The 144179-nt window shown below is 27.5% G+C and overlaps 4 protein-coding genes across 8 annotated transcripts in view; 2 read left to right on the top strand and 2 right to left on the bottom strand.

Annotated features, from left to right (window-relative positions):
• Positions 1-2504: 2504 nt before the first annotated feature.
• LOC112693987 (macro domain-containing protein CT2219-like) lies at positions 2505-7022 on the bottom strand. The gene is made up of 7 exons (XM_025569284.1): positions 6780-7022; positions 5122-5277; positions 4932-5048; positions 4083-4186; positions 3947-3977; positions 3783-3856; positions 2505-2668 (listed from the first exon to the last, which is right to left on the bottom strand). Exons 1-7 carry the CDS (start codon positions 6961-6963, stop codon positions 2582-2584), a joined length of 753 nt encoding a protein of 250 aa, XP_025425069.1. The 5' UTR covers positions 6964-7022; the 3' UTR covers positions 2505-2581.
• A 189-nt stretch (positions 7023-7211) lies between these two features.
• On the top strand, positions 7212-12775 carry LOC112693995 (calcium channel flower). Of its 2 annotated transcripts, XM_025569297.1 has the most exons (7): positions 7212-7476; positions 11091-11211; positions 11294-11375; positions 11474-11599; positions 11721-11828; positions 11998-12113; positions 12484-12775. In XM_025569297.1, exons 1-6 carry the CDS (start codon positions 7474-7476, stop codon positions 12110-12112), a joined length of 555 nt encoding a protein of 184 aa, XP_025425082.1. In that variant the 5' UTR covers positions 7212-7473; the 3' UTR covers position 12113; positions 12484-12775. The 2 variants fall into 2 exon arrangements, with proteins under 2 accessions (XP_025425082.1, XP_025425091.1); XM_025569306.1 differs by lacking the exon at positions 11998-12113 and having other exon boundaries at positions 7218-7476.
• Positions 12776-51808: 39033 nt separating this feature from the next.
• On the top strand, positions 51809-119502 carry LOC112682076 (vasodilator-stimulated phosphoprotein-like). Its single transcript, XM_025552580.1, has 3 exons — positions 51809-52514; positions 89519-89889; positions 117063-119502. The coding sequence occupies exons 2-3, from the start codon at positions 89613-89615 to the stop codon at positions 117440-117442; spliced, it is 657 nt and encodes a 218-aa protein (XP_025408365.1). The 5' UTR covers positions 51809-52514; positions 89519-89612; the 3' UTR covers positions 117443-119502.
• Positions 119503-137078: 17576 nt separating this feature from the next.
• Positions 137079-144179, bottom strand: part of LOC112684412 (nipped-B-like protein) — a 15720-nt gene continuing 8619 nt past the window's right edge. For 3 of the 4 annotated variants that reach the window (XM_025557680.1, XM_025558407.1, XM_025557009.1), the window contains 19 exons: positions 144009-144179; positions 143735-143946; positions 143422-143674; positions 143088-143291; positions 142615-143016; positions 142327-142543; positions 142002-142261; positions 141144-141941; positions 140836-141070; positions 140024-140184; positions 139767-139964; positions 139604-139670; positions 139342-139532; positions 138967-139278; positions 138744-138890; positions 138288-138496; positions 138007-138184; positions 137756-137947; positions 137279-137491 (listed from right to left, as the gene is read on the bottom strand). The exon at positions 144009-144179 is cut by the window's right edge and continues 17 nt beyond it. In XM_025557680.1, coding sequence (XP_025413465.1) covers positions 137279-137491; positions 137756-137947; positions 138007-138184; positions 138288-138496; positions 138744-138890; positions 138967-139278; positions 139342-139532; positions 139604-139670; positions 139767-139964; positions 140024-140184; positions 140836-141070; positions 141144-141941; positions 142002-142261; positions 142327-142543; positions 142615-143016; positions 143088-143291; positions 143422-143674; positions 143735-143946; positions 144009-144179 — 4620 coding nt within the window. Of the gene's footprint in view, positions 137492-137755; positions 137948-138006; positions 138185-138287; positions 138497-138743; positions 138891-138966; positions 139279-139341; positions 139533-139603; positions 139671-139766; positions 139965-140023; positions 140185-140835; positions 141071-141143; positions 141942-142001; positions 142262-142326; positions 142544-142614; positions 143017-143087; positions 143292-143421; positions 143675-143734; positions 143947-144008 lie in introns of all 4 variants that reach the window. The other variant, XM_025556294.1, reaches the window with a different exon arrangement.

The raw sequence follows: 144179 nt of genomic DNA, 5'->3' as shown, positions 1-144179 counted from the left end.
TGTAATACAAAATCACATAACATACATAAGACCAAATATGTCACAATTTTCATTTATTTTTTGTAGTTTTAAAAAGAAGGCTCTATGTTTAGGGTATGCAGTTGCATACCCTGCATATCCCCTGCGCACGCCTATGCACACAATGTATGTTTTATACATTATAAATCCGTTTTATAGAATCTCTGCGATTTACACCGTTGTCGGGTGTATGGTCGACCGTCTACAACAGCGGAAATGGGTTCTGGGATGTTTTTAGCACTACTAACGGATCGATGTTTTTCCGATTTCTCTGTAAAGAACTGTCGATCGATTATTATTTTTTCTATCAACTGTGGACGTGGGGGTTCGGACGTTTTTAGTTGTACGTGATACTGCCGATGAATGTATGTTTTTCTAATTTTTCTTAACAACGTAAAGCTTATGGTATTTATTATAGGCGCAATTAGAGTAAAAAAATTGGGGGGCTTCAGCCCCTCACATAAATTTTTCAATTACCGCCTCTCAGAAGTTTCTTTTCCACCCTTTACCCTCTATAAAAAATGTGATTATTGAATGGCAAGCAGTGCTCGACTTGAAATGTATTTTATTCGTTTTTTCAGTAGTAATCACATATTTTTTTTTTATTTATTAATGTAATAGTATACAGTTCTGTATGATTTTTTTGGGGGGGGGATTTGAATGTTTTTGAGGGGGCTTAGCTCTTTTAGCCCCCCAATCGCGCCTATGTTATTCATCAAAAGGGAAACATAAAATAACTAAATCTACAACAAAGTAACACACGTGCAGCTGATCCAGTCTCTGGTTCCTTATTACAGATATACGCCCTTTATATAGGTACTATCGACCTGTGTTAATGGGATCAATGCACATCATGGATTTGTAACACGTTAATGTTCATTACCTATATAAGTTACCTTACTGCTAAAATGATTAGTTATGCAGATAAAACTGTTATTATTCTTTTATCCAATAAGGACATCAAAACTCCGATTCTAATATTCTATTAAAAATGTTAATAATTGGTTTTACAACCTACTAGAACTTAATTACGAATGAACCTAGATATGTATATTTCAATATTGTTATAAAACTAACTAGCAATAATTATGAAATATGAACACATACAACAAAATGTAAGGTAATTGTATTAACTGTATATCACTGGATCAAGTTATTATAAAGTATAATCATAGATATCAAATTAAGATAAAATAATATAAAATAATTTAATGAATCCGATAAGAAAATTCTTCTATATATTTCATGAGGTTAGATTTATTTTTATTGTTAACAAAATGCGCCCAACATATATTTTATTGGTAAAACCTATATCAGCTAGTATATTTATGGTATTAGTATTTTAAATAGGTAGCATTTGATTTGTATATTTATTAACTTAAAATTACACTAAAATGGCTAATTAAATTTGTATTATTGAAACCACTTTTCTGTATTTTTAGAACTCTATGTATCTAGCCTTCATAATTTTATTGTAAAAATATTTTAATGAGTTTGTACAGATCTAAGCATAACATTGTCTGGGTAAAGCATTTGTGTTTTACTCGTTACATACAAAATATTAATATTTGTGTACCTACATTTTTAAAAAAAAAACTTGGTTTAAATAGCTACATATCAAATTCTACCCATGGGTATATTCATATATTTATAATTGTAATATATATGTTTTTAAGTCTTTTATTAGAAATACAGAATTTTCTGAAATTTAATTATTGAAATTATATTAATATCAACTAAATAATTATTTATAGTAATTTATACTTGTAAAATCAATAATTTATTTTGTTTCATTTAAGATAGTTTATTGATTACTTTCTTGTATCTTGATTATTATTTCTATTTTCTATATATATAAATATATATATAGTATGCATTTTTTAATAATTTATTTTATGTTATTATAAATTTTTAACGTTTTAATTTTTTATTTTATTTTAATATTATAGTAACAGTAAAGTGATTTTTAAATAAAATATACAATATTATAATCAATGGTTAACCAGTAGATACTTTATATACATTTTTTTTGTCCCAAATGCTTTCTATATAGATATTTATTTTTGATTGGTTTGTAATTGAATTACGTAATATTTTAATATTTTCAATAAATGTAAAATGTATACACATAAAAACAAAAAAAAAAAAAATGAATATGGATATTTTCTTTATTTTTAAAATAAATGACATTAATATGAGGACAATAGGAATGGATATCAAAATATGTTCACACTGTTAAATAAATAATGAATGAATAAAATCTATACATAATCTAAATTCAATGGACATTAAAAATTAAGACACATATTAGGGGATGACACACTAGAATATAATATAAATAATATAAATGTAATATAAATTATAAAATTAAGACTTCAGAAAAAAAATGTATGTAAATCTCAATTATAGTTTTATAATTAAAAGAAAACATTAGTATACTATTATAGTATAGATCAGTAAAAAAAATGATAAAACTAATAAAAAAAAAAAAAAAAAAATATAAATAAGTGTATTAAGTATGATTTCATATCAAGTTGTAATTAACCTTTATATTAAAATAACTTTATTCAAGTGGGAAAAACAATGGAAGATACTTCTCATAATATTCTTTGTCTTCATCAAGAAATACGCAGAAGATTATACGTTCAATCTGAAAAAAAAAGTTTAAAATTGAGTGTTTGTTTATAACCATACAAAAAAAAAAAAAAAAAAAAAAAATAACATAAAACCTTTTCAGATATTTTTATAAATACCCAAATAAGAGTACACAAATGATTTACTACTAAATTGATAATAAACTGTTAATAATAACATTAAAAAAGGTACACCTAACATTAATATTATTAGAAAATTAAGAAGACATTTAAATTTATTTCCCATCATAAAAATTTAAATTAGTTATGCATTTATATTTATTATAATAATAAAAATATAACTCAATATAGAGTATATTAAAAAAATACTAATTACAAATGTCTTAACTAAACAAAACTTAATCAAATTTATACAAATGTAAACACATTTAATGAATCATGAATTATAAAAAACAAAAATGTTCTATTGTTAATAATTAAAAATAATAAGAAAACATTATTAAATATATACATTGCTACCAGATAATTCTTATAGCATCAATATAAATAATAAAAATAATATAAGTTTTTTCTGAAGTATTATTGTATAATACATATGAATAAACAGTTAAGATTTTTAAAATCATTATAACATAATTAAAATATTTATACTGAATATAAAAATGAAATGAAAGAATATTAATTATATTTATTTACAATTTTTTAAAAAATAGAAAATTTAATTTAATAAAATAATTGAAGTTTTAAAAAGCAGTCAATTTTTTAAGTGTTTTTGTCCATATAAATATATATTACAAGCAAGAACTTTTATTTAAATTATATTAATACTGTAAGAAATATTTAAGAATTTGAATTAATTAATTATACATATATTTTCCTATCAAAAAGATTATATTGAACATATTTAAATATATATAAAAAAATTTATAGTTAAAACTCACCATGAATTAACAAATTATGAATATTTAAAGCTTTAATTTGGAATCTTAAAACACTTAGTATTAAGCTCTATATAATGAGTTATTTTTAAAAAGAAAAGAGCTAGTTAACTGTAATAACATTAATATGTTTTTTTCTTAAAAATTACATTAAACAGTATTATTAATAGTTTATAATTTAATATGTAAATGCAATCAACAAATTAATTTAATCGATGTAGTTAAGATTTACCAAATTATGATCATGTTCTAAAAAGTCCCTTATAACTCTCAATGCAACTATAGCTGCTTCTTCTTGTGGATAACCTAAATATTTAAAAATAATATAATATATATATATATATATATATAATATAATTATAAAATGAAAAAAAAAGACAATTATGTTATATTTACCATAAACACCAGTTGAAATGCACGGAAAAGCCTGAAACGTATAAATTATTAATATTAAATATTTATTATTTATAAATATTAATTATTTAAGTGTAAATGAGAAACAACTTTTAAAAACTATGGACCAAATACTCACAATTGTTCTTAACTTTTTTTCAACAGCTAAATTCAAGCAACTTTCATATGCTGTTTGTAGTTTGTCTTGTTGTTCTCCTCTTGGTCCAACTGTATGAATAACATCTAAAATAATAATTTACATATTTATCAATTATAATTTATTGATGTTCAAGTACTACCAACTAGAGGCAATTCTTCGTTCAAAAACTTTTTCCACAGATACCATTAGCAATCTCACTTACACTTATTTTAAATATTGTTTTTTATAGATTATGTAAAACAATTTAAAAAATTAAAAAAAAAAATTCTATATATAAATCATCTTATAATTGAATATTGAAGGTATTGAAATTGTTTTCTTTCTTAATTTTTTTTTTTGGAGTTTCTTATTTATTAATCAAGTATTTAAGAAATAATTATAAATCTTAGAGTTATAAACAAGTTTAATTCATAATATATATTCAAATACTTATACTGTAAATGAAAAACTAAATTCAAAGGATTAAAAATTAATCATAACTTAGTATTTATAAAACTAATTTATTACCATTATATTTTAAAATTTACTTCAATTTTTTAAGTATTAACATCTTGTGTATATTGTATATAATCAAAACATTAATTGAAATGTTTGATTGTGTACATACACTTTCATCAATTAACAAAGTTTTTCTAAAATGTGGATTTTTTAAAATTGTTAAATAAACTTTTAATTTTTTATACTTGAATTATTTAATTATATATATATTAAGTTATTAAAAATAATAAGTATTAAATTCTAATAAATTCTTTATAAACAAGATCTATGATTACCTAATAATAACTATAATGAAATTAATGCATGTTATAATTATAAATTAAAACCTACACTTTGCTGGAAGCTTATATCCTTTAGTGATTTTAGCGCAACCCATTTTACATCCATTCAATGTTAAACATTCTTCCTTGAGCTTACTTCCAGCAGCTCTATGAATAGCACCGTCAACTATAAATTAATGTAAATAAATTATACAAATATTTAACTTGTAAATAAACATTAATGTTGTATTTGCACATACCTCCACCACCACCAATCAATTCATTATTGGCTGCATTCACAATTACATCCAAAGCCAGTTTAGTAATATCGCCTTGATAAATAGAGACTTTATCATTTAATTTCTTATTAACATTTGGTTTTGGACCATTGAGAGATTTTAAAACACTGGGTCTAACTATAAATAAACAATAAATATGATTGTAGGCAAGTTATACTCAATTTAAATTAATTCATATGAAAATTGTAGCAATATTTATTTATAAATAAAATGAGTTAATATTAATATCCATCCCATTATATATTTTAATTTGCAAAGCTTAAGTTATTATTATAATAAAAAATATAATATATTTCTTCATAAAAATTGCAAAATAACAGATTTTTGATGCAAATAAAAAAATAAAAAACCAAAATATTTTTATGTTGTTTAGCATAAGTAATATGAAAGTTTTTTATTTTTTAAACATGCATTTTCTATTTATACTATTTATAAAATATGTAAATAAATAGTTTATATATAGAAATAAATAAATAAATTCTTAGTCTGAAGTATTATTTTAATGGTTCAGTATGACTGATTTCAAACTAAAAATGTACTTATGTACATATACTATTTATTTATATACTCATTTATGAGTAATAACAATTTACTAGTTTTTATTTTTTTTTTTATTATATGATCAAAAATGTTCATTAGTATATAAAAACCAATGAATTAGTAGATGTAGTTAAAATATTTTTTTAAAAAAAGTTTCATAATTAATGAACACTACTCATTTCCTTGTCATAGAATGTAAATATAATTAAAATTATTTTTTTTTTTTTTATAATTAAGTGGTTTTCAGATCATTTACAACATTTATACATATATTATTTCAAATATCTGGTTGAAAATGATTATATTCCACAAGTAAGCAAAACATGTAATATTTTTTTGTTTGATAATCATCTGTAATTTAAATGATTATGTGAAGTAACCTACCTAATGTCAATTATGAAATATTTCTGAAACAGATATAGAAAATGAATGAATGATTTAATATACAGGTTCAGTAAAAACTGATTACAAACACAAAAAATCAATACAATCATGTTATTGGAACAAAATCCTTTGGAATGGATCAGCCATATTAATAAATTGGAAATTTTAATAATTATTGAGAAAATGTTGTCACTTATATCACGAGAAAACATTAAATGAAAAAACCCTATCATCATTTCGAATAATTCCATTGCAGGAAAAAAGGATGTAGTAGTAGAAAAAGACGACCGAAGTACACGCAAATCTGAACAAATACATAGTAAAATGGTAAACTATTTAACACGACTCGCCGATCGGCCTATGAATCAAATGGCGTATACGGCGGTCCACCATTTTGAAGTCTCATGTACCACGGCACACACACACACACACACACACACACACACAGGAGAAAACGTAATAAAATATCAAAGGAGTAAAATATTTTATCTCGGGAATAACGTGAAACGTATTGGTGTACACGGTGTAACAAAACTCGACGACGACGACGACGAGATATAATAACTTGATGAAAAAAATGATTCGACCCAACCTAACCGGTGGAATCAATACGACGACGCAATAAGCCATGAACGCGAATCGGTGTCGGTTACCGAGAAGAACAAACGAGCAATTTGATGTGTTCGTGTGCTTACTCGTGCCGTTCAAAACCTGTTCGAAGTATATGGGCCATGTCGGTATGGAGTCCAAGCCGATTGTGGTCATTTTCGCGGAGTGCGCGGTAAAACGTATACTGTGAGAAAAAGTGTAAACGAGCGGACGTGCGGCAGACAAACGGAACGGGTGAGCGAACAAACTCCAATACAGTAGCGCGTTCATCTGACGTGCGCGCGATCGTTCGATAGTCAGTTGATGGGGACGACGTGTCGTCGCCGCCGGTCGGAGGTTATCGGCGATACGCGTATGACCGTATGTCGCGTAGGCCGTGTGGTGTCGGTTCCGCGGATAACGTGATTGTTGTGGACGACCAGACGTCTATTACCCGTTTTGTGTTATCCACGGGATCCAACCACAGCCGTGTTATATGTTTTAACAACCACAATCTTATCGACGGACAACGAGAGATAACGACGACGACGACGACGACCTAGCTTTGCCCCTCCGTGATAACGCACGTTCGTCGAAAAACATCGTTGTCGTCCGAGTGCCAGCCCGTACGCAGTACGCAAAACCGCACACACGCACCCAACGAGCACGGTCAGTCGCGTTCGTCACGTCACCGTGAAAACCGATTCTTACCGAGCCCACCGCCTTCGTCGCGTCTCCACGACCGTCAGTCGCTCCGTACGTTCCCGGGTCCCGAGCACACGCCCACTCTTAGTCACAGCCATGGTGAGTACATACCGAAGGCCCGTAGCTATCGCGTTAAACGCTATCGTAACGTCTTCGCTTTATCCCTTGTCGGACGCAATTCTCGTTCGATTTTTAGTACCAACAGGCGTAAGCGCATTACGTGGTTTGGCTAGAGCGTCGAGAAGGTTTTCTCGCCGTTTTCACACGTCATCTGTGACCGGTCGATAAGGGTGAATAATATCAATCGCAATATAACATAACAAAATCTATATATTCGCTCGTTTTTATTCCATGGGATGTCCCTTCATAATTATTATTTATTAAGTTTTGAGAAGCATAATTATGATTTATGATTTCAAAATTCAATGCTCATAATAAATAGATATTTAATAATATTTTTTATTTGTAATAATTCCTTTGTTGCCATTAATTACCTAATATCATTATTTTTGGGCAATATTTACATAGTTTCCCCTTTTAGTAGCTTTTCTACTTATCAGAATATTACCGACCATTAAGTATAACAATTTATATTACTCATTCTTATATAATATCATTAACACCCTATATATGAATATGTGATAAAATACCGTAGTGTTTATGACTTAAAAACAGTATCTATATTTAATTTTGCCTCATAATTTGTCTTACAGTTACCATTGTGTCAAAGTATAACGTTCGTATTGTAAATTAGTATATATTTAATATTAAAAAAAATATAGTATATAAAAATAACAACTTATAAAAATTAAATACATAAGTACTTATGAATTATAATTAATTTTTAATTTTAATACATTTTACTCTGCATATTTTGTGGGGTTTTTTTTTTTTTTAACTAAAATGCATACATATTAAAGTCATTTTAAGAGTATTAACATTAGAAAAACTCTGGAGATTATATATTGTATGTCCACATCATAAAATGTTTTCAATTATTTTGGTTTATTAAAGGAATGTTTATAATAATAATAATAATAATATTATTATAGGAATGTTGGAATGTTAAAGTATCTATTTTATTAGTTTTATTGTTTTATTGCCTTATTCATTTTATACTTTGAATTATGGTAGTTAAATTATATATTTTAAAAATTTTTTTGAAGTGTATACCGAACGAAAATAATTTTTAGATAGAAATTAAATACTATCTATTTGAAAATACTTATTTATACATTTAGATAATTTATTTAATATATCTCATTGTAAACAATATAACGTTAATATATATATAATATGGCTTATCTGAGATTTATAAAACTAATTATTAATGGAAGAGGGGAATTTCAAAATTTTTTAAAACTATTATAGATACCAAGTTTTATTTTTATTCCTATAAATTAATTAGTTTTTGCATATATATAGAAAATATAACTCAAAATAAGAAAGAATAAAACTTCTAGGATATATAATACTACAGTCAGGTTAGGTATAGAAATAGATGAATGATATTGCTGTATTCATTTTTAAAAACTTGAAACAAATAAATAATTTGTCTAGAAAAAACTTACGAAAAAATGATTCTGAGCGAAGAAAGTTTGAAAAATCAGTTAGTTTTTCTAAATATGGTTTTAAAGTAGAAGATTTATATTTCTTAACAAGGATGTTAAAATTTAATGTTCTAACTTCACAAATATAAAAAAAAAAGGCATCTAGCATTTGGAATATTCAAGAATTTCAAATGCCTATAACAACATAAATTTTGTTAAAATCTTTTGTAATTGTGGAATGTCCAATATAATTTAATTTAAATTTGTTGAAATATCTGATTTTGTCAACATTTCACTTTGTTATACTTATAAAACCTTGTTGCAACTTTTGAGTATCATTTTTTTTTTTTTTTTACTATCATAGAAATATGATGAAAATTTTAGTAACAAATTGAAAGTGATCTAAATTGAAAAAATAAATCTTAAATTAAAATATATTTTATGATTTATCATCTCTTTAAATATTTTAAACACCTAAAAATGTTAAAAAATCTTGTAAAATATAAGAAATGAGGATTTTGATTCTTGCAATATTTTATGATGGAATTTGTTATATTTGTCAATAAAAATTCATAGAATTGTAATTGTCTAATTGAAACTAAATTTCAGTGAATTCTGTGAGAACTTGTTAGAATAAAATTATTTTTTTATAATTATTAATTAATTTAGGTGTCTATAAAGTGATCTAATTTTAGTTACATTATTTTTAATATTAAAATCGTATTTATCAAACTTTAATTTAACAAGTTAATACTTAAAATTGTTTAAAAATATATTGTTAAAATAATTCTTAATTTTTATAGCTTATTCGAATAAATATTTTATTGGTATTTTTAGTATACATTTAAAGAAAATAAATTATAATTTAAATAATTTATAATTAAAAATTTATATTCTGTTAATATATAAAAGTAATCTTGTGATTCAATATTAAAAAAAGAATTACTTATTTTATTTATAACAAAAATATTTATATCATTGTCAAATATCAAATATCTAAATATTTTTTTTGAATACTTAAAAAAAAAATTTCTTTATTTTCAAGCAAATGTATTTTGGATCATTTCAAAATTAATTGACATTACTAGAATTTAATCTATTAATAATGTTGTCACTGAAAATATCTATGATTTAAATTACACTTTTTTTTAAAAATACAATTAAAAAATTTGATTTTATCAATTTTAAAGTTTCTATTGACTTTAATTTTAATTTAACCAAACATTGTTTGTCTATTTTATTATTTTAAACTATTATTTTGTATGACACATTGATGTTAGAATTTGTTTTAATATTTAGCTATTTTTTTATGTGTTATGAATTTAGAAATACATAGTTTGCATTAAAGTTCTATTTTGTTTCAACATGATATCAAATTTGAATATGACAGATATCCAAAATCTATAGTACATTTAATAATTTATTTGAATTAAATCAAGTTGTTAGTTCTATTTAATATTATACAATTATGTGAAAGAAATTACATCCTATTATTAATATTTTCTTATTTTATTTATTATTAAAAATTCTTAAAATTTTATTTTATTTGTGTAATATTCATTTATAATAACTATAGTTAATATAAATCATAATTATAATCATTATCATAATTAAGATACAATACAGAAGATTAATTTTAATATTTTTGTTTGTATTGTATGAATAATAAATAATTAAATAATTATAATTATTTATATTAAATATTTTAATCAAATTAAAATAAACTATTTTATATGTATATTTTTTAAATAAGTGAAATAAAATAAAACTTATTTATTTCTTTATTGTGTTTAACAATTGTTTAATATACAATTTTGAAAATAATTCATTTTTATGTATATTTTTTTTCTGAAACAATAAATAACAAGCAAATAAGTAAAGTAAACTTTGTTCTCATCTTATAATAAAAAAAAAAATTTAGGTAATATTATACTTGTCTGTATTTACAATAAAAAGTCAGTGGAGTATGATAAATGTATTATATATCATATAGTTATTATATTACATATATTACGTAATAGTAAAACAAACTTGATTTATACATTTATAGTTTTTTTATTTGATTAATACATTGAATTGTATTCTATGTATGTATAAATGATTAATTTATTAATATTATAAAATACAAATTTTCATTTTCAAATAATATTTTTTTATTTATAGTCTATGGGAGATAAAGTTACAAATATTTGGAAAAGAGCCAGCGATGAAGGTGAAAATAGGGAAGAAATTCCTTGGCATCTAAAATATGGTGGTAGAACACTTGGTACATTTGCAGGAATCGGTATGAAGTATAATTTGTTTTTTCATTTAATATAATTGCATAACTTTTTATTGATTTAAATTTAATATTGTTTTATTTTCAGTTAATATATTTACTGGTATTTGGAATGCAGTAGCAATATTGTTTTTAAATACTGATTGTGTGTTTGGTGGAGCTATTCAGCTGTATGTATAATAATTATCTATGAATTTTAAAATATTTTATTTATTTATTTAAAACTATATTAAATTTTAATCTAAAATTATATATTTTGTAATTTCAGACTTGTAGGATTCTTACTAATAGCATTAGAAGCACCTTTTCTTTGTGTATTTATTGATTATATGCAGCAAGTTAGTGATATTGCTGAAAGTAAACCATATTGGACTAGAGCTGTTTTCTATATCATGTAAGAAATATGTCGTAAAAGTTTTTAGTAAATTGATAGTTCTAACTTAATGATTTAATATATATTTATAATATATTATACAATTCTTTATTTATTTTATTTTTTTAATGTACTTTTTCAGAGTATCCATTATACCATTAATTCTTTGTTTCGGACCAAGTACACTTATTGCCAGTGCTTTAGTTTTTTGTACTGGTTTATTGTATGGTCTTATGTCGGTTGGAAAAAAGTAAGTTATTATCAATTATAATTTTATCCATTAAATTTATTAAATTTTCACATCTGTATAAATATTATATCAAATGAGTGCCATTAATATTTGTCAATTATGAATGAATATTATTGTTCTAAAAACACTGGCTTTTTGTTTTGTGTTTGTTCTAATACATACTTAATAGAGGATCTAGGGAAGACATGGGCGCAATAGCTTCTCCTGTTGATAACGTCTCTCAACCTATGGGCGGACATCACACAACATTCATGGATGATCCTGATGTGTGGCGTCCTACTTAAGGCAAACTTAAATAAATCTTTATAGTGTATTTTTGTTGCTTATATTATTGGATGGTTATTTATTTTAAATGTTGTATACAAATGCACATTAAATAGACCAGACAAATACTATTATATAGATTGTTGATGTATCACTTCTTTAGTTTTCATAATTTATTTGTAGTAACCAAGGTTCTATCACATTTGTTATAAAATATTTATAGATTTGATTTATGATCCTCAATTTATTAAACTGCACGTCCTAAAAACTAAATTTATTATTTAAACTATTTTATTTGTTGATTTAAAATTAATTAAAATGTTTGAAATTTATTTTTAATAGTATATTTTTATATTTACTCTTTTATTAATATTTTAATATTTGTTTTTAGAGCTTCAGCTGATCAAATGAAATCAACTGCATCTACGTTAGAGCCCTGAGTCATCCACAACATTAGTAGAAGAATATCATATTTAAGCCCCAAGGACTCACTTAAAACCAATTTAATATTAAGTTATTGATTCCTGAATGGTTACATAATCCTTATTGTCTACATGCATTCCAATATATCACGGTCTCTAAATTGATACTCATTTATTTTGGTACTCTATTGATGAAAATATTTAAGTCCCTTAATTTTCTTTTTAATTACCTTAATAACCTTAATTTTACCTTTTTTACTCATGGTTTTTGTTTTCTTAAGATTTTTATTATTCAATAAAATTAATGTATAACTATACTTAATAATTTGTTTTAAAATTCTCTGATCCCGTGAAATTTATTAACTAATACATCATGATAATTATCTTAATTATTATAAACCTTTTCAAATTTTATAAATTTTATTTAAATAATCTTTAAAAAATGACTACAGAATCTCTAATCACCTTGAAAATGTTTTTTATTTAATTGAATAATACTAATGATATGTAATTATAAACATAATTATATTAGTATTCATTTAAAAATTATAGGTACTCCATTATTTTATTTATTGTTTAAATTTATGGTTTAATGATTTATATGATACAGCAATCCCAAAAAATTAATACTCTTTTTGAATAATTATTTATAATACCTCTTGAACGTTCCTGCAATTGTATAAATACATTATGTATCAGTTTAATTGAAGTTAATTGTTATAATACATGTGATATAATTAATTTATATTAGCAACTTATTACTTAATATCAGTCATATCTTAATTAAAAAAAATAAAATAAAATATTTAAATTGGAATAGCAAATTACAACATAAGTTTAACTAAAAATTTTCAATACTGATTAGGTGTACTTCTTCAATTTATTGTCAAGTTTATACAAAGTGTTGAACAATTTAATTTATTATCATTAAAAATATTTTAAGCAACCTGAATAAATAATGAAAAAATACATTTTTTACTACATCAACTTAAATTAATTTTGCCTAGTCTTGATTATTACAGATTTATGTAACAGTATGATTAATATTTTCAAGTGACTTGAAGAGTTATCAGTATTACTACAAAAGAATATGATGTTTGTGTTCATCTTTATTTATAAATTTAAAATTTAAAAAATCTTAATTGATATAAATTTTGAAAATTTGATCAAGAATTTGATGGCAAAATTAAATTAAAAAATGTTTTCTAGTAAAATAATTTGAATTTTTACAACTTTATTTTTTAAAATAATTGTTATGACTTATTTATTATAATAATTATAATTGTTGTTTTATTTGTAATTTGTATTTATCAATTTTAACGTGTGAGCAGTTGATTTATAAAAAAAAAAAAAAAAACTAAAATTTATCTAAAACACTTAAATATTGTTTTTAAAATTTAAACTGTCCGAGTACAAACAGTAAAATTAGGATTATTTCTCCAAAATGTAATATAATAAGCAAATTACTTAATAATAATAATCTTAATATTTTAATTCTAAACACGTAGTTTTAAAAGTCCTTTTTTAATAAGATTTAGACTAAATTTAACTATCTTTAGTATTATGTTAGTCTAGGTTGTTTTAGGTCATCTTATTTATTAGGTTGTCTAGGTTGTATAAGTTGTTTTTATGTATTCAAACATATTATCAATAATTAAAGACAGTTTATTATACTAAGTCATAGATAAATAAACATCGATTATTGTTTAAAACTTTAATTCTAAGTTTAGACTTACACATATATAATTATTGTTAATTTATATAACCATAATAATATTTGTATTATTTGGTTAATCGTTCATTACTTATATAATTTAATGGTAGAAAATATAATACTATGTATGCTCTAATATATATTTTATGGGTTATACAATAAATTATTAATCACTATTTAAAACATATGCCATTTGTATTGTTTTTTAAATTTAATGTAAAATTGACAGTCAATTATACATTTATATGACCTATTTTTTGTCAATATTTTCTATATTTTATTGACAAATTGTATGTATAAATTGTTTTAACTTTTGAAATTGATTATCTGTTATAGCAATAGTGTGGTAATATTAGATGTTAAATTAGATTACTTAATTATCATATTTTAGAATTTTAAAAGTAAAAATTTGCTTTTTCAAGTAAATAATATTTTAAATAATTTAATTTTTGTAGTAATATTACAACTAAATTAAATGCCAATATTTGATTCTTAATTTCAATATATTTTCACCGCCCATTTTAAATGGATTTATTTTTATTAATAAATGTATTCATATACAATATTAATGAGGAACAAAGTAATGGGGATGTATTATCTTCTATCATCGAGATGTTTGCAATTATTTCTTTCTTCATATAATTACTTATATTTATAGTTGATAACATTATTGTATCAATGTCTGTATCCTATATAACATGTACATAACAATCGGTTGTTATTTGTATATATCAGGTAAAATATTAATTTACTGACATGAAAATTGATTATTTAGTGGATTTAGTTAATATTTAATTTTTAATTAGTTTTCATTAAGAATTGACTTTTATTTGCAACTTGAACTTAATAATTTGAATACAATGATATCAAATTATATATTAAAGGTAATATTGTTAATATTGAAGTAGGTATTAAATTAAAGTATTCAATATAAAATTACTACATTTCAATTTATTTATTTATTCTTTTATTATTAAATAGTGCTAGTTCACCTAAAAAAGTATTTCTGAACTATTTCAAAATTATTTCACATCAACCAATAGTATAGTATACGAAAATACTAGATAGGAACCTTCAATCAAGTTGTTTTCAATTGCTAATTAATTAAAAATGAATTACTATGTACTTTATTGTGTTACTTAATTATTATTAATTATTAGACACCAATGACAATTCGTCGAAAAAAATACAATTTTAATTTCGGTTATTTATTTTTGCGTCGTTTGATTTTGTGCAAAACCCTACTACAGAATAATATCTTTATTTGTTTTATCATGGTATTATAGACGTATGGCATAAAGCATTTTGTAGGTATTGCTTTTAAAGATTGAAATTTATATGAAAGTTAAGAGAAATGGCAGATTTTCGTGAACACTACACTTGGTCCTCGTATAAGACCATAAAGTTACGAAGCAGTTAAAAGTTACACTATCACGTAAGTCGTTAAAAATATTCCCCTATGAGTACCACGGGACAGTTGGGTTTTTTACTATCGCTAAAATTCATCTTGCTTTCATCCTCCTGAAGACGATATCACCCGCATTCTGACGCCACTGAATTAAAAATTTGATTGTACAATTATCTACTAGCCTACTCAATGCGGTTGTATACCTACCTAAGGTGTTAATTTATTTTTTTTAAGTATTAATTATAATACATATAGAACCTATAAGGCCATAACTGAACTAAACCAAGTAATTTATAATAGTGTATTATCTTTTTTTTCCACGAAATCGTTTAATTTTTTACTTCTACCCTAAAAATGATTTATTAATCGAACTGATATTTTCAAATTAGTCACGAGTTTACCAGAACAAAGTTCGAAACGTCTTGGAACTTAAGCAAGAAATTTATTGTGTCTTCAACTAACTTGATGGGGCAATGTGTTGTTCAGTGATGGTAAATTTTATGGAAAGAATAATCGCCTGTAGGGCTAATAGTCATGTATGTTAGGTTCAGTGGCGTAAATTGGATCCAATTTCTGGTAGTGCAGAGGCATATTCTTAACTTAGAATTTTCAACACACCAATTTTCCAATTTCCTAAGTAAAATTCTTCCCAATAAACTATATACTTTTCCATATATTTCTTTAAATAACAAATAAATTTTGAATTATTTTAGCATTAAAACCTTTATTATTATAATATTAATAAAAAAAAACGATCAAATTTTGTTTTTAGTATGCTGATTTCCTTGGCTCTTGAAAATAATTTTATAGGTATACAAATTTCAATGATTTTCTGGTGATGCAAAAACATATCTTTGTACCATCACATTTTAGATGTGGTGTAGCAAGTACCTCATTTGCACCATCCAGTTTACGCCACTGGTTAGGTTCATATGCCCAATATTGTTTTCACTGTTAAACCTTAACTTCTCTTGAAGAGAACGATATATTTGTTATGTTTTATTGAAAGAAATAAATTTAATTTATATCAGATTTAAATCCTGCGTTATTTTTGAAATATCCTATATTATTACAGCACTCAATGTTTTCAATATGTTTTTACAACAATTTAATTTTAATAATTGCAGTTACATTAATTTTTTTTCCGGGTGTGGTACAAAATACCGAAACCCATGGACCGAAATACAAAGTAGTCGACAAATTAAAAAGCCTAACGATAGAATAGAAATAATATTGGTCGATATTTATTTTTAAAAACTAGAAAAAATATTATTAAATTATTGTTAATATTATTAATATGATATAACATTTAAATTAAAAAATATTAAATTATATTTTTTTTTAGCTGCTTCTATAACTAAGCGGCTAGTTTCTGGTGCGTGATTAAATACGGGAACTTTTTTCTCAGATTACATCGGATTACGTGGACATATTGTGATAATTCGAGTATTACAATAATCGGAATAATGTGTTTATCTTTTGTGAGAACGTTTTTCGCATTCTGAGTAAAAAATATTTTGCCGTTGTATAGTTTTTAATAAAACATAACCATTATTAAATAACTTATTTTTAATAATTTAATTTAGTTCCGTGATAATAAACTTAATGTAAAATGTACTTAAAAAAAATAAACCGTCAAACAAGTAGGTACAAACGAACACACGCGAACAGACACTTTACAACTAAAATGGTACCTGGAAGCCGGAATAGTAGTTAGTGTCTGGATTTGTTCATAAATGAAATCTTAATATATAATTTTATTTTTGTAGATGTGTTAGATTTGTTAAAGTCACATTAGTTTTATTTTCAATGACTTGGTCTTATATATAGGTTTATAAAACTGTCGTCGATAGAAATTGTATGATATAATCAATAATCATTATATATACCAAGTATCTATTATACAATATCAATATGATATTTAATAAGTTGGTTATACTAATGAATTGTAATTTTGTTGGTTAAAATTCCTACATTTTCGTTGTAGAGAATTGTTGTACAAGTTAAAGCAGCTATCTAGCGAAAAAAAGGTTGTTTTATTTCATTCGGCTCACAGTTATGTATTGTCGGCTAGGTAATTTGATTCTGCCAATTGTCCGTCTCTATTTTTTCCTGTAGCAACTTATGTACCTGGATATTCAACATTTTATCCAAGGAATTTTCCATCGGCATTTGATGAAAAGCCATCAAAATGGCATTATAGGGTAGTAATAAGTATATTATTGATTAAATATTTAATCAATAGTTATATTATATCTAATTTACATTAATTTCGTCCAGTGGTCACGTTACAACGTACCAATACTATAATTAAAAATTTTTTTTCTATCTAATACAACACTAAATATTCATTTATAATTTTCAAAATGTTTCTGCGAACGTTTCGCAAGAAAAAGAAGTTATTAAATAAAAACAAGCGTTAAATGTCAGTGCGTTACGTCTGTCTATTGTATGATCCGTATAAAATAATTATTGCAAGCGAATACAATAGTATAATAACTATGTCTAGAAATAAATCAAATCGTAAAAAAAAAACATTTTGAAATTACTACCTACAAACCAAATACAGACTAGCCGTGTTAAAAAAAAAAAAATCACCCCACGCGCACCAACTATTTATATATTATTATGTATTAAGCTTTCATGGTTTTAATGCATTACTATCGGATTGAAAAATCATGACGGGTTAAGGTTCTCAATTGTATTTATATCTACCGTTTATTGGCTGGTATGATACGCCTGTGGGGGGCAATTACATTGTTTTTTTTTTAAATTTTTTTATTTTTATAAATTATGTCAAGTTTATTTTTCGTTTTATTGACCATTCTCTATTAAAATAATATAGATAAAATACCTACTGATTTTGATTATATATAATATACGGTGTTCGGTATGTGGGTTTTTTGAGCATATTTTATTATTGAATGCTGCATAAAAATCGATTTATTTTATAACTTAAAAGTATTTTTATTCGTATTTTATTATATAAAAGTACACGCATCATATTTGAATTCGAAAAATATCATGTTTTTTTAAGCGAAATCAAACATATTTATATACCTCAACGCCCTTCATTGTACAATAAATATATGCAATTTTCTAACCCTCAGAGAAGCTATTTCCCATATGAATGAAACAAAGATGATAAAATTTAGATAAATAAACTAATTATCATCTTTTTACAATTACAATACATATTATTTAGATATTTTTATAATTACAAAAAGAAAAAAATATTAAATTTGGTTGTTATCTTACGAAACCTTATTAATCGTAACATATATGTAATATATAATGTAATAATTACATAAATCAATAAAAATATTTATATTTATTGTGTTATATGTTAATTATAACAATATTCAAATTCTGATTTTTAATTTTTTAATTTATACGAATAAAAAAAAAAAAAAAAAATTGAAATACATAGGTATTTTCAAATTTTTTATCTTGATATTTATGTTTAGAAATTAAGAAACGTAAAAATGTAAAATATAATTTTTTTAGTCATGAACCTGATTTTTTTTTTCTAATAGTGAAAATGATAATTAAATACTTTTTTTCTTATACTGTTTTAATTTTTACATGGGGCGTCATTATCATTATTATATAATATTTTATATTGATTAATACGCAATAAAACTCTTAAAAAATGATTGTTTTTTTTGTATAGTATTATTAATTTTTTATGTTTAACATTACGACTGTTTTATTTATTTTTATATAAGTATAATCTCACTAACTTATTAAATAATAGTAGGTGTATAATACTATAATAATATGCAGTAGTGCGTTATAATTTTACTTGGACAAAGTTATTTATCACTTACTTATGTATTATAATATATATATATAGTTATTATAGACAAATTGAAAAACGTGCAATCGACAATTTCTCTCGCATAAAAATAGTTTACTAATATAATTTCTTTTTTTTCTAAAAAATAATTTGAACTAAATTGGGAAAATATTTGTATACATTTTTATTTTTTTTAACACTCCATAGTTACATCGTCGCATCACAGATGAGAATTCATAATATAATAGCAACTGAGTTAATGTAATTTAAAGAGTGAATATATTTTCAAGTGGAAAATAAAAATATGATTTTGTTTTATTAACTTTTAATTTAATAAATGAAACTTATTCTGAGCTGTATAAGTTATTTTCCAATAGAATAGTTTTTTTTATGTTAAGTTTTTTCTTTATTAATACCTTCAACCTTATTTTTTTTCTAATAATAACTTTTAAATGTTTTATATAAAAAACTTGGTAGTTCACAGTTCATAAGCAAATAAATTTAATATTTACTAGGTATTTTCAGTTTTTAATCAGTATGATTTTAATCGTTTTTTTAAATCCACCAAAATATAAAAAAAATTTATCAATATATCTTTCCAGCCAACAAGCATCATTATGAATTACAATATTTTGCCACAGCACAATATATTTTGGTTTTTTTTCTATCACCGCTTTATAATATGGATACTGCATAATACATATTAGACATTAGGTAGGCTAGGATAGCCGACAAATAATCTTGTACTAGTAAAAGTAATGATAAGACAAAATAAATAAGATCAGTAAGATTTCGATTGCAACTACCACTCTTCGAATTTTTTTTTTTTGTAACATTTTTATAAACGTTTACGGTACCTTATATACGAGTACGATAGCAACTATTGTTTAACTTATGTCAAATTTCTTTAGTTTTTAACGCTAAAAAAAAAACGGCCGTGAGCCACACGTTTGGCACACATGGTGCAAGTTTTGGGGGAAAAAAAACGTACAAATGTACCTACCTATTAGTAAATCGTTTTATGTCGTAGTAGAGTATTTGACGCGCACGCTTTGTGTTTATTATAACTATAACTTGATATTTCATTTATTATTCCTAGTCAAATAATTAATTAGGTACCTACACTCATAAATCGATTAGAATGGTCAGATGCGTGATATTTTATGGAAATAATTAAACTTTCGTAATAAATGAATAAGTATTATTCGACCGCTGAGTCCGGTACCAATAGTACTAGGTCCATTATCTGGGAGGATAAAAATATAATTTACGTGTTCATTTATCTGTAGATCTGTCGAATCTTTAATTTCCTTTACAATATTCTCAAATTATTTCTATAAATAAATAATGAAAAGAATACGAATTAACTCAATACATCTGTACAGAATAACCTTACATTATTGATACGAAAGAAAAGGAATTTCTGTTTTTGATCAAAGGAAACATTTTTATTAATTTCATGTGAAAAGTATGAAAGTATTGATTGTTCTACAATAATCTTTTATTAACTTGCTTAAATTAATTATTTTTATCAAAATGATAAACAGCTATTCAAAATGTATTTATCATTATTTATTACTAAATATTGCTGTTAATTGATTTCACTAATTTAAAAGAAATCGGAAATAGACAATTCTTATTTGTTTTACTAATTATATGTTATATGTAATATAATATGATTTGATGTTCGTTTTTACTAAATATTCTCTTAAACCATTATCGTATTGTTATTTAATTTAAAAACAGATGTGATAATTTTATTTTTCTAACAAGAAACAATTTTTGTTCTCAGGTTTTTTCCGGATTAACATTTCTATTTACTATTCATACAAAATGTTAACACATATTTTCTAGTTTTATACTTTTTGTTTTTTAACTTTTAAATGTTTATTTGTGAACCATTTGTTGGTAGTTGTAAAAAAAAAACGTAACTTTATTTTTGTTTAACAGTAACAGTGAAATTCAATTATATTAATTGTTGTTAACATTGTAATACAATGTATAAATAATATCCAACACACTAAGAACTACGATCTGTAATATCTTATTATGTAATAAATCATAATAATAATAACATTTTTATTAATTTTGTAATACCGAAATGATCACATCAAGTTTAAGTATTTATTATTTCATTCATTTTAGTGCCAGTTTGATAGGTGTCTAATTACTACATTATTACTCAACGTTTAGCTTTATCGTATATAATTATCTAATATTATTTATTAGACATTGGAGTGTTGAACGCTTTGACACAGAAATGTAGTTTTTTTGTTGTTATAGCTGAATACAATACGTATCCATTATCTCAGTTGGGAGGATTTAATTTTAATAGGAAAAATAGTGTTTTTTTTATTTTTTTATTTTTTTTGCTTGACTTTGATTACAACTGCCTTAGTGATTTTGATACGAACAGTTTTGAAGAGGTTAAACTCTAAAATTCAATTTTAAAATACAAGGCTTGATTTTAGTCGTGATATTGATTTTGATTAGTGAATTTTAATGAAATTTAAATAATTTCGGCTTGTTAATTTCAGTTTTAAATACTATGTATTATGATTTTGATTTTGGCTTTAAAAATCAACTCTTAAAAATAAATATAAATCACTGCATGCAAAAGACAGCTTCGAATACAATATAAAATCTCACACAAATTACTTTCTTATTACTGTCAAAACAAATTATTAATAAATAATTGGCAGGATAGTGGATTAAGATGATGAATTAAAGTAAACTCCTTAAGTAATAAAATATTAAAATATAAAATCATTTTTCAAACAAAGAAATAACCCGAACTACCAGTATTCCAATTTCGTATAAAATGGTTATTAAATATTCTTAATTATATTCATACAAATTATATAAAGTATAATACATTTGTTGCCTGTAGTATTATTTTATAATCTTTGAACATGCTTAATAATACTTTGATATTACTTCGAGATTCTTAATTATTAACAAAATTTAGTTTTTAATTTTTTTACTATACATTTTCCTATAATTTTTTAAATTATCTAAGTTGATTCTAAAATACATGGTTTTATTTTCAACAGCTTGTATTATAATTTTATTCCTTTATCGTAAATTCGGTTTGGTTAAATTTTATTTAAAATCCATCTTCGATCTTTGCTTAAAAACTCTACTTGTTTAATAATTATTATTGGTTGACAAATTCCACTGCATTTAAAGTCGTTCGGAAAGTCTAAAAGCTTTTTGTTTTCTTTGACTTTCAATTATCGGTTGGTTGTTTTTTTATACAAAATCTTATCCGTTGTTGTGTTAATTGAAATTCTCAGGGTTTATTGTACTATATTACACAGTATAATCATAATTACAATCATAATCACATTTGCTAATTACTGAAATATAAATCCGGAATAAATGGAGTACCGCGAACGCGTCGGATTGTGTTGTAATGTAGTCGGAACGCCGAGACTCTATTGTTTATATACAATAAGAGTGATCCGTCAACTGCAGTACACGAGCCGGAGATTATTTCTGAAAACATTGAGTATAATTATACGTATAAGTATAATATAAAATAATAATAAAAAAAAAAAATTAAATTAAATTTTAAATTAATTTTTTTTTTTAAATTAAAGTATAATATAATATATAATATAATATTATACTTATACGTATAAGTATACGTATAAGATTAATTATATTTTTATTATTGAGTATAATTATTAGTATAATTATTATAGTTTATACGTTCTTTTAACTTTTTTTTTTCCATGCGTGTACAATACGTTGCGATGTTTCCGACGATCAACTGGCCACGTTTCTATGTAATACCATATTTTTCGCCACATATACGGTTTGTTTAACTCCAAGAGCGCCCATATGGGGGGAAAGGGAGGGACATGCCCCCCCCTGGAAAATGTCGAAAATCTTGGAAAATTGTTTACTATGATCAGAATATATTTATTTAAATAGAATTTAAAAATTTAATTTATAGTCGGGAGCACGAAAAATGATCCCTGGTCGTCATGCGCCAAGCGGCTGTTTTTCTAAAGTGGTTATCAAATCTACGCTCATTGTTTATGTTATCGCCACAGATATATAGAACAACTATATATACATGTACCTGTGGTTATCGCTCATTATTCGTGCTCATGAATACGATACGTAACGGCAGCGTGACGGTTAAAAGTTGAGAATCAATGGTTACAATAGTGGATACGAATAACGGGTCGCGGGTACCAACGCTCATTTTTCGTGCTCCCGACTATAATATTTGAAAATCTATAACTCGTTTATGAAAAATCTATTTATTTAGTTTGGAAAATCAGGTTATCAGGTAGAAATAACAATACACTTTTTCGTTTCTATTCCATGGATAATTATCAATTCTTAAAATATTGTGTATTTCCAGAAATACGGTATGTATATGTGTGAGTGTACACAACCATAATATTTATATACTATTTTTAAAATTAATATTTTAATAAATATAACTAATGTTTTTAGTGTCCAATTTATATTATTAATTAAAAAAAATTTCAATAAATTACTTTTATGGTAAATTGGTTAAATAATTATTATTTTATGGTCTTTTAGTTTGATATATATATATATATGATGTAATAGTAGTTATAATGTAAAATTGTAAACCCCTTCCTATATCGTGGGTCATTCCTATTTATGAATAGATTGATAAATTAAAATGTTGTCCCCCCCTTGAGAATTTTCCTATGGGCGCCCTTGTTTAACTCTTGTGTGAGTTGTCAGCTTTTACGTATAGTTTTGTTGACAGCAAGTAAATAAATAAAGTAAAAATCTTCTACCCACGCTCCATACTTATTTCATATTATTGCCGTCTGCACTCGGCGTTCATCGCGGCGTTCTAACAATGGAAGCATGTCGCATTGATTGAGTGGAATAATCCGGTCAATATTGTTTAAGAGTTGGTTACATTTTGCTTTGGCCTTATCCGTTATGCACGAAAATTAATGTTGTCACGTACATGATACATGAAGTATGCATTTCTTTACGTCTTGTTTAATAAATTATTTATTATTTGTATTGGTGCGCGACTGTTAAGTTTTAAGTTTTTTAAAATATCTAATCTTCTCCTTATTTCTATTTTACTACCGAAGTATTGTTTAATAAGTCGTAGTTTTTTTATTTTGTTACTATAATACTATGTAGTTTTTTTTTTTTTTTATAAATTAACGAACAAATTGTCAACTATACTAACATTTATATGCAATCTAAACAAAAATTACCGGACAGGATTAAATTTTTCTCTTTATTTTTACATTTATTATACCTAAATCACGATTTATATACTTTCTTTTGGTTCAAACTTAAAAAAAAAAAAAAATATTAAAAAAATAAGTAATCATTTGACTGGAACTTTGAAGTATTATCGAGCCCAATTCAAAAATGGTTTACTACTTTTGTTTGATACTCCGCACATGTATGATAAAATATATATTTGTTTATTGGTATCTAATTGTCATAGATATTTTCTACTATAAAAAAATTAACATATTCATTTTCGATTTAAATGTGCTCCGAGTATATTATGTAGCGAGTACGCAATGATTAATCGAATTTTAATATTAAAACGACAATACAGAACTTGCTTAAATGGCACATAATACGTAAGATAAAACAACTTTGTTATTGCATTTGTGTCTTCAAGTAGCCATCTGTAGCGCAGAAAGAGCATTTTCGAATTTGAAAAGAATAAAGAATGAATTTTTATTTACCATATCGAGAAAAATCCACGCTTAAATGCATTAACATTAATGACCATAGATAGATCACTGCTTAACGAAGTTAATAAGGACGAAATCGTTGTAGAGTTTCGAAAAAATAAAAGAAAACGAGCATAACATTAATAATAATAGTATTGTATACAATAAAAATTTACCGACATAACTTATAGACACCTAGCATATGAAAGATTTTGAAATTATCAATTATTTTGTGTTATTTTTTTAAAAGAAACAAAATTGAGTCATCGATAGTAAATATTGTAAGGACTTAGGATTATTTGGATTACTAAACTCCAAGCTCGTTACATTATTAATCCTGTCCCGCCTACCGCGGTACAGCTGTAAGATAATGCAGGTACTTGTAATAATCACATTCTGCCGCGTCTGCGCAAACCGTATAAAAATCGGACGACCGTCGTATAGTACACAAGCGCGAGTAGACTCCGTATTCTTGCGTGCTGTGTAAATAAATAAGTGCAATGATACGTGCACAAGGCTAAATACTTTAAAGAGGCAATAATGACGTGGGCGGAGTAAAAGTCAATTACATCTGGTTGTGAATCGTTTTGCGCGGAAGAATCGCTGCTATTTATTTAAATGCTGTACGAACACAAATATATACATATACACGAGTATGTTAGGTACGGGCGTTGATTACTCATCCTTACGAGTGGATAAATTATTATTGTTTACCGACACGACGGGATGCGTGATGGTTTATGTGATCATCGCATCGCAGCATATTATAATATAGTATACTTAATTTAGCCATCGGCCGGTGCTCGTTGTGCGCTTCATGCGTGTACGCTTTTGAACAGGTTTACGAGAAACAACAAAATCATTATTGGCAATTGGTAGGTGATATTAATATTATGTGTTGCTAGTAAGACTAATGTCGTATAGATACTCTTATTAATAAAATCGGTGTGCCACAAGTCGTTGTGGTGCGTTTAAGCTGTTCGGAGCGCGATGAAACCCGTGGACATGTTTTATGGGTAAAAAATCGTACTTCAGATATTTTTGATTTTCAATCAATGACGTGAACTGAAAGTGGTTATCGAGCGCTGATATATTATTTATATATATATATATGTGTGTGTGTGTGTTTTAGTGTATATATTTTTTAAATTAAAGTAAAATAAACATGTCATCTAAATATTTGAAATATATTCAATATATTTAATTCTTGACTTAAATTATAATTATATCTTAAAAACGATTAACATACATACCATTGATAAAATATTGTATATTTGAATATAATATAGTATAATATATTCAATAATCATTGATGATTAATTAAGATTAGCGTATTATATAGCTATAATACGTAATCGAGAAATGTGTACGTGTGTACGCGTGTACGTGTGTTAATGATTATGTATCAAAAAGCCAAAATAACGATTGTTGTTCTACAGACTAACCTTTCTGGATCAATTATCAAATTCAAAACCAAATTTTTCGTTAATTTTTTCTGATTTTAAAAATTCGATATTTTTCGTACCATGGGAATTATGTGTGATCACGTTTTTTACCATTTTATAAATGCATGTTAATCGATTGCATAATGTCTTTATTGTCTTTTTCACATACATGACGCAGCATTATGGAGTTTATTCGCGTTAACAGCAGGCTTCTGCAGTTGAAAATCGAAACCATCAACTAGCTTATAAATAATTTAAAAAAATTAAATTTATTAGATTCTGAGCGAAACTTGGTTTTATCGTGTGTTGATTTTTTTTTTTGCGTTTATTTTGTATACACGATTTCAACTAGAGAAATGTCTTCAATGATCATAATCATGGGAAGTTCCTGATAAGAAATATTATCGAGTTGATATTTTGAGGTGTAATTTTACGTTTACTTTTAAGTTCTCAATAATTTTCTTAATATTTTCAAAAAACTGACGAAAAGAAAAAAAAATAAACGAAAAAATATATCATTATGATCTACCTGACTTTTTCACTGAGAGTCGTTTTTTTATTGAAAGCAATGGTAAGTTGGTTTCAAGTTTAAAATACCAATATAGTCAATTTTCAAGGCGTCTCATATGACCTAGGAGAATAGATTTGTTATATTATTTTGATTTAACTTAAAACATCCATATACTTAAATATATACATACATAAAGTTTGACTCTTTTAATATTCCAAACAATTGTTGTTTGAATAATTCATGTAAAAAAATTATTTCCCTACTGTATTAGCATTCAAAGTTACAATATTTGTAATTAGAATACTACAATTCCTCCCTCACAACTTTTATAATAGGCATGCATTCATTTTGAGTGTATCGTGCGGATATTACTATTTTCCACTTATTTATACACGAATGAAAAGTAATAGCAACAAACATATGTATATGGAAATCGTGTATTTTAATAAATCTAAATTCAGATACGTATAGGAGTGATAGGAGTTCACTTCGAAAACAAATATTTTAATGGGAAAAATATATTATAAGCCTGGTGATGGCCATGTAGTTAATATTCAAATTTAAATAATACTTTGGTCTTTTTGAATTGTATTTTATTATTATTATACACAGTAGATTCGTACATCATTAATTATACAAGAACCTATTAATTAGCTGACATTTTTTATTTTAATAGTATTGTTTGTATATTGCAAGCAGTTAATTAATATTTATGTATTGTGTTGCTCTACATGTCATACAAAAAAAAAAAAAAAAATTAGTTAACTGTTCATTTATTAATATAATAATTAATATATCATATATATCATAATTAATAATTCCATTTTTTAATGTTTTTTATGTAAACAAGTATTTGTAGAAGTTGGTTAAACCATTAATTGCATTTACGTTTTTATTTATCCCTATTGGTATTATTATTGCTATACATTTACCGTGCTGGGTTTTATATAAATAAAAAGAGCTAACTTAAAATAGGTGAATTAAAGTTGCAATAATAAATTATGATATTATAGTGTTAATAAAATCATAACACAATTCGTATTTATTAAATGGATTATTTTTGACCCCATCAAGCAAGCCAAAAAATACATTATGAGTTAGTAATGATAATTATTTATAATTCTCTGATTAATTTTCTAGATAGGCACCTATTAAAAGCATTGTAATCTACTGCATGTCATTATTATTAATAGTATAAATATCAGAAGATTTATCTAGGTTATATGTTTTTATTAACGTTTAATGTTTTAACTACAATGTAACTAATTGTTCTCATGAGTAAATAGGTACGATTCTTTATTTTTACAAAGTTGTATTAACTATACTTTTATATAACTTTATTGCACACAATTATTGATTTTTATAAAGTTTATACTAGATTATATTCGTAAAGCCATCACTAAAATCTTGTTCAAAGAATGAGGCAATACATTTTATTATATTGGCCCATTAACTAAATATATTAAAATATTATCACACAAGATATTTATGCAAATTATATATTATATATTATGTTTTCGGCTAACAACAAAATAACTAAAATACATTTTATTGTATAGTTGAAGCTTGTTTACAATTATTATTCGTTTTATTTACGAAACATTTTGGAAAGTTACTTTAAAAGTTTTAAAGTATATTGCTAAATAGTGAGTATATTTTTTTTTTTTTTAATTTTTCTATAAGTTCTAGAATCCGGGAACTTTAAGAGCAGAAAATGTTAGTAACTGACAAAAGTAAAAAATACAATTTCATTGTTATTTTAATAATTTTAAAAATATACGTACAATAAGTGATCATTCGTCGAACGAATGTGTGGGTCTATAGGTACCAGTACATTCGGTACTGTACTTTTATTGAACTTGTATTGCCAAACGTGTTGACCGCAACTCTCGTATACTTTCATCGGTACTCCGTGGGATGGAGATCTGGAACAGCATGTCGGCATGTATTATTAACAACCGGACGGCGAACGGAATTGGGTAATAAATGCGCTCAAGGTGGTGCGGACGTGTGGTTACTCATGTAGCTATACCATGACGACGACGAAGGCTTGTCCGATCCGCATCTGTGTCGGGTTAGAAGTCGAGATACTGCCTGATATATAACAATATTTTACTTTGTGCAATTCAGATTTCAATACAGGATTTCTAGGGGAGGACGGTGACGAAAATGAAAGCTATTGAAAAAAATCAGTGCGGATTCGTGATGTTTATTCCAGACATTTGATTATAGCTATAGTTATAATATTATTTGTTTTTTCTAACTCTTCTGAGTGCAGTAGAAATTAATGACCAACACAATTTGACTTAAGAATTCCAACAATAACATTTGCCACACATTGTCATCGCATGTTTCATCAACTGACACCCAAATTTGATTTTTTCCAATTTTAATTCTTATTTTATCCATTACATATCTAAATGTTAAGTGTTTACTTTGTCCAACTAGTATTGATTATGTGCACATCATTCGGATAGTGTGCACAATAGCCATGTTTTGGATTTTACCCGTAACATATATATTACATATTATTACTTGCATATATTTCGTTTAATAAAAACGGGGTTTTAAGTGAAAAATGTGTATTTCTACTATTTAATAATATTTTTTTTTTCAAACAAATAATTTTACAACGTTGTGCAAACAATTGTCTTGAAATGAATAAATAGGTTGGTGAAAATATACTTCGTATTTTTCTTACGTCGGAATTATTTCTCTGGAAAACTTCGATTCGTTTGTCCCGGAGATTTATGGAAACAGTCCAACTAGTCCCGAGTCGGAAGCAATTTGGTTGAGCTTCACTGCTGTCATCTGCGTATTCCGTCTATTCGAATGGTCTGGAGTTTAAATTTCAATCTAGATGCATTGGAATATTAACATGCCCAGACCTCACCTACATCTGTTGTACATCCAGTAGTCACACGGGCACGATTTCGGTCTGATTCTAGTTTAAATTATAATAATTTTAGTTCGGTCCAGCCAAGCGGTTACGGCTCATTTAAAATCTATTGAACAATTTTGGGAACGTTCTTTTTTTTAAAGTAAATAGAATCCCCCTTCTTTAATTTTGCCAAATCGAGCACTGGTCTTGTAGAAAAAAATTGGAATAAGTCCAGTTCGACGTATAACCTAGTATAGTCCAAAATTTGTTAATTAAATGATAAGTATGATGTTATTAATTAATATATATATATATAAAAATTTTCATAATGTCAATAAACAAGACATTTGATACTAATATTGTGAGTAAAAGTTAAAACGGATCACACCCAGATATTTGCAAAATGTATAATTTTATATTTTCGTATATTATTATCAATCATTTAAACAGTTTTAGTTATTATTAGTTATTACAAATGTTCAGTTTAATTTACTACAAAAAATTATAATAATTTATCGACCGGAAGAATATAATGATTTAAGTATTTTGAAAATATAAATACATAAGTATATATTATTAAACCAAATTGTTCTGATCGGTATATTTACTGCTTATTCACCTCGGGATATACGTATTGACACAATAAAGATATTGATTTAGAACCACAGCATAAGCTAATAGATAATATACCGATGAATGAGTTTTCAGGTTTAAATAAATCATCTTACTTAACAGGTATCTGAATATTATCAAATTGAAACTATTTACTCAATTAGCGTGGTAAAATGTCTATAATTTTATAGATGAAATTTCGTTTTGATTTTTACATCCACTACAATCTGCGCTGCGAACTTTTACGACGAGAGCTTGTATACCGTATACCTGTTGAAATTTACAAAGAAACAAAAGTCAACCGTTAGAGAAATATCCACAGTTAACAGTTTAAGGTTAAGTTTTTTTTTTTGTTTTTACAATCGAAATTATTTGATATTCTACTACGCAGTTCAGTCGTACCTGTACATATATACACATTCGAGTAGACCTATTCGATCAGAGATTCTCGCGCCTATTACTTAATCCGACCTTGAGTATTTGTGTTGGAAAAAATAGAAATAGACGGAACAGGAAAATGTCAACAACAGTTTACTGATCATCCGCACAGCTCGTAAAAAATTCAAATAATGTATCGAGAGAAAAAAAAAGTGTGGGGAAAATTTGCATATTAAACCACTTGTAATTTATTACGCGCACATGCGCGTGTAGCATATGCGTCTACAACTCAACCAACGACCAGCTAGTACACCGGTTTGTTGACGAATTGTTTAATGAACTAAACGGACACGCTGATAGACCATAGCTATTACAGTGTGTAAACTTTGATGTGGACAAAAGGACTACAGTCCTGCAGGTTACTACATGTTATGCACGTACACTTTGAGCGTACACTGCTTAGCTACGTATCCGTGCCGGATATTCATTACTATTTGACAACGGTTTTTATTTTCATCTTAACTTCACGAATATTATTGTCAGATAAACAAACAAAAGACCGAATTGAAAAACACACGTGGACAATTCCGCCGTGTTTTTCATGCATAATACATGTTATACATGCGTGGTTAGGAAACCAATCGACGTATCCCCCGCGTATCGATGTGTTACAATATAATTTATATTATGCTCTCTGAATGTTGATTATATCAATCATCCATTGGTAAACACGTGGCGCATCGTCACGTACCGCACAGCATTGTCAGGCGTATTTGTTGCTGCTGGTGGTCTATCAGCGACATCGATGAACACTACCGTATCTTGTAACTTACAGTCTCAACGATAACATTTTGCTCTGGCGGGGAACTTGCACCATTTCGCATGGTGTACTCAAAATTCGCGACGCCCACGAAAACAATTTTCGACGGTTTTATGCAAACATAGCATATTTCAGGGGATGCCTACAATGCTTTTGTGCCTTGTATTGACAAAACGTATATTTAACAAATTATGATGTATAATCGGTTAAACAAACATAATTTTAATTTTATGTTTTATACTGTGGTATATTAGTCCCAATGAATAGGTTTTCCTTGGATCTCGCTTATTTTTCTCAGATAGCTTCGATTATTTACGATTTGTACGTTTGTAGACAACCATAGCTGCTATATTACCGTGATAAGTTTTATTCACGAAAAATTGGAAAATTTAGTTTTATTTTTTTCTATAACGAAACATTTATTTTTATCAAATATTTTAGAATTAATGGAATTTAATTTCATCATTAATTAACATCGTTTAAAATACGGACTCCTTACTTTTAGACTTACATTTTAGGGCCTCTACGTTTACAGCGTTTTGGGGGGTGTCAGCGCACACCAGGCAACCCTAGTGCGCATGTCTATGGTCCAGCAGTATAGCTGAGTACAAATTAAAAATGTGATGTGGCGATTATGGAGTAAGAATCCTGAAAATCAATCCGACAAACGTGATATTCGTTACTATAATTTCTATTAACAATCTACTCGTATTTTTCAATTTTTGTTATTTACGAACTCGATGGATATCCGTTCGAACAGAATAGTATTCAGTAGTATTTTAGTTGTGCTTCGTTGGTTTGATCATTGAACAGCGATTAAATGTAACTAAATATTAATTGGTTTATATTGTTTGAGACTAGTTTTTTCAAGTTCAATCCAAACAGTGACGTCTGGTGGCTGTGTCCACGGAACCGCTACAAATTTTAACGATATGATGGTGTAGCTGTATACTAAAAAATTAATGGTTCGATAAAGCGAATCCAACGTCTTACCTGTACTGCGTGTACAATGTTTACGTATAGCAATAGAGGTGGATACACCTACTTCATTTTTTTCCCATATACACAGAGTTCAACCTTGAACGAGAGCAGCACATAAGTACTAATTATTAGACGACACCATAATTTGTTTTTGACTTGGAGCACCTGTCGGTTTAATTAAAGAAAACAAATATTAATGCGTACAAGGCGTAGATAATACTTATACTGTACCGATCAATCAACGTCTACAATAAACTGGCCTTATATACACGAAATATGTTCTATACGTTATAGGCATTGATATACAGTAACCGATATAATAGAAAGTTCGTAACATCTGTTTGAAAAAAGTATTTGGCCATACGTTTTCGAAATAAAAGAATAAATGCACATGCGATGTATTACATATTATTATAACATTTTAATAATTATTCGGAAACCCTTTCGACTAGAATATGTAATGTGAAAACGCTTCACTGGGTTATACACTTCGTGGTTCATAACTGTGTTTATCTATCACACATGCTTGGTAACTTAAACGTACTTGTTAAATTAATGATCTAATGAAGCTATACGGGTTTTGTAAACAATTGCGAACTTGCTGTATAATTTACTTGAGATCAACATTCATAAAAGTTTAATTTCAACCTTCTTAAGTCAAAAACAGACGAAAAAGGACTAACCAATATTATAGATTACGAACTAAGTATATGATATTGCCTATGTGTTAGACAAGAGAGAGCAAATCACGGTATGTGTGATTACGAATCCCATTTTAGACGTATATATTCAATAGGAATCGAACGAATGCATTTATACATTATATTCTTGACTAAACACAAAAAATCAAATAATTAACACCGCAATAATCGGGTTTTTATGTAATATATTTTTAAGACGCCGGGAAAATTGGTAGTAAATAATTGTTTGAAAAAAAAAATGTATTCGTTAAAAGAATAATTATTTTAAGTGTGATTGCTTTTGCTTATTTTTGATTGCCTTTTTGGCAAACTAATGAATAATAAAAACAGGTGTATTATTATTTATTAATTAAAAGTTGTAAATCTAATAACGTTAATTTATCACCTCTCGTTCGATCCGTAAGCAGTATCCACTATCTACTGTCGATATTTATCTGGGGAAGTAATTGTTTAAGTACATATTATGCACGTATATCATAGGTGAGTCAAACTCGTATCATTCTTCGGTAATAGTTCTAATCAGAAATCGACAACTGTACTTCGGAAGAAAAAAACATACTCGAGCACAGTGAATTATGTAGTCCGGTGAATTGTTGGAGTTGGATCGAATTAATAACAATTTTGAACGGTCAACTATATTATGTATTTCATTTAAAATTATACAATACAATTAATTTTTAAGGATCAACGGACAAAATCATCAACTTTTATGATTATCGCGTTTGGCGAAAAATAATAGTGGTATGTTATATAACTACTACTATATAATATTGAAATAATATAAAAGGCATACATATTACTAATTATGTCTCAAATAGTCTAAAATGAGAACAGCGTTTAAAACTTAGATTAAAAAAGTGATTAATACAATAACGAATACAATTTTAAAATCTCCAAATGTTCTGTCGGGTAACGTATTTGCTCGTATTAAGTATAATTACGAATATTAATGACCATATTAATAAATATTTTGGTAGAAACAATTTTAAAATTTCCGTCGATTCTTTTATAATAGTATAAGTTCTTTAAGTGGTTTTGTTCATTGTTTATCAAACTTCATAAGTCATTTTCACTTGCTGACAATTTAATATGTTCGTATAAAATATATATCGCATCGTAAAAGGACATTTTCTGTACGCTCTAAGAGTTCAAAATTTTAATTTTTCAAGTACCCATGGAAAGAAGGATAACAACTACATAAATATTAAAGTACCTAAAATTATTTGTTTTCCGTCTGAACATTAAAAAAAAAAAAAAAATGTAGGATAACTGGTTACGAGTACAAGTCGTTTGATACGCAGATTGTACATTATTATTTATATTATAATTAAATTATATTTGTGTACATTTATTATGAATATCATATTCAATTTGTTTGTAACTTGAGTCTTAAAATACAAAATTCAGTACTTATTAAATTTAAAAATAATTAAAAACCCATAATTTAGTGGGATTTAAAAAAAAAAATAAACAACTTTAATTTTGGAGATAATTGGATAATTTGCAGTTATTTAAAATTTTAAAAAATTATGAAAAAAAAAATGACAGAGTTAAATATATTAAACTTTATATATTAAAAGGTAAAATAAATAAAAAAAACTTTCGGCGCAGGGAGGTACGACCTCTATAAAACTTCTTAACCAGCCAATTGAATTGCATGGAATAATTGAAACAAATTGTAAATTTTTACTGAAAAAAGAATTCAAATACGTAAAATTATGTAACGTACTCGTACTATCTAGTAATTATTTCCTGACTGAATAGTTTTCTTCATGTAAATTGTTTGCGTACAATTTATTATTGTGTTTTAGTTATTTTTAAATTTCACGCAATTTATCCTTGGCTCATAGGTATCTTTCTGAAATATGTACAGGATATCCCAGGATGACAAATGTTATAACTTTTGTTTTGTTTATTATTTTTTAATTAATTTTTTTTTATTATTAAATATATAGGTCTTGCGCTATAACACGATTGTATTAAAAGTTTTTTTTTGATCTTTAGAACTCAAGTTTGAACATTTTAAATTGTATTCTATAGTTTGAAAAAAAATCCAAAATAGCCATTTTGTAAACATGATTTTTAAAAAAAAATAATGGTGTTTAAAAATCTAATAAAGGTAAATCCGTTAATTTTTTCTATAATTTTTAACTGTTGTGAAAAATTTAACAATACTATTATATGTCATATAATTATTAAAACCCATATTACTGTATAATGGCTGATCGAAATTTAATTTATTCTAAAATTTTTTTGTGTTATTTGTAGCTATTATCTTACTATCATTAATTATAAGTTTATATTTATCATTATAACCTCAAGTAATTGATATAGGTACGTAATGTATGAATATCAATATACTAGATAGCCTTAAAAATTAAAATTTGTTAAATTATAATAGAAATAAATTAAAAGTTTTTATGGATGTGATTTTTACTTTTAAGTTAATTAGTATTTATAATATCAATTAAATCACTTGGATCACAATTTTGTTATATTCTAAATTTTTTGGTACATTCATCATTTATACTTGTGTGAAATCGCACAGCTGCAGAGAAAACCTACTTATGTAATTTATAAACATGACATTTAAATAGTGTACAGTGTAATTTGAAAAAAAATTGTTCATCCAACTTGGTAAATAATGTTTACAGTATGTTATACCGGAAATCAAATTTGAATTTCATTTAATCATTTATTGAAGAAATGTGAAACATAAGAAATTACTTCTTGTTGAAAAATACCGACAAATTGCCTATAACTAGTGTCCAATTCATTCATACATATAAACAGTCAGAAAGAAATCATTATGGAATTCTCATTAATTTACATAAATTAATGAAAGTAAAATAATTATTAATTCTATACTTCCATACTATTCTATGTCAATACAATATTTAGTGAAGTAGATAATAATAATATTTTAGAAAAAAAATCGATTAATGTTAGAAATCGAATCTTATGTCAAAGCTTTACGCTTTGACTATTAAAAATTGACTTAAGTGTCAGATCCAGGATCTTTAAAAAATTAGTATCAAGTAAAAAATAAAAGAATAGTTGAAAAATTTAATAATAAGGACATATAAGAGAAAGGGTAGGCTGAATCACCAATTTTTTCTTGATATAACGTATATAATTGTACTATAATTTAAATTATTAAATTCAGATTTTCAAAGTTTAAAAATTCATAATAAACCAATGGTTAAACTTTAATATGTTATTTGAAAATCATACTTTTTCTAAAAATCCGATTTACAATATGGCTATCTTCGATTTTTTTTCAAAGAGTAAAATATAATTGAAAATTTTCAAATTTGAGTTCTAAATATCATTTCAAAAAATCTTTTAGTACAGTTATGTTGTGGCGTAAATCTTAATCTCAGTATTTATTTAAAAACAAAATAAATACAAATTTAAATATAATAAACAGAACGAAAGTTATATCATTTGTCGAATCATCCTGGCACATTCTATATATGCCAGGTTATATATATATTTTATACATCCACATTGCACGCTGTAAATTGTATTGAAAATATTTTATTTTTTGAATCAGTTGAACGAGTTTAAAAGTTAAAACTAGATTTAATGTTCATTTTCAATAACGTTGGTCGGTGGGATGATTTAAAATTGTTCAAATTTTGTTATTGGTATATTTTTCAACTATGCAACTGTATTTAACACATTACGATTAATATTCACACCTATAAAAGAAAGACATAGTAAATTGTTTTAATTTTTAAATTTTATTTTCTGATTAAAACGAGTAATGTATTATTTTGTCTGTTTCCACTTTTTTTTGTATCTGTGAACAAGATTTCGACCAGAAAGATTACTTCAATCATCATCATAATCATCAAGGCGGAACTTCTAGGTCCGGTGAGACTTCACGTTTGAGTGAGAAACAGGGACAGGTAAATGATATTGCTATATAGAATTTTTAAACTTAAAACCAATATACTACTGTTCTCGAAAAAAAAATGATTCTGAGTGAAGAGGTCGGAGGATCAGTTTGTTTTTCTAAACATAGTTTATATAATAGAAGAACTAAATTTCGTAATAAGGTAATTTAAGTTTTTAATGTTTGTTAACAAAAAAAAGGTCCCTAAAATTAGGAAAAATTACATTAAAATATTTCGTAACTATGAAGTGTTTTTAACTGAATCACTAATATAACTAATATTGTTTATGGGAATTCGTTGAAATATTGAGTTGCTTATTTGTAAGAATTGAAGATTGATTTTTATTTGAAAACCAAGAATGTTTACTGGTTATGGATTTAAATTATTCTATTTTGATACGTTACATCCTTTATGACATACTTCATAAATTACAATTGATAAATATAATGGTTTTTATACTAAACAAAACTATAGCATACACTTAATCTGTTTGTAATTTTACTTTTGTTTTTATGATGTATAAAAAGTATGCGAAAAGGAATAAAAATTCAGACGAACTCGATATTTTTAATTAAGATCCACCAATGATAACGTATGAGTTAACTAAAAATAATAACTTTTATTTATAATTATTGAGCATGAGTTGTTTTTATTTATAATAATTAATGAAATAATGTGAATTTTTTTAATAATATAATAATAGTATATTTTCGCAAATCAAAAGAAAAAAGTACAGTTGATATTATAATGAATTATAATGTTTATGTTTAAGTCAGTGGCGTAATTCGGGGGAGGATGTCGTATCCCCCCCTTGGCATTTTTTTTTTTTTTTAAACCGTCTAATATTTTTATCCTACTTATTTTTCTATAAATATTAGATTTCTAATATTAATATAATTATAATATGTACTATAGTATATTTTATAGAATTATAGAAATAATAAAAAAAAATAAACCAGAATCCCTATGCCAGCTGTACATAACAAAGATAATGTTAGTTATTATATAAATTATTTAACAATATTATACACGCTAAAAATAACTGATGAATTTCTCTACATTATCGGATTATCGGGATATTCGTAACGACTCTCCGGACTCCGATCTCCGTCAGATCCATCTCTTGAAAGATTTTTATCTCATGCATCTATTTTTAATGGTATTTAATTATAAATTTAGAACTTCTTTGCATTTTCATTTGAAAATTTCTTAACATCTTAATTATTTGAATATTTGATTTAATCATTCTATAGGATTTGAAAGCTTATTTTCTTAACATGCGCTTACTGAAAAAGATGAAAATGAATTTACTGAATTAATTAAATTTTATTCTCCGATGGTGTCTAATGATTCTTTGGTCGAATTAAAACTGTGGTGTACCAAGGTACAACGATCTGAAAAAATACCTAATATTGGCCTTTAGGCTCTAGATATTTGTAATAAAGATATCAACCCCAATATTTATTTTCTCCTAAAAGTGCTATGCACTTTATCAGTGTCAACATCATCGCCTGAACGTATGTTTTCTACTCTGAAAAGAGTGAAAACATATTTAAGAAACAAAGTGTCTGAGGTTTGAATTTTAATTAAAATATATACAATAGTTTTCATTATATGCTTTCTGTGGTAGAAATTAAATAATGCTTTACTTTTTTAATGCACAGAATCGATTAAATAGTCTTGCTATGTTAGCTGTTCATAAAAATGTTAAAATTGACGCCGAGAAAAGCTTAATGAATTAGAATTAAAATAACGTAGATTTGATCATTTATTGTGATTAAATTTGTGATGTAACTCGTAACTGTATCTAGGTAGTAGGTATCAAATATCAATAAAGCTAATGTTTAAATGTAAATGTGAGTATCTAAATATTATGTTATTATTTATTTTAATGTATACAGAGCACAATGGTGGTGTACAAGTTGTATATAAATTGAGAGGTGCTTATATAATTAAAAAAAATTGCAAAGGGGGTGGGGGTAATAAGTGAAATGAACAAACATTTCATCCCCCCCCCCACACAGAAATGACCAAATTACGCCACTGGTTCAAGTAATAATAAAAATAATTTCTAAGACATAATTGTTGTGGTATACATTTAAACTTACATCATATAATGTAATCATAGTATATTTATTTAATGTCGTGAGCTTATGATTACAATAGTTATGTTATTATTATTATTATTATTATTATTTATTACTGTTAGTCCGTAAATTATAATAACTTTTTTTTTAATAAGATGCAAAATTTTTAGTAATATTAAAACCCTATTCATAAAATTTCACAGATATTTTACTTCAAACATTTTCGTTTAATAAATAATATGCAATGATAAACTATTATGATTAAGTTAATTTAGTTTATTTCTATAGTAAAAAATTGCATTAAATAATATTTTAATACACGAGTAGGTAGGTATATTAGTTATATATATATATATATATTTCGTATGGGTTGAATGAGTTACGATCATTGTTTTGAAAATCATTATATGTCAATAAATAAAATCAGATAATAATTAAATATTAAAAACATTCATTGGATTATGATTGTTCAATTCTAGATTCCCCTACGTATGGCCTTCGTAGGCATGTTTATCAGGATTATTATTAATACTTTAAATTTGAATCGGTGATATTGAAAAAATAAATTACATTTAATGATAAAAACAAATTCAAAATTGATTTATGTATAACTCATTTAATTTTTTTCAAATTAAAATTATCAATCAAATTTACAACGCAAACTCATAAAATTCAGAAACGGATTTAAACATAATTTTAAATACTTTTTTAATAAATTATTTAAAGGAAAATAGAACGGAATTCGTTTTCGTTTACATTTAAATCGATAAATGTAATGTAATATTTCCGCAATGTAGTACACCATAAAATTCAAATATTTTATTAATAATAAAAAAAATTTACCAAATAGAATATAAATTAATAATTTATTGTTCGTAATCTTACTTCATTCAATTTGTAAGATTTGAATTGTTTCGGAATAAAATATAAAACACTGATTTGTTTATTAATCTATTTTATTTTTGTGTACAAATTTACGAATTTTAGAATACTTATTTAAATATTATGATATTTTTAACTGCTAATTCATCAATTTAATTTTACACACGAACAACATAGTAAAGTTTAAACTTAAAAGTAATGGATTGAAATTAATGACTTAATGAAAACCAGTAATATGTTAAAGAAAATATATTACTAGAGCCAACAGGATTAACTTTTTTTTACTCATAGGAGAGTTATTTAAAAATATTTGAATTTTACAAAAAAAAAATTAAATACAAAAATATGCCTATAAGGAAACATATTTTTTTAATTTTATTGAATTCACATTTTGTCATTAAATTATTTTAAAACTCCGTGTGTAGTATCAAGTAAATTAATACGATAATTTTGACATTTTACAGTAGGTAATTAAATATGAAAACAATGCATGTATTTAACGCTCATTATATAAATATTTGCGTAGTAGAATACTCTATGTTTTAAAAATCGCTCAGGTTTTAATATGACAGAAATAAATTAGTATAAAATACAGGGTTTCGAATTATTAGTGTAATTGGAAATGAAACCATATTGGACCTCGTTATTTATACTTATACACCATGACAGTGAAACAGAGCAAATATACGCACTATAATACTGCGATTTTCTATTGAGTTTCCAATGCTAAAAGACTAAAGCTACAAGGCAAAATGTTTTACTGAACACAGTAAACATTTAATTATCTATAGAATCTATACCAGATGAAATTTGGCTTATAAAAGTACTCATATCTTATGATTGCAATAATATTTTATTCATATTTTATTTATTTAGCATCAAATAATTAATAATTACAGTTTTATATAACATAATTAGGTAATTATATATATAATGTTGATATATACTGCCTGTAAACTACACAGTTTGCTGTATGTATATGCTTGTGTTAGGAGAAGCAAGTATAATTATTCATAGTATTTTATTGATATTATATTAATTTTATAAATATAAAATACAAATGTAAAATTTTAATTTAATCTATGGATGTATTTATGTAGACGACTAGTAAGATTTATAAAAACAAAAATAAATAGTTAAATACATAAATAAAAAAGGAAAATAATATAATAAAAGAAATATAATATGATTAATTGTGAATGTAGTATACATTGAAAATATGTAAAAAAAAGTATGTAAATAAAGAAGGTATAATATAGATTTTTATAAATTTTCTTAACAAAAATGTGGTTGAAGCATTTAAGGGGGAGGGGTTAAAGGGATAAATGCCCCAGGCGGCAAATTTTTGGGAGTAGCAAAATATTCTAACTTTTATTATTGATGTATTCATGATTTTTTTTTATTTTCACACCTTTTTCGGTATAGTTTAGTATTTTATAAAATATTGTTGAGCATCTAATAAAAAATTAAAAAAATTATACTATACCTAGTCACCTAGGTAATAGTAAAATAGCAAAATAGGTATTTTACATTTATTATTCGATAAGATATTATATTTTTCGTTCAATGTTTATAATAAAGACTCGGGTACACAGAACGCGGTACTCACTTTAGAGCACATTTAAAAAGTTTACAAAAGGAGTAAAATTGTACCAGTTTAGTTGAAGTATATCCTTATATTGATATTGATCTAAGAATGCTACTATGTATGTACACCTTTAAGTAATTGTTCAACGGAAAAATCATTTTCTACATTAAAAAGGGTCAAAACTTAATTAAGATCAACAACGGAAGAAAATCGTCTTAATTAATTAACAACCCTCAACATTTAAGCTGATTTAACGAAAACTATTAATTTTAATGATATTACTGAACATTTTTCTTCTCAAAAGTCAAGAAAAAAATTATAAGCTATCGATTATTTCATTATATATAATTAATAATAAATATAATATATATAATCTAATAAAAAACCATGTATTGTTAATCATTGTGCATATAATAAGAGTTAATTCCGTTTTCTATATTTAATATATATGTATATATATATTTTTTTTTTTAAGAAAGGAATATTCACTTTGAAAAAAAAAAATTAGGTCAACGTTAGAATATGTATTACTATAAAATTATCTAATACAATATTGTAAAACAACTGATTTATAATTTGTTTCATAAAATTAATTTTTTTATTACTTAGATTTGAATTTATTTATAAATATATATATTTTTTTTTTTTTGATAAAGGGGAAGGGCGGAAAAATTATTTTGCCCCGAGGCGCATATATATTAAGTGCGTCACTGGGTTGAAGTTAAATCTCATTTAACAATGTCATACTTGTTATGCTTGAATATTTTTAGAATTGATAATTAAACCAAAGGCATATTATACATGATTCGTAATAAATGTATTATTATTATTTTTATTTATTTTTATCATGTAGAAAATTTGGCCTAAGAATGGTTTCCACCAAAAACGTTCCTTTCCTTTTTTCCGTCGATTCACGTTTCCATCAAAATCGACAGTCTCTTTTTCCGTCAAATGAAAAAAGTTAGTTGTATATTTGAATAAAATAGTATATTATATACTATATTATATCTGAATTTTAAATTGGCCTAATAAATTACATATATATATATATGGGTAAATACAAAAAAATTCAAGATTTCAATAACTTTTTTTTATTTTACATAAATTCATTTTTTTTTTTTTTAGATAGGTAAATGTTATATAATATATAATGTTATGTATATTATTATTTATAAATCAAATTAAAATGCCAGAAATTACGATATGTTATAGATATTTTACGACTGAAAAGTAATTTACATTTGACGAATTTCGTATAATTTTGAACTATAAATATAAGTTTTTACCTATATATATATACCTATATATTATTACCAAAAATATCGCAACATATAAGAAATTAAAATCATGTTACTTTTACTAGGTGTAAATATCATTTTAAGGTCTACAAGTTTAATGTTATTATTTTGGGAATTATAAATATAATTCTATCTCATTGATAAAGGTAATTGTGTTTTCAATTAGCTGGGTCAAACATAATTAGATATGGTTAATTTACAATCCAGAAATCACACAGTTTTATAATTAATTCGTGAATTATTTATATATATAAACTGTATTCATGATCATACGGACTTAATTTTTAATAAATAAAAACAACAATGTTATGATATGGGTATGGTATAGGATTTAAATGGATGTTTTATATTTTAATTTACTGTAAACATTTTTGAATAGGTTATCTGCACTGTATTCCTACTCTTAAATCTTAATTTATTGAAAATCAAATAAAAGTGATATTTTACGTTTAGAAAATTAATTTAATAATTTTCCCTGCATACTGCATAGTGGCAGGTGAGCATTCTACCACTGAACCACTGATGTCCTGCATAGTTCCTAAGCATTAAAAAAATCGGGTAAGATTGACTTCCCACAGTCATTAAAATATTGTAAAATATTAGTTTTAATAAAGTGAATGCTTAATTTTGTTTTCTATGGCTTTAAACTTGAAGGTAAGCTGTTTTATTGTTTGTCAAAAAGTCATAACATTTGAGTTAAGAAGATATTAATTTGTGTTTTTAATGATTTGTGTTTTCTGTTAATAATTTAATTGAAACTTTTTATTTCAAGATTCATTTATTTTACAAAATTTTGTTTAATTAGGTATTTTATTACCCATTTTATGGTTTAAGTAAAAACTATATTAAGTATCGATATTATGATAAATAAATTATTCAATGATCATATGAAAAAATGTAATGCTGACCTTAGCTCGGAATAGTTTTTCGAATGCAATTATGTTAAATGTATAAAATATTCGACCAAGTACTATCACAAAAGAGTTATAACAAAAAGCTACATTTTATTGTTTAAATGTCTTAAACATAAATTTAAACATGCACTACGAATGTTTTGGCAACGAATAAGATTTTTTTTTTTTTAAAAAAAAAAATATGACTTTATTTTGGAATATTACAATCTATACAGGGTGTACAATAAGTAATAATTATGGTAAAAAGAAATAATAACTATCGTTATTATTTTAATTATTTATAGATATACATTAAATTCGTATGTACACGTACATACGTCTAAACCATTTTCATTTATATCTTAATTTTTTTATGTAATTAATATATTTTTAAGAAATATTTGTATTTCAGCAATTTAAAGGAATTTTGTTATGTTACTGTCAAATATCAACAATTATAAATATTTAACCGGAATTGACGCCGGCTAGAAATATTAAATTGTGTTTATTTGTTTTGGGTCTTTGCACATATTAGTCCCCCACAACACAATTATCTTTGTAATCCGGATTAGAATCAAATACAATACTGGTATAGCAAACACTTCTTGTATACAAAATAATAACCAGGACACGCTCTGACGTCAACATTAAATCGGAAAAAAAAGACGAAATACCAGTCAGGATAAAATGATTATCCATTTGTGAATTTATTGATTATAAATGTTGAACTTATTATATAATCTGAAAAAAGTACATATTGTATAATGTAATATGTACAAAACAACGGACCATTAGTCGTTTCGAGTACCACAAACCGCAGTTGACGATATAACAAAATGGTTCTAATCGTAATAGTCAGTTTCTGACAAAAGTCATCGTACAAATTATGTTCGGCCATCCTTGCTCGTCCGACCAACAATAATCTTTAACATTAAATAAACGTTTAATAAAAATGTTTTTAGAGTGGCCACTTGAATTTGATGAAGACGGTGCAGAGTGCTTTAGTACAGATTACATGAAACCAGATAGTTCACTCTCGAAAATCGTAAAAATGTATATTCATTTTTGTACTTCTTGGATTAGTGTGGCAATGAAAGAAAAAAGAAAATTCATAATGTTTCAGCGAAATCAAGCATTTCCCATGATAAAATTTTGTTTTTGTTTTATATTGTCACGCTAACAAGTGAATTTGTACAACATTATCGTACATTGTATCAATAATACTCGTATTTGCGTTACTTCATTTTGGCCCTATTGCAACACAAAGTAACCAATCAGATACTATAATTTGGAAATCCATTGTTCTATCCTGGAGTGCATCATCTGGTTTCATTTAATGTGTACGTTATTTGTAGATGTAGAGTACATTCACGCATCGGCCAAAATCATGCAAGATTCATTAAATGTAATCGTGTTTAGTTATTCGAGCAAAATGTTTTAAAATTATGTTTTTCAAAATATTTTAAAATTATCATTTATCTACCATACTAATAAATGTAACTATCTTTATACACGTTTAAAACTCGGTTACATTATTAAGTATATCGGTTTATCAACTGAATTCAAGTTTTTGTAGAATAAAAATAAAATTAAATCGATAGTTAAACTGTTAAATACACCATGAGAATCTACAATGTTTTTTTGGGTTTGAAGTTATTATTGATTATTATTAATATTATTATTATACTATATCATCAAAGTTATAGTATTGGAAAGACACGTGATAAATATTAGTATAGAAAACAAGATGTAGTGTTGTATCTACACCCACTCATCCTTACGTAAACATTTCTGTTAGTCGTGTCAAGAAAACGTTTATTTCGTAGCCAAAATTACGGATTTCTTACGTTCGAATAAATTAATGGAAAAGTATATAATATGTAATACAGCACTTCTAAGTATATTACATTATATATTTATATTGTAAATGTATATAGTATACATTTTTAAATAAGGTTCACGTCGAGTCTTTTTTTAAACACAAAAACATACACTTACTCACACACACACTTTCGTATCTACATGAGCAAAATAGAATCTAAAAGAATAAATTACAAATACGTTTTTAAAAAACATCTACACTTTTTCACGGTATCAGGCGAATCGCAGAAGAATTTCATCTTCATTTGATGTTCGTTCTTGAAACGAGATTTTCGGTGATATTATATTCTAGTCACAAGCCAAATTTTCTCTTGTGTGTGTATAATTTTGTATTAGACCGAACATATTCCGAAGTTTCAATTTTTTTAATACGATTTTCGACGTTTGAACGATTCACGAGATTGATCAACGTTTCGCCGGCTTTCTGACGGCATTAGCAATCATTTATAACGTTATGATCATACAACAGTTCACGCGAAAACGATTTGAAAATTAATGAAAATTGATATGTCGTCACTCGTCATCACTCGTCGTCGTTCCCTCGTTGGCTGCAGCGCAGAGCTGCCACATATGGCAGGTTACGGCCATAACAGATTCTATGTGTCATAGTTGGCGTACGTATAAAAAATATAACGGTCCTCGGTATACCTTTCAAAATACTTGAGCGACGCGACTCGCACCTGGTACCAGCTGTCCGGTATCGTAGCGCGTCGGCCGTTTTATAGCCGTTAAGCGTAAAACACCGGTTCGTGTAGCGCGGGTTACTGCTGTATTACTATTACGTTGCACAATCGAACGTGTACGACCGACGGGCTTCAAAGATCTATCCGAAACGGTCACCTACTTCAGTCAAGTCCCGATACCCAAGATTACTCATCTTCAATTCAGAAGTAATACCTAGTATATGTTTCCGATTATTTCCAGTAATTTTTAAATACGCATGTGTTTATGAATATTTATGAATAAATACTGCCCACACAAACCGAACTGAGTGCCCAAACTGTGCGGCATTTTTTAACTTTGTTAGTAAACATTTAGATTTGGGACCAGATCATTTTGCCCACATTAAGCGAATATTCAGGGGTATTTTGTATTTTATGATGCAAGGAACGGGTTTGCATCCGGAATTAGTAGTATATGGAGTAAAAATAAATTTTAAATTGTAGAGGTATTATAGGTATTAAATTAATCACGCTCGAAATAAAAGAAGTAAAGAATACCGCGTACAAAATTACAATAAATTTTCATAGTTACGAGTATAAATAAATATTGTAAATATTTCTTAACAATCAAAAATAGCGCAATTCAAATGATGTGCTCCAAGTGCTTATGAAACAGAGCACCAACTTATTTTTAATTAAGTTAATATTTGTCTTTGAATTAACATAAAAATTTAAACTTGAAGAGTAAAATTTATGAAATTATAATTTGCAACTTGAAAAACTGCAAACTTAAACTGGGTCATATTAATATGAATTATTCAAGCAAATATTTTTCATTAACTTTAACAAAGTTTGTATAGAAGAAATTCGAATGTAACTGTTTTTTTCTCCAGTAAGAACTTAATTATAATTTTATTTACTAAGCTATTTGTTTTATTAAATTATTAATAGAACATTATAAAAGTATCCACAGAAATGAATGACAAAATTAATAACCAAGGGTTAATCGCAGTACTAAGAATTAATTGATAATAACTAGTGACTCACGATATTGAAAGTGTAAAAATCCGTGATGCTGCATTATACAGCAGATAGATATAGAATTTGAACAATCTTTTGTAATATAATTCACATTTGATTAAATTGAAGTGGATTAAGTTTTCCATTTTAATCGCTCGCCAATAATTTAATACAATTTGGTTGTATTTGAAAATGAAAGGAAAAAATTGAATTTATAAATTCGAGATATTTGTAAAACATCACACTTAAGTATATAATATGAACATATATTATTTCGTGTTGACAAACATAAAACATTAAATCAATGATTTTTCTTCGAATTCTGTTCGAGTGCAATAACTTGATCCACATTGAACCACGCTATACGTAGAATGATTCTTGGAATTTTCACAAAAGTTCCAATTTCTTAATAACAAATCAAACTGTTTTCACTTTTCAACCACATATCGATCAATATCGATCGATGTCATCGTTAGTACAATGTAACATTGAAAATAACATGTTTCAAAACCGTCTTCGATAGAGAACTATATGCATATGAGTACCGGTAAAACCACTAAATTTGAAGACGTCGATTAGTCGCGGACATACCTCGTGGGTTTAAAACGGTGAGTTGTGAATTGTCACGTGACACGTATTAATGTAAAAATAATTGTTGTATACAGACGAGTATTTACGTACATACAATACATATATTATGTATAATTATTTATGCCGGACCTGTCTATTATGTAATGTTGTATGGAAACGTTGTATATAATGCGGCTGTGCTAAGGACAAACGGAGTATCGCGGAAAACGCAGATATTACCGCGGGTGGAAAATTATGGTTTTGATAATGGTTTTGTCGCGGAACACCCGGAATCACTGAGTGGCAAGAGAATATAACAATACACCATTGCACAATAACACGAATCCTCGCACCTGCGTCTATGGGTAACAACATTGAGGCATCATTTGTTCACGAAAAACTAGTTATATTTTTGTTTAGAACCAATACGTATGCGACAAAATAACTACGTGACGACTCGAGAGGTTGTGGAACGTGCAGGGATACATTTACTTCTAAATTGTTCCGGGCTACAGTAGGTCACATACAGTGCTTGATGCTAATAGTACACAATAATTCATATTCAGCGGATACTCGCAGGTTTTTTGTTTTGTTTTCTCTCTATAAATTTGTAGTAAAAAATATGAAAATTCAAAGAAACTATAACGTTTTGTTTTTGCACTGAAAACGTTCAAGTAGAATGCACACAACTCGAGCAACATACAAAACATGCATACATGTAATCCTGGATTAATGTATACTATAAATGAGGTAAGCATGTGCCTAGAGCTAGATGACGGACAAGGCTATTTTTTTATTTTTTATTCTAAACCGTTTACATACAGCATATTACGAAATTTAAAGCATACCTGAAAAAATAAAAGTAAAAATAAAAATACCGAAATTAAATGATGTGTTTAATATCTTGAAAGTACGAACACTTATGTAGACACTAATGGTATCATTTTGAACATGTAGTTATCAACTTACCATATAATATCATATTTCAAAGCCTAGTCTACATAAATAGTTTTCAAATTATCATTAATGGCTTATGACTTTTTGTACTTATCAAAACAGTAAATATTGTGGTGTGGTTGAAGTGTAGGAAACTTTAATCGATGGGTATCCATTTTAATTACTATATAATCATATATTTTTATTTTGCTAATTGCCAACTGGAGAAAAAAATATTTTAATTGAAATTCGATCCAACAATACCAGAAAATAATTAATTTGCTCGTGTTCCACTTCTACTGGTAATGACGTATACTGTTAAGTTCATAACGTTGGCTTAATTATGAAGAGATAAAGATGGAATATAGTTAGGGATCGTTTCTTAAGAAAATAAATGAGCCTTTTCGAAGGGATTTTAGCGTTGTGCGGTTCAACCAACACTCGCATATCCGGTCGTTTTCGTACCAACTCGTAAAATAATTTATTTATGATTTAATAAAAATAACTGTATTTATAATAATTGATTATAAATTTCTTATATACGAGTATATATATATATATATTGTATATATACTAATTATATATACACAATGTCGGCTTGGCCATGGCCGCGGCTGAATTTGTGTCGAGAAGTACCTCCATTTCTAAAGATTTGTAAATTATCATAATAATTATTGTAATTTATATTTTTATAGTTTTAATTACTTATTACCTTTAGTGGACTAAAAAATTACTGTAAAAAAAAAAATATCATTGTAAAATTTGTAAATCATTAAAAAAATATTAAGTTGTAGGTATATTATAAGATAATATTTATGTAGCATTGTAGTATTATAAATACAGGTACACTTACTAAAAAAATTTAAATACTTGTATAAAGTTAATTTAACTGTTTGTGTATTTTAAATAATGCACCATTGAAAATTATAATATTTTGCACTATTTATTAGCACTTTCTTATCATTTTATGAGATGGTATTTTTGAGGGCCCTTTAAGTGTTAGGTTGACACTGTAACTATGTGTATTTTATATACTTTATATATGTTAAAGTCTAAAACTGTTTTATTTTACGAGTTAGATTAGTTTTATTAATAGATTAATACTATTACTTATCATTACCTGTTTATATTATTTAAGTAATTTTGAAAATATTTATTAATAAAAGCTGAATAAATGTACAATCAATTTTAAATTACCTAACGTAACCTAATTTACGCTTATTGATACTAAAAAAAAAAAAAAAAAATAGTAAAACAATTAACTGTATGATTTAAAGCTTGCAAAGCGGACGTTATGGGAAAGCTTGAAGAGTGTTGTGTGGTCCTTAAGTTATGCCGTCGATTGAAACGAGAAAAATACTTTTATACTATGATAGAATTTTTTATTTGCAACATAGAACAACATAGAAAATGTAATAGTAAAGTTACACTGCAGTAATTTTAACTTTATTTACTTATAGTATTATGACTTTAAAATATTTATAATGTTATTATTTATTAATAGAAAAAGACTTAGGATAGTAAAATAGATTAGAAAAGTAAAAACATAAACCAAATTCAGTATATTGAATGTCAGATATTTAGTGTATCAAAGAGAGCTGGTAATAACAATAACTTGTACTTATTAATATAGTAAATATATTTAAGTTGTTGGGAATATATTGGTTTGATAATGATAATTGTATAAGAATTCACCAATATAACATCTAAATACCTCATTATAGAAATTGAACACGGATAACTGCAGAGCTACACCATAGAGATTAAATGGTTAAGATTCTTTGATTTTCGATTAAAATTTTCAAATGGAAAGTTTATTTTCCATCAGCCTTTGAAATCGCAGTTCATTCAAAATCAAAGTACCCGAACGTCTGAAACATCTAAGAAAAACGTTCGAAGCGCATTATCGAATTCGGCGATCAAATTTTAATTCTCAGCGGTGTACCGATAAATCGAGTACCGGCAGGAAATGAGCAAAAGTTGAGGTTACAAGCTAATCCATTGTTTAAAGGTGTACGTACGCCATTCGAAGTTCTAAGGAGCACGGTTCGAGTTACCGCGACTCGGCTACACACGTACTCGTACGTATGCAAATGACGCTGTTACTTTAACGACGCGGTCATAACACTGATAATAAAATATATATGCACCTACCTGCTATCCATCCACCTTTATGCAGCATTGTCCTTACGATATAATAACCGCACATTAATTAATATATACATATATATTTATATAAAATATCTATCCCCCGTAAAATAATAAAACCGTACCTCAATATATATAAACATTTACATGTACACAGGTACGGTATAGGTGTGTACCTATGTATAATGTATATAATAATATTGTTTATACGATTTTTGTAGGTTCTCCGTCGTCGTCACTCGTCGCCGCCGGTGTGTTTTTGTTTATACTGAAGCCTAACACACACATACACACACATACACACAGACACAGACACACACACACACACACACACACACACACACACACACACACACTCGCACGCGTACACGCTAGGCAAAATAATATACACGTAGCGTGTGCGCGCGTTCCAAGGTAGGCTAGAGTAGCGGCGGCGGCGGCGGCGGAGAGACGTCGCGATCGGATTTGGCGGGGTGGTTTTCAGCGGCGGCGGGTCTTTTCAATCGGTTGACCACATTGCCGTCACGTCGTCACTGCGCGCGCCGTGCGCAAGCCGCTCTTCCACAACCGTGTGTCATCTCGCCCGTTGTCGTTTTACCGTCGTCGTCGTCGACGTACCGTATAGTCGCCGGGCGTCGCGCGCCGTCGTCGTACCGTCGTTACCGAATTCGATTGCATTACGGTTTTATATTAATCGCGCGCGTTTATTGTTTTTTTTTTTTTTTTTCCTATCGTAGTCGTCGACGTTGTACGCTTCGTCGATTTCGTCGGAATTCTTTCTGCACCCTCCCCGGAACCCGAAAACTCGCTCGTTTCGCTCGGCCGTATCGAGTCGCGGAGTTAACGGAAGAACGGACAGAACTCTGGGTTTCTATTTTGTATTACTCTCTCGCGAACCCGAAAACCGACGTTTTTTTTTGGCGAAAACGGTGCGCCGCAAATAATCTTGCAGCCCGGTACGTATACGCGCGCTTTTGCACTCGTCGTTTGGTCGACCCGCGTCATAGGACCGGTTACACTGCTGCAACCGCACCGGGAAAATATCGGCTTTCGTGGACGAACAGTGGCGATTGCATACCGTACTCGCGGATAGCTGAAGACTGTTGGACGTTTGAATTGCCGCCGGTGTCGATCACGCGAAACGTTTAATTGAACAAAAGCTCGAGACACGTTTAGTGAGTACAATATACTATGTTATGCGTGTAATATGTTGCAATAATAATACTGGGAAAATCCCAGTTTTTTCTCCACGTCCGATTGGTCATCGATTATTGATCATCGAGATGAACAAACGCACGTCCACTCGACCGACACGTCAATTGTGACACTTCAACTACATTGTAAAATATGTAACATCTAACTGTGCAGTACGACTTAGATTTTTTAGATTTATCAACACGATTCCACCGCGACACGCTTTAGCAATATATGACTATGTCGTATACGCTTACATATCGTAGTTATAATCTAATTTTATCAGCACACACGTGTTGTCGACAAAAATGTTGTATTATATAATTTTTCTGTTGTTTACCCACTCGTTTTCAAACAAAACCGACGTTTTAGAATTGTATTACAAGTACCAAAATAACGTCTCTTTCTCTCACCCACTCTTTCTCTTTCCGCGTCAGACGAAATAGGTAGCGATATATTGTTATTATAGGCATCGTCATGTTATAATAAAATAACATTTAATCAGTAGCTAACCGGTACCCACCGTGTTTATAAAATGTTAATACATCATACACTGTTTGAGAGAAATGTATCGAAAAACACAATTAACATCGATCTAACCGGATACTCGAGTTGATTTTATACAAATCCGCTTGGTTTGTAAACACATATCTAATAATGATTTGATTGTTTGAAAATTTAGTTCAACAATTATAGTCGTTTACTAATCGCAGACGTAGGGATACTAAATTTTTGACGTGATGAGTCAAGTATACCTATTCAATGCTCCGGTAGGTACCTCTAATTATTGTACTTGAACTTTATAATTGAGCGTTCATTTTTTTAATGTTTAGAAATGTTTCTCATTTTTTATATTACAACGTCTCTACAAAGTTATATATTTATATATATATGAGTATATGTTATAAACAATCAAACTTAGTTTTAACTCTGGTTCGTGTTTCAATAAAGTCATAAGAGCCCGAAACACGATCGAACACAACTTATTTTTTTTTCCCTTGTAATCCTTCGCAATCAGGTACCGAGGAATAAGTTTTCATTTTCCTATTTATCTTTTTTACTGGAGACTTCTGTTAGATTTTATTTAACACCAATCGTTGTTCGCGCAGCGCGATGTCTCGTAAAATGTTTTTTCCGGTAGAAAGGGATCAGACACGGAACGGTTGAGTGCTTGTAATACAAGCAGATGCAATAGCATAATATGTTTGGGCGTGAAAACTGTTTAATTTGACCTTATTTGCATGTACGGTGTTGCAGGTGATTTACTTATTTTAGCAGCCATCTATATAATTAATTTAAAAATAAGACAATTATTCTAATTGGTTTGTGCTCGCAATAAATACGTCATCTGTTAAATTGATCATCTTAATTTTGAAATCAGAAACCAAAATATAATGTACGAGTATTTAGTTAGTTGCATCTCTTATTTTCCATGAAGAATTGTTTTTATTTCAATTGGTACTTTGTGAAGAAATTCTTAAATGCTGCGTAATACATATCATATTTACATTAACTTTGATAATATAATATTATATTAATTAGTATACACTCTAATTTTTGTTTTTTTAAGTTCTTGACTAAACTCATTGGTTTAATTATTTCTGCCTTAAGTTAAAACATCATTATTATTGTTTGATTATAATTTTGGTTGTAATTTTTATTATGATTTATTTATCTAAATACAATAATTTTGTTCTAGCAATAAAGAAAAAAATAACTGACGATATAAGGAAAATAAATGTTAATCTAAGAAAACTTTTTTCTTTTTCTTTTTCTTATGTTATTTTGAAATTTTTTTTTTTTAAAGCATTTTTATGTGTAAATATTTCATTATTATATAACTCAGTTCTTATTAATTGTTACACTTTATACTTAAGAAAATATTTTAAATTTTAAATACCTTCATATAAAAACTACAATACCTATAGAAATGTATTAGTTACAAACATAAATGTTGTATAATATTCAAATCTTATGCATTTTTAATTTTAAAATAACTTAATTAATCTAAAAAATATAATTAATGATTAAAATTTCTCTGAAATTTGACAGAATTTTTAGTTAGAATAAGTTAGTAACATACTTTTAATTAAATATAGTTTAGTTTTGTTTTCAGTTTTTTTGCATATCTAATAATAAATAAGCTGCTGAACTAATATTTTTTATGTATATACCTTATCCCATTAAAATATATAAATCAATAAATTATTATATAATCTATATTTTTTTCTGTTATATATTCACATATAATTAAAAATCAAATTTCACATTCTAAATAGTTTTAAAAAAAAAATTCTTTGTTATTGAATCGCCCTGAAAAATGTTTGCATTTGGCGTGATTCAATTGAAATCTTATAGAAATTTTTGTAAACTTTTAATTTAATGAAATATTCTCGAATATTTAATTCTAGTGGGCAACAGTGCAATGTCAATTTCTTCAAAGATCTTTGTTATATAAATTGATAAAATGAAAAAATATTTAATATACTTTCTTATTATAAATTATGTTCTTATTTATACCTCGGTAATATTTTATGAAAATTCTTTCCAGTTCTAAACTAATTCTAATTTATAATAGTTACTCATAATTTATTTTTATAATTGTGAGCATAGTTTTATTAGCATTTTTGACAGATGTTTAAATTTATACTTCATTGTTAAATTTAGGCTAACATTAAAGTACTATCGCATTCACAATTTGTAACCAAAATTTGATAAAGAGAACTTAAATTAAAAGTGTAATCTAGATTTTTAACACTTTTCTTAAATTTGGAAAATATCGAATTTTAAATAAAACGAAAATCGTTATCATAATTTTTATTGTGAATCTTGCGTGGAAAATTAATTAAAAAATATTTATAATTTTTAATATAAAAGAATTCCTTACAATTAGGTAATTTTACAAGGACTTAGAAAATGAAAATAAAAGTAATTTGTTATGTATTATTTATAGGTACTAAGTGTATATTAATAATATGTTCATAAAACTTTCAAAATGTGTAGTTTAAATATTAATAAAATGTTATTTACACTAACAATTTAAAAAGTTTTATTATATTTTAGTAAATTAAATTTCAATCCCTATATTAATAATTCATACATGCTATATTAAAATATTTCATTCTTTTTACTCTTTCGAAAATAGCTTTATCACATTATAAATGTCTTAATGAAAAAAATTACAACGAAAGTGGACAATATAAGTAACAATAAGTGTGATGTTTTTTTAATAATGTAAAATTATTATTATTAAGTACATTGTTAAAAACAAAAATTCCTGACTACATTCGACGATAAATAATCTCAATATACATTTAAATCATATTTCGTAATAATTGTATATATTTTTATATCATATTTCGTAAGAAGTGTTATTAATATTGTTTACGTAATATTAATTTATGAATGTTTAAATATTAAATGGATTTTTAATATTTTATATATTAACTCTGTAATCTTGTAAAATTAATGTAATTAGTCCTAATGTATCGTCTAAAATGTTGACTCTAATTGAATAGCATTTTTCCTACTACTCTTATAGATATTTAGACACGTTAAATAGCATATTTCTTGTCAATTGACAAACGAATATATTATTATTACTTTTGGAATAGACGTTGGTACACATAATATACTCAGAGTCAGATTGAGTGAATACGTAAATCTAAGGTCTAATCAAAAAAGTCGTGCCGCAAATTAAAAAAGAAAAACATTTGACTTAAAGAAATTTGTAATCATTTCTTATTGAAGCATGCTGTTTATAAATCGAACGAAAATAAGTACAATTATCATAAGTCAGCTTTAAAAAATTTGTAGAGAAATGTAAGTTTTGATTATACAAGTTTCACATGAATAGAGCTGGAAAAACCGTTTTAAATTTTAAATTATTCGTTGGGCGAATAAAAGTTGCTACATTAATTAAATGTTCAGTGTAGTAAAAAGTAATAATAATTTTTATTCTCGAATAGGACGTTAAAAGAACGACGCACCGAGGTTTGTATCTCAAACTGAGACAACACAACTATGTATTGATTGAAGACTTATACCCATTACGATATCATCTAGAAGTAAAATTAAATGAAAATGCTATTCGCATATTACAAAAAGTATAGACTGAACGATCGAAACACTCGATATTGAACACTTTTGTCAGACCCCGGAATGTACGGGATGGTGTTGAATTATAATTATAGATCTGAAAACAATTATGCTGTTAATTAGAAAAATGTAGGTCATTTTTAAAATTTTTAGTGTCTAAAGTTCGCAGAAATCATAAACTCCTGGTAAAGATTAAAAAATATATCTATTAGCTGTTGTACAGCGTAGGTAGATATATATTATATAGTATTCGTTTATGTACGAAGTCTATACGGACGTGATAAGCAGTGTGCTGAAATTATTGAAGTACCAAGAGCTGTGTATAAATGTTATCTAAATAAATATAAGTTAAATAAAATACCAACTTGTAGTTAATACCTCGTATTTTGTGTTCTCGATTCAAACTTTTAATGAACATTTTATACAACCATTGAGAAAAATTCACGAGTCTTTAAGTATCGATTTTCCGGCAGAATGATCGAGGAAACTTTAATGCATTTAATTCGATGCTCTGAAAATGTGTTTTCTTAAAAAAATAAAAATGTAAACCGTCACATCGTTGTATAACTGATATACCTTCCTTTCGGAGTCAAAAAAAAAATAAATAACGTTACAACGTTGAAGCCAATTTCACATTCAGAACATTGCACTAATAATAATACATTGCCAATGTGCAGTCGACAATACTGGTTGTTCATCAAGTTGAATAATATATTGTTTTTAGACGTATGTTAATCACAATGAATTTCTATCTTATGGAATAACAAATGTCCGATTTTCTTCGCTGGTCTGTTATAGAAAAATTAAAAATAATCGATAGACATATAGTTTATAATTACACAAATAGTTATTTATCTCGTGGAAGCCAATTTATTTTATAACAATTCGAGCTAGTAGATAATATTTAGTTTATGATTTTATTGAATTGAATAATTTGTTTTTTAATACAATAACACTTAGTTAAACAGGAAACGTATTTTTTATGTTTTCCGTGAATAGAATATCAATTTGTTTTATGTATTATATACTCAAAAACACATTACGTATTCTTCTTAAATGCAGAGTTTATGATTTGATACTAAATATATTACTATTTAATTTTATACGGATAAAATATAATATGCACCCGTTAAAGACAATTTTCGATTAATTAAACGCCTAGACTATATTTTTAAACCTACGAATAATGATTATCATTTAGTTAGTCAATGTTCAGAAATAATTTTTTTGAAAAATGTAATATTATATAAAAATTGAATTTCATATCAATTGAATTGTCATATCAATGCATTTATAATAAAAATAACTTAACTAACGATTCTATTACATTGTAATCTAAAATTATGTTTAAAAGAAAATTTTGCTTCGACTTCCTTGTTAGAACTCGTTATCACAGTTTTTTTTCGATCGCCTATTATGTTACAAAATAATTTTATCTTGATTATTTTGTATTTATTTGTTTTAAATTGTCTGAGCAATTGATTTATAGGAATTGATTAATTTTAAAAATTAAATTAAATTAAAATTGATTAATTGTAAGCGTAAAAATATCATTATACCATAGATTCTCAGTACGTGAAATATTTTATTTTATGAAATCTTCACAATTCCTCAGTTTGATTAAACAATTTAACAAAAATACCGTGGAATTTATACTATTCTCATGGATTGAATTGTATAACTAACAAAGCGGAAAATAAAATTAAACAAAATGGCATTATCCTTTTCGAATGTATAAGTGGAGACGTTAAATGATAATATGATGTACGTTTGAGTCAATGTCACTAATTGTGTTGATTGTAAGTGATTAAAAAGAATTAATTTAGAGGTGCGTGAGTAAAATATTAATAATATATTTTAATATTCATGTTTGACAAGGTTGGCAATAAGGTTTTCAGTTTAATAATAGTTCAGTTAAAATAAAAAGAATAAGTAGCTAAATTAAAATACGCTTGGCAATTAACTTAATTTAGTTTTTCTTACAAGTTAAACGTACACTATTTTCTTTAAACATAATTTCAATTCAATTAATTTCAAAATAGCTTGCTGATATAAGACTAATACACAAAAAAGAAGTTGACAACTCGTATAAATTAATTAAATTAACTTAACTTTCAATCTTTAACTCATTAATGCCCAACTTTGGTATTTGATAATAGTAATGAATCTAATATATATTGTAACTTAGCGTATCTTAAGTGTATTTATGGTTTTTTTCACACCTGAAACTCTGTCTTTTTGTTGTGTTAAATCAAAATCGTTAATACTATTCTACAATCATATCGTAGGTAATATGTTGGTGTAATTATTAAATATAAAACTTTGAATGAAATAAGTTTATACTCGGAAGGATGGCTCAAATGATATCCGTGTGTCTGTAATTTTCCACTCAACATAATAGAAATATAGTAATATGAAGTTCAAACTTTCAAGTTATTGTTAGATAAGGATTGATGTATTAAACTACAGAAAAACGACTCTGTTTGGTATGTAATTTATAACGACTTTCTGTGAGTATTAAAAATACAAATCTAATTTTATGGAAAATCATTAACATTTATCTACGTTTTACATAAAACAGAAAATAAAAAAATTATTTTCGTAAAAAAAAAACTAAAGAGTTCTTAGATCACGTAATTTTGTTATAAGCTACATGATAAATATTTATAATATATTATAATGTACGAATATATACTTATACATACTAAGTCCAAAGTTAATATAAGATTTTCAAGTTAATATAGAAGTAGATTTCAAAATAGAATTTCGATACGTTGTTATTTATAACTTCATAAGGTATGGCTACAGAAACAGCAAATTGTACTGTCGTGTCCTCTAAATTTTTCAAAACGTGTTTGCGTTTTTTACCGTGTTCACTTTTACTATGGCACATTTTTTTTTCTTTCTTGGTCATAAAGATACGTGTATTATAATGGTGCGCAATAGTTAAAAGTAATACATTTTCGATCTTATATCATTATCAGAATCGTTTTGTCACTATATCTTGGTTATTGTTTCTATTGCTATTAGGAAAGCGTTAATAAGCCAGTAATAAATTCATCCCATACGCTTATGATGTATGCCGCATTGTCGTATCGTACGTTCTATATCCAGATAATTCGCGTACAATGCCTATATAAGATCGCGTTTATGTGTTTACGCCTATGTGTAAATAAAGCGTTTGCGCTTTTCAAATCAAATCTAAATCAATCTTATCATCAATGCACTACCATAAGCATATTATATGCTTGTACACTTATGTCGTACACCGTAAAGACGTTTGCAGAATTATTTTTAATTTGTACAGAATTTCTCGTATTATATAATAGAATAAAATATCAACTTAACAGTTTTACATGATAAAAAGATAGTAAATAAGTTGCGTTCTGCTTTTAAAGTTTAATCTTTGATGTGCATTATTGCGGCCCGGCTATATTTAGAACACATGTCGATTTCTCCTCCGGGTATTTTTTATAATAAATCAGTGTTGCGGCCAGGGACGGACTGGGTTAATATTTCAGTCCGGGATTTTTTTTTCGCCAGGCCAAAAATTAACAGGGAACCAATGATTTGGTCATAAATAGGACTCGGAACTTAATGAACTTAAAAAGTACTAAATATGCATGCACTTATGCTCTTAAAAATGTACAAATATTCTCTAAAAATATGCACTTATATTTTATTTTTGTACACAAAATTTTCATTTGCACAAATATTTTATAAAATTATAAATATAGAAAAAGTAAAGTAATAAAAATAATTCTGATTTTTAATTTTTAATCATAATTTAAAATAATAATAATAATAAAATAGCATTAAAAATGTTTCTTGAATAAAAAAAAATGCACTTGTAGAATGTTCAATAATCGAGTTATTTTCCTAGAAAAGTATTTATAGAAAATCATTGTATTTCGATAGCAGCTGTTCCTCTATTTGATATTTGTATAGTACTTTATTTTAGATAAAGCTAGCTATAATTATAATTTATAAATATATATATGAATATATTTTATATTAATCAATAGGGGAAAATCATTGTTTATAATGTTAAATGGAAATTTGAAAAATACGGTACAATAATATCATGAGTATTCTTTTAATATGATTGTATTTATTTTTTTATTTTTCGAATTTTCATACTGAATCTTCAAAAATCATAAAATATGTTCTAAAAAATGTAAAATCAAGATATATACTCTAAAATCTAAAAATTACTAAGTATGCAAAAATATGCGCTAAAAATTTTTGATATGTTTTTCGTAGTGTCTTGGAATGAATTTTTAACTCACTTAGCAATGAATTCAATGATGCAAAAAAACATGCAAATGCCACAACTTCCGAGCCTTATTTATAAGTATGCAAAAATAACAATAATGATAAAAAACCTTTATTATTTAAACAATATTTTCAACGTTTTATGTAGATATATAAAATTACACATGATATATATATAAAAAATTTTTTTTTATAGATACAGTGTGCATATTTTAATATAATACTTATATATTAAAATTAACTCTAAAAGTAATTCATTTTTTACATAATTAGGTTTTTTTTCATAACTTCACTAGATTTCCCAATTCTATCAATTAAAATATCGTAATACTATATTTTTAATTTCTAAAATATTATTAGGCCATTTAATTTATTATTGTAACGGGCCACCGGGATTCGTCCTGGTGTCCCGCCAGGCCAATTCACCCCTGGTTGCGGCTAGAAAAAGCGAATTCATTTAAAATGAAAATATCACTGTTGTCGTACTAATGAAAATAATTATTTAAATCCGAACAAATGCGTATAAATTAAATAGAGTAATATAATCAGTACCTAAATATTATATTTAAAAATTATTGAAACAATTAATGTGATTTCAAAGGTAGATGCAGTGTCAGTACACTGCCGTGACTAGTACTGCTATGACGTACACTACCCGGGTAGTTCTATCAATAATAAACATAAGTCATCATATGGATTTTGTTTAATTATTTTGTACTATAAACGTACAATCAATAATATTTGTATGATTGTATCTTAAACAAATATGAAGATTGTTTAGAATTTAGACCATCTATATCATCTGCAGGGTTAAAAATATTAATTCTGTAATTGATTCCTAATTGTTATCAACATCGTAGATCATTGATCATATCTCGAAATCATGGAATGGAATTATTGGTTGTTTCAAAAATATACGAACTGAAATTAACATACATCAAAGAGTACTACTTCGATATCCGTTGTATATTCCGTGTTTATCCGACTGTTTTGATTTTTAGTATTCTACGCAATATTTATTTTATCATTACAATTTTGTAATTAGACGATTCAAGACTGCTAGTACCATTGTATGTATTCAAATAGTACTACGAACGAATAAATCCATCGTGATAAATTCTATATGTATGTGTATGAGTACGTATATAATACATGTATACATTTATGTATGTGTATATTGTACATGGACAACATGAAGTATCTATATCACACATGTATATCATTTCAATTCAATTATGTACTTGTAAATTGGTATAATATATTACACAAGGCCTACATTCTACACTTGTCACATTTAAACTGTTCTCTAAACAGCTACATGTATACCTACCAGTAACTTATATCCACTTGGCCTAAATTTTGATTTTATAACTTATATAATTTTGAATGAAGTTATCGAAAGTACGAGTAATTGATTAAAAAAAATATATATATAAAACTCGTATTTTCACGAAATGTTATGCATATTAAGTAAATTCAATTCATCGAATTTGTTATTATTTATCAATGTACTCCAATTGATTAATATTATACCTACATACAATTAACATAAAACGCAGTTCACAATATCAACTTATACGTATATATAGTCTACGTTTCGTATAATATAGATCAGCAGGGTCTTACTTTCTCGATTCATTTACATAGTATAATATATTTGTTTATGTCTGACTCGATACTCATCCGGTTGTACACTTTAAATACATTATTAATTGATATTTTAATTTAATGAAAGAGTTGGCCATCGATTATGGTTAACTTGATTTATACATCAAATACGTAAATAAACTTTAGCAAGTATTTTTCCAAATCCGGTTTTCAATCGAAATTTTAATTGTGTAGACAGCGGATAAATTTTAAATGTGCTCAAGGATTTGATTTTATTGTCAATAATTTGAAATTAGTATTATGTACTTTTGATTTTTTTCCTTCTAATAGAATATTTTTTTTATTTTTTTTTTAATTCAACTGGAAAACTAATTTTTACTATAATGCTATTGGCTTCAAATATTTTTTCCAGCTTTGTTGAATTTGACTCGTACAATTTTATAACTGTATTTATGAATTATGTATCAATACTACTAAAATACGATTCTAATTACTGGATTTATAAATGTAAATAATAAACAAGTTTATATGAACCCAGAATTTTACTAACGAATTAATTGGCAACTAGGCATCGTTTTTTTTTACTTATTATTACTGTCACTTGTGTTTAAATACAATATTAAAAAATACTTACAATATTGGTAACACAGTTAATTTCAATAGATTGAAGGTTGAAATGACCTCAAGGTCTACGATCCCGCCACAAAATATCACTTTTATTAGTATAAAAAAAAATAAAAGTACAATTTAAAAAAAAAAATGTTTTAAAATCAATTTAAAATCTGTAACGCATTAATCGATGTTTCGAAAGGTTATTTTCAAGTGCATCAATTAACCGACACGCGTCCAAGACGATTAAGTATAAATAAATAACTGATATGTGTAGGCATAATATTTATTTACAACCTCTATGAGTTATTGTCATGGGATATTTCATTTGCATATTATTATCATCCGAACGGAAATACGTTTTTTATTTTATTGGACTATCAAATTTATAGTACAAAAATAATAGTACGCGTATATGCAAAATCAAATAATAATTTAATATAGTGAATAGTGCAAAACAATGAACGGGTGATGAAGTGAGAAGTATCGGTTTCGCTTCGATTGTTAGGCCACAAAATAATCTATAATGCATTTTACATTATTATTATTTTATGTTTGAAAATATTAGTAGGTAGTTTGTACATTAGTTTGTCACAACAAAAATTATTTTGAACGGAGCTCAAAGAAGCTACTTTTAATCGTAATTTTTCAAACTCAAATATTTTTCAAATTATTAAGTCATAACACTTACCTATAGTAAGTAAGTAAGTATAAGTATATAAATATATATAGTATGTAAGCAAGCATATAAATATATGATTAAAATTGTGTATACCCATATGTTTATAACATCTTAAATTTAATTACATTAAATATATATTGTATTCATATACCAGTAATTAAAAGTATTTTCTGTTTTTATAAAATGTCTATGTTTTATTACAATGATATTTGTTTTCGTCAAAATACATTTATATGTAATGTTTTAATAATATCACAGCCATTAAGTATTAACTTACTGAATTTTAACTAAAAATAATAACCCAAACTACGATTTACATGTTCTTTGATAATATTACTAAAAACTTTTTGAAATTTGAATAACCTCGAATGAATGTAACATATTGAATAAAATAAATTACATGGCACAATCCTTATCATTCAATGTTTTTCAAATTATATACTTAATTTTAAACAGTATAATATTCGACATCTATCAATTCATCAACAAAATTAAAATTTTTGTTAATTTTTTTTAGCTGTAGGATTATTAAATCCTAATTATTAAAAAAGAAGTTGTTGATAAATAAGACTTAGTTTTAGTTAAATGTCATAGTTTTATAAATTTTTTTATTTTTTAGTTTAAAATATTTTTTTTGAAGGAATCAACAACATAACATTTTTTGTCACTTGATTATTTGAAGCTGAGCTTTTGAGAAACTAAACAGACAAAAATAAAAAAAAAGGAAAAATGCGTACACATTTATATAACTGCATGATTATATAATAAATTAATAACTTTTAGTAGTAACCGTTAAATTGTTTGTTCATTATAAAATAATTTTATATTAGCTTGATTAGTATGTGAAGATAATAATATAAAAATAGACATAAAGAATGAGAGAAAGAGAGAGAGAGAGAGAGAGAGAGAGAGATATTAAAAATATTGTCAAATTTACTATTATTTTATGCATAAAAAAAATATCACAAAAATAACTGACATTTTACGTTTAAAATAAATCTTCATTTATGTTAAATAACCACTTATTCAAGGCAATCCTAAATGTATGTATTTAAATTAAACGTATTCAACGTATAAATTAATTATTTCGTGATATTCAGACGCGATTTATTGTTTTTTACTTGCAGCTTCAGTATAATCAACTGAATCTATTATTACGTATTTGACAATTAGATTCGAACATTTTCTAGACTTTTCCTTTATAAATTCGTGTTTGTTTCATCTAATGACCCGGAAATTTCAGGACTTCCTGGACAATTTTAAAATCACTTGGTATATTATGTAACATAGTGTACGGCCGTCGACCTGGCTCAGTGCAACTTATGGTCCCGGCCAACACATATATCCCAAACAATATTTTCATGCAGAATTTTTATAACCAACGATATTCAACAGAATCGAGTCCGTCTTGACCGTAATCACATTGAGATCAGGAAAAATCGGTCAATACCATATGTCTATTAGTTTAAAGCTTATCACGATATTGGCACAAATCCTTTTTGAACTACTTACATAGGAGACGATTTCGCTAAGAGGATTAAATCCGTAATTTGGTGAGCGAAATGATTTTATTTAGAGTAAATATAAGCTGTGAATGCATTACTACTAAAATTTTATAATACCGTGTGATAACGATATCACTAACAGCATATAATGACGGGATTGTTATAGTACTATTTGAAAAGTCAACATTTGTGAACATAAAAACAATTTAACTATTTACCATGTCCTTACAAAATAGTCCAATATTTTTTGTCTACTGGTGCATTTCTGGAACTAGTTATGACGGATTTGTATACTGCATAGTAATAACTCAATTTTTAATAAACATATATCGTTTACAAATTCTGGAATAATTAAGTATTCGCTGAGTTGTATAATAAATGGGTAAACTATGTACGCGGCGCGCCCACACACACACATATACACACAAACGTATATACACATATACACACACACATATATATATATTATCATATATATTGTGCAATAAAGGATGGATACTAAAGGAATTTTAATAAAGATACTAATTATGCGGTATTCGTCAATTGCGCCGCATTTGGGACATTAGCTGTATAGTATACATCTATTGCACCGGTATAAAAAGGGTATATTAAAAAGGTATACATCTTTTGCGCCGGTATAAAAAGGGTGTATTTAATAGGTATACAACTTTTGGGCAGGTATAAATATACAGTACAAGTAAAAATCATAATGGCTAAAAACAAAAATTAAAATCAAAATCAAACTTGTCATTTTACATACTTGGTATTTACACTAGTATTATAATATATATCAGGGATTGTTAACTAAAAGTTACTAGAGAGCCAATTTTTAGAAAATTAAAATCTAGCGGGCCAGAGCATAAAAAAAAAAAAAAGGTCATTCGAAATATGAATTTTAATTAGCATTTATATACATGGAAATAATAAATTCAACACACGCAACAGCACGATAAGAATGATACGAAGAAACTGATTTAGTTAAATTTTTTGGTACGAACATCTATAGTTGAAAGCTATACTTATAAATACATATGGCATTTAGACATTTAATGATGTAATTTTAAAATATAGTACGGGCCAGATAAAAAAAAAGCTCGCGAGCCGCTAGTTACCCACCCCGAGAGATATATATATATATATATATATATATTTACACTAACCTAACCTACACATTTTTGAAAAGTTCTTAAGTCTAATATTAAAATTAGTTATTTCTATTTTACTATTTATTTTTTTGTCATAAATTTAGAGTTTGGTATATTTGTGATAACTAATTGAATACTTATTATGATTGTTGCGTTACATTATTTTTAAAACTTCATAAAAAACAAAAATATTTGGATGGGGTGAATAAAAATATTTCCTTAACACTGAGTGAAATGCCTCATAGGCATCTATTGTTCTTTCGCCTGATATGTTACATGATGACCAAAGATACGAGGGAAAAGTTGCATTTTCATCAATATATGTATCAATGAAGTAGTCACAAAATGTATTAACTCGAATATCGATCGGCACAATAGATGTGTACATATAAATTATACCCTTTTTATACCGGCGCAATAAATGTATACCTTTTTTCCATCCCAACATTTTTCTTTCTTTACCTGCGATTTTCGGCGCAATTGATATAAAGCCTAATTATGCTTTTCTAATGCTAAGTATAGCATAATATTTAGTAAAAACTAATACTAACATATTAGTTTATCCATGTTTTTTTTTTGTAGGTCTTAGTTTTTTATACTATAGGGTTAATTGAAAATGTTATAATTACGTTACTTGTATTACGAAACTATGAGAGTACCGTACACTAATAACATATTTGAAAATAATATATTTATTTTATATATATTTTTTATTTCAAAATAATCATTGCCATTTATCATTATAAGCTCATAACTTAAAAATAACAATATTATTAATTATATTACTATAGTATATAAATTATTAAACATGATTGTTTTGACAGTTCTTCTAAACTAATGCAAATGTACTTGCTAAAACATTAGGTTCCATTTAAATAAATGTATTTGAATAGATAAAGTCATAATTAAAATATAATATTTAGCGAAAATTCGCCCAAGGGTATGCGAGAAAAATGAATTAGTACCTAATTAATTTAAATTACACAAGTTCGTATAAAAATATAAAATGAAACGAGAAATATTTTATAATTATGCTGGTGTATACTGTAGTAAACCATCAGTTTGTTTAGTATGAGTTGATTTGGTCTTCTTGTAAAATAATTATGTACACCGTGTACGTAGATATTATACAATTTAACACATACTGACAAGGGCGCCGCCAGGAATTTTGACAGGGGGGTGCATCGTGCATAGTATACGCTGATTTTCAAATAATGTTTAATTTATTTTAGTTGAAAAACGTAGAAATATTTTTTCAAATTATATGTCGATACAAAGTTATTTTTGTTTATTCGTCGGATACAAAGGAATAAGGGGTATTGGCTACGATTAGAAAATCCGATAATGATTGACAACTCTTAAGCTTATCGCATGTGATTAAAGTGACTGATTTATAAATTGAATATACTTGTGACAACTGGCATGTCCTTTATATTGAAAAAAACCTAGGCGTTTACAGTTACCTATTATTTAAAAAATAAATATTATAATTTATAATAGGTAAACAATAATTATTATGTAAAATAAGTATTATAATTTTAAATAGATAATGATGTAAAATAAATATTATAATAGATTACCTATGCAAGATAAAATATTTTCAATAGGTACCATTAATTTTTTTTTTTTTTTTTTGAGAAGCCAGGGGGGTGCAATTGCACCCAATTGCACCCCCTCGCGACGCCCTTGCATACTATTTAAATATATTAATACGCTCATTAATACTTCATGTTTATTTTCTATATTATTTCTGAATAACTAACGACTGATATTTTATTCAAACCCTTATTCATTTAAGTACATAAAATGTAGAATAGTTAACGTTATGTTCATATATTATAATTATTATATTTTATTGAATTTTATTTGTGCTTGGGCCAGACTTACGTATAATTTTCAGCATGGTGTTAAATTAAACAATCTAGTACAATGGCTTATACATTATGGCAAGGCTCCAAACAGCAATCCCTGGCTTTCCACCGTGGCTCTGGATGCAAAACGTGTCACAGTAGTAAACTGTTATTTTTTTAAAATACGTCGGGATAAAATCGAAACTTATATAAATCAATACTACACACCTGATTTCATAATTATATTGTAAAAATTCGACGATACCTAGATGACATTTCACCAGGTTCAGTGCGAAATATGTTCTAAAGAACCTTTTGATGATCTATATAATAATTTTACACTGCGATAATTTTTTTTTTTTTTGTAATGAATTCTAAAAACCATAACATTTAATATCAAAAATATATTAACGTTGAATGTTGATATAATATTTACTTTAATGTCACGTTCTATAACTAAGTATTTTTAGTAGTATAATGTGCTAAAATACTTCTGGTTCATAACGATATACATTTTTGCAGCTGTAAGTAAGTATTGGATAAAAGTGTTTGCTGGTTTTAAAGGTGTGAAAACGAATAAATTTTTTATAGGTCAGCTAGGCTTTAATCCGTTTTGACTCACTAATTTTTTAGCAGTTTCTTTGTGGCAACATAACTATTATTACATTATAATTCTTATAATAATAGTGGTTTGTTTTTCACACTCCGGTCTTATATCCGTAAACCATAGGTTTATATGGACTGAATCGAATGACTCTTTCTTCGTTTAACAGAGTGTAAAAATTATATTTTATCTATCATATACAATTCTATTCAGATGTACTATGTACAATTGTATTAATTTTAAAATAATATTTTAATTACGATTATCCAATTAAATTAATTCAAATTTGAATAGAAATGTAATTTAGTAAATTTATTAGTTTATATGATAGTCTATATGCTAGTTTATACGTTAATTAATTTGATAAAATCAAATGAAATCATAAAGAAACAAATAAATAACTGATGACAAAATTGCACTACAGATACATATTATTGTGTGATTATTACATCATGTTTAAACGAATGTTTTTACGTTATACACTGAGAAAAAACTAAACTAGAAAATGCGTTCTTCAAATACGTATAAAAACGTTCTTGACTCAATCCAACGGTAACCATATAATTCAACCTCATTTCAAACCCAAAAAGTTCATACAATTTTTTGTCGCTCCATTTAGCATCAACCTTCACATCCGTTGAACATAATGGACATGTGTAGCCGATTTTATCGGTTTACAGAGTTATATTTATGATTATTTGTTTGGTATTTAAATCCCAAACCCACTTGAATATTTTAATACGTTATTCAATAAATTTGTAAATAATATCATATAGGATAGCTATCTTATATATTTGTATACAGTTATAAATATTCTGAATTCAAATTACGTGGGGAAGGAAATTTAAATCGAACAGTCTCAAATCCGAAGTCACAAGGAGAAAAAGTATGTTGACGATATATTATTTAAAGCTATTAGGTCACCGGCGAGTAGTGGTAGGATAACCGAAAAGTACTGATATCTATTATAGACATATTTATGGCATATATTGTACTTTATCACAAAAATATTTAAAAGTAAAATATCCTTTTTTTATATTTTTAGTGAAGCATAATATGTCGAAATCAATATTATCATACGAAAGAAGTTATAAAAAATAAAATATAATATAGTAAAGGTATCCCAACGTCTTGCATAATATGTATATTATGTATGTATAAGTTTGCAAGTTCACAAGAATCCTTTGGCAATTTGAACGAGCACACAATAACGCTATTGAATGAATATATTCTGATTTTCAGAATAAGAAAAACTTATACTTGTATAAACGTGTATTTTTATTGCAAGCCTAGGTACACGATCACAGCGTATAGTAAATAAACGAGAGATCCGACTATCGGGTTATCGATTCCAGTTAAGTTATATCATTCCAGTTATATATATGGAGACAATAGATAATTAATAATTTCAGTCTTCGAACTAAGTTTACAATAATTTTGTATTATTATAATACTTTCTATACATATTTAATAAAAATAACGAAATAATTGAAATAATAATTTTTATTTTATAACAATAAATAAATTATTATTATTATTTCATTGTTATAGTTATTAATATATATGTAAAATTATAATTGAAGATGAAATACTTGATGAAGTATGAAGTGCCAAGTATTTTTCTTCGTCGATCTTCTCTCTGGATCTGTTTTTCAAATGAAATAATTAATTATTTTTTTTCAAATGTATACAAATAACACCTGAAAAATATCTCTCCGACCAGTATTTAGGAGATACCGCGAGTTATTGTTTTCTCCATTGAATAAAATATGGATAATAATCGTATGTTTAATCTGACCTTTATATTTAAATTATACTCTAAATAATCAATGCAAATTTTATTTATTAATCAATTTTCATAATATTCGTATTTATAATAAAAAAAATAAAAAAAAACCATGAATTTACCCTTTATCCTCCCATCAATAAGCACGCTGAACACTACTATGGACTAACACTGAAACTAATCGGATCAGAATTTTATACCAGCTATTTTATAACTTAGTATTTACTCATATAGGTCTACAAAGTAATTTTATTGGTCCTTCAGTGTCATCCATTCGTAACAAAGGGATTGCGGACTCCCGGAGAAATTGTAAGACGTTATATTATTTTACTGAAAATTCGAACAAGTTCGAATTATAGACAAATTTTTGCAAATAAAAACGAATCACCATACTTACAACATACACCAACATTACTTACGAAAAAGTATTTCTGGTTTCCGTTTATTTTTTCATCCCTTTGAACTTTGGCATAACTTTTATCGTTGAAACGAATTTTACGCTTTGCGCAACACCGGCTGTAATAAATATTACCACCGGTTCGCGGAGCATTTAATATCGCCGTAATTTTATTGCGTTTTCGATTGATCTTCACAGTGTTCGCCATAATATTATTACGAGCACTAACGGTTAACATCACTCGACGTGTCGTTTTACCGAAATGATGCGTTTTTGATTGAAGCCGATAGACAGGTTTTCCGACAGTCGTCTATTTGTTACATGTACGGTCATTGCGTATAGTATACATGCAATGTAATAGGCCCTCCACGTACAGGACCGATATCGATCAATGTTTGTTGATACTACATTCGAGGAACGTGTTTTCGACGTTTTGTTCGTTTTCTAAAGCGTTTTCACTGACCATAATATTTATCATATATTTTTAAAGTCAAAATCACATTTTTCAATGGTCGATAGGTTTGATACATTTTGAACACAGTATTAAACGAACCGTCTTCTGTTAAAAGTTATAGGATTTCTGAGGTACAATATTGTACGTACTAATAATTTTATTACAATATCGTCATTTTTCTCGTAATTTTCGTGTCTCCTTATGGTGTTCAACTATGGATATGATTTATATAAAGTAAAATTTTTATAACAAACTACAAAATGTTTTTAAAAATTTGGCTACTAGTTTTTATCTGACGAAAAGTATAATGAATTGATTGGAAATTAAATCCATAAGAATTGGCCAAGGATTTTTAAAATGTGTTTCAATTCCAAGTGTCAAAATAAAAAGTGTATTTACCATGTCACTTTTCTACATGTTATAATAAATAAATAGTATATTTATATAATAGTAATAATATAATAATAAATAAAAATTAAATTTTGTCTGTAACATGAGTAATAATGTATAATACATATAAGAATCTTAATGTAATATAACATATAACAAAATGTTTTATTTACATTGCCTAAAATGGGTCAGCAATTTGCATAATACCTAGGCATTTTACAAAATACCTGAATTATCCATATTTCTGGTAACATAAATATATATATATATATACTGAAAAATAAGTATTCGGCTGATGTAATTGAGAATAAATATATATTATTATTATATATTATGTGTATTAATATCAAAATACCAGCAGTTGTAATATATAGGAACAACATATAGTATTTAGTATTAATATTTACTGAAGTAAAAAAAAATATATTTTTCAAATTATAAAAATGTGTTATCGCATTGGAATTAATTAGCTAATAGGTATATTGGAATAATGTTGGAAAATAATTTAGTTTATAAAATTAATCAACAATGTGAAAATTAATAATAATAAATTTTAACTTTTATAATAAGAAATCTCAAATAATTAATATGTTAGGAGTATAAAAACGAAATTGTATTAAAAAGGGTTAGAATTAAAGAAATACTTCTATATGGTTTATAATATTCCCTCATTATTTGTATACTTAATAAAAATGCCTTTTTCAATACTTCTTGTAACTCAAAATAAATGTTTTTTTTACATTTTTTTTATCAAAGCCGTCGCTCAATATCCTTTTGATGTAATTTTAACCTCATCTACTGTTGACTATCGACTAATTTATTAAATTAGTTTCCATTTACCGGCTACAGGAAGCTAATTTAAATGATTTTAACAAACCTTTGTGCATTGTTAATACTATTTTACATTTAATTTTATATTGTAGGTAAAGTTTATTTTGTTATATTATACTTTAAGTTGATATTTCGAGTGTTGTTTTGTACGTTACTAAAGTCTGCTTAAGGTAAATAGTTATAATGGTCCATTATATGTTGTTGTCTCGTGAATGTAAAAAGTTCACCTCGCAAGCCTACTATTACACTTTTCTAATTATTAAAATATATTAAACAATTATATGTATACATATACCATACCTGTATATCAGGTTTAAAATTGTTCATAGTTACATTATATTTCAAATCCGTGGACACATTATTATGAAAAATTTTCACTTACATTTTTTAATCACAGAAACTATTCCTCGAAAATTTTTTAACTAGATTTGTAAATACAGAAAGTGTATGTGGCGGACGTGCTAAATGTGAAAAACATCACGTGTTATATCCAACGTAAATCAGATGGGAATAGATCTGTACAGTGAGTAATAATACGTAACATTTTATTTATGTATATATTAGTATTTGCGTATTTAAATAACACGTTTACCTTCGATTGGGTTTCCGCTGTAGGTAACTGCTTCTTTTCTCGTAGTATGAGTGTGTGCGCGTGTTTGTGTGTGGTGACTCGTACCCGACCAAGTTAATTTCAATAAGTACATACGTATATTTTTAACTGACATCAATCGACGCACGGCAGATGGGAGGTAAGGAAACGTGTTTATTTCACGGATACAATGTATAAGAATTAAGAATAAGAATATGACTTTATGGTATCCAAATATATTACGCCATTCGATAGTAAAATTGAAAACAAAACTATTTTTGAAATCATAGTGATGGATGTTTTGGGGATTTTTGTTTTATTGATTTAAAAATATACCCTTAATTTATTATAAGTCGATATAAATCATATGACTTCGTACAAATTAGACTGGCAACACACTAGCGTTATTTTACCGTGCGATATTTTTACCGCGCCGTAATTTTACTGCGCGTTTTGTTAAAGTACATTAGAATGAATAGAGCACAACACACGGGTGTCGCACAGTAAAATTACGGCGCGATATTTCGAAAACTGTCGCGTGCACCTTGACTTTACCGTGCGTTAAAATTACCGCGCGATAGGTATTTTCTGTTAATATGCACTGAATTAAATGAGTGGCCTCACATTGGCCATAATAATCGCGCGACAGTCGGACAATTAGTTATTTATCGTTGATAATAGTAGTCGTGTTTGTGTTACTAACCGCCCGTTACATGCAGTAAAATGTGGCGCCGTAAAATAACGCTAGTGTGTTACCAGCCTTATATGCGATTTTAAGACGAAAACAATCTCAACCTTGTAGGTACATGTTTTAGTCAAAATATTTACTACCAATATGTTTTTTATGTACACGAATATTATAAAATGCTTATATTTATATTTACACAAATAAAAAAAAAATGTATTCATTGTTCATCTATTTTGTATATTAAAGAGTAGTAATATGTTTGCAAAAAACAAGAACAATCGTTTCGTTTTCTTGTTTACTGAAGCCTTTGGGACAAGAAAATTAAGATAAATATCTACTTAGTTAGTCTAAACAAAATCTGACTGTTGTCAATTGAAAAATCAATGTTGTTTGTAAATTTGGAATACCATTTACAAATACGACAAGATTATGTTGTTCAACATATAATATATTTTGTCAGATAAATAAACATATTAGATATATTATAACAACAGTAAAACGCGAAGTTCAGTCAAAAAACAATACATACGTACAAGTATTACAGCGAAACGATGTTTTCGTGTCACACAGAGCCCAACGGTATGTTCAATAATACCGTTCAATAGAAAATACAAAAAAAAAAAAATAATAATAATATTTTCACCGTGAATTATGATTCGATCGATGTAATAATGTTGCAGCGTGTACGTACATAATAATTCACGTAGGATTTTTTTTCTTATGGGCGATAAATTGCGTCAGGTGAGTGTCGTTATGACATCTATCCTGCTATCACAATTGTGTGTTTGAGCTCCGACACGTTATTGAAAATGTCCATGAAGGTGATCTACCTACACACATCCATACTTAGCACCATCATTATTGTGTACTGTGTTCACGCAGTGTTGTTTTATGAAAATACCTATTCGTTTGGTAATCGATCATTATGCGATAAACTAGTTTATGCAAGACGATCGTTCGCATCGTCCGATTCAGATTTTAAAACAATACGACGGCACTTGTTGAATTATCTCGGATCGTTCCTAAACGGGCTAAACGTCTAAAACGATGGATTCGATTTTTTTCTCCTTCGGTTGCGTATGGTCGAGAAACAACAATTGCCTTGTTATATGCATTATACGCTTTATACGGACAGTCAGAACTCAAAAAGAAAATAAATCCCTATGTTAGCACTCAGATTCGTTGTCAATATATTATATATTTTTTCGATAATAATGAAAAACAAAACGCAATTATGTTGAATAGTAATTAAAACTCTTAGTATATCTTTTATCCTGAAGAACTTCAGAATATGATTCCGATGTACTTCTTGAACAGAAACATTTTAGGAAATAGTTTCTATTATTGTAGGTGACGATTAAAATAGGTATTGCTTATTCAAATTTTTTAATCGATTATTAGATGGTTGGAAAAATAGACGATACTTTAATCAAATTACTTGGTCTAATTATTAACGGTTTTTTACCAAAATAATTTAAATGAGACTTAAACTTAACAAAACTTAAAATATTCATTCATATATTCGTATATTATTATGTTTATTCACTTAATGCAAAGAAGTTCATTAATATATTTCAGTTATTTATAATTTGATCGACAGTTGATAACGTTAACAAAAGGTAATATATTAATGAAGTTTAGAAATTTTTTTAGTAAATAATCATAAATAATAAAATAACTTTCAGATTTTCAAATTCGGTATGCGTATATTTTTTTACAAACGTTTAAAATTTAAAAAACTATTCCGGTAAATCATGCCAAGCTAGTTTATTTCCGTTTAATTAAACACTGTTGTATATATCATGGTTAAAATAATAAAATCCATAAATGTTTTACCATTTTTAATATCCACTTATTCAATATTTTACTTCTGCGCGCATTAATTAAATTTCCACCAGCACTGGCTGATTGGACATAGGGGTGTAATTAGGGGAGATTAGGGGGATGGATCCTCCCCAAAATTTTTTTTATTTATTATATTGTGATAATATGATTATTATCATTATTATTATTATTATTACGATTACTATTATTATAATTATTATTATTATTAAAATTAAAATTATTAAAAATGTTGTTCTGGTGGGGGGGGTTTACTGTATAAGGTGACAGATTTTACTAAGACCTATAATCCCCCCCTCAAAACCAAATTCCTAATTACGCTACTGATTGGCCAAGTCGTATAGTTTGGTTCAATATTCCGCGATTGAAATATAATAAAAAATATGTCTTATAGTAGAACCGGATTCATAAAAAAGTAAGTTTGTTGAATATTAATTTAGGACAGACCGATATTACATAATATTGTATTGATTGTGATTATCCATTACTGGATGATAACCAAACAACACTCTGCAGCAGCGTTTGAGTGTGCAACTATAAATTGATTTTCATTACTTTCAGTTGAAAATAAATTCCAATTTTTCTTCACATAACGCCTCACAAGTGTATAAGTACTTCAAAGCAATATATTATTCTAGACGTACATTACGTGAGTAATGATGGTTGACACGGGTCGATGACACATAATAGGAAGCCGTCAATTATTCGAATCTCAATGGTCATTTATGTTTGATTAGATATTAAAACCGTATCACGAGATAGATAATTAATTAACACATCATATAAGCTCGAACTTTCGAAGTGTTATCATATTTATCAAACAGTGGGATTTAAAATATGCCATCTCATTAAAAACTATAAATGAAACTAGGTCGCTATAACGTGGTTCCAATAAATTATAAATATTAAAAATAATTTAAATTATAATGTTTTTATATATTATGATTGTCTTTGTATAGCAGTGCATAATCGAAGTTTCGAGATCTTGAGCAAAAATCGTAGTTCATAGTCCCAAAATACGTTGAATTGTACCCTGTATACTGTGTTATGCCCTCAAAAATATAGGGCATTATGAAGGCAGAAGAAGTAAAAATAATTAATTAAATCATCACAGACTTTAGTCATATAATCAAATAAATATGTCTAAAAATAATTGTGTTTATCGTTTTTTTAATATACAGTATATTGAAAATAATTACAAATCCACTTTTTTGTTATTATTCTCATTTGATTGAAATAAATCATAAATTATTATATGGATGGCTTATAAATTCCATGTCTTTGCCTTATATAATCCTGTGTGATTGTAATAGATTAATTTACTGAGTGGTGGTAACAGACTTACTAGAATCGTTCGGAAAAATTGTGATTTATTTAGAAATCAAATATTTAATTGGGTTACATACAATTATGAAAAACAAACAAAAAATTAACTGACTTAAACTCGAGGATTAAATTCAAATAAAAAAAAACTAAGTGAGTTTTGGTTAAAAATGTGCTGTTTTATTAAAATATTAAAAATGAACGAAATTGGCTGTAACTTTGCTTTTAGTTTTTTTTTTTTTTTTTTTATAGAACATTCGTGTAAATATAATTCCGAGATAAAGTTTTAAAATTATTGTTTTTTAATAGATTATTTGATATCGTTTTATTTTGCTCTCGAGTACCTAACAAACTCTGGTTATTCAAATGACATATCACACAATATCAATATAAGTGCTTAGTACGCTGTGTTCGGGTGTATAAATATATTGGTATATATATATATTTTTTTTTGGTTTTTCCGCAATTTATATATATGTATATTTTTTGTTTTAATAAACGTTAAGATCTGCAGCAATTCAACCAAATCACCTAGCATACGCGCAGAAAAAAAATAATAAACGACAAATGTTCTCACGTTTGAAATACTTTTGTCACGTACCTGTTAATATTTATATTTTTCATCGAATCGGCACCGCACAATATTATAATATATCCACCATGTACGCGTGTACGGTGACCATACTGTGCATTTTATTTGGCCAACACGCCAAACGATTTACTTATGCGATTGTTGAGTCGACGTTGCGCAAACAGTGTTTCTAATATAACTACGTATATACCGTTCGCCGTCGACCACTGTTTTGTTAGTAGAACCGGACCGCACTGCTTAACATCAATGTTGTTGGTAATAAGAATAATAATGATTGCGATGTCGTTGCGACCGGCGATTGAAATCTTCACTCATCTTCGAACCGCGGTGCCAATGCGGACCTAGGAATTATAACGGTATCAATACGATTCCAGTGATTAAAATAAAATTTTTTGTTATTTTATTCATGAGTCGAAAATCATATCAGATGCAGTTCGGTGTGCCTGACGTAAAGTATTATAACCGTCACTTTTCACGGATCGAAAAGAATACTGTCAGACATTAGTGGGTTCATCTTAAATGCAATATCAAGTGCTTTGAGTCTACTTAATATGTTTTAGTCACATACATTATTTGTTTGATTAGAAAACGAAAAGTCTGCATTCCAGAAAATTATTTCGAATTCAAATTGTTTTGATGAACATCTCAGTTGAAAATATAATATTATGAGCACTATCGTAAGTCGAGTACAACAAACAAAAACACATCGTTTATAACCAATCGGTTTTAATAGAACACAATGAACCAGCACATACATAAAAGCTCTCCGATCAATATCAGTGATATATACAGGTGACCCAGGATGATTCGACAGATGGAATAATTTTTGTTCTGTTTATATTTACATTTTTATTATTATTTTTTTTTTTTTTTAATAAGTACTTAGGTTCTACGTCACAACAAAACTGTATAAAAGATTTTTTTGATATGATATTCAGAACTCAAATTTGAAAATTTTAAATTATATTTTATTCTTTGAAAAAAAATCCAAAATAGCCATTTTGTAAATAGGATTTTTAGAAAAAGTATTTGTGGTTTTAAAATAATTTTTTAAAGTTTAACCATTGGTTTATTATGAAATTTGAAGTTTTTTTAAATGTGAATTTAATAATTAAAATTATTATACAATTATTGTACGTTTTATCAAGAAAAAATTGGTGATTACGATTCATTTTTCTATGATATCTTATACGTGACTTAAAATATTCTATGCATATGCAATTTTATCCAAACGTAAACAAAAAATGCTATCAGTATCATAATTATTGAAGTAGATATATAAGAAAGTAATTATTTCATTAACATTTAATAAATACTTAATTTAATATTTATAATTGTAACAAATTTTATATTGTATATTTTATATTGGTTTCCTTCGATAATAATCGTGTAGAGCCGTAGTTTTCAATATTGGGGTCACGAAATATTGTTTTTTGGTCCTTAAAAAGAATAATCAAATGATTATTCAAATAAAAATGTATTATTTTAAATATCAATCTGATTATTAGGTATGTATAATACCATATCAAATAAATGGCCGTGTGGCCTAATCTTATTTGACGATGGTGGTTTATTAACTATTAGCGATTGTGGTTACCGATTTTATTTGAATTGTTATTTAGCATCTGGTTATATTTACACTCTCACCATACGTGTATTTTAAACATTTTAGTTACAATTTTAATATTTAATATAAAATCTAATATGGAAACTATAATTTAAAAAATTCAAGCACACTAAATCTATTATATCTATTACATCTATCTAATCTATCTATTATATCAATCATCTTCAAAAATATGACCTATTCGGTTCTTTCATTCAGAATAATATTTTCGAAAATAACGGTACATTGTTTTCAAGTTTAAATTATCAATACTGCTATATGATTCACCTAACTTTGTATCTTGCCTTTTTTCAAATTTTTTCCTTTCCCACTGGAGTAGTTATTGTGTTGAATTTTGTTTGCTTACATACATACATACTATATTTATACATTTAATTCTAAATAATAAATGTAACTTATTATTATTTAACTATTTACTATTTTACTAATTACCCGTAGTTTTTGTTTTTAATTATATTTTGACATTAATAGTTTTACTTATTTTTCCATTTAAATTAAAGTTTTATTCTTTCCACACATGCATAAGTAGGTTTTAATTTTTCTTAATTGTTGACATAGTATCTTCTTTCTTTGTACACTTAGCAAGTAACAAAATCCTGAGCGGAATTGTATATTGCACTTAATTTAATTAATTTAATTTAAAATGTTATCAAGGTTAGATTATGATACTCGTATTCCATGTTTTAAATGATTAAATGATTATATTTGTACAAGAATACATTTAATAGAAGGAGAAAACAATCACAATTTCGGTTATTAGTAAATATTTTGCCATTAATGTAGCAATCCATTTACCCAAATAGGTATCTAAAAAGGAATTTATTTTGACTCACTTAAATATTTAGACATATGTTTATAAATATTAATGTACAAGTATAATGAAAGTCGATTTACTTATGTATGATTATTTATAAATTTATGAAAAAAAAAAAATAGTGAAGTAACATAATTTATTACTGATGAATTGTCAAAATTGTATATTTTTTTTCTTTTTTATGAGATGAAATAAAAAGAACATTCAATAAAAATAATTTTTTTATAGTTTTTATAATATTTCATATGATATGTATTAAAGAGGCCAAAAAAGTGGTTTTATTTGTGTTTTTGCAGGGAAGTCTGAACGCCAAACCTGTGGTCTCAAATATCTGAATCCATAACCTTGATAATAATAATATCACGTTCTAATGAGTATAATATAGTTTAACATCTGCTTCACCGCTAACTTGGATGCTGTGAATAATACTGTTTACAGACAAATAAAACCTTCTTCGACTTGTTATGCAGAGTTAACATCAGTGATGTTTCCATAGGATATACTACTTATAAGTTATATATTCTTAACATTATTTTGAAAATTTACGGGTGTACTCTCAAGTCTCAAGCACTTCACGAAGAAGTATAAAATATGATTAGTTTTTCAGGCTTTAATTTGTAATAAATATTCAGTTTTCTCTCAAACAATTAGTGTATAACTACGAAGTAATTATTGACGGTACACTATGATGATATAAATTTATTTAAATAATTTTAATATCTATTTCTGTAAAAAACCAAATTCCATGCATTTCAATTTTTTGTTAATATTTATAACCTTATCCCATCATCACTGCCGTCTAAATCATAAAAATGACAACATTCAGACAATCGTGCGCTCTCAACAAAATTGATGGGAACATCACTGGTTAACATTGAAATGGGACGTCGGTCTGTGAGTGTAGAGCATGTCGAAACTAGAGTTTGAATCGTTTTTGTTTTTTATGTAAAAACGTTTACATCTTTAATAAGTTTTTAAACTGTCACAGGACCTGCCATAAATGTAAAAAATTACAAATTGCAAAATTTTATACCGTTAGGCAATTACACCTAACCGCGTATGGTAATCGAACAAACAAAACGGAATACGAATTCTGGATTTCTTGCATAAAGCCCATGTGTATTATTATATGCAGACATTCTGCATGTATTATTGAAGGTATACATAATATAATACACATTCAACGCGTGTGTAGACAAAGACAAGGGATCAGTTTAACGTGAGTAATATGTGTAAAAGCCGATAGAATATTATATAGGTACTATTATTACTGCGACTATTATTGTATAGTCCGCGCATGTGTGTGGAAGGGTCTGTCAGTCTGTAAAATGCATGAATGACTCTACTACACAGACGAGACGATGAAATTGATTACACTATAAACAGACACTATAGCTTCTGTGATAAAAATAATGATAACAATAGTAATAATAATAATAATAATTATAATACTAACGAGTTTGCTACCGCACTCGTGTTTACACATACTTGTGGTTACATATAGGTATTATTTTATTTGATGAAGAGATCGGTTTATTGTACGTTTTCGAATATCAAGAAGCTTACGATTGTACGAATTATGGGAAGACGCGTTTAACGTGTTATTACCTATAGATACGTGTGGTGTTTAATATGTGTGTATAATGCACATGACGCACACTTGAGTACAGGATGACTTTTTATACTACCTGACCTTGACTTATTCTAGCACACCCTTTTACTAATATCAACACTGTTGTTTGCGAATGTCATGCGATTACTATGGTGTCTTCTACAATTTGGATTTTTGATACCTAAGTACAAATAAATGGATACAATAAATAAAAAAAACGCTTACTCCCAAATTGATTTTCAACTCTTCATTAAATTTGTACCATCAAAATCTGTCACAAATCAAATCCTTCTGAGTAATATACATAAAATTTGAATTTACTTTCAAAATCTATCCAATTCTTGAACATTTATAATTAGAATTGAACGAATACCCGTAAATTATTGGAAAATTATTGTTGCCATTTAACATTCTTAAGGTATAATACCTGTTCAGTAACGCGTTTATTGAAATTCTATCCAAACCCCAAAACGGTTTTTTTTGTTATATACTATATATAATATGTACGGTTAATCGATCAGAAATTAAATATCTCAAATTGTTAGCTATTATTTTGCCAATGAGCAACTCTTTCCTCGGTGAATTGTGCGATACTATTCTAACGTGATGCGATTGTTTTTGGCAACAATATGATATGTGCTCGATGAGCGAACACATACATATTTACTCATTGTACTGTTGAATTGTCCACAGGAGTTGTCGAAATTTATTAATAAACCATTAACAGTGTTTGCTAAACGGTCGACATAAAAAGACTCGACTTTCTGCGGAATATTCGATTTTTGCGTTATCAGAATAAAATTACTTTAGCTCTAGGCCTTTCAGACCAAAGTTATTTTCTCAACCTGATAGGTACTATTTATTAACGTAATTTAAGACACAAATACATTTATTTCTGTTTGAGGTCGTTTATTTCTATGGTTATGTGTGCACGACTGTAAATGCAATTCGTAATTTTACTTGTGTACAACTAAAACGTCATGGGTATGTGAAAATAAAATTATTTACCGAAGTTATTTTAATATTTAATTCCATATTCTACGTTTAAAAAACTGTATAAGACTTAAAGAATAAAGTTAAAAGTGTTTTTTTTAATTATGATTAATATACTCGTAGTTAAAAGTAAAATTATGATTTAGGTTTTTTTTACATACTTATATATTGTTTAATTTTGAAATTGTAAGTTGGATATTCAAATATAATACCGCTCTCAAAACCACTCTGGACATTATTCGTTCTATTATTATTACCAGAAATTGTTATTTATAGTTTATTCATATGATCTTAAATGACCAAAAATCGAAAAATTTTAATTTGATACCATTTTTTCAAATCTTAAAAATACAATTGTTTTTTTTCGCATTTTTAGTATTGAATAACTTGTATTGTTACAGATTAAAACATCTTGAAATAGATTTTTGTATAAAATCTGATAGATACTGTGTATTTAGTAGTGTTGAGCAACGATATAATATTGTATATCGATTTCGTTCCGATTTTCTCGATATTGTATCCCGATATCGATATCGTATTGAATTATATTTTTATAAATTTAGTAAAATAATTTACTAAAATTTAGTGTATGATATTTATTATTGATACACCAAAATCGTAAACTTTTATCTAGTACATAATGCTTATCGATACAGATAACATTATAAGCTATATCAAATATAATAATAATGTAGTAATGTTAAATTAAATATAAATAATATAAAAATTCACATTTCCCGAGGATACGTGTACAAACTTTATCAGTTATATTATTAAACAAATATTATTACTTATTAGTTATTTGTAAATGGTTTATTACACAGCATACTATACAATTTACTAAAGCTTAGAATCTAAAAATAAAATGTATTACTCGAAAAATTATTAAATTTGATATTGCGATACATCGAACAACTATAGAACGATATCGGTGTCGAAAATGTGTCATGATATCGATATCGTTGCCCATCACTAATATTTAGTACTTATGTCATCTATCTATAGATAACTTCACCAATGGTTATGTATTTCTTTTATGTTTTGTCTATTGTTATGATGTTTTTCTGATAGAACAATATTTGATGACATTTTACTCGTATTTTCGTAAATTCATTAAACCTCTTTACATTACTTCAGAGTTCAGGAAACGTTTGATAACATGTTTACAACAACAACAAAAAATCTATGAATGAAAAATAGTTAAAGTGTATAGTAATCAGCCAACCGGTCTGAAGTTCATTGTACCGATTTGTTCATTGTCAGTTCATTGCACATTTATCTCGGATTATCTTTATTTGATGGTTATTCGGTTTACTTTCGAATCTATACATTTTATTCATCGAATGTTTCATAAATATTTGATGTAATATTACACAATTATGAAAATAACCAGAATTTAAAAAGTTTAAAAGATTAAAATGAAATTCAAATCAACCTTCAATATATTTTCTCCAAGTTGGTTCAAATTGCCAAAATTTGGCTGATACCAAAGAACAACGACAAGATTGCGTAATGTTAAGACAAATGTTAAATTATATAACACAAGCACTTAAATCATTTTTAATTCCTAATAAGTACGCTCAACAGTTTTATGTTTTAACGAGTCTGCCAAGTAATGTTTTGTGCTAGCACACGTGGCCAAGAAAGTTTCTACACATCGTAACTCATTAACTGTACCTATCAGAAATATAAGGTTTGCATGTTTGATATTTGCTCATTTCATTGTAAATCTAAAGTTCCATTCAATGTTTTAAGATTTATCTAGAGGGTTTTTTGTATTATTTTTATACCTAGGGCCCACCTCTTTAAAGTTCTTTAAAATTTCCACCGATTAAACTGGAACTATTTGTTTTAATTAAAATTAATGCATCTCTTAAAGATAAGTGGACAAAGAATCGAGGGTTGTTTCTAGCAACAAGACGCGTTTCGGACCGATACTGAATTTAAAAGACCGAATAAAACCGTGCGGAATTAGATTGTAAAATTGAAAAGTTATTTTTCTTGCGGGCAAATGTCTGTTAATGACACATCGCGATTTCGCGTTTTATAGTTATTCGCGTAATGTGTCGAAGAAAACGTCCGGTGCAAAATTGTATTTGTAAGTCTCAGGCGCATCGAATGACTTTGGTGTTACCCAATACATGCACAGTGAGCTAAATGAGAAATGTATTGATTTTAAAATGGTATGCTTGCATTTGTATTTACTTATTACGCGTGTATACTATGTACCGCATCTACCTACAGAAACCGTTTCAACGTTTTTCCAATTTTTTCCGGTAAGATAACAAAACAAAAAAAAAAGGAAAGATAATAATATATAAAACACAATAATACAGGAAATAAGAAAGAAATTGTATACATATAATTTAAGACTCAGTTATACATATATTTTTGACGAAACTAATTTTTTATTATTTATTTTACGAGTATTTTGATTTAGCACTGAGGTTCTTATATATATAAATATATACATTTTTTTTCCTATATAAACTTAAAGTGTTTGATTTGCATTTCTGTTGGCAAAATAAAATTCGAATAATTTCGAGTTTTAAAACTTGCTATTTCAATGTTTGTTTATTAACTAATTATAGGAACACTTTGGTGGATATCTCACAATTCGGAAAAATTATAAAAAAAATGTTGAAACTTTTTCAAAAATGTATCGAATGTTTGGACTTTAAAAAAGGATGAAAATCGTAGCTCAGGTAAAATACAGGGGGTGAGTAGATAATAATGTTGTATTGTTTTTAAAACTTCACCATGGTAAAACCAATACATCCCTTATCTTACTCAGAATCTAAAAAACGTACCTATGCACATTGATAACTGAAAATGTGTTACATTATAAATAGAGCTAGGAATTTATAGCATTCATATTGTTTTTCATAATACTCCAGAGAGATGATCAAAAATATATTTTGATTAATGCATCACAAAGTTTCAATAAAAAAGTTTTTGTAGCATTTTTTTACATTTTATTTTTATGTATTATTTTATTTATAATTCTTTTGTGTCAATTTATTATCAATTGTACTCAATTTTAAATAATTATATGCATATTGGACATTTCAGCACATTTGAGTACACGTATATAACTAGAGTTAAGTTGTTTCTTCATAGATTAAGTTATTATAAGCCTCAGTTAATTTATTCAGTAGAGTACTCGTATGTACATAGTGAAATATTATAAATAAATATTTTTTAAATATTTTATTCTTTTTTTTTTTTTTGTTCTAAAATGGGCGTAACATGTTTGGGCGCATTTATGAAAACACATTAGGACACGCTTTATAGAATTTATTTGTACCTAGTATGCACCATATATATATATATATATTTTTTTTTTTAGATAAGAAATTGGACATGAAACGTAGCTTAGACAGGTTGTTTTACAATTTTCACTAAAGTTTATCTGGACGAAGTAGAAAATATAACAAAATACGATGTGTAATAATAAATTACTTAAACAAACGTGTTTAATATTCCCATAGATAAAATAATTAATATTTTAGTTTAAGGGAGGAAAATTGTGTGCAAAACAAATATATTTTTATTTTGGTTTTAAATGTCAAAAAAACGTTGGACAATAATCTTTCAGATAATATTCAGTGCCTGTTTTTTTCTGCTCAGAATCTTTTCATAAGTGTGATAGCTTTTCATTGCTTCCAAATACACTCAAAATATAAATACCTAGATAACTAGTTAGACAAATAATTTTTATGTTGGTAGCTGCTGAACTAATCCTGGTTGATAATTGTTAAATATCAAATTTATAGCCGTTATACTTTCTGGAAAAATATTTCCCGTTAAATTTTTAAATAAAAAATTAATTAAATTAAATTTATTAACTCATATAAACTCATAGAAACCATTGCATTTTAAGCATCACAAATTATTTTTCGTAAGCCAAACTCAATAATAAAAAAAAAATAGGAATATAAAGTTACGTACTAAAATAAAATAATTATATTATAAATTTTAAGTTGGGAAATATACATTATTTTATTTCATTTTTAAATGGGTCACGTATTTTTTTTTCATTATACTTTTATTACTCGAATAAATTTGAAAAAATCTTTGTATAAATGAAAAAATATAAGTATGTATGAGAAAAAATAGACAGTCCGAATAATTTGATTCATTTTATTTTGCATTAAACAACTAAATACAACTCTTGTTCGTTTCCTCAAATAGTTTAAAAATGGTCATCAGAAAATATTTTCAAATGCTTTTAAGGACCAAAATAAACATAATTTATGTTTAATAAAATAAGCCATTGAGCTGTTTTGAACGGTACATGTAGTATGTGAAAGTAATCGAATTGAAAGTCTTGTCCAAAATAAAACTACTTATGGTACATACAGTCTACAAATTTGAAATAAATGAACGGTACCATAAAGAAATCAATATAATAAAATCACATATGTTATGTAGATAATAATAATTTGTTTTTTATATCACTACCCGATGTGAAACATTTTGCTGATTATATACTTGACAGCTATGCATCAAAAGATTCACAATTTCCACTTTTAATTTGGGCTAAAGAGCAATTTTAATACCCAAAACAATTAATGGCTTGGAATCTTCCTATTTAAATTATTACCAATAGTCTTATAAACATCATTCAAATCTTCAAAATGTTATCAATGTAATGATAGCAATTCAAGAGGGATCAATTGAAAAAAAACAATTAAGAAAAGAAATTGAAGAAAGAATAAAATGTATACAAAAATTAGGAACACATTTTGCGTCAAAATTAAATTAAATAATTACATAAAAATAAGTCGAATATATCAGAAATCAAAAACAGTACATACTAAAATAAAAATATGACGTTTAAATATATATAAATACATTTTTAAATATTTTTGGAAAACTTTGAGCCAACTTACTTTTGGTATGCTCTAGATAACTCTAATAAGCTCGGAATTAGTATAATATGCAAAATTATAGAATGAAATCCATATAACTGTTTAGGGTGAATGTGCCCAAACGTGTTGTTTTCTTCTAAAATATGGTCTAAGTGACGACCAAGTAGATAATTGAAATATAAAATACTTAACAGGTACATACGATTATATTTATTTTTTTATTGCTATCATTAAACTATGGATAAATAAAAAAATAAAAACATAGTTAAAATATATAAATAAAGTATGTATTTTAAACTTGACGTTTTTATTCAATCTTTTTATTTTAATATTTTTAAACTTACGTTTGTAATTCTTAAAGCATAATAGTTTCGTCCCTAACACGATACTAACGTTGAAATTTTAATTTTAAACCATAATTTAATAGAATGTGTTTCTTAAAAAATAATTTTTATCTGAGACAAATGCTATTAAAGAATACTAACTTGACACTAGAATACACTCGTGTGCGCATCGATTATATGATTATAAAGTTGGACAAAAGTAATTTGATACAAATGGCGTAATTTGTAATCGACTTGTGTATTTTTCATTTGGTTTTACGGTACAAATCTAATTCGTAAAAAAGTTTTTTCTTGAAAAAAAACATAAAATTGCTTGTTTATATTTATATTGATATAATAACTAAATTACTGATTATATACATTGTAGCTTGGAATTTTCACTAGTAATATCAATAAATTTAAATTGAACAGAATCAATATGTTTACTAATTACACAACATGTTAAAGACAGGGTATTTTTACAAATATAAATGATCATTTTAGTCTTCATAAGTGTGTAGTATAAAATAATGACTAGATTTTATGTTTTTAGATACGAAAAGTTTTAACACAAACGTTTATAATTTTTTTTTATTGCGCAATATATTCCAGTCAACAAATACATATAAGATATATTTTACTATCCAACTTTCAAGTCCTTTAACAGGCCATGTGAGCATATGAAATCGATCTCTGGTATAAAATGTCAAATATAAATGGAATTCAAACACTCGAACCTATAAGAGCTGATGTGTTCGTCATATGATCCATCGCACATCGTTAATGAAGCCATTCACCAGGATTGCGGTAAAACAAACCATCGTAATTCGTTACAAAATCTATCATGTCAGCTCTATTTTTCTAATTTATGAACTCTTAACCCTTACGTTTCCTATAAGGCATCATTAAAAGTAAAACGATATTGGACAATCCATCTAATTGAAAAATTATAAATCGTAGAACGGAAAAAAAGATAACTCTTCTCGTACAAATTGTAGTAAAAAGAAAAAAAAATGCAATTTCAACAGAATTACTGCCGACGATCGCCACGGGAGTGTTTGGCTTCTCGATAATAGAAATAATACGAATTCCACAGTCATTATTGTAAAAAGATACAATCCAAACACATCTAATGTAATAAATGTTTTAACGTCTATAATGATTTTTATATAATTTTATATAATTTTTTCCGTCTGGTGTGAACAGCACAGGACCTCCGCACGGGATCGTATTTCGAACGTGATGGTTTCGCACGGTTTCGTTTCGACAAGAAACGCGAATCGGAAGTACGATAATTCCAGCACTCTCACCCACCCACTCCCTTTATAACACTCTTGACCTTTATACGCGTGTTTTCGGTGGTGGTTGTGGTTGTAGTTTTTTTTTTTTTTTTTTTTTTGAAGGCGTAGGGGGATTTCGCGAAATAAAAACCAAATAAATGACCCGAAAATGACGTCTTGCGATTTTTGCACAGGTCCGCCGACGGAGGAGGAATCTCGCGCACGCACGCGTTTTATGACGTAAACCTTGGACGCCGTTCAGCACACCACAGAGTCACCGCGCGAGCCATGGACCCGACACTGTTAGCGTCTGCCGCTGCCACCACCTCTACGGCCGCGGCGCAGACGATCGCCGCCGCGGCCACGGCCACGGCCGCGATGACGCGCAACGGCCAGCGCAACGGGACTCATCGCGCCGTCAACGTGCACGGCCGGCTCATGTACGACGAAATCGTCATCAACGACGTCTGGATCAACGCCATACTGTCCACGCTCGCGCTGTCCTGCGCCGCATGCGTTTGCTTGTGCTTCCTATACTGCAAGTTCCAGCAGTGGAAACAAACTGGTAAGGTCCGCCATGGTAATACATAGTACAATGTACGTTCACGTTCACGTTCGACGTGAACACAATGAAAGTTGATCTGTCCGTTGGCCTGTTCGCCCGTATCCGTACTGAGGCGTCGCACAGTGGTCTGGAAAGTGATTTTAGCCTTTCTAAATAAACGTCAACCTCTCATTATATTTGAAATCACTATTGGGTACGCTAAAATATACGTTTTTGAGGGTTACGAACACAAATTTGACATTTATTTATTTTTAATTCGACCCCGTATTATCAAAAATATTGGGGTTTTTTTTAATTTTTTTTTTATTTTTTTTTATAGTAAGTTAAAACAACTATATTTTTACATTTAATTAATACTTATTATATTTTAAGGTTCATTGGAGAGCTTAAGTACATTTTTTTATCGGCACTTTACGTAGACAGGATATGACCGGATCAAATAAGACGTATAAAATATGTAGAAGATTTTCATTATCAATAATGATGAAGATCTTTTACAATTAATAAATAATATAAATAAATATAAATTAATTTTCATTGCCCTTAGTCCAATTAGTATAAGGTAATGAATTAAAAAAAAAAAGAAAAAGACGTTAGTATCTAAAAATATTTTTTGTGCTCCGACCAATGCTTCGTGAGTCTGTCACTCGGTGCTCCCACAAACGAGACGTCGCAAATTATTATTTATGATTTGTGTACTCCGATAAGTTATTGAAATAAGAATTAAGGCGCTATTTTCAGTTTTGTTGCATTGTTTAGAACGATTAGAGGGGATGCAATTCACCTACATGAAAAAAATATCGGGGACGCAATTCACCCTTGAAAAAAATATCCGAGCCGTAATTCACCTATCTGTGTATTAATATTTTATTTATGGGACACAATTTACCAAACCTGTGCTGCTGCCTAACTCGTGTGCACCTATGTGTAGGTATTAATGGTATCTAACAAACCGGAAAATAGTTATTAATAATATTATACGATATGATACTTGTTATTAATGGTTTGCCATAGCGTGTATGTACAAATAAATTATGTAACATTTTTACTAATAAACGTTAATTTTCATTTTCATTATACTGGCACAGACTATAAGATTCTGATACAATGTAACTTGACGTTGAGATTTGTGATCATATATGTACTTTTAATAAACTTACGATTCATCGTTAAATAACGACGATGCGACGAGTGACACCACTGAGCACAAGGCTCAAGGATCTTGAACATTAAGGACTCTATATTTTGTTTATAATTTATGTATAACCTGTATAATCAAGTCAATATTTATAATGCTCCGATTGTAAATGATAAATAGTAAATCGCGTATGATGTATTATTTATGTATTATATTTTATTCGCATATGTGTGCAGATTTTTTATCTTTTAAACAAAATTGTTCTTAATTCGATCAATAATCGGTATCTATAAGATTCAGTTCCTTAGGTTAATAATAAAAACACAAATGTTACATTTAAAATAATTAAAATAATAACGCATCATAGTAGTTTTGAACAACAAGACCACTTTCAATACTTGAATATGATTTTTATCAACAATTATAATTAATACGATATAGAAAGTAAAGCATATCACTCTATCACTCTAGAATACGGCAAGTGAGCATATTGTTCTTTAGAGCTCAAAATCGATTAGGACGGTGGTCACTAATCGCGAAAAAACGTGCCGAATCGTGAAATATAGAATCTACCCCTTTAATCTATCAGTATGCATTGGTATATATAATAGATCTTTATAGGCCCAACAGAGGTAAATCTAAGCTGCTGTGTATAACCACGAACCATTAAGGTCCTAACATTTTGTATCGCGTGGTAGTTAATTCCGAATAGTCTGATGATTTGTCTGCTATAAGGATTACAGTCCGTCGATCAAATAACCGTTCGTTAGACATGAAAGTTTGTGGTCAGTCATGCGTAAGTAAGTCGAGTAAGTAGCTCGCAAACGTTCAGTTATATCACCGCTCACCACTGCTGTACTCTCGATACTCGTTTCTATCGGGTTTCTCATTTTTCCTTTTTTTAATTTTTTTTTTTTATTTAGAGGCAATGGAGTCGAAATAATGAATTCCGTTGAAATAAAGATACGTTAAATAAACCATAAGCGGAAATTTAAATTCAAAACTCTGCTCTATTTGAAGTTGTGCTAAAATGAGATTGCCATAAAAAAATGAAAATAAAATAAAAGGTATTAAGAAGCATAATAAAATAATAATAAAAAATAATTTAAATAATTTAATACTAAGATATAAAAAGTTTGTTGAGTAGGGATGCAATCTAAAAAAAAGATGCTCATCATACCGATGTCCGATGATAATATGTAATATCATAACTTACTATATATCGCTGTGATGTTTTTTTTTTTTAAATAAAAGCAAATTAAACAAAAAAAAAACATTATATATTATGAAAAAAGAGGCATTACTATTTGTTGTAAACTATAAACAAACGGACATTAAATATTATGAGGTCATTAAAAAATAATAACAGTCGGAAAAAACGGAAATGTATATTGAAAATTTTCGATTTTAATTCGTCTAAACGTCTTTAACGTTTACCGAATAATTGTATGCATACTTCATAATTTTATTTTAAATCTTGTTATGTTATGTAATTCAAATTATTAATTACGAAGTGCAACATTTTTACTCGGAAAAAGTTTCAAAAGTTTTATTTGAACAAGATTTTTACTATGCTCAAAAGTCAGGATAACACTATTATATTTTACTTTCATCACAAAAATGTCTCATAGTATCAAAATGCCCTAATCATTTGGCTAAATACCCATTGCAAAAAAGTTGCTCGTAAGTAGACAAACTCTAATGCAAACAAATTACTTTTTTTTCTTAAGGCATGGTAATTTTGGTCTCTTATTTTTTAAACAACTAAAATACGGTTTTTCATAAACACCATTGCAAATTTTTTTTATTCGTGTTGAGATCATATAACGAGTTTTTTTTTTTTTACATCAAATTAATGCAACTACTCTGTTTCACTATTGTACTTGACTAATTCAAGTCCTACAGCATACTCTTCAGTGTGTAAATAATATAGATCAACGTTCTTTTTTTTTACACACTTGACCGTTTATATATTTATTTATTTACTTTAAAAATACTAAGACTGAAAAAAAATAAATAGTAATTAGAATTACCAACAATTATATTACAAAACGAATACGTATAATTTCCCGATTTTATTTTTCTGTTTAACGATAGTTGACCATAGGCTCGTTTTCTTTTAGTGAACTTTCATTAAAATCTAATACACAGGTGGATTAACTTAAAGAATATTATGATTTCGAATTGTTAAAAGTTAACTGTTCATGATTTAACAACAACAATAATAATGAGAGAGGAAAAAACGTTGACGCTACACGAAGAACGCTTCAGAGAGCGTCTAATGTACACGACGAGGTTGCCGGAGGTAGAAACGTTTTTAAAACCGTTACGATTGGTCGGCAGCCTTCAAACGGTTCACTGTTGATGTTCGTGTGTCGAGTAAAATTCGAAATACTCCGAACGCACGGCGCCTATACGTATTTACGCGGCGCACAGTTCATAAATTGAATTTACATGCGAAACGCAGTAACTCTATTACACGGCACTACAATTCACGCAATTAATTCCACGTTAATTCTCCGGGCGAGCGCAAACACACACACATTCGCGTCTTCGGGCCAACGGTAATAATTTCTCCGCAACACTGTCTCGACGACGGCGTACACAATATTATATTACAACGAAATTACGTTGTCAATGATCTTCCCCGTGTTCGGGGTGCGCATGCATGTAATAGCCGCCGCGTTTCCCACTGGTCTCCGATATTGCAACCCGCACCGAAATAATATGGTTAACGGTGCATCGAGCGCGGTCGGTCGTGTCCCAGTCAGTGGCGGATCTAAGATTTTATCATGGGGGAGGATATAAAATATTTTCGTACATAATATGTATTGGTATGATAAGCTTTATTCTACTGAATTTACAAAATAAAATTTAATCTTTTTGATGACTGTGCCATACTAACTCTATGGCTGTATCCCGGGTCGAGGGTAAATATATATAGTATGTATATATATATATATATATATATATAGTACGAGGTGTATACCCATAATCTGATATGAAGTTAGATACTAATGTTTACTAGTGTATGTTAGTATGTCTTAGTTTATGTGTGGATCTATCCCCCATATCCACCCCCGTAGATCCGCCAGCGGTCCGAGTACTTGTGCGGCCGTCCGGGAGTCTTCGCGTAACCGATTTCCACGAACGATACGATACATCGATAACGGGTGCACAGGATATTATTGTATAACGCCTGGAAGCCGCGTAGGAAAACAATCGTCGTGGCGCATATTTGATTCGTACGGTGAGACGTTGTCTGATTTTCGCCATAATTTTATTTGATTTTTTTTTCGTTAACTCAAATCATACAGTTGGACGTCGATCGTACGGTACGCTGCACACGCGAGCGTTGTCTTTCCGTTCGTGTGCTCCACGTGCGCGTAATAAATGCACTCCGCTCGTCGTTATATTCCGTCCGATTTGCCATCCGAAAGTTCTATCCGTGTCACGAACTGTACAATACACCAGTGGCGCCGAACAAAAATGTCATCGTGCGGGAGGGGAATTATTTCTTGTTACCCACCGTGCATTTTTCACCATAGAGCAGCACACTACAGTAGTTAATACATAAATAGTTGTTTTGGGTGTCCGATTTGGGTATCCGTTCACCGGCACTGCAATACATATATGGGTGATATTAATTATGCACCTAATAACATACACTTCCACTGAACAAGACTCATAATCTTGTAAAGTATTGGTAGAAAATATTTATTTAAATACATGATCGAGGTTTAAAATGCTAGAATCTTAAAATCGAATATTTGAAAAATGTTTTTAACGCTGTTATTAGAATACTTGTTCGTGTTTGAAATTCGAATATTATTATTTGAATTTTTTTCCGCGGGTCTACTGATCATGTAGATATTATAATATTACGAAAACTGACACGGTAGTACAATCTATTAAGTTTTTTCTTCTACGGTCTTAAGTGTGTTGGAAATAAATATATCATATCAATACTCAATGGGATGATAAATGCATTATATTATCATAGTTTCATTTAATAATAACATAACATCATACTTGTAAAATATAAATTATTCGTTTTATAACATAAGCCACATGACTCAATGTATTAGTGTAAATAACATTTATCAAATATCGGTTATTCACGAACTAAAACCATTCCTGCTCGTTTGAATTCGATCCAATTAAATGTTCTAAAAACAAAAAAAAAAATAATCAAATATTAACAAGTATATGCTGATTTGTTGTAGGCACTTTAGATTATCTTGATATTATTAAATTGAAAAATAAAATGAAAAACTATAGATGTAATTTCAGCCAATAATAATATATTTAATAGCTATAGTTATTACTGGGGCTAGGATTTATATGCTATAAAAAATTGTAAAATATGCATTTTATTTACCAAAATAAGCAAAAATATGAAAAAAACAAATTTTTATTATTTCTAGAACCATAATTTATCATAACTTATTATTATTACATTAGATTTTAGTTCATATTATTATTTATTACATGCTTTTAGGATATGTTGTATCAAATTTTCAAATATAAACGACCAGCGATTTGAATGTAGAATATATTTGTATAGACTATAACTCCCAATAACATATTACCCTTGAGTAACTATATATGATGATACCAATATTTCCGACATATTCATTTTAATTCGTTTATGGTGACGTAGCATGAAGTCAATATATGAGGTTGGTGTACGTATATACGCAATATAATAATATATTATTACATTACAAGACCTTTAATAATTACATTCAGTTTTGTAGCAAAGGCATTTAGTATAATGAAAAATAAAATAAAACTTTCGTCCCAGTACTCGTCAACTTCAATTAGCTCGGACTGTATCCAATATCAAAGAGACTACACAAAGAAACTTCGTGAGCAATTGGCTTCATGTACATCAAATAGTGTAATTGATTTAACTATACAATTTGTAAGAGGAGTACCAATCATTATAAATAAATCTATTATTAACAATGTATATAATTCCTAAATATTTTTTTTTAAATTTGCTAGTTTTTTACCAAAATATAAGAGGTCTGAGGACCAAATTAATTTATTTCGGTGATTCAATTATTATTCTAAATTGTGATTTATTATTTTCATCCGAAACTTATCCGAAATAATTTTAATACTGAAGAATTAGGACTTGTAAATTATAATGTTTTTAGAGTTGAATTTGAATACCTAGGAAAAGATTGTTGGTTTGATTATTTTTTTTGTCTTATAAAATTATAACAATTGTAAATTGAATTAGTTGAAAAAATAATGACCTCTTATTCTATTTTAAAGATTTTAATCATAGTGATTTCAATATATCCAAATTTACGTGGTCAATCGATGAAATCTTAAACAAATAATATTTTAAATGTAGTTTATATTTTAATTAATTTTCTTGATTTAAAATAATGGAACAATGTCATACATTTTTGCCAAAACATACTCGATTTAATATTAACTGATAAATTAATTGCTAATATTCGTAAAACTTTATCTCTTACACTGATTTTGAATGCATATTATTTTCCTTTGGTATTTATTTATCTAATCATTATCATCTAATCCAATTACACTAGTTAAATCATTAACACCTATAATATATAATTTTAATTTATGTAATTTCGATAAAACGTGTACATTTTTATCAGAATTAAATTTTATGTTTAATTTCAATAATCTAAATCTGGAAAATGCATCTTTATTTATTATTATTAAGATGCAAAATTTTATACAATGATGACATACTTTTGATGTTTATAGTTCTAAATTTAAATTTAATTAAGATCACAGTTAAAATATAAAATGAAAAAATCCTATCCTTTGTAATCTTATTCGTTTAAAAAAGAACAAGAGCCCATTAACAAATTTAAATTAAGTAATTTTTAGCATGAGTATTTTTCTAAACTTTTCACGTCTAAACTTTTCTACACTTTTTCTAAACTTCGTAAAAAATTCAAAGCATTAGCTTCTCAAGCTCAAGTTATCTTTATATTAAAAATTGAAAATAATATAAATAGTAATATTAAATCTTTTTGGAAAAATATTCAGTCTTTAAGATTAAATAAAACCAACATCCACGTTACTGTCTATTTTGATAATATTGTTTCTGTCAATATTAATGATTCTACCAAATTATTTTACCAATTGTTTTTTTTTCTATATACGTTAATTATTCAAAAAATACTAATGTATATGATGATTCTTTGTTAAATAATTATAATCTTAATTTAAACTCCTGATATATTTCGGAGTCTAAGATTGCTGCTTTTGAGTTCATCAATTTTTAGTTTTCAAAAAGCTATCTAATTTTTACCAAGTCCTATTTGTTTGAAATTTCAAAAAAAAGAATTTATTTTTTTTTTAATTCCCTTTAACCTTATATATTATATGACAATACCTATAATATTTTTTAAATCTACTGCCCTGTTGCAGAATAATTATTATTGAGCTTTTTTGACAATATTGAAAATGAATGATAAAACAATATAATATTAAGTGTCTGATATATTTCTGGCAGCTAAGTTCCAGTAATTAAGTTACGTCATTATTCCAGACATTAACTGTAGGAAAGTTTAAAGTAATTCTTTAAGTATTCAGCGAAGTAGTGTATCATGTTTCTACATCAAATTTAGTAAATATTATAGTAAAATAATATAATCTCACTAAAAAAAAAAAAAAAATGGTTTAAAATAATTTATATAATTTTTATGCAATGTGAAGAACGGGCGATTGTAAACTCCACCAATTTTTTTGTATTTTGTCTGTGAATCATTTCATAGTCATCTAAGAAATTCATTTTATAAAATTCAACCGAATGTTCATATTTTTAGTAAAGTTTTTACCAAATTTCAAATCCATACTTATATCAAACCAAATGGCATATCTCAAGTAAATAAGTTAAAAAAATCGAAATAAAAAAAAATGACAGTATTACACGATGCTATAAATAGGTACACTAATGGAGTAATACAAAACTTACAATATTTACAAATTGTATCACATAATTTTAGTTTACATACATGATATAACTATATATTTTTAGATTTTTAGGTATAACGATTATTTATTATGATTTTTTTACTATGATTTAAATATTTAATGTCAACGATATGATGTTATATTATATTACAATTTTTTTTAATAATATATCATTTTAATTTTAAATTACTACTTGATTTTCTTCTCTGACGGGGTTTACATGAACCTGTGAAGAACTCGAGAAGGCATCCCCTTTGCATTTTCATCGATATATACATTAGTGAAATCGCATAAAATACTTAAATCAAACTGATCGCCTTTCATTTGTTTCATATTTACAATCAATGAATAAATATTAATAATAATTAATTGTTCATATATTTCACTAATGCCATTTGCTATTCGTTAATAATACTAACCTAACTATGAACAACCATAAGCTGCAACTTGCTTCGACAAAAATGTATTATATATTTATTTGAACGTATTGTGAATAAATACATTTTTTATTTGTAATATAAATGCTGATTTAAAACAATTGCTTAGATTAATATTAGATGACATAACAAAATGAAAAAAAAAAACAATCCTACAATGAACGGAATTTCAAGGACTTGCGTTTATTTTATCATACATATAAATATTATTATTATTATTGTATCATAAATTATCATTCATATACTCGTTTGTTTTATTTTATTAATTTTCTCGGTATTCTTGAAAGACCCAATACGAATTAATAAACATACATATGTATCATAAATCACCATATCACACCATGTAGATATTTTAACTGCTACGAATTCCAAATTCAGTTAAAGCCCTGGAACAAGAAATAAGATGAATGAGAAAAATGCGTAAGATTCTCAGAGTCTGTGATTGAATTATACTTTGTATTTGGTTGGAAATCGTCTCGGTTTGGCCCTTCTCGACACGATATAGTTAAGATATACGGTAACAGCTTTCGAAAAAAAATTTTGAACGAAGACTGATAAATTTAGGAGGTATTAATTATGTCATTGTAATAAATTAATCAAGCATAGTATAATATAGTGTAATATATATGTACTAGATAAAATCAAAATTTTACTCCCAAAAAGACTAAGTAAAAGTGAAAAGTAAAACTTATACAAAACAAGAAACCTTCGGTTAACATCAAGTCGTGTCATTAAAAATTTAAAAATTCATAAATAAAATTCAAAATCAATATATACACTCATTTACCTAAATTATAATACGGAGTATACAAATTTTGGGTATAAATATATATATTTTTTAAGTATGGTCTCAACATAATGCACGTATCGTATAATATGATTATAAAACTTGTATTCAAATTTCATAGATAATAATAATAGCATGAAAATAAATCATATAAAACAACACTTATACATCGTTTTAAAACCATTAGCTCACATATTCCTTAGAATCTGAAACTGTGTATCATGACATATTATACGCTGAAAATTTTCTTTAATTATCAATATTTTAATGACATTTATATTTTGTCAATACTTCTTGCAATATTCCTGCTTTTTATTACTTTGCTTAATTAATTGCTTTTAACACCATGATATATTTTTTGATTAATTTAAATCCACATTTTTTGTCTTAAAAATAATGTTTCTTTATGTTTATGTATTAACACCCATGGTTCTTAGTACATCCATTGATTAAATGTATAAAGTAGTATTTCAAAAATTTCAATTAAAATACTTTAAACTATTTGTATGCATTTATTTAATATTATGTCTAAAGTCATCTACGTGAATAATAAATAATTTATACCCAAAATACATAGATTAGTTCGATCATATTTTTTCATCCTTGACTAAGGACTTTTCGTTTTAATTTAATTTCGGTAACTTTGTCATCCGAAAATATCAATTTATGACAGTTTGCAGTCGCAACTTCGCTGTCATAAAAATTGACACAATCTTGAAGTTATAATTAATAATTATGAACAGTTATATTTAGTTCTGTATTAAACTGTAGGTTTGTATAAACCCAACAGATTAACATAAGGGAAATATAATAATTTCCAAAGTAATTTAATGTTAAAAATAAATGAAACTAATTTAATTTAAAACAATTGTATTTATAGGTAATGAATATTATTATACATGAATGAAAAAAATCTTTATAATCGTAATTATCGACATCTAAACACTTTTTAAAACGGTACATTTTATGGTTTGTTATGTATTCAATCTTTACAAATATTTATTTTCATACACTTTTAAAATTAGTTATTTCCCATTCACGCTGTAAACATCGAATACGTACACATCATCGAAAAAATATGATAACGTTTAATCACAATGAGTGGCATATTGGTCCTGACGTCTCTGTAACTAACAACTTATTAACATTTATATGTATTATATGACCTACTGTTACACAGAAAAATACAGATATAAAATTATAAATGTATAAATGCTCGTATCTGATTGTTTTATTTTTTAATTTTCACGGCGAAATTAATTTACGTCGAAACGGTAACGTCGATTAATCCGTTATTGCCAAATCGTATATCTCCCATGACATGTTCACCTCTTTAAGCGTACACGCGAGAAAATGCGACATAGAAGTTTTTATTATTTACTATTGTAATTTTTTTTCTTTTCACCCATTGGCTACTTTTCGTCTAGAAACCGTTGGTCAGCCGCGATAAAAAGGAAAAAGTTAACCACCACTGCTCTAGACGCACTCATATATCTAATGTGGTGTAAATAAATATTATTTTATGTTATAGAAACATCATTAAACTGGTCCGGCGACTACGTACTTTTCATATTGCTGTATACATCATAATGAACACTCGGTGGGATTTAATTGTTTTACCGTACCGCGCGTGCGACTTATTGAACGATTTGTTTAACACGTGTTAAAAATGGAACGTTCGCCGGTGGTTCTTTCGCAAACGCCGGGTCACTCGGCAATACTGTCCTCAACGGTAAATACGACCGGTCTTCGCAACTATTGCTGGCACATATGCAGTATCCTTGGGCCGTTAAATGCTGCGCTGGTAAGCCGTGCAATCAGATAAACGCGTGTAGTATCTATATGACTTATGGAATGATAAATAGTAACAATAATATTAATCACGTCTACGAATTGCGAAAAAAAAAATTGTACACGTCAATTGCCGTTATTAAGGAATTTATGATGGAACCGGTGAGCAGGAGGAGGGGTTAACGCATACTACATATTATGTACTACGATTACCCGTGTATAAAGGATACAAAGGGCACAGAGTTCTTGAACCGGTTTTATGTAATAAAATATTACGTACTGCGTAAATTAGTTTCATCGAAAAACTTGGACGAATAAATAAATAAAACGGTTGAAGAGTGACGATTGTCTCTTTTGTATCAGCGTTTGCCACGGTAGCAACACTCCCGAACGGAAAGATACTCCTTGTATAATCATCATAAAAGTTATGACTCTATTGAGGTCGAATGCTTAAATACTTATTTGTATTCAGAAACTAGGCGTTTTCCTATATTTTGCAATTGCTTTATTTTAAATTTAAATACAGTCGCTTAATAAAATCATGCAAAACAATCCGTTACTTATATTAATTATTTTTTAATAACGGTGATTACTCGTGTACAATAAATTATCTAAAGTACAGAAAATACGTATTTTTATTTATATTATTCGTTCAAATAAAAAAAATTATACGACTAAAACTGTCCAAAAAAAATATATGAACGTTTTTTTTTGTTTGTTTTTTAAACGTCCTACCTATTAATTTATATTCAATATTTATGGCATCGCGTGAAAACGATCACTTTTCCGACTATATTTTTATTTTAATATTAACTATTGTCATTAATATTAAATAACTTTTATAATACTCTTCACTTGTCTAATACGCATCCAGAAACTTAATATCTATAATACTTTCGTATATCATTAAAATTATTTTTTGTTACCTACTCGTATTGTTTTGTTTTACATCGGAATGAGTATACATGAATATGTTCATAAGTTAATTACAAAAATATAATTAAGTTTTTATTATAATACACCATTTTTCTGATTTATGTGCTTAACACTGAAAAATAATTATTTAAGTATTCTAATAATAGTGAAAATATAAGAAAATTGCACTTGTTAAAAAATAGTAATAAAATAATTTAAATTGAATACACTGGATTTAAATATATCTATTTATCGATATCAGAGTCTTTTATTTTGTCAACTTACAATTAAACTGATGATAAAAAAAGAAGCCGAATGTTGTTTATTAACTGATTTAATATACATAACTTTTTACTGTATTTTTGTCGTCGGTTGATTGATGTTAACAACTTTTACAGTCAGTAGTCAGTAACTTGTCAGTAATTTATACTTATATTTATAAATTATTTTATTTATATATTTCTTGTTTTTTTTTTTTTTTTTTTTGTTTGTTACAGTTTATAATGTCTATTGTTTGGAAATTTTTTTTAACAAATGAGCCGACTTTTGCGGCATTTCCATTGGTCAATACATTACGTATTTATAACAAACAATCTTTTATCAGTGTTTTTCGATAGTTTACACCGAAAAATTTAAAACGTATTTGAAAATTACCTGCAGTACTTGTGGTATTGCACCTGTAATTATGGAAAAAATTAACATTTTTATTGGTTTTCTGTTTTATACCAAATCCAATTACGACACACCACCCTAGATTTTTATTTTTAATACATATAATATTTTTCGAAATCGAATTTTTAGTATTTCAGTTTCACGTCCAGCATCATCGCGGTTAGCTTAAATTGGGTTAATAATAATAATATCGACCGAAAAGTATTGACATTATATCATTAATCACAAGCATACGGACCAGTAGCGTATTTATGGGAGGGACTGAGGGAATGTCAGCCCCCGAAATTTTAGAAAAAAAAAATTTAAATCTCCTATAAAATGTATATTAAATGTATGTTTATATATATATGTATGTATATAGAAGCTCATATTATCATTTTTTTATGAATTATTAGTTTTAAATTGTTTAAGTTTTGTAGTATAACTTTTTATATATCCTACAATTTTGATCGTAACGATTAAATTTAAATTTAATACAAATTATTTCATTGTTATTATGTTAATTTCATTTTATTTTATTAATTTTGTAAAAAAAAAAAAGTTTGATTAGGTCTACAACAAAAATTAAAATTGTTTTCTAAAATTTTAATTTTTGTTTTTAATTGGCTGAATTCTGAATTATTGTAAAGAGGAAATCTAAATACGTCCTCGATCCATGGGAAACATATATGTAATAACGTAAGTTTCGGTAAATTTACAGAACATTATACATCTGAGGATTCAAGCTTTTTATTTATTTTAATGAAATTTCCAATTTTTAATTTTATATTTTTCCCGCTTATAAAATTGTCTTTCATAGGCGCGAGAACAAACAAAATCTTATCTTGAGTTTTTGCCTTATATTTATATATATACGTATATATACGTATATATTTTTTTCTATACATAAAACTCTCATAATAACCGTTCATTGATAATCCACAAATGGCACGGGAAAAATATGAAATTTTCTTATGTAGTTACAACATATTCACCGTATATTATATAATATAGTACGTCTACAAAACCCCATTATAACTGATTGTATGGGGTAAGCATTTAAAAAGTCCATGATCAGTTTTTAGTAAAAAAAAAATGACTATAAGTACTTAAACCGAAATCATATGTACCACTGACTTATGAGCATAGGCGTGCACATGGTGGGAACCGGGTATGTCCAGGTAACCCCCAAAATGTTGTAAATAGGGCCCAACGATTCAAGTCTAAGATTAACGGGACTGTATTATAACTGATATTGCTCAAATGAAATATTATCTACTCTAAAATATTTGGTAAAAGATAAATGATATTTCGTAATGGACAAACTAAAACTAAATGTTCTAAATTCTCGTGAGAAAACTTCTTATGATGACACAACAGCTACAATTGACTCCAAAGGTACAAATCATAAATAATTAAAGCTATCTGAGAAGAATACACAAGATTCAAGGAAAACATATTGATTAGGACTAATATATCGCATAATATCAAATAGAAAATTAAAGTTACGTTTATTTAATCGTACATCAAATGTACTTACGTGTTTTGTTAAGATAAGGCCCGAAATTATTGCACGCACCCCCTGAAATGCAGAATTGCGCATGCCTATGCTTATGAGCAATCATCATGTTTATATTACAAGTATCATAGGTGCATAGCCGGATCTAAGGGGAGAAAGTGGGCATGCTTTCCCTATGAGCTGTCAGTATAAAGGCACTCTTAAGCTTATGAAAAATAAAAAAATGCATGAACATACTCTGTATTTTCACCAATGTAAAGGCGTTGCGCTTTTATTAACCCCGGGCGTCTAGAAATACGTAATTTAAAGAACTTGATGTTATTTTAGATTTTAATCGAAACGAAAAATATATTGCAGATTTAAAAAAAAAAAAAATGTTTTTTATTACTAGTTTTCTGTATAGAAAATCCTCATAAAACGTTTCTCGCAGTATCTTTTTAGATTAAAAATTGGATATAGACGGTATTTTTAAGGAACAAAAGAAATACCAGGAAAAAAACGTATGAAAAAAAAGTTAAATTTCAATTTGAAATCGCTTATATTTTTTGTAAAAGATGATCAAATTAAAGTTGTAAAAATAAAAATCTTGTTCAAAACTATTTTATCTAATATTTAAAATCGAAAAAACTTGGCCAAGTTTATATTATTTTTATGATTGGCTTTTATGTTTGAAGCACGGCAGTTAATATTTTTTAAATTCGATGATTTCTTAATTCTTGCTTTTAAATGTTTAAAAATAAGTGTAAACGACACAGCGATACATAACAATTTACTTATACATGGTGGACAGAATCAGTATCTTATTACAGTTTATTCCTCTTTAGAAAGTCGTAAATGGTATCATCATTAATATATATATTATAATATATATTCTACAAATTGAAACAAAAATGTTCATGCAAATAAATATGAATGTTATGAGATTTATGAAATTATAACTTACATATATATACACAAGTCCATTTAAATCTTGTTTCATTATTACAAAAATTATACTGCAAAATAAAATAACTTATTTTTTTATTTATATATTTATAATAAATGTATTTAGATATTCGTAATAATTTATATCGAAAACTATATTTCAAAATGATTTACCAAAATAATTGTTTATTTGAGTTTATTAAACTCATTACATTTACCATATAACCAGAAATGTTTATAAATATATTTCTTTTTTTTTATTGAGCCGACATTTTTCATATATATATATATAATAAAACCATACAGTTAAATTTCCATCTGTAAAATTGAATTGTCATCCTCTATTTAGAAAAAAAGTGCATCACAGAAGCTGCTCAAGCTACTACAAATACGAGTATAATGCGTGCATGTAATTAAGTTAACTCTCAAATCTAGGAACATTATATTTTTATCCTTTAAGGTATTACTGAATTGTATAACGTCTAGAGTACGTATATTTGACATTTACTTAGTTACTACTAAGTTAGTACTTATACTAGTAAAAACAATTGTTGAAAAAAAGTTTAAAAAAACATGCTTAAAAATTAAATAAAAATAATTGTTAAACGCATTACATTTCAAACGACCTAGTTGTATTCGATTAAGCAGTGATTACTGCACGCATCATATCCTCGTTTAAATGTTTCATTAGCAATCTTTTTTATCCGTAGTGTATATTTCAATAAAATGATTGTACATGTTTAACGTAATTAAAAATTACTAAAAATATGATTTTTATTTGTTATAGTCTCCTGGCTATTTACCTTCTCTAGGGGTATTTCGATAGCAAATCATTTTAGTAACAATTCAACGGTGTATTTGGAACCATTATTTATACGGGTATGGCTGTTTTCGACCAAAAATGTACCCCTCCCTTTTCTGCCGAATCACTTTTCGACCAAAACAAAAATTTATATAATAAATTTAAAATAATAAAATAACGATATACAATTTTTGTCAATAATTATCAAAATATTAATATAAAAGAGAACGATGTTTTGTATCTAGTTTTGATCTCTTATCGTAATGAAAATTGTTTGCATTTTTTTTTCGAAAAATCGGAATTTTAATTTTAAAAATTTTAGGATTTCGCTCTATACGCCTGCCAGCTCCACTCACAAACTCGAATGCCACTGCGTGACACTTTTCGGGAAGATGGGGCTTCTCCCCAAGGGGAATTATAATCTAAGCCTAATCTATTTTTTGTACAAACCTTGATACTGTTGAGATTATTATAATGGGATTATGCTCTGTATGTGAACCTAAAACCTCGCTACGCGAGTAAAACCCTGAATCTTCATTAATATATTATAGTAGTTTCCATCATAATCAAGCATTGTATATCATTTTTTTATTATTTTAAATTTATTATATATATTTTTGTTTTGGTCAAAAAGGGAATCGGCCTATTTTAAATTTGGTCGAAAAGTGAATCGGCCGAAAAGGAAAAGGTACGATTTTGGTTGAAAACGGACTCGCCCATTTATACACGCTTGCAGTTGACGATTATAAGCTAGTTTTGATTGTCTTCTTATAGCGTGATGCGGTTTAACAACAAAATTGAAATTAAAAAAATTAAAAAAACTGATTAAAAACTTATGATTTATATCAAATTTCGAAATCTCACTGTTAGAAAATTATCTTAATTGTCTAAACAATGGTGATTTAAAAAAAAATTATCATTGTACGTTTTCGTTAAAATTTAGTGGACATCCATTGAGAATTTTCCTAAGTAAAAAGAGTAAAAAAAAAAGCTAAATAACTAAAAGCGAAAAAAAATTGTCTAAAAATTCAAATTCGGGTACTATTACATTTAATAATTGGGGTGGCAAATTTTTAGTGCCTGCAGCCGTAATAAAGTTAACCACCTCGGGCTATACCATATCTACGTTTCGTTTACTCAAAACATCTATTATAATGTAAAATAAATGGATGTAAAAAAAAAAAAAAAAATACTCACAATATACTAAATAATATCATAGAACCGTAATACAGCGGTGTAAAAAGGGCCCTGGTCCTGGATGCGGTTTTGAAAATCGACCCTTACACCACTGTTGTATCCGCTACGGCGCGAATATTATACAGCGTACAGACGATCACGCAATACGCATGATTTGCGTACCCATGTATATATATCCGTCAACGGAAAGCCAAAGGTTTTACGATAGATGAAGAACAACAAGTCCGTCGTGGCAACGCTCTTAACGGATGTAGGTTAATTCACAGCACCAATAACTATAATATTAGGTTCACGGCTAAAATGTGTTCATCGGCGAGACGAAGGTTAAAGACTTCGTGATCTGTTCCATCGATTCGGTGGTAGGGAGATAGTGCACAGATGTCCTTCTCCCCGGTCTCACTTTCCTTCGCGGTCAGGACTCGCGATCCGGCACACGGAAACTCTATCTGATCACAGCGCCACGTACCGATTGAAAATCGACCGGTACATCTCGACGTTTTAATCCGATCGATTTATTATTTCACACCGTCGTGCGCTTATGTTATACGTGTACACGTAGGTCAACAATATACAAAAAATAAATAACTCGAATTCGGTCGTACTTTTCGGTTTGTTCTCCGGACAAGCAAAATTATAATGTTTTCATTCGAGAACGCTCATCAGATGATCGTCGTCAAAAATAACTGCGGTCATAAGTGTTTCCTAATAAGCTAATATGATATTATTGATAATAGAAACATCATCCCCGTGAATATGGCTTTACAAAAACCCTCCCCGTATCTACATCGTTTTAAATAATAATTAAATAATAATGATTACAACAACAAAAATTAACGTACGTTCGATGGAATTATACTTGAAAACAATTTGCTTTGCTGAGAATTTCGTAATATACAAGAATCGGTATGCAGTTGTAATGCAGTCGTATACAAATGGTTTTCGGGTGAGAATGTAAGGACTGGAGGTAAATTATAGAACGCGTGATTTTTGTGGTTTTTTTTTATTATTATTTCTTTCGTTTATAATACTATGATTTTGAACGCGCTTGCATGAATAAATAAATTTAAAATAAAATTGAAATAATTCACGCTCAGGCAAATTACAATCAGATAACTATTATGATCGTAAACCGTAACCGTGCAGAGTACGTATGAAAAAAAAACGAAGATATAAGTGTACATAATAAAAAATATCACAATAAAAAATCATTTGTGACTGCGTATTGAATTTGAGGAAATTATTATCTAAAAAAAATATCTAATTATCATTCGTCTTCGCAATTATGTTTCATATCAGTGTACGTAATCTATTATACACTGTTGAGTAATATTGTAACACTTGGATTTTAGACCATGTGTTACAATACATGCGAACTTAAATAGTTGCCGCATTTAGTGTTTATACTTAATACTTTATACTTCGTACGTTTTTAGATCGGTGTGAACTGGTTAAGCAAATGATTAGTGAGATTTTCAATTAATAATCTCTAATAATCTTTTCGAAAACTATTTTATGGACTAAAAATGCAACGAGTAATTTAAAAGTAGTTATATACTAACCTTAGTTCATTTTTCCTTCTATGCTTCAACCTTTGGCTAGCAAATTTTGTTTCAAAAATTTCCAAGAAATTATAGTATCTTATAAGATTGAAAACCGTACTTTAAAAAGTAGGTATCTACTTAGTTTGCATTGTTTTGATTTTTATAATGATGCAAAAAAAAAAAAAAAAAAATTATCAAGAGTTTATATTTGATTTGATGAGATATGTAATTTGATATTGAATATTTTAAAAACTATATGCAAGGCTAATCATATTCCATTTTACCTTGCCAGTACCTAGTAAAAAAAAATAAAAGATTTGGCCTAGTCAACGTAGTTAGAGATAGTTATAAATCCTAGAAGTTTGAGTAACGTAATTACTGATTATTTTCATAAACAGTGAAGATAATATTGTTTTTGTCTTTATTTATGACTAGCTGCACTCATACAGCATCGCCCGTGAAAATAATTGCATGTCAAATATCCTTTAAATTTTAATTTTTGTTGTTAAACATAAAAATATATATTGAATGAAAAAAAAATTATATTGCTTGTTCCAATAGAAAAATTGATGCTTATTACTAATTTTTTTATTTTATTAGATTTAATCTACGAAGCGTAATAATTAGCATTAGTGTATGGACATTTTGTAGAATTAATTATGGATGAAGCAATATATATATATATATATATTATACATAAATCATGCTTTTATTTTTATACTTCAATAGTTAAAAAAATTTCTTTATAAATAACATTATCGACTTTTTCGGATTGGGGAAAAATGTACAAATTTAATTTAAATGTCACATGTAACAGGGCAACGTACAGTTGACCGTGAGAAATAGATTGAATACAAATCGATTCCAGTAATGTTAAGTGTTTATCCCTGTGCTTTATTAATGGTAATTCCAAAGGCTAATTTAATGGAAAATTGAAAACGTTTAAACTGAAAAGGTAAACTTAAGGGTATAATTGGTATTCTTAGTATTAAAACAGTTTCTCCAGTAACACAGCCCGTTAAGATTAAGCACCCGATCAATCAGTAGCATTCTCAGGAATTTTCAGTGTGTGGGGCATGGAAGAGGGGTTAACAGAAAAAAAGTTGTCTCTGTGATTTATCAATAAATTAATGTCAATCATTTTTTATTTTGATGCAACAAATATATTTATATTTTGTAATTGTAAATATAAGAAACGATGAAAGTATGAATTATCATATACCTTATAAATATGATACGAACTGATTGCAAAAAAAAAAAAACCAATGAAAGGAGTTTAAACTCCATGAACATCCCTTCTATCATTAGTACGCCCGAGCGATCAATAAGCCTTTCAATTTTCTGATTTGTAGTCTTGTACCAATGCAAATTCACTTTAGGGACAGTTGTACGTCAATCTTGTAGATTATTAAATCTCAAAGCGATTATAAAATATCAATATTCTAAACAAGAACAATCTGAAGAAAGTTATATTCCTAAAATTTAGATTAAAATAAAATAAATGTATTGATTTAAAGTATGTTAATGTTGATATTTATTGAAATATTTATTATATTTTATCCCATTTTAAAAATTAAACAATTAAATACATGATTAAAATCTACTAATACGATACTATGATACTAATCTACTAATTCAACGTTCGTCTTGTCATTAGTTGATCATTTTACGTTTTATATTAATTGTATTTGCTGCATTTTTAGTTGAAAGTAAAAAACATTTCTCTTTTTTAGAGCATATTTTTGTACATTTTTTTATCTCATTTTAATACTTTACATACATAAAAAACACACTAACTTACATTTAATTAAAAACATATCGATTCATTTCTTATATCTTACTATAATTTTGTATAAATAAACTAAAAATTGTATCCCCTAATAAAATTTTTTAATTTAAAATATAGTTTTTCGTTATTACTTCTAAATAAATACAATGAATTTTATGAAACTTAAAATTTCTGATAAGTTAACTTACAAGAAGAAAATATCAACTTTTTAACTTAATAAAATTAGAAAAATACTTATTTAATAAAATTTAAATTAATAATAAATCAAGTTATGAGTGACAATATTTTGTTGAAAAGTATATACAACTTTACAAAAATTTTACATTTCGCTAAAGTTAAATTAAGCCTAAATACTTCTCTCAAACGATAACTTCTCATAGTTACGAGATAAGAAACTAGTTGTAAAGTTTCACCGACCATCGACAAGTGACACGACCATATCAGTGAGCCATGAAATAACCAACAGAAAGTCGATAAATTACCTAGTTGGTACGATAAAACATAAAATAGTTTTAACTCCATTAAAGAGAGAAATTAGCCAAACTAAACGAATTCAATACAGGACCATCGCTCCAATGTGGTCTTAAACGTGGACACAACCTATTTTTAAATTTAATTTTTAAATGTATGCTTAGTAGGTTAGACTACCAAATCATTTTATCACTATCCCAAAATAATTCGAATTCATTTCATTTATTACGCTCAGCAAAATTAAACACATATATATATTATCATCATTAGAGATAGATAGTGCAAGTTACGAATACATTATTGTATAAATAAAAAAGAACACTGAAAAAATGCGATACCTTTGTTTTGAATACTTGTGTTTGAAATGTAGCAATAATAATACTAATTTTATTAAAATATCAACATACCTATTAATTAGTTATTCATAATTTAGTCGAATAAAATGTAAGTTTAATAATACTATGTTACAGAAAAATAAACGTGTTTACACGTAAAATACACATTTTATAGAAAATATAAATATTTGTATTAAATAATAAGATGATTGATTTTATTATTATTATTATTATTATTTTTTTTTTTTTTTTTTTTGGTTTTTTTGCTTCTTATAACACATTTGTACCAGTGCCGCAAAAACCTAGTGTGCAGAGTGTGCCACGCACACACACAGTCCCCAAGGCTTACATACATTTGGGGGGAGCCCTAATCACAACCTAAAATAAACTACACTTTACAAATAGATAATTATTTAATAATACTATATTATTATTTTATAATAAAAAGAAACTTTTTTTTAAAATTCAAGTAAGGATATTATAATATTTTAGAGTAATATAATATTTATTTAACCATGAGTCCATTGAGTATTTGAGTAGGCATATAACATATTTACTTAAACTACTTAAATAAATTTACTACAAAAATTGTAGTTAAGTATAATTTATAACAGTTGTAGGTATTTAATTTAATATATATACAAATATCATACACTGATGTGAAACGTGTTTTAAAACCTAAAAATATTGATATTTATAAATAAGACGTACAACAAAAATAAATCCCAGGAAGGGGCCTAATATAATTACCGCACATCAGCCTCCTATTTTGTAGTTGCGGCACTGATTTGTACACCGCCCACTAATTTCTCAGATCATTAAACAATAACATGTGAATTCGATAAGTCCCGAGCCCTAATTATTCACACGTGACGAACATACTAAGTAGCGATGAGTATTATATAATATTTGTCGCAGGATGCATAGAACCCGTTTCGTCCGTAACAACTTTACACAAAAATAATGATACTAATAATAATCATTATATTTATTGTGACCACTCCGTGTTGGAATTCATCCATTGCAGATAATGTTTCATAGATATTAATACGCCAACAGTTACCGAACTCGTCCACGGCTCAGCAACGAATTGTAATCAAGATGTTATCGCTTTCGTTTATCGAAAACCAATCGTGTTCTGCCGATAAAACAAATAATATAATATCCATTGCCACTATAAAAATTATGCACACGTATATTCTGTGTTGTCTACGGTGTGACCGCTAAAGCTGCACATATATTAGACCCGAACCGACCGGACCCACCGAACCGAAAAAAAGACCGATTTTATACACTCGTATTGAACCAATTACCCTACCCGAAATCCAAGTAGGTTTAATTTTCAATCGTTTTAACATGTTTGAATTTATCGGCCGAAAATAAGTTGTATTAAATGAATGTCTGTATTAAATATCAATATACCTGGGAGTCAAGGCTAATTTTTCTTCGGACTCAATGCAGAGTCTAAAATTTGAATGTCTTGCCAAATTGTTTTTAATAGCAATTAAAAAAATAGTTGAACGTAGATATATCCGTATAAAAGTATTCATAACATTTGAATGGGTAATGTTTTAATACAATCCACACATTTTTAAATTTGCCACTATTATCACGTTGTTACCAAAGCTTATGCACCCAATATCTTTTCCGCGATTCAATATTTGAATTCTTTAAGAAAAAATAATCACATTTATCATCCGAAGAACTATTATATTCCATATCTTTTAAATACAAAAATAATATTAATTTATACGACTACACAACATGCACTCCATTCATCAATTGTTGAACAATTATTACAGAAAATAGAATACGTGGTTTATTGTTATTACTATTACTACATACTATTATAATCTGATAATAAAATAACGTTAATAGCGCGGAACGAATATTCGTTGACAATAATACAAGAATACACTCAAAAGCACACTCGAAAAAATTCAGACCGAATATTTTTCGGTTCAGTCGATCCGGTTTGTTCGGATCTAGTATATGTATGGCTTAAAGGGACGGTAAGAAGTTTAAGAACATGCTAAACATATTTACACCTCATAATAATTAACAGTGTACTGATATATTAATCAAACATATCGATCAAATTTTCTACCTGCTTTTAAAAATTATGTAAACGTGTATGCAGTGGCGTGGAAAGCATATTTGAAAACTTAAGCAAAGTATTTAAATAAAGACCCATCCCTCCCATTGCTAAATAATATATATATATATATATATATATATATATATATATGTATATAACTATTCAATCGTACAATATACCAATAGGATTTTCCTTAATTCCTTTCAAATACCTAACCAACGAGTATCTACCATGTATGCAATTAGCCAAATAATTTAATTATTTAAATAAAATATGTTCATAAATACATAAGCCAGAGGATACCCAGGCTCTTGATAGATATAAAGGGCTAAGCAATTGCATTAGGTAAACATCGTTCACCATGCCACTGCGTGCACGTATTTCTATACCCATACGTACATTTACGTAAGGAAGGTAAATTAGTTTGGCTGTGTTGATTTTTAGTTGATTGCAAATATCTTTACGTTCCATATTATATGATTTCAATGGCGTTTTTATATATCTTAATACATCTACCGTAGACCTTTCGTTTTTAATATTTAAATTTCAAATAAATTTACGACTTGTAACCAATGAAATCAATAATAATTTAGAATTGTAATTTATAGACGCTCGAGTACGGCATGCCGCATAGGCAACTTAAAATACTTTAATGACTTAAACAAACATATTCATTCGAAAACGAAAAATGAAATGTCTTACACACCATCCAATGTCACTAAAAATACATTTTAATTATCAAGCCGTTTACAAAATTATGGATGTTTCTTGTCCAATTATAATTATCCACTGTGATTTTTTTCGAAATGCACAGTACAAAATAATATCTTATGCATATTAAAAACCGTTGAAATATGAAGTATGAAAAATTCTAAAGGTGGGTTCTCACAGCACGGGGTTCGCCAAGCTTTGGACGGCTGTGTGACCAAGCAAAATACTTAGATTACCGAACCACGTGCCTAAAGTGGTCCCACATCAAAAATCCTATAATATACACTAAAAATATGCTCTTAAATTTTTTTAAAGTGATTTTTTTGAAAAATATATAAAAAATTTACTTAAATGTTGCATAACATTAAATCGTTTTTCACATCCTACTTAAAGGTTACAATACTTATCGTATAGGACTTAAACGCCAACCAGAAACACATAAACACCGAATTCCGATAAATAACTCTTTAACCGACTGTTAAAACATTTTATCTTTAGGCATTTGTTAAACAAAGTCTTTGTAAACAAAGACAAAAATTTGACGCAAATTACAAATAGACGCTCATATGTAGACGGTAGAACTAAGAAATATTATTATAAATAAATTATTAAAATATTAAATTATTAATAAATAACGATTGACAAAATTCTGTTCATTGAAATTATTTCGTATCATTTATGAAATCATTACCGTCCCATCGGAAATTTTATGATGTAGACAACTTGTTTACTTTTTATACATAAAATTAATCTAATCGATGACTCTTTTCTAAGGAAAAACATGCGTCTGCGAATAGTCAATAACCATATAAATATGATCAAAATTTAAAATTATTTTACTTCAATAATATTATGGTTATATATTAGATCAAATGAAAACTTCCACGAAAAATTATTGATAAAATTATTAATTATTTAAAATATATATCAAGAAGAATAAAATGGAAAAAATATGCCCTTAAAACAAAAAAAATCGAAATATATATCTACGAATATATGCAAAATAAAATGTCAAAACTAGCTTTGTGAAAGCATGAAACGTATTTGTTTCGTACTCTGATATTTCTGTGATTGTACAATCAATTAAAATGGTTAAAAGTCCATTAACAGATTAGATACTAAGTTCGTCGATCCCCATTCCGTGGGAACGTGACTTAAGATAAAAATAATGAATAGTACATATATTTGACTGACAAATTACGAATGTCGCTATAAAGTTTATACACTATTTTCAAGTCAAATTTAATAAGGTTCAACTAAAAATATTAAGTCTAATATTTGATATCTGCCAACATTATAAATATATTCAATCGTTTGGAGTATCTTATTGATTTTATGTCACTCAAATAATTATTAATTATGTTATGTACTTAAATCATTGGTTGCATCCGAATTGGGTCCCGAATTTAAAATTACTACACAAGTTGGGTCTAGAATTATTTTAGGTAATACACTAGTTCTTGAATATTTTTTGGTAAAGACTATATTATACTAACATTTTCCTTCCCATTTTAACAGACTTAGCACTCTCTATGATCTATTTAGACCCCAGGACCACATTTTTTTAACATTCTATAATTTATATAATAGTATTGGAAAGTTAGTATAGTGTAATAAAAATATTATACAATAATATTAATACAATTTTAATATTTTTAATATTATTACCAACAAAATTCTAATAATTTATATTTTATTGGAAAAAAAAAAAAATAAAAAAAATAAAACAAAAACCAACACAAAAAAAAAACAGAAAAATTAAAAAATGTTAACGACTTAAAATGTTTTCTTATATTAACTACACGTGGACCAAATTGTAATTAGTATTCTAATCATTATTGACTATCGGTTTATTTGTTTTAAATTACTAAATCATTATAATTTATGAACTGATTATATTTATTATTTATTTGTATTCGAGCATGCCAACTTTTATTTTGGTGTATAATTAAATTAAAACCTTTAGTTGTTTCCTCTTCTATATACAAAAATTAAACATTTATCAATCACCAATTTATTAACTTATAGTTAAAACTATCATATTGATTAATTTGAGATATTGAGAAAATGCACTTGTTACTATGTAATAGACACAAGTTTTTAATAGAATTTTTAAAATAGTAAAATCTCTGGAGCAAAGAAGAGTAATTCAGCGAATTTTTAATAAAGCAATAAAATCCAAGTATTATATTAATAACTATCCTTTTTATAAATTTCTGAATAATATCCCCTCTTACATTGACGATTTTGGATATTCTCTAGTTGTTACGTTTTCAGACGATGATCATTTAAAAAAACCACCGAAAATGTAACAGATAATGAAAACCGGTATCATACTTTTAACGTGATAGGGTTAATGTGATATAACTTCGCACTGTTTTTCCATTGTTTGGGCCGCAGACGATAAATCGACATCAGTTCTTATCGTGTATTTTCCACAGCATAGAGTTAAGCTATTCCAAAGTCGGTCTTTCGTCAAAAGATAAACACGTATTTTAGAAAGCCGTCGACGCATTGTAAACCAGAAAAACGATACTACATGTACTTGTGCGCAAAGTACAAATCATTATGTTTTCGGACTGGTTCGGACGTTCCCCCAGGTCCGTAGCAACCAAATATTGCGCTCAGGGTGAAACTTCAAAATGCGGCTTTAAGTATTTTAATTTATGAAAAAACTCACAAAAAACTGAATATGTTTTATAAACGCAATATAAATAATCATTTTTCCTTATAATTGTGTAAGCGTTTATTAATTTTATTTAAATTAATAACTTGAATATAAATATACATAATAATTATAAGTAGATTCATTGATATAACTTAGTAATATTTATACACTATATAAGTAAATATATAAATACATAATATTACTTTTACTCATAAGCAACAATTAAATTGAAATTTTTTAATTTTTGCGTCCTCCCAGGAAATGCGCCCGGGGCGTAGGCTCCTCTAGCCTTTTCTTACCCTTGCTACGGCCCTGCGTCCCCCCCACGCGGTTTTGGTTTTCACCGCTCGCGTATTCCAAACTTGACCGACCGTAAAACGGCGTCTGAATCATACGGTTTTTTTTTTTTTATATTCTGTTCCCGTAGCTCAGCAGAGGAGGAACGAGAAGAACTCGCGGAAACGCGACGACGAGTCGTTGCCCAGCTACACGATCGTGACCGGACTGCCCAGCTACGACGAGGCGATCGAGCGCATGAAGTTGCCCGCGGTCGGCTCCAACAAGCCGGCCGCGGCGGGCCAACCGCCCAAACGTGCGCCGGCCGTATCCGTGGTACGGGTGAAAAACGAGACCGCGTCTCCGCCACCTCCGCCGCCGTCGCCGCCACCGCCACCGTCACCGCCGCCGCCGCCGTCCAAGCCCGATCCCAAGTTCGGTCTGGTGTCGCGCAGCTGGTTCGCGCATGACAGCGGCTGCAGCCACTGCCTGTCGGTCCAGGAGCTGTTGGAGACCTACGACGTGCGATAAGCCGTGTCCGACCGTTTCCTATGCGGCGCACACGTACACACACGCATCCTATGTAGCATAGTATTAAAATAGTGGAACGAGCACACGATACCGTGTACAGAGTTTGTCAATATTATTATTACTATTACTATCATTATTATCATTATTATCATTATTATTATTATTATTATTATTATTATTACTATTGTTATTGTTACGCGGCGCCGTACGCCTGCCGAACACTCGGCGTGTAGTACTGTACTTGATGTATGATAACAATACCCGATAGGCTACCGGTGGTATCGGTTATGAACGATTGCAGCGATTCGTAGCGTATATTATGCGATAGATGCGCGCGCGCGTTGTTATGCGGTGCGAGCACTTGAACGCCATCAGACGGGGGATAGCGGTTCCGCGTTCCTGTTGACGAGGGTAGCGATGAAGGACATTATATCGTCCTGGGACGGTGGCGCGAATTCCAACGAGAACTCCGAGCACATCACGTGGTTCGTGACATTTCTCGGTTCTCGGCTCCTCTCGCCCTATACGTACTTACGTATAAATATTTACAACCAAAGTCGTTTGGTGACTTTGGACGTTCGGACGGTACATTCCCGTTTTCTAGGGATTATTTTGTTTTGCGAATGTCTGCAAACGTTTATTGGTGGGTATTTTTGTTTCGAATCGGAAAGGCTTACATGAACGGCGAACAGTATTTGATCTCGCTCCATGCGATTATGCACAATTACTCTAAGAACGGGTAACGATAGTTGTGTTATGTCCGCTCGATAAATGCAAATTTCATTGCTTGTTCGCAAAAACATTCCGCTCAGAAATGCGCGATTTAAAATAGCCCTTACCACTTCCGTGTGTCTTAAGTCACCTTTCGAGAGTCGGTCTCGACGAAATCCGAGTCACGATCAAACCGACCGTAGAATACGAACGAAAACACGAAACACCCTATGTCACCGTTAACGCCGCATGTGTATTTTACCTAACCCGTGTAGCCATCACCTGTAACCAAATACTTAAATATGCCATTCCTTAATGCCCACCATGACGTTATCATCACCGTCATGTTCTACCTACTATTATTTTTATAACTATTATAATTTTTACTTTATAGTGATTACGGGTACCATAAATGAAGCCTTACTAGACCTATCGAGTTAACCGCGTTATTATGCCCGTTTAGTATATTATGTATAAATATCTAGGTACCATATATATATATATATGTGTGTGCACAAATATTTAATTATACGTTATTATTAACATATTTAATCTTATTAACGCTCTCTGTATCATTAAATGTAATAGTACAGCGTTTTAATGTAAAGTTATTAGGTAGGTAGTCGTAGGCATATTACATTACAAAGCGTATATTATACAAGTATACAAATAAATAATGTGTGTGTAGCAGTGTTTACCAGCAGCAGCAGTAGTAGAACTAGTAAAGTATTAGTAGTTGTAGCCGAATAATATTCGGAAAATAAATAAAATTGCATTAGTTCCAAGGGACGGACACATATTCAATATTGAGTACGTTAAAAAAAAATATTTAAAAGAAGCTTTTGTCAATAAGAATTTCCAACAAATATTTCACCGACGAAACATGGACATTTTTCTTTCTTTTTCTCCTTTTGCTATCCTTTCATTCTTCCACTCTCTCTCTCTCTCTCTCTCTCTCTCTCTCTCTCTCTTTCTCTTTCTATCATTTTTTTCTTTACCTTACAATTTAAGTATCAAATTATCATACCCATTATCAACACTTCGGTTCCATACTTCCCCCTCACACCCACCTTATATGCCCGCCATAAAAGTATTTTTGACAACTCAACCATTCACGTCAATATAGTTTTGCACGTCTATCGATTACAATTAATGCATAACAGGTATATGCCATCCTCGATGTATGCCCTAGTACCGCCGTTAAGTCACTTTCGAACGATAAATTTAGTGGAAAAATGCTCTTTCACAATTGTACCATACTTAGAACATTCAATCTAAATATACTTAAAACCGTTTATGAATTAAATTTATCTTGTGAATTAATAATTTGTTTCAATATTATTTTAATATTTAATACACAAAAGGAACGGTCACCGAAAATTAATTTTACGTAATTTATATCAAAACAAATTTATTAACTTTTTTTTTTGAAATAAAAGTATTTCTTTTCTATTTGAAACTAATTACTCTGAGAAGGTAACACCATATACCCGAATACTATTTTTAAAAATACGCCAAAGACGTTTCAATGTGAATGCAATTGGTTGACTTTTTTTTCTTTATAAACTCATAAAATACAAAATACACACGCCCTACCAATACGAGCGCAAACCGTGAGGGGCTTAAAGTCAAATTTTTATATTCGAATATATCGTACATAACAGAATAGAATGCCGTGAAGTCCTTGTCGACGGTACAGACCACTTGAATTTGGTAAAAAAAATCTCGTTTCATAAACAGGCATTATACAGATTATATTTTTAGTTTGACGCGCGCCACACATGCCCGCGAAATTCCCGTACACAATATAAATATATCACATGCACATTATTGAAATATACATTGGTTATTTTACATATGTGGTCAAATTATTTGTCCATACGAGTGAGAGAAAAAAATTGTGTTTGTCATATTGAAAATAATAATATTCGTTTTATCGTTGAGTCATTCAAGAAATAAGTTTATTGCAAATGATTTTAATCACTATTTCATGTATAATGTGTTAGTATATATGTATACCATATTGATGTGTATATCGTCAGACTGTAATAGACATTTTTTGTCTTCTTACTTCCATCATAATATACTCGTATACTAAGTATATGTAATGGATACTATTTATATGTACCTACCTTTATAGTATTCTATACGTCAGATATGTACCTAGACGATAAAGTTTCAATTTTAACTAGTTTTAGTAATAGGAAATCATTTGATTAAGTGCCAACCATGTTTTTAAATTATAATTTATTTTATGAATAAACGTCATAAACAATACTATTCGTTTCATTTATTTATTTTTTTATTCTAGATAATAGTAACCTAATAGTTTTTAATAATTATTTTTACAAAGAATTTGAAATTCTAAAAAATACATACACAGAGAAAAAGGTATCACTAATTGCTAACAATGTAATTTAAATATTATTCTTTTCTTTTAACTAAATTAGTTTGTCTTAAAATATATAAAAGAAATACATGATTTGTATCCGATTCTAAGTAATCGGAATCATCGTGGTTCGGCATTATAAACAATTACCTAATTACCAACTGAACGAAATAGACACAAAACAAATTTTTAACCATTTATGTGATCAAGAATTTAAGGATTGCATCGTTGTATAATTTATTAATAGTTAAAATGCAACCAGCGATTACAGTGATACACTGCAAAAATTTATAATTTAATAAGGAAATCTTAAGCTTGTTTATTTAAATCAACACAGTTGATGGTTAAATTATAAGTCATTCATTTAAAATTAATAAATTCAGCTGTACAGGTAGTGCCATACGGAGAAAATAGTATGCATGTTTGTTATTATTAGCATACGCCTAGGTTCTGGATTCCAGTTGTTTAAACCATACGTGATATAGCATTATTACAGCATTACGAAAAGAGCGAAATATACAAATAATATCCTGTCCGATTAAAACAAAAAGATGTTACCACATCCGTCAGATATAAATAATATCATTTTTAATGGAGCTTACAATCTTTTACCTTTTTTCTAATATAAGGTATGTAATCTGTGACAAAAAAAAAGTTTTAAATTACACAAACAGTGGCAATTTATTTTATATATTTATAATATACTACTATTTAATAAATAGTATTTAATAATTATATACTATTAACTTAATAGTATTAAGTTCATACTGATACCAAAAGATGTTAGATGTCTGCAAAAAAAGTAGATAGAAACAAGTGTCATGTCGTTTTAATATTTAATTTTACATGGAATTTACAATAATGATTAGCCAAAATGGTAAAAAATTAATAGTTTTGAACAATTTTAAACTTAAATTTAAATGTGAATCCAAAAAAAAATTGGTTATGAAACATGGAAATTCTCAAATAAAACATGCAAGGCCAAATTGGTATTAAACGACGAAAAAATTATTCAATAAGAAAAATGTATATGTTATGGATGTACACCTTTTATAATTTACAAATCCTAAATGTTATTGTAGATGTATAAAATATTTATTTATTTATTTCGATTTAACGGGTTTGATAAGTTTTGATTTGACGGGTATTATATTAAATAATAATAGTTATATTCGACAAAATTAAACGATAAACGTATATAGATACATACAAATATTGTGATTATGCGATATGTATGTATAGTAATGATAATAAATACAAAAAATAAATTGCCGCAGTTTGTATAATGCGAGGTATAATGTAATTCATCGGTTTTGTCGCAGATTGTATAATGTTAAACTTTTTTTTTGGCCACAGATTACATATCGACTTTTAGAAAAGAGGTAAATTTGTCGCTGTTTACATACAGCCAGATTAAAAACTGAAACGTGATTTTAAATAAAATAAATAATACAAGGTTGAATGTTTACTTATCAACTTAACATAAAATGCATGCATCCGTTGGGCTTTGAATATTATTTAAAAAAAGTTATGATAATTTTACACAAAATATAAATTCCGAATGTGTAACATACGAATTTAATAATTCACTGCATTATATTATAATGTGGGTTTGCTTTGTGCAGTTTTCAAAACACTTTCACGACTTCAAAAGTTTATACAAAAATAAATATACAATTATTGAACAAATCTGTACTTCAAAAATGGAATATGTATAATTTGCGTTTCTATTTTCAGCTCAAGAAAAATGTATTGGTAGGAATGATAAATTATTTTAATGATGAAAGAGCGACACTTGTTATATTTCCGTCAAGGAAATAAATTGTAATGAGTACAGCGACTTTGCTATTCAAAATTTAAGCTTCTCTATGTAATATTTTGATAACACTTTTTGTATAATCTTTATTTTTCAATCCAGTGATAATGTATGATATTCGTAAATTATTATTTATGTAAATCATTTTTCATACTTATCTCTAAAATTGGAAATTATTCGCATAAATTTGTATTCACATAATTGGATTTTAAATCTACATTAATATATAATTTGTTGAAGTTGTTGAGAGGAAAACGATTTCAATTAAATTAATTAAATAGCTAATACTTTTCATATTATAATTTATACTATACAGTATATTAATACTGTACCGTAAAATGTATATACATACATTTGTTTATTTATGTATACACTTTGTTTATTCTGCAATTTTTATTGGGTTGTCTACACATTAAAAGTTATTTATTTATATTTTTTTGAAACGTTCACCGTTTTATTAATCGCTTTGCTTATATTTAGTGTTTGATAAATACTAATCAATAATGATGGTACCATAGTATGATTCAGCTTAAAAAATAAACATAACATTTTTAATTTTTGTTTAATTTGAAGTACTAACTCATATTACTAATAATAGTACTAACACAAATATTAATTTCGTTTTACAAAAGTTAATGATTTTATTTTAAAACAGACGCATCGTAGAAGTCTACGAAAGTTTGACAAAAATTGTCTGAAAAACAATGAATAATATCTAATCAATGATAATTATGTAATCAAAATAGTAAAACGTCTGTACATAGCGGGAAGGATAAGATGTCAGAAAAAAAAAGCCGTCAAGCCAATGATTATCACTTATTTTTATCACTCGAATGAAGAAATTTATAAAATTAAAAACGGGTTGTAACATATATTTTAAAAATAACCGATTATAATCAGTTGGCTTAGCTTATCTGAAGATATATACTGCGTGGTCTGTTATTTGTTTAAGTTTCTGTATTTTGTAATAACGTAATCGTTTAGACATATCCTTTTTTATAAGAAACAAAACAAAAAAACCAATTTGACCCGACTTGAAGCTTAAACTATTCTCGGAGTAAAATTTGAAGAAATTCAATTGTTCTTAAGTTCGAGGAATCCGAACAAATGACAGGATTTATCTTGATAGTGTTACAGGTAATTATCGTGCTCCCGACACGGAAACAAGGAGAATAAAACCAATTTTCGTATATTATAAGTTGGTGAAAAATACGGAGTGGTAAAAGAACTTTGCAACGGATGATTTCGAGCTCCTTGAAAACGCAAATTCTGGGTGTGCGTCTACAGCCGATAGGCGTTAAATTTTATAATACATAAAATGGTATATACAATTTTTTTTTTTTGCATCCTTCGTTATCGTTCGGCTGCTTGTTCAACAACACTCCCGAAAACAATAATGCGAACCAGAAATAAAATTACGATAGACGACGCGCCCTGCCGTAACAACTGTGCGTTTAAAAAGTTCCAGTCACGAGTTCCGCGTCCGGGACGGAAAATCAAAAAAAAATAAAAACAAACATAACCGAACCTCTGTTGCACATCACTTTGTGCACGATTTCGTTGCGTCGATTAACGCTATCCGGACATTACCACTCGACACCGGTAGACCTCGGAAGCCCAGTGCGTTACGTGAGATCAAAGGCATGGAAAAAAACGAGACCGACGAGCGGAAAAATAAATAAATATATAAATCAATTAATAGCACGCTTTAAATCCATGAGATTTGAAAATTGAATCCATGGGATTGAAAATTGAAATTCAACTCGTGATATCGAACACAAATAAAGAAACTAGTAGGTACTTCAATTCAGAACATAGGTACTAAATTTAATGAAATTTAATGACACGAAGTACGGTTCTTCTTCTGGAATAAAAAAACTTGAAACACGATTAAAAAAAAATTACGAGTGAAGAACAATGAGAGAAATTTTTGCATACAACTGGAAATTTATCGATACCTTTACGAAAGACATCTGGTACAAAAATGTCTCTTCAATCAACTTCTATTACTAGGCGGTCACTAAATATAGCAAGAAGAAGTAAAAGATTACCATCAGGTCGACCAGCTAAATGTGAGTCTAGTAAAAAAAAAAAAAAAAAGGAATATAAATCTTGGCAGCAATGTAAATGCAAACTTACCCAATGCAAAATTCCATGTGCGTGGTCATTAATACATTTAAAAAATGTTATTATTTTCATTCTATAATAGATAGGGGAACCTAAGTACCTAATTATTTTACATCTTTTAAAAAAAAATAAAAAGGGTATTATATAAGTACAAAACTGTTAAATAAACTGTTACAACTCCATATATCTCTATAATCTATACATAAAAATATGACTGTAACTAAAAATGATAAATTTATTGATATATTATATTATAAATGTATATTATTAAGAAGGTTGATAAATTAAAATGTATAGGGTATTATCAATTGATTATATTATTTTAAGCGCGCTGTTTGAAATGAGCCAATCATAAACGGCCGGTCGTGTAGCAATGTATGGCAACATACGTCGGTCAGCTTTCCGCGACGCTAATGCAGCACTCTCTCGGACCCAAATGTACCGGCTCTGCGTTCATCTGTCTCTGCTCGGGGGCGCAATGTCATTACGTCGTGTATACAGTGCTCGACTTGAAGGGGGACAGTGTACCCCAACTAATTTTCAGACATTTTAGCGTCCCCCTACTGTTATTACGTTATAATTATAACCAGGGCCATTTACCAATTCGTGAGTCCAGCACAATTTATAATTTTGTCCCCCAAATTGTCCACCTCTATTTTCTTCAATGCTAAAATAAAAATGTACGCATAATATATTTTTTTAATTAATGCTGTATATAATTAGTATATGAGTAGTTGGATCATAGAATAAAATTGTATTGTTAAAAATATGATTATGTTTAGTATTTATTCAAGTAAAACAATTAACACATAAAAAAGAAACTTCTTTTTTAAATTAGTATTTTTTATAAGATATTACACTTATATATCAAATTAAATATTTTTACGTTTAATGTTCTAAATCTAATTTTATTTCAGTTTTCGCAAACATTTCCTTGCTTTCTGCTTTGAAAAGTGGTCAATAACATCATCAAAACTCAGGTTTGCTGTGATATCACTTTCAATAAATAATATTCCCAGAACGTCTATATTTTCTTGACTCAATATAGATCGTCATCTAATTTTAAATATTTTTAATGAAGAAAATGATCGTTTGCTGGCAAGGGCATATTTAAAGGGGGGCGTTAAGATATTAATTATTATATTACATATTAATTTTATACTGCTGAAGTCAGTGGGTCCCTCTTTCGAGTGAGCTCAGTGCAAATGTCCCGTTTGTCCTTGCATAAATATGTCCCTGATCATAACGTTTAACAAGTTTTGGGGAGTTCTTTTTTTTTATAAAGTAAATAGATTCCCCCTTCGTTAATTTTGTCAAGTCGTGTATGCGTGTACGTGCACGTGCACTCAAGTGCCGTCGGAACATTTGTCCGAGCTCAAACCCCACGGTACGGAGCGCTCGCGGCATCATCGCTGTACAATAGGTGCTACGCGTTCGAGGGTACGTAGAAGCGAAAGCCGGCGCACGATTGCTGCGCGTTCCGATGGCTGCATGCGATCGTTTGGAGAACACGGGCGACGGTTCGCCGTCAATAATAACGTATAGTTGTGGTATACGAGATTCGTCAACCGGCGGGACCGGGCCACCGTTTCTGGGCAACGTAAAACCATAAGACGAACGCGATAGTTGTTCGTGAGTCGACGAAGGGAACGAGAAAATCGAATCGCCGGTAAAACGTAAAAACAATCGTTTTAAAACTTGTTCACGTCGGGTATGAATTACCCGAATAATAATCGGTAATCTGAACGGAAAATTATTTTTCCGCGTTGTACCGGTTACCAGGTATCGCTAAACGAATGATTTTTAGAAACGTCGTTTACGCCGTATCGTACTCGCAATTTGGCGAGGGACGGCAACGACTCGCGTCGGAGTCCGGACCAGATGGACACGATAATGTTTATTGTAAGAACGACCAGACAGTGTGCGAAATGCGCAATTAACAATGTCCACTCTGAATATAATAGTTTATAATAAACATAATAGATAACACTACAACGTATGTCTTAATGGACGCCCTTACAAAGCACGTACCAATATCAACAGAAAAATAGTAATAATAATAACAAAAACCTACCGAACGAGACACCGGATACAGCATCACACGACGGTAAGATCCGACTGCAAATGACCAATGACCATCAAAGGTGACACGGCGACCATATACCAATGATGATGATGATGACGGCACACAGGCCCATTGGAACGTCAATACGAGGCGGCGCCGAAACGAGTACAACGCAAGGTCGCACCAAGGATAACGCACACGGCCGGCACGTCGATGACGATCGCAACAAGGAAAACGGCACACTCGGTATCAAAGAACGGCGGCACGTAGATCACGCCAAGAAAAATGTCACACACGACGGCGTTCACAACTCGTTCGCTTCGTGGTTGACAACATACACCGGCCAGAATGATAAAATGCTACATCGCCCAAGTACGCTTGGACGGAACACGATAAAAATGCCCGAAATATCGGCCGCGAAAAATACTGAAGATAACCGATATCGGGCTGTACACAACGGTCGAACAATGATGATAATTTGGTTTCTGGTATACAGCTTTATAAACTCGTTAATAGGTTACCGACATCGGCTTTCTAAATTTCGGATGAAATAGATAACCAGTTCTGGGTTCTCGGTAACGTTTCGGTAGACGGTTTTAAGCACTGATTGTATTATATTTCACAGTCGCAGTGAAATGTAATTTAATTCATTAGTATTTGACCAAACTATTAAGCGCATATTGCGTTTCGTTTTCAAATAATAAAGTTGGTCGTTCAAATCGTAAACGTGTGATTTTTGGTTTCTAGAGCTTCAAAGTGGAAAAATGCTAAACCGAAGTTGAATTCCCAGCAAAGTAACAATGATGAGTTTAAAATAATATTAGAGAATAATCATATAATACTTGACAAGCTAGGATGTGACATTAAAATACCACAAGTAATAACAAAATAAAATTAAAATAATTCCCCTTTAGAATATTATAAAATATTTATAACATTCATACCTACCATTTTTTTGATCATACTTGTATATTGACTCCCCTAAACTGACCGTTTTGTCATATGACATTTTTACTAACGTTAAAAAATTAAAACCACCCCAAAAACAAAATCCTGGACACGCCTCTGGTTACGATTACACGACTATTTACAAAATTCTATATTTGTTAAAAAATTAAATAATTACAACCATTCAGTTATTACTAAAGCTGTACCAACTTTTCGTTCACATAAAAAATTATTTTTTTATCAAAAAGTTTTCGATCTTCGTGTTCACCAACTTCAACTTATTTCAAGTGGTCTTCTATATAATTATGGCATTCCTAGATTCTACATTATAATATAATTGTATGATAATACATACAAAATAGGTCAGTGATTGTAATTGTACTATGGTTTTGCGAAATATAAAAATATTACGTACAATATTATCGAAGCTAACGATTTAATGATGGTCTCAGACAGACAACGATGCGAGTTTCCGAGGTATGATAAGGTTTTGTATCACCTCTGTTAAATTAAACGCACGATGAAAAAAGATGTACAAATGTACACTAAAAAGTATGTTGAAGTTCAAGGGTAGTATTTGAGCGATAGGTGTATTAATTATAAATATATAAATTCTAACTTTTACTGTAACATTATTGTTCTACTGTGACGATTGCGTTGGTTTCTTCCGACTTAGAGTGCATACATTTACACCCGTTACACATTCTACATTCTACACAGTGTTCATGTAGAACATTTTGAAACCGTTATTGTTGTATGTTATTTGGTTCGTAGTGACAATACGCACACCCCAATGGTTCGGCATCATTTAATTAGGCATCGTGTTCAAGTGTTTGTATTGCAAATTACTGCAAAATATTTCCGTACGCATTATCGAATTGAAGTATTAAATTCAAATTGATTTAATTATTTGTCGGACGTTACGCGACATTAGGATATTGTTGCATAATTGGTAACGCTAACCGTGCGCTAGAGAAGACTGTAAATCCTATTGAAATAAATTATTGATTTAGTGTCCTGCAATTTTTACAGATAGTTCTTTTATTTTATTTTTTTATGTCACAATTGGCACTATAGTAGATACTTCTTGAATCTCGAAAACATCTGTAACATTTGTAAAAAGTTATATAAAATTTCTTAATATTACGTAACAACGATATTTTAGACAAGGTTCGGAACGTTCACTAAGAAATTTAACTCATTGACGTTGACGTTCAGTACATAAAAAAGAAGCTCGTTCACGTTCATCTTAATATTTTTTTTTTAAATGAACACATGTACGTCGTATTTAAATATTAACGCGTTTATCTGGCAGTTCATTTGAATTTTTTTCATTTTATATTTATGATACACCTACCTGCATTGTATATAAATAGGACCTTTACAAAATGTATATGTATATTTTACTTTTTGTTTAAAACCTATAATACATAAATATTTTATATATAATATATATATTAATAATTTATTCATATATTTTTAAAATGGTAAATAAATTTTAACGCCCCAAAAATCTATTAAATTCATTAAAAATATAAACGTCATTCGCGCGTCGTTTACAAAATATGAACTTGAACGTGTAACGACGTTCTTTCCAAACACTGTTTTTACATTATGTATCAGCTCGTAGATGTTTATCATTCGTTCTTTAAATCGATATTCGATCTATCCACTTAGATAAACCATTATAAATAACGTCGCGACGCAAGTTAAAATGTGACGATCCTGAAATACATAACATAGTTTAGCCGACTTGTAAGCATCACTTTCGTAGTAATTTCACAACAATTTCACCGATACGCGTCTCCAGATTTATATCGGTTCTCGGTATAAAATACTATGACGTGTACGAAACATATTTCTTGACATTCGAATCGTATTGTAATATTGTGATATTTACTTACAGTTTGTAAAAAAAAAACCCTACTCAGCGCGTACTCGCGGAAAAATCGTAACTGACTAGGATTGTATGATTGTGACAATACATTTACACGGTCGTAATGTATCGAGTAACGGTTTATAGTGGCTACATGAAATCCGTGCCGAAATATAAAAAAATACTCTTGAACAAGGATTCTATAAGAACGATAAAAAAATTGTAACCAACGATCACTTTTACACTACAAGTATCCGAAGACTAAATTCATCATTGAATCCGTGTCGTATCAGGGTTTAGCATCCGACCCAACCAATATAAATTATAACATTGGTATACACAAATGTGTATAAGCGTGAAAATAACAGTTATCACGTTTCGTTTGAATTTCGTTGCTGTCGAATCGTTTTCAACGCACCAGCGCGAGTATAGCATTTTACAGCAAATCATGTTTAGGTTTAGCCGATCGAAAGTATCGAATCGTTTCCAAGTCTCAGCTGGAAATCGAAAATGGAGACGCAGTAGAACACTAACGATACAAGTCGGTTACCAAAATAATATTCAATTTAATTTTTTTCTGTTTACCCTACCTGAATTCGTCTCGATTTATAATACTTATATATATTATAATTGTATAAACTCATTTTCAAAAAATTGCCTACGTAGCGGATAGGATGTTTACTAAAATGTCGATGCATCCAAATCCTCGAGGACTGCGAGTTCACAAAAACATACGCACTCTAACGAAATTCCGGCGATGGCATATGCTGCACAGTAGAGCATAGTAATACGAATCAACATTTTGCGTAGTAATTTATTTACACGGATTAAATGAGCAGACCGCGGAGGCTTTTGATTTATATTTTCAAACGAGTAAATGCAGCGCACGCCGCTGGCCAGAATTACAGAGCGAGATTCGAATATGGTTGTCAAATTTACTACAGACGTCATACGCGCCCGCGAGACATTTTATTGCGAATCAAAATCCTATTAAACTCTACATGCGGCGTGCGGTATTGACACCTCTTATGCTTCGTCCGTGTCAACAGTTCGGTCCGTTAGCCAAGGGCGTCGTTTAAAACATACGGAGTATGCTCTTTTGCACTGCTAATACTACGTCAGACCCACATCATCTTGTCTTGTGCTACTGGCCCACGTCGAGTAGTAATATGATTACGTCGATATTCAAACAGTTCAAAACAATTAAATGAAAACCAATCTCGGATGAAGAGGATAAAGGGGAGTCGGGTGACTCGTGGTCACTGGGCCTCAAGGCTTTCAATTTTCTAGTGCTCTCAGGTTTAGAAAGAGAAATAGTTTATTTTTATTTATTTTTTTTTTTTCAGTAGTACATATTTATAAGTACTGCAAAGTGATTTGAATTTTATCCTATCGGGATGTTTAATACGAGCGCTACACAAATTTTCTTTGAAACTTATCTATGCAATTCTATATTTTTTAAATTAAAATATCAAGGTTTAAAAATAAATGAGGTGTTTCTATGCAAAACGTGTTATCAATAAGATCGAATTGTACATCATTATTTATGGGAAAAATGGCGAGAAATCGATTGAAACCATTAATTTTTGTCAAGAGTACTATGTCCCAACTAAAACGAAGCTTAAACATATTATTTTATTTGTGTTATTTCTACGTTACATCAAAACGTATAATTGATATAGAATTTAAACAAAGTTGTATATAAAAAGTGCTAATTCCAATATTGATGAATCATTTAAATTTTAAATTATTTCATTATTCCGTATTGAAATATGATGAAATTTAGTATAAAACCAACAATTATACACAGTGGTTAGTGATAAAAATGTTGATGGGGGACTATTATCACCGAAAATTGTGTAGCGTTCCCTCACCTAAGTCTAAATCCTACCAAACTTTTTTAAGTAACCCATGAGACTAGATCTCAATATTTTTTCTTTTTCACACATTTGTTTATAAAAAGTTTTATAGGGTGTAAGAACTAAAAACAAATATCCTCCCAGGAGAAAACTGTCCTACGGTATATTATGTCTGGCCGGTAAAAATAAATTAAAGTATATGGTCTAAGATGTTTACAAAAATTGATTAAATTGTTAAGTTGTTGTAGTCTAAAATACAGGTAAAACGAATTTATAATGAACATCAAATGTTAAATGATAAAATAATAGCACAACTCACAAGCTTAACTCTAAATTATTTATTATTTAAAACAGCCTAGCCATGTATATGTAATTGTAACAAAATTTGTTTATACCTATGTTAATATCGTACATGGACGGTCCGTGTACGTGTTAAACTGTTAATTGTTATCTACGCAAGGGCCAGGGTATAAGTATGTCTACAATTAAACACAGCGTCTGTTAAATTAACCCACGGTTACGTGAATATTATCTTATATTTATTTCCATAATTATAGATATACAGGTTACCAAACGAGCTATGTTACAATGTAACATTGTTGTATACAAGGCGAAAATGACCGCAAGTTTGACTCGCTAAATCAGCTGACATGGACTCCAACTAACAACTAGCGCTCATAAGTCATAGTGAGTATTATTGATAAAGATAATAACATTGGTTAAGAAAAATTGCTGCCTTTTTTTTTGTTAATCTATTTGCTTAGTTGACGAATAAAGAATAAAGATTTATCTATAGTTAAATTGTATTTAATTATTTAAGGTTTATGTTTATTCGTAGTTCTGTTGATAGTTTTAAATAATTATTTTGTTTTATTTAAACACGTGTTTAAACTTATCTATTATATTTGTTATCTATGATACCTATTAATATAATATCATTAGTAATTATCACGAATAATTATGCATTAACGTTAGTTGTTGGTTAGCCATCGAAGATTCAGTTCAGCGGTTATATTAAATTATTTACTGCATAACATTGGTAACACAAAAAATTTGAATTAAAGTATTTCATATATACGTAAATGTTTGATTAATTACTTGGAAAAAAATTCAGTAATGAAAATATTTTTAAGTATTCATATCGATAATGGTCAGATCAACCAGAGTGAAGGACTAGCCGAGGGCGGATGAGAGGTATGTATATGTATTATATCATTACAAATATTTTTCCATCAAGTCTCAACTTTTTTTCCCCTACTTATTCAATTTTATTAAACAATAATGCATTTTATACAATAATTTACTTGATAATTAGTAATTTCGTTTAGTGACCCTCCTGAATTTGGTGATTTAAGTTAAAGAGGACTCATAATCTTACCCTGAATAAAAAAGACTTTGTTATCCTCTATATCTACGTAGAAAAATAACAAGATTCAACATAAAAAAAATTATATAATGATTATTCATATGATTGTAATTAACTGTCAAAGTTCATGATAGCCACTCTTGGCTTTGTTGAGATAGTATTAAAAGCTGTGTTACTGTAAATATTTGTAATCGCATATTTCCATGACAAATAATATTTGTATTAGAAAAAATATCAATGTTACACGTTTTTGTGAAATATTTCATACTTCAAATACTATAGGTAATAGATATACAGTGTAATTAATTTTAAAGGTAACACAAAATAATTCTGTCCAGATTAAAGTAGGATGTTTTTTAAACATATTGGGACTATTTTAACACATATTTTTTTTGCAATTTTTAAACTGTTAACCCTTTTAATGTGCATATGTACAATGCAAATTGAATTTTTTTTTAATACCAACATCTACTATCAACAATAGATTTGGATAGACCAACATTTTTCAAGTCAATTTGGTCGTTTTTACCAAAGCTCTAAAACCAAAATTGAATAAATGACAAGTTAAAGTTTTGATTAAAATAATTTAATTTTTCAGTTATCATTCTGGAATTTATGGATTATTATGGAATTTTGCGAATTTCGTTTTGTATTTGTAGGTTTACAAACAGTTAAATTTAATTTTGAGGAATTAATTAACTTCAATTACACCTTTGACAAAGTTAATCAGTTAATTCACTCTATAATATGAAATATATACAATATACATATTAAGTTAAATTAATCTTGGTACCTTCAGTTTTCTTTCATATGTAATACACATTATTAAGCCTTATTCTAGTACATACATAAATAACAAGATTTAATTATTAAAATATAATAATTTATTTTCCTCTGGTGATAAAGTACACTTTATACAGTTAATTATATAAAACAATACATCTACAATTATTACATTAATAAAAAAAATTATTATTGCTAAAAAAATAGTCAAATTTAGATTTTGTATTAAATTACATTTTTTTTGAACTTAATGAAAAAAAAAAAAATATTGAATATATAATATTTATATATATATTATAATAACATAATTTATACATTGTAACAATAAGAACTCATTGGCCAAATGTATTTTAATATCAGTGCTTATCATTTAAAACAATGTGGAATGAATGCATTTTTTAAAAATTTAAAAAATGACATGCATTATTATATATATATTTACTACAATTACATCAAATAAATTTAACTGAACAATAACACAAATTCAACACTAAAAACATTGAAATATTATCTAATATTTATATTGTTGTACTATAAGTCTTATAATTATTTCATAAATATATTAAAATTAATTTTCCTGATTATAAGTCAATTTTAAAATATTTAAAGCAGTAATATAATAAGTTTTTTGAATAAATATAAAAATTTTAATAGTGTTTTTCAATACAATAATAGTGGCATACTTATAATATAAATATGGTCTAATATTTTTTTCTGCTGTGATCAAAGATACAATTATTTTTACTAAATTATTATTGAAGCATTATTAACATATTGGTAAAGTTACATGTTATATGAGTAATATAAAACTAAAATTATTTATAGATAAAATGTTGATAAATATTTCAGCAGATTGAGTGTTGAATGTGAAAAAAAGTCGGTAATCAAATACAAAAACAGTGAATTTTTTTACTTTGAACTATATTGAAATCACCTTGAAATAACAATTAAACTCAAAATAATTTTACTTTTAATAACTCAAATTATAAATAACCGTTTTTTCTTAACTAATGTACAAAACATTTTTCATAAACAAAATTTATAGTATGGAAAGAGCAAAAAGGCTATACAAACTTCAAAAAACATTGATATATTTTATTGAAACCACTACACATACACAACACATAACATATTTTTTGAATTATCTATTTTTGAGAATATTGTTGAAGATAAATGCAATAACAAACAAACTTTAATGACAGGGTTCCTTTTTAAAAATATTTAATTAATTTAACACTGTAGTTAAATATGTATTATTATTTTAAGTATTCAATCTTTGTGATATTAACTATTCAATTTTTTTTAATAAATTCAACATCTTGAATTTTTCACTGTTCCCCTTTAAATTTTATATGAAAAAAGTTTACTGAAGTATTTAAAATTAAATCATAAATTTGCCACTATTTTTATGTCAATAAATAGAAAATAATTTTAAAAAAGGTGATGCCTCTAGTTTATTTTTCTAGATATTTACTATGATTTTTATCAGTTATTAGAATGCTCAGAAACAATTAATCAAAGTGTAGTTAAATTATTATTAAGGTTGATTAAATTAATTAAAATCTTATTGGACATTAACACAAGATTAAAGTTAATTTTTCAAAATTTTATATTTTGATTTTTTACTTTTATTATTTTATTTTGACATCCTTAAAAAATTGCCATTGTCAGAATCAGTAACCGCCACTACCCATATAAAAAATTAACTATTTACTTTAAATACATTTGAATTTGTTTATTAAAAATGTTAAAATAATACATTAACATTTTCAACTTAGTACCTAGTTAAATATTATACACATTTATTACCATAAATCCAGTTTCTTGACTACCTTTTAATTGCTGCTTTGAATTTGAGTTATAATAATATTTATTAAATTAATTAAATATATGGACAGTATAAGCCAAACAGTATAGAAATAATATAATCATATACAATAGTTAGTTCTAGTTATGTAATCTTAAAAACTGATTTGAAATCATTTTGTTTTATATATTTATACATATTAAATAAGCATTTTCCTCTCAAGTAATTTCAATGGATTGTCAAAAAACGTTTTAAGAATAATATAAACAAATATGTATTTAATATTTATAAAATAAATGTAAAAGAATATTTTAAAATATTATTATACAAATTATTATTATCTATTTAAATGTTATCTATCAAAGATAATTTCTTAAAATGTTATTGCCTTAATTACTATTAATAATTATTTTACTCGATTCATTAACATGTTAGGACACTGAACCATAAATGAATATAAATAAATTGCTTTGAGAATACATAATATACTCAAATTGGAACAATACTTACAGGTACAGCAGTTTTTTATTTTTATCTTATAAAATATATAAAAAAAAAACTGCTGTAACTGCTGTATTATATATTATGTAATATTAATTAAGTAAATTTGAAATAATTAGTTATACCAGTTTTATATGTATTCACCTTAAAAAGTTCATAAATTAACATTTTTAAGAGTAATAATATTATAAGTTTAAAATAATAAGATTTTACCTCTTGTCAAAATAATTTTACCCTTAACTATTAATAACAGTTGTTCCCAAACATAATTGGTTCTAGACACTAATCAATAATGATAGATAACGAATGCAATTACTCAAATCAAATACATCAAATTAATCAAACAAATAATTTACAAAACTATTTTGTTATGCAGAATCAATACATCCAGAATTATAATTGAAAAATAATACCACTATTAAATGCATTAACCATTTATTCACCCATCTACATCCACCACTATTAATAACACTAAAACTTTTTTTTGCTTGAATGAATAATTAACCTGATCCTAATTGTATATATATAACCATTCTTATTTTGTTTTTTCCTTCATAACTCAATTTCGATAATACAGAATAATGGAAAACTCCTAGATTTAATTCAACTCATTTAACTTTTTAAAGAATTTAAATTTACTTCATAAGTTTGATTCTTAATTTAAATATGTATATAAGTATATTAAGTATATATATATAGAAAATTATTGATTATCTACAATAACTAGAACTAAGAGAAATTTAGGTAAATGATTTATTATATTAAGTACTGAGCTTCAGTTGAAGTAATTTAAATATTAAGTGAAGAAATAAATTAATACACTTATCATAATAGTGTTTGTGATGTATAGTTAGAAACTACTAACCAATCATTTTATTAATTATGATTATGATTTTTTTTTAAAAATATATGGCAACACCTTTTAAAAATATTATGTAAAAAATAAATTATAACAATTTTTAGAATTTTACAGTAAATGGTGCAAAATTTAAATTTTTTTAAAAATAATTGATTTCATAAAAAAAAAATTAATAAGATGTTATTAAATAATATATTAACTTAAAATTAATTTTGTCATATATCAGTCATTCTTATTCATTTAAAAATATAATAAGGAAAACTGATTTATTTTGTACCAATTATTGTATGAAAAAAAATTTAAAAACAATTCATTTTAATGACAAATTAATTTTTTATAGTAGTGAACATTCATTGTAAAATGTTTCTTAATAATATTAAAAGAACAGTACACAAAAAATATCTAAAATATATTTCTTGTTAATTATGTGAATCTTGAAATAAAAACTATTAATGTACACATCAGAAAATACAATTTCATTAAAATAGAAATTAAATTAAATTAAATTAAATCAAAAAAAGTTTTTAAGTTTCAGACCTCCAAATAATTATGTACTCGTATAATAAAGAATACTTCAAGTATTTAAGTGCACTAGAATCGTAAGAAGAATTGTCAATTGAGCACTTAAAATCTAATATTTACTATCCATAAAAATAAATTATTTATCTGTCAACAAATTTAACTTTACAACAAATGTATGTACAACATAAATTACAATAAGGTACCTGTTTAAACTAAGAAATCTGGATCACTATATACATTGTCACTATCTTCAGAACTTCCACCACCTTTTGTTTTCTTCCGCTTATGATGATGTTTTTTAGGACGATCAGCTTTTTTAGATTTGTGTGATCGATGATGATGTTGTGAATGCTTTGATGATGGAGGTTTTGGAGGTATAATAGTCAATTTAGGAACCTTAGGTGTCGATTGCATATTATTCTAATAAACATAAATTATACCATTAATTTCAATCATTATAGAATGAAAATTTGAAAATTAATATTTTAACTAAATATTTCAATTCTCAATTCATACATAGAACATTAAATTAATACTATTTAATATATTAATATTAAATAAAAGATAATTTAAATTCTATAAATGTTGATGTTGAGTATTATTTTTTAGAAGCATTAACATCTCCTAATTTTATTCAAAAATAACTTTAAGATTTTTTATAAAATATTAAATATGCAATTTTACTTGTTTTTGATAATCAGATGATTCAGTAGACACATTTGAGGAATCTATATGATTAGGAGTCGTTGCTGTTTGAGAAGTATTTGTAATATGATTAGTTGGTGTTGTAGGAATGGTCTTCGATGCTCTAGGAGTCTTCATTTCATCTTCATTTCCTTCATCATCCGGATCAAGATTAATAATCAAATGTTTCAACTAAAATAATAATATATAATAGTTAGTTTACAATAAAACTTATATTTGTAATAATATACCTCTAAATAATAAGCAATCAATTCTTGTTTGGCTTTGAGTAAATCCTCAGTATTGATTTCTAATCCATATTTTAATTTCTCTATAGTACCCTTTGGATTAAATTTTGTATTTGATTTTCTACTTAAATTTTTGTCATACATTTTACTAGATTCTGATGGAGAATATTGAGTAATTTTTCTGCAATGTAATTTAAGTTTGAAATAAAAATTTAATTCATTAAATAATAATAATAATAATAATATATAATAATTAATATATATATGGCTTAAATGAAACTAACAAATCTGTTATTCCATAAACTGTTTTCAGGTACAGTTTGAGAACCAAAAGTAAAAGGCAGCCTTGAGACTTTATAAGAACCTCTTGTAGATTTTTTATATCATCAGGTACTCTGTCTACAAGTGTCCCTTCATCTTCATCATCTTCATCTTCAACAGTACCATCTACTTTATTAGTATGTGCTGGGGCATTAGGATTAGGAAGAAGACCCTGAGAACATAATATCATTTATAGCTAAGTTTTCATAAATAAGAGTTGAAGTTGGTAAAAAAAATATATAGAATATGATAAATATGACATATGTTATACACCAATGATAGTTACATTATAGATAAAACAGAAATGTCTTTTATCATTGAATGTATTATTATGTAGGTTATTACATGTCTATTATTTAATTATATCATTTTAAGAAGATTAGACAATCAACTGCACATTCATATTATAGTACACTAACCTCTCTAAAGTTTTGAAGTAAATTAGTTCCATTAACTGATATCATCGTATTTATGTGATGTATAATAAATAACGGTTCATCTTGTGATTGAAATGGAAAATATGCAAGATTATCAGCTAAGTATAACATTTGGGCTAAATTTGTTTTCTATAAAAAATTAATACATAGATTAATAAACAAAAAACTTTGAATTCATATATAAACTATGCAACTGTGCACTTACTCCTTGATCTTCAAACTGTTTTAAAATTGATAACACCAAAGCTCTACGTTGTTGTTTAGTTCTTAGTATAGAATATAGACATCCATTCAAAGCACTTGGAATCGTATCATTTTCTTTAATACGATATCCACGAACCATTTCACCATCAGGTTGTACAATGCTTTGTAACTGAAATGACAGTTTAATGCCCTTTTGTGCACCCATATGTATAAAACCCGGATATTTTTTCTCAATTTCTTGTAAATGCTTATCAGCTCGACTGCTTACTGATTTCTCAGTATCAGTACTCATACATATTAAATAAGGCACAATCTACGAATAAAAAATATATATTTTAAATTTACAATTATAGTTTCAAATTAACAGTTGTTTTACCTGAACAGGGTGCACAAGCCCTTGGGCTAAAATTAATTGTATTACTTTAAGTACAGCTTGCCGAACTTGAACACTAGTATGTAAAAATGAATTTAATATGCCTTTTAAATATAACTGAATAACTGTACTAGCCATTCCAGAAGAAACATCACCCATTTCTTTCAAGTTTTCTTTTTTAGACATCTTAGACCCTGGAAATATTTAAAAACAATAATATTATAAATTATCTTATTATATGAAACAGAAAACATATAACTCTTACATTCCAAATCTTGTTTAATCATTCTCTTTTCTTCTTCTTCTAAGTACACTTCAATGTTATTCAAAATCTATAACAATATTTTTTAATCAATAAAACATAAAGATAATAATTAATATATATTCTAATATTTAAAATGATTAGACATGTGATAATTATTGCGTACTTGAGACTTCATTATATCTAGTATATTGTTATTGGACAAAATATCAAGATACGTATTCATTAAATCTTGACACAACATAAAATCATAATGTCGAATGCATATTGATCCAATTGCTTTTAATGCAAATAATTTAGTATCATCTTCATTCGCACGCATAAAGTATGACATAATATCATACACTAAATCTCTAATGTTTTCCTATTGAAAGACAAAATTATGTAAAAAATATAATAGTTTTTATACAAATTAATGCTTACTGGATATGTATCACCATAAACATCTTTATCAGTAAAATCGAAAAATCTCAACATTAATCCAATAATATAAATTGAACGGCGAAAAATCGGGCGTAATGGTATTAAAGCTTGAGGATTGGTCTGATTATCTTGATGTAACTTTTGAAAGTTAGTCAAATATTCTAAAATAAATAAAATGTTTTACTTTGAAGTATTCAAGTGCATAAACTATTCCTTGCTATAAATAAATAAATTGAAGCAAATTAATTTAAATAAAAATGATTATAATTTACTCGCAATAAAAATATGTTTTGATAGTAAGATTAAATGAAAAAATAAGAAATAAAATAAAAATGTATAAACAATAATTTTTAAAATAATATAAAAATAAATAATACTTTTCACAGAAAAAATATTATTAACATATAAAAATGCAATATTTACTAAATTAAACAAACATAAAAAAATTCACTATATATTCATATAGTCTTTAACAAGAACAAGACCACAAGTTATCAACTAACACAGGATTTACTAATACATAATGAATTATTTTTAATTTAATTAATTTAGCATAAATTGTTAAAATTTAAAAATTAATTTTTCCAACAACCATTTAAAACTTTAGTGAGTTATGTTTACATTTAATAAAAATAAATGCAGTGCCTAAAATCAAAATTTTAAATTATCCAAGTATTTAAGACATTCCTAAGCCTTCTCCTACTCAAATTTATATAAAAAAATAAATATTTAATGCTATAAAACAGATTTTATGCATTTTTTCTAAAAAATATTTTATATCAATTAAATTTAATATTTATTATATAACTTACTGTAATATATTCCAAAACAATCCCTGATTAGCTTGAAATTTTTTGTTACATTATTCACAACAGATCCCAAACAAGAAATACAACTCAAAATTACAGTTTGATCGTGTTTCATAATGAGTTTGACAGCATCTTCTTCAAGCTGCGATAGAAATATCTCACTTGGATGTTCTATCAAAGGGACAACAAGCTCAAGCGTCCGCGCAACACAGCTTATGATTTGATAATCCCCTTGTGTCTAACATACAAATTATAATAAATATAGGATCAATTTATTATGAAAAATTTTAAATAAATTCAAAATTATTTACCTGACATTTTAAACTTAAATATGGTTGAAGAGTTAAAGAATGAGCAGCTAATAACTGTGGCCGTATTTTAGCAAACAAATATAATGTAGTAAGGCAAGCAACAAGCTGTTGTGATGTACCTCCACCTCCACCATCCAGTGTCACAACATTTTCAACTAAACAGTCCACAATTTGTTTACAAGCTGTAAGTAGGGCTTTAGGAGGTTCCGTAGCTACTTTAGCTGTGTCATCTTTATCTTCTTTGGGTTTAAACAAACTCAATAATAGTTGTTCAAACCATTCTAAACCCAATTCTTTTGATGCTGCTACAACATCAGTTATATTTAATACTTTCCTTAATAACATTTTGGAATCAAGAGTGGGTTTTTCGCGTACTGGCGTAAACCACATATTTTGAAACACTTCCATAACTAATTTTTTAATACCATCTTCATCATTTACACGACGTATCATCTTAACACATATTTCTGGTATTTTTGGATAATCAGGACACTCAATACATATATCTTTCATTATTTTTATAACTCGTTTTCGTACACTGACACCCGTATCCAAAATTCGAGTTGACAACATGTCATAATATTTATCAATTAATTCTGGACGACTTAAAACAAATTTCCCAACTAAATCAACAGCAGCTTCTCTAACAGATGTTGAATGATCTAGGAAAGAATGACTTACACCCAACTGCATTTCTTTTAATCCTAAAACACCAGGATCAACTTCAACAATCATTGTTAAACATTTCATTGCTTTTGTTCTTATATTGACTGACGTTTCCATCAAAACTTTGATTATCTAAAATTATATATTCAATTAGAAAATTATGAATAGGTTTTAAATATGGAGTTTTCTTACATGCTTTAAATATGTATCAAAACTCTGGGAAAAAGGTCTTTTAGAAGCTAAATATCTTGCTACTAGTTCAGCACTATCATAGTCAATGTATGTTTGCATAACTTGTGTAGCTTGATCATCATAAGGATTAATTTTAGTTAGTAAATATTCCTTTCTTTGTTCACATAATCTTGTAATTTCACTAGCTCTACTTGCATCTATTCGAGATTCATTTTCTTTACTTGAATCACTACTCTCACCATCGTCTTCATCATCTGAACCTTAAAGAGTTTCAAATATTATAAAATTAAATATATATAAACTAAGTAATGAAAATAATACAAACCATATTTTTTACGAGAATTTTTTTCTTTTTTTCTTTTTGATAAGGAATCAGATGATTTTCCTGCATCAGTATTATCTTGATACCATTGAGCTAAATAGAAATGACGTGCATGTCTTAGAGCAGGTTCAGAAAGACTTCTTATTGCTAAATAGTCTAAAAGAACCCTTTGCAAAAATTGTGTTCTTTCTTCGTCATCTTTAACTTCTTGTACCTCTTCCTGCAAATTATAATTTAATAGTATACAATTTAATAATATAAATAATATAAATTTTATTTATAAATGCAAACCATTAAATTTCCATCTTCATCTTTAAGCTCTTCAGTTCGTATGTCTAAAATTATAGAATCAATGGTACCTAATTTTAACTGAGATGTAACAGAATCTTTCCTCAGTCTAGCTGCTACAACACCAAGATAGTCTAAAGAGGCTACTCTTAAAGACATATCTAAATTTTTGTTGACAAAATTGGCTACCAATAATCTTCCCAGCACACTAAGCATAAGCTCAGAAGCAGGCCATTCAGGTTTATTTACAGTGGTCAATAGATCTTGAATAAAATTTTCAAATATTGGACGGTAGTCAATTTCTTCATTTTTACTACTACACTTGGATAAAAATACATGTAAAAAACTTGATGCAGTTGACCTTGCAGCCTTGAATTTACTGATGATTAGTGTATCAGGATCGAGCTAAAAAATTTTAAAATAGTACTTCAAATACAACATTTTAAATATTGTATAATGAAATATTTATATCTTACATTAGATTGTTTATCTGCTAAATTAGATGGAAGTACAACCATACACTGTATTAGCTGTAATACAAGAGCTGATAACATTTGAATATATTCTTCAGAACTAATTCGAAATGATTTCAAACTTCGCTTTGAACTTGGTAATCTTGCCATAGATGCAAGTATATCATCTAATAATAATTTCCTGTGTTTGTCATATTTCGTGAATATCTATTAAAATGTGATTCAATTAGTACTCGATTCTTACTAATATTTTCTTGAACTTTGATATTTTAATTAAATAATTTTTTATACACAAATTATATTTATATTTTTCTATACACAAATTATTTTTAATTACCGTTGTAACTAGTTTTAATGCAGAAAGTTGGAGTTCGCTAATCTCTTCAACGAAAAATGGTGAGACTGCCATTGATGAAGTATGAAGAACAGCAGTGTCAGTAAGAGTTTGAATTTGTAAGAGCTCTGCTAATAGTGACACTACTTCTGCTAATTTACTGTATAACATTAGAACATTTTTATCACGAACTTCTTTTGGATGAGCGCGTTTCTTACGAGCACTTCCAGTGTAAGAATCATTGCTTTTTTGTATTCTGAAATAAAATATTTCTTTTTTATTAATACCTAAATTAACATTTAATATTGTAACAAACCTGTAAACTGGATCAAAAGCTGGGTATATTGTATTGTGCAATTGATATTTTGTGAACATAACTACTCTATCAATAACATCTTCTAGATAAACCTTTTTCTGCATTTTAGATGATGTTAAGACATAAAGAGTGGTTAGAGATGCATCTACAGCACGCATGACTCTTTCCATTGCTAATTCCATCCATAGTTTTCTTTCACATTCATCATCTTCCTACAAAAAAAAAAAACATTTATATTTTTTTAAATAACATTTTTATTACTATTCTTTCTTACTGGATCAGCTATAGGCGATACTTTTGCACCATCTCTAATATTTTTTTCGAGTATACTTAATAAACGAATTATTTTGCTTGAAGGAATTGAATCCATGGCACCCAATGTCTTAAGTTTGGCTGATTCACTACATAATTCTTGTAATACATATTTCGGTATTAAAGCTTCTGG

This window comes from Sipha flava, unplaced genomic scaffold (genome assembly GCF_003268045.1).
Source record: "Sipha flava isolate LNK unplaced genomic scaffold, YSA_version1 0_pilon_pilon, whole genome shotgun sequence".
Lineage (NCBI taxonomy): Eukaryota > Metazoa > Arthropoda > Insecta > Hemiptera > Aphididae > Sipha > Sipha flava.
Note: the sequence above shows the minus strand (reverse complement) of the source record. Positions and strands in the feature narration are given on the sequence as shown.

What these genes read in the sequence shown, in the direction of transcription:
- LOC112693987 (XM_025569284.1), bottom strand. Translation starts at nt 6,963, where the DNA reads ATGAACGCGCTACTGTATTGGAGTTTGTTCGCTCACCCGTTCCGTTTG. An exon ending in ACAGGTTTTGAACGGCACGA is followed by an intron (nt 5,278 to 6,779) that starts GTAAGCACACGA and finishes GTTTATTTATAG; the next exon opens with TTAGACCCAGTGTTTTAAAA. An exon ending in ATATAAGCTTCCAGCAAAGT is followed by an intron (nt 4,187 to 4,931) that starts GTAGGTTTTAAT and finishes TTATTATTTTAG; the next exon opens with ATGTTATTCATACAGTTGGA.
- LOC112682076 (XM_025552580.1), top strand. Translation starts at nt 89,613, where the DNA reads ATGGACCCGACACTGTTAGCGTCTGCCGCTGCCACCACCTCTACGGCC. An exon ending in CCAGCAGTGGAAACAAACTG is followed by an intron (nt 89,890 to 117,062) that starts GTAAGGTCCGCC and finishes CTGTTCCCGTAG; the next exon opens with CTCAGCAGAGGAGGAACGAG.
- LOC112693995 (XM_025569297.1), top strand. An exon ending in TTTGGTGGAGCTATTCAGCT is followed by an intron (nt 11,376 to 11,473) that starts GTATGTATAATA and finishes TTGTAATTTCAG; the next exon opens with ACTTGTAGGATTCTTACTAA. An exon ending in AGAGCTGTTTTCTATATCAT is followed by an intron (nt 11,600 to 11,720) that starts GTAAGAAATATG and finishes GTACTTTTTCAG; the next exon opens with AGTATCCATTATACCATTAA.